Raw genomic sequence first — 124,370 nt, 5'->3', positions numbered from 1 at the left:
TTAAGTTGAAGTAATGCCTTAACCAAATCTTTACTTATACTGGGAACAATAGTTCACCAAATCTGGAACAGCGGTCTTTATGTATGTATATATTTTCTCTAATTAATTATTATATAATAAAGTCACCATATTTTTTTTGGAGGTCAATAAGTCTTTAGATTTGTTATAAAGTTTAATTTCTTTTATTCATGGAAATAAAAGTGAAAGTCCATCCTCCAATAAGAAGAAAGGGGGATCCCCTTTCCCCTCTTTTGACAAAGAAAATGTCCTTTCCACCCAATTACAAGTTGCGCACTTAATTTAAATAACTAAAATGTCGGCTTTAGATGTAATCATTTCCTTCACTGTTTTTTTTTTGTTAGTGAAAATTTTAGTTATGAATTTCTTCCACAATTTTTGTACTTTTCGACAAGAGTCAGGGTGGGTTTGTATGGGCGATTGGGTGCGGTGCGGTGCGTTTAGCTTACTTTTTGTCTCACGCTACAAGATCACTCACAAGATTCTAATCTCACCGCTACATTGTTTTACACTAACCGCAGGTAAACACACCGCCCATCCAAACTCACCCTCAATGTTTGTATGATAAGAAAGTTTTTTCATGTGTACGAAGATATTTAGAAATGTACGGATACCATCTAAAAAGGTGTGATTTTCTAAATTTTAAAAAAAATTAATTTTAGTGAATTTAGTTATATGAATTTTATATTATCTATGTTACACGTATTGTCGTAATTATAATTATAAAGAATACATTTAAATAATTATAATATTCGTACTTTGTACCAAAATAAATGTTTATATTTTTATCTTCTCTTTTAATTTTTGTTTTTTGTTTAATGTTTTTTATAAATATATGTTAAATATTTAATTATACTATTAACTTTGAGATATTTTTATATTTTAATTATTTTTATTAAAACATTTTAAATAATGGCAATTAGTTAATTTTACATGAAATAATTTAATGAATTTATCTCAAGATTTGACATATAACTAAATTAAATATAAATTTTTAATATTCTTATTACGTGTTCTAATCATATTTATTATTTTTAAACAATGCCCTCCCTAACTCATAAATACTTCTTACATTGACAATAACGCCCAATACTATTATATATAATTAAATATTTTAAAGAAACGAATATACTCAATAAATAATAATGATATATATTATATTTTATTTAAAATTTACTTAGTATATATATTTAAGTGATTTTCTTCAAAAGTATAAATGCACATTCTTGAAATAAAGTAAAATGTATTTTACACTATTTAAGTACCATTTACCTTAATAATAATAATAATAATAATAATAGACAGAAGAAATGTGGTCATCATCACATGATCATCTTCATCTATATATATTTTAAAGATTTGTAAAATGTTATTTTAATTAAGCATGCATTGTCTTATTACTGCAAAAAACATTCTTACAGATCACTTGGACATGTGAGATATAATTCTTTAGTAAAAACATATAAATAATAGAGGACAATTTTTATTTCCTTGTCTCGGTCGGTCAGTCTGAAAATTTTGTTCTTTCAAATTAATAATAATAATAATAATAATTTATAATTAAATTTAAACAGAAACGATAATTCTCATAATTTATAAATTTAGGGTTGGACTTGTTGAAGACCCTAAGATAAGACAATCAGCAAATAATGTATGGAAGTGTATTTAAATATGTTAATTATATAAATATAAAGGATAAAATAAATTATTATGTGTACTGAAATTTTTAACCAATTTTATTATATTAGTTTTTATATAATACTTAAAATTATTTATATTTTTTAATCTATAAATAAAAGATAGTAAATTTCAACACACTCAAACTTATATTTTTCTACATTTATATATCAATTGAGTTAAAAAACTCAAATGAACTACTAAAATTTTAAATAAAATTAAAATTTCAACCCAAAATAAATAGAAATTATCATGAGTTGGTAATTTAATGTTAAAATAAAATAAATGTGGTCCAGCCGAAAGCCAAAATAAGCACGGATCTCACCAACTTTGAATCAACAATCTCATCAATGTCAATATATATTACCAAATTTTCTTTCCCCAAGAAAATCAAAGAAAAAGGATATATATTTTATTACTTCTTCAGTTTAGTTTGAACTTTAAATCAAAACATTATTTTCGAAAAATAATTTTATTTAGAAAAGAAAGTAAACTATTAAAATAGTCACTTATGTTTGAAATGTTATGTTTTAGTCACTTATGTTATCGATTTGTTACGAAATAGTCACTCAACCGTTAAGATCTGTTACCTCCCAAACGACAGTGCAATGTGGCAATTAAAATGAGTTTTAAATGTCAACATGGATTTCTAACCAAGTAAATTAATTGATTTTTTAATTAAATAAATTTAATTAATTAGATTTTCTAAATTAATTAAAGGAAAATGTTAATTTGGTTTCCTAAAATAATCAAAACCAATGCATCAGATTAATCCTTGAACTCGAAAAAAAGAACCCTTGGTCTCCTTTTTCTTTTAGTTTTTATTTTCATTTTGATTGGAAAACTATCCATTTTCATAATCATATTTGTTGAATTGAAATAGTAGAAATCAAATTGAGTGCTCCATCAATCAATTTGATTTTTATTTAAAATGAAAGAACAAATAATCGATTCAATGAAGGGTCCATGCATTAATTATAGTAAGTAATAGTTTTTCTTTTTTTTTACTTGGATTTTGGGTTCAGATATTATGATTTTTTTTTGGCAAAAAGGTAGTCTATCTTTTCATTTTTTTCTATATATGTAACATATAAAAAGGATATGCTTCATCTTTGTTTATTTACGTATTGTGGGTAACCACAATAGCAAGCAGGTATGGAGGTTGGTGCGTTCATTTCTTCTTATTCTTTTTCTTCGTCGTTTTGCTCTTCTCTGATGGTAACAAAAAAAATCCAGCGGTTGCTTCTTTTTAAATTGGAGAAAAATTGGATTTTAGGGCAAAATTTTGTATTCTACTTTCATAAAAAAAATTTATTTTTTAACCGTCACATCAAACGGTTGTTTAGTAGTTAACAGATTTTAATGACAGAATGGCCATTTTATAACAAAACAATAATATAAATGACTAAAGTGTAATATTTCAATCATACGATTAAAATATAACTAAGGAAAAAAAAACAGTACCCTTTAAAAGATCACGTTAAATTGACCCGCCGTGAATCCAATTGAAATGGTAATCTGTCTCGCTCAATTAACTTACATCAGTGCGAAAGTAAGCCCAATGAGGAAACCCTAAATAATATAATACAATATATATTGTAGCATTACTAAATATTATTAACAAACATAAAGCTGCTCTGGTAAACACTAAAGAGCAAATGTCTTCACTACGACTACTCTGCCTGGAAACGCTACCATGTTCCATTCTGGCTCTCTACACTGTAGAAACTGCAGAAACAGACCAAAATAGAAGTATCAATATGTAATTCCATGGGGATGGGGGTAAAAGTTCCACTATCCTTCACAAGCACAGTGAACTCTTCCTATTCTTTTCCTCTTTATCTTTTTTTATGTTGAATAGAATAAAAATATTTCATTCCTGATTTGTAATTCGGGTGGGATCAAGTTGATTTTTTTTTTTTAAATAAACCTTATTTAAGGATTAAGAAGCCGAAGGACAAAGCAAGATTCTTGCTTGGAGCAAACAACATGAGACGTAATTATCAATATGATCTTATTCCAAACTTCACAACACTGTTTGGAGTTGCATGAGTTCCTTAATCATGGCAAGCAACGGTGGTGATTGATCTTGTGCAGGTGGGCCTTTGCCATTGGTATATGCATTCGTGATTGAGATAACACAACCTTTCCATTCAAGGAGAATCTTCATTAGAGTGGGGTTTGGTCCTCTTTTTCGTTGATTCCAGACTTCCATTCACATATTTTGCAACTTTCAACTTACAAGTAAACCTTCATTTTACCTATTTATATAAAAAAAAAAAGATGTCTTCAGTAGAGAGTAAAAGGAGGAATTGAAAATGGAAACTTGTAGGCAACCTGCAGACATTTAGAGATTCTTTACTTTCATCAAAAGCTGAACAAAAAAAAATACAGATATCCTCTACATTGTGCCATCCTTTTGAAGAATCATGGTTAAAAACACCACAGGTCTTTCTTCATCTCCAAGCTCTTTATTCCAATCAAACAGTTTCCAAATGCAAGAAAATTGATGGAGAATCAGACAAGAATTTGGGTTCTTAGATTTTGCATAATTGAAAACTTTTAATCCGGCAACGGAGCAAGGTAAGTACCTCCAATTTTGATACAATCAAGTTTTTAGCATTATTGTGGAAAATTCTGTTACCATTCGTGTTTCTTTTTATATCTTCTTTTATGACATAATTGTATTAAAGGTTTTATAAATTTATAGAAGTTTTTGATATGCTCGTGATTTTAGTATGTTCATATATCTATATTATGTCTGTATCATATCTAAAATTACAATATAAAGATTTATGCCAAGGTTTTATTTCAGAACATTATTGCTGTTTTATAAATTTATATAAGAAATTGTTATTAAAAAAAACTTTGAGCAATGTCTAACCTGAAAGTAGAAGCTGGTGTAATGATAAATCATGGGGCAATGATGATTCAATTGCTGGCTTTTGTAGGTAGCAGAGACAGTTTTCCTGGCAAATGAACGACGACTACAACACGGAGTTGGCCGTTGGAGTGGCAGCCGCTGCATACATTATCAACTCCCTCGTAGAAGACGAAGCGCGACATAGGATCAAGATACGGAGATCTGCACAAGATACCATCACCGGGGTTCGGAGTTCGGATAGAGTAACCATGCGATATTCCAGCAAGGAAATCGAAACTGCAGGTAACGAATTTTGCTCCGATTCTTAATACACCCATGTCGTACTATATCCGAATATGATTCCTCAACGATCCTCTACATGTAAGAAAACATTGAAAAAACTAAATATATGTGTGCTAATACATACAGCATAATCCGAATAGCATATACCAAGAAACTGCATATAATAGTTTCTGAAAGATCTTTTGTCAGAGAAGAACAATGAAATCCTGTTTTATGTTCTTAAGGTGAAACTTCAAGCAGAAAGCTAATGGAAAAGGATAATAGGAGCCAAGAGAGCAGTTTACCGAGAAGCAAAAAGGGCGGTTCATCCTCTGGTAGGCCGGTGATCATGGAAGCCGGGGACCGAAGCCGGAAGGGAAACTCTTCCCAACTCAATGTCGGTGAAACCAAAGCAGATGCTTGGGAGAAAGCTGAGATGGAGAAACTTAACAAACGGTAATCATTAAGTTTTAGATTCAGAGACAACACCCTCAGGCCTCAACATTATCATAATCTCAAAAAGAAATGAAAATTTGAAACAACCCCTATAAGAATATTTAAAGCATGAATATTTGTAAAATATATGGTGATGCTAATATGCAAAGGCGCAGGTGTGAGAACATGAAAGCATCAATTCTTGCATGGGAGAATGAAAAAAAGCTGCGAGCCAAAGTTAAAATGGACAAGAGAAAGGTGATGATAACTATATTGCTCCGATCCTTGTATTAGGATATAGCTACTAAGATATGATGTTTCAAAATTCTGTGGGATATGTGCCTGTATTTTCGAATTGACTTAACAAATGCCATAAAAATGTGCAGAAAGAATTGGAGCGGAGAATAAAAATAAACCAACAACTTTACCAGACCAAGATATCAAGGATCGATCATATTGGTGGTGGAGCAAAAGCAGAGGTGGATGAGAAAAGAAGACATGAGGAATTGAAGATCAAAGAAAAAGCAAGGAAAATAAGAGCCTCAGGAAAGGTTCCTGTTTCATGTTTCTGCTTCTAAACAACATGGAGAAGTAAACATTTGTATCAATTCAACTCAGATGGTGAGAACATGAAATGTCTATGTATTACCCAGCGGGGTAGCTAAAATGTGTATATTCTGCTCTGTATTCAACGCAGTTGATTCAGAAATTAGATGAAATTTGGGTATAGCTTCTTTCTTTGTTTTATTTGGATTTTGGTTCCCTTTTTTTACGTTGAGATTTATTTGTATTTTGGACGACATTTTATTTTTTGGATTTACTGGGCTCCATTTAAAGGTTTGGGGGTAAGAAATACAATAACAAAATTAGTAACCACAAGAGTTAAGTAAGATGGTAAGGGCCTCTCCTATCTTAACAAGTAGTCGAGTGTTCGATCTTCGCTTTGGATATGGAGCAACTTTAAAACTCATGGTCAGCAACTTTAAAATCCGTAAAGTATGTGAAATTGAATGATATTGATTGATACCAACACAATGGTAATTTGAAAGATTGGGTTGACAGAGGACTTCCGTGGAGTACCGGCGGCATATTAAGTTCACATTATTCGTAGTCAGTGCACTGCACTTGGAATACTGAGGGGATTCGTGATTTTATCGCATATTATATGTGTTATTGGCGATTGTATCGCACTATTTGATATCTAGCAGATTTTTTATATTATTGATTATTCAGTGGTTTTACCACATCGAGCTATGCTCATAATGTTTTGGAGTTTGGCAGACGGGTTCTGGAGAACTCATGGTCTGTAGCGGATGACATGGGTAGGAACCTTTTTGCATTGCATCATGTGCACGACATATTCAGATGTTATTGATTTATGCTACGCATTATATTTTGTTGTATTGAATGGTATCGAAATTAATGATTGTTACTCGAATGAATGATGACCTATACTCATACACCGTTTGACATCAAATTGATAATGGTTATGTAATGACATGAAATTCCTATGATGGTTCTGTTTTCTTCTGTTGATGCTAATATGTTTCACTGTATTCGATGTTTTTGTCCGTTTAAATAATTATTCGACTCACACTGAGCTTTTCATAAGCTCACCCCCCAATAGTGTTTAACTTTTCAGGTAAACCTCAAAATTAGGACTGGACTCGGCATTCGGAGAATCAACTTGGACCTCGGATTATTATTATTTAATTAAGTATTATTAAGTCTTTATTGGTTTTGGCCTGTAATTTTTAATTATTTCTGGTCTGTGGCTTGGTAACTTTTCTTTTGGGGATTTTTGCATGCATGAATTACTTAAACATAATAACTGGATAATGCAAGGCTTAAGTAAAATTTGATATTGTTCCCTAATTTCCACTACATTACAAAAAAACTGTTTTTGAAAAATAAGACAACTAATTTTCCAAAATGACTTGAAAAATGGCTTTTCCGCTGCATTAGTTTAACTTCGAGTTTTTTAAAAAAAAAAAAAGAAAAACAGTTTTTTAAAAACAACACTCTCAACAGTAAAATGAATTCTAAGCATACACAACCTAATGAATGAATGCTTTTAAGCTAACTTAAAGTACAACTACGGTTTTTTCTAAAATGAGTTTATTTAAAGTCTTAAAAAGTAACGTAAGTTAGCTTAGTCATTTTGGTGGCTAAAGTAGCCTTCTCAATTTAGCAATAACATCTAGGCCGAGTTTGGGAGGTTACATTTAGTTGTGTTTGGTCCTTCAAAGTTTTTTTTTTTGAATTTGATTTCTTTTATAGAATTTAATTTTTTATAATAAATTTAATAACATTTTTAGGTTAATTTGGTAAACTAGTATTAAGTAGTACCTAAATTATATTGATTTGATAAAATAAGTAATACCTAAATAATTACAATATTTAATATAAATTAAACATTTAACTTATTTTATTTTTGAAAATGATGATCTAGATCGTTTCGTATTTAAAAATACATTATTTGAAATAAATCGAACCTATTTTCAACAAATCTATTTTAAATAAATATCCCGCCCTCTTATTAATATTTCTTTCTTCGTCCATATTGTTATGCAAATGTTGAAAGTATTTTGCCATGTTTTGAGAAATCTATCTGTGTTTAAGCATGCATTTCTTGTTTAATATAGGTGTTTAATCATGATTATGGGCTTATAATTGCGTATAAATATGTGTATAAGTGTGAGCTTATATGAAATTTAAAAGGAAAATTATGTTTTAGGTATCTTTCGTACTTTTAGAATTTAAGTCTTTATTTTTATTTCAAGAAATTTAGTTTATTTATTTTTTCAAAAAGTGTAAGTTTAGTTTTTTTTTACTGCAAAAGGATAGGGGTGAACAAAATCCGATTCAATTCAAAACTCGATAAAAAATTTAAATTTTGAATTAAATAGTTAATCAAGTTATTCGGATTAACTCGAATATGAATTACACAATTCAAATTAACCGAAAATCCAAATAAGAAAAGACAAAACTACGTCGTTTTGATAAATGTTTATTTTTTTTAAAAGTTAGAATTCAAAATAATTAAGTTAAAAGGCAAAACTACGTCGTTTTGATAAATGTTTACCCATTAAGTTGAAAGACAAAATCATTATATTGCTCATGTAGTTAAATAATATTATACTTCATCTACTAGTTAACTAACCGGTCCATCTAAACGCAACATTAAGTATAAATAATAAGACTCGTTAACTCGACTCGATTTGACTTGATTCGATTCGATTTGAAAAAATTTCAAACTGAGTTCGGTTGCTAAAATAGGATTTGCCAACTCGACTAATTCGAAAATTTTTGACTCGATTCGACTCAACTCGATTGAATACTCACCCTTACAAAAGGGTATGCATTTATTACTAAAAAAGCTGTTAGACAATAAAAATAATTGTGACCCTTGATTATCTAAATAAACAAAACTAAATAGTTTCTCTCTCTCTCTTCACAATCCACACCACATGCCATATATCGCTTCAGATACCCAAAACTAGCATTGAATCGCTCCGATCTGAAGCAATTTGACCCCGCTAGCTATAATCGAATCTTCTAGCCTCCTCCATCATCGTATCGATGGACCTCAATTGATCTGAAGAGTGAATTATCCCTCTTCCTCCACTAGTCCATGAATCATCGTTGGGCCATCCTCCACCCACCAGACATCATGTTTTCGACGAAACCCCTCTTTAGCCGACAGATGAGCAACTCATTCGTCTCATTTCTTGATATGCTGAAATTTACATATTTCAAAACCCAATACAATCTATTTCGCTTCCCATATGTGGTTACTAATTTTCGATCGATCAATGCATGTCGCTCTAAACTTCATTATACCAAGTAATCCCCCTCAACCTCCATTACCCAAAATATCATTATTTTATTATATGGTTATTAAATGAATATTTTTTTTATTTTAAAAATATTACATCAACATATTTAATAGAACAACGTTCATGATATTAACAATTTAGAAAAATAATTAATAATATGGAAATTAAAAAAATAAAAAATAATATTAACAGTAAAAATAAATTGAAAATATATGAAAATATAAAAATTAAATATATTTTAACTTGTATAAAAAGTTTAAACATAATTATAAAACAATAAAATAGAAAAACCCATCACGGATTGTTATGTTTAGGGAAGAATCAAATTAGATCCTATTTAAGGAATACACTACTACAAGAAATTAGACTTATTTATGTTTGAAGCCATTATTTTCTTATTGATAAACTATACTATTAGTCACTAAATGATGGATAAATTTTTGTTTTGATTGTTTAATTAAAAAATTTACAATTTGATTATTAAACTATTCAAAAGTTTCATTTAATTTTTGAGTTATTAAAATCGAGAGTATATAGCTTTCTCTTTTCGTACTATCTGCACCAATCAAAAACTCTCTTTCTCCTTTTTTACAGTTCAGTTTTTTTTTTTGTATGAAAAAACTTTGGACCTTTAAAATTTATAAGCCAAAATTCAAGCAGCTTTTTCTCCAATTTCCAAACGGTCAGATTGACTTGGATTTAAGCTATTTTTTTTTACTCTTTGACGGGTATTAATTCATTGTACCCATCGTTGAATCATCGCTTAAAGCTCGTTGGCATAACCTTTTTTTTATTAAGAAAACTCAACAATTCAGTGACTTAAATAAAAGTTTCTAAATAGTTTAGTGAATTAAATAAAAACTTTCAAATAATTCAGTAATCAAATTGTAACTTTTTTAATTAAATTATCAAAACGAAAATTTACTTATAATGTAGTTACAAATGATATAGATTTTTTTTTACTTGCATTGGATCAACTCTTAAGATGAATTTGGATGGGCGGTAGGATACGTTTAACTTATTTATTATCTCACGCTATAATATTTAATCTCACCACTACTACTATTTTTATGTTAATTATTTATAAACATATCGTGCATCTAAACTCACACATAGTAAATAGAAGGATAAAGGAGAGGAGTAAAGTCATTTTGTTGGAACAAATCATGATAACGGGAGCTACGTTAGATGCTAGATGTCTAGTCTTATCGTATGAATTGCATTGCCATCAAGTATATTTCAACAAAGCACCCTCCAATTATTATAATGGACAAACAAGTTGCTATTTTCCCCTTTCTGTAACTTGTCATTTATATTTGGTCAAATAATTATGTATATTTGGTAAATTAACTGTATTTATATGAATATAAAGATATCTATATTAATTAAATATGTATAAAATATAATTACTTAAAAAAAGGTATATTGTATTGTATTAAACTTGAAGTAAGATATTCACTACAAATTTACTCATGGCCCTTGGCTGTAAGATTACTCAAAAGCTGCAGTGCAGTGCATTTAAAACCATTACAGCTAGTATTTTCCATGTATTATTTGCTATCCAAATACCTAATTATTTATAAAGGTTGTAATGCTCTGCCACCACTTGTTTTTGAGTCACTTGCAAACTACTTACACACCTTTCATCAATTTTGCTTAAAACTTAAAAACATGGTATATTACAAATGATAAGTTAGCCAACAAATATAAATAAAATACTCGATCAATAAATTCGAATTTTAAAGTAATTATATATATTTAAGAAAAGGGTAAACTATAAAAATAGTCACATTTGTTTGACTCAGATTACATTTTAGTTATTTATGTTTGAAATGTTACGTTTTAATCGCTTACGTGGTCGTTCTGTTACGAAGTGGCCACTCTACCATTAAACTTCGTTACCTCCCTAACAACAGTCCTATGTGGCAGTCCAAATGGATTTTAAGTGCCAACTTATATGTCTCACGTGGCAATCCAAATTAAATTTACGTAATTAAAAACATATTTTCATCCCAACAACTGAACATTCAAGTTGGCATTTAACGGCAGAGTGACCATTTCGTAACAAAACAATAACATAAGTGACTAAAATGTAATCTGAGGCAAACAAAAGTGACTATTTTAAAATTTACCCGTAAAAAAAGTTAAATTAGCTATCATCCTATACATAAATGTAATGAAGGGGATAGACAATTCAGTCAAACCATATGAAAAGTGAAGTCTTCCGCAAGAAATTAAACCATTTAAATTTAATGTTCTCGAGGCTATATATATGGGTTATAATTATTAAAACATAGTTAAGACATCATTAATTCTCCTTTATTTATTAAACAATATTTTTTTTGACTACTTTTCATGAAGAAGCCATTAAATGGCTTTGGGAAATGTAAAGCAATCTAAATGTGTTTTAACTTTATTTGAAGCTTTCCCAAACATGATTTTCTTTTTTCTTTTAGTTTTAATTTTGGTAGTTGAAAGATTTGGTGCCTAACAATGATTTCTTCTTCTTCTTCTTCTTTTGTAATCTTTTACCTAAATTTGTGCTGCTCTCTAGACAAATGTTTGATTACTTACTTTTGACTAGAAAGAAAAAAAAACATGTCTTTTACCCTTTAGGAAATCATAATTAAATATGTAATAGAAGTAAATATGTGTATTCAAATTAAATGGCAAGAAAATGTGATTAGTATTTTTTAAATTTTCTTACATTTTGCAAGTTCATAGATTGAATCACCTGTTCTTTTCGAAGATTTGCTCGAAAAATTGAAAGATTTGGATAAAAATGTAGACTTAAAAAATGAGATTGGATAAAAAATAATGCATGTTTTCTAAATAGGTTAGGCCTTTGGGGAGATTTTTTAACCTGGCCCGACCTGAATTTGACTATTTTTTTATTGTTTATTGCTGTTATATATGTTGTTGTTTTGCTACCATTTCGTTATTATATTGCTACTATTTTATTATTATTGTTTGGATATTGTATGAATATTGCTATTATTTTAGAGGCATTTACTTGCTAAGTTGCAACTATGTTAGTGTTATTTAAGTATTAAGACTTTTTTAATGTATTTTTAATTTGTTGGGAAACATTTATTTTAACGTTTGTAGTGTATTTGTTGTATTATATTTTTTAATTTATTTTTATATAAAAAAAGTTAATATGGGCAAACTGGGCTCGAGTTTAATATTTTTATTTGGGTCGGGCTTAAGCAAAATTTTAGATCTATTTTTGGGCTGAACCCTAACTTAAAAAATGAACTTAAAACTTTACACTAACTCGACTCAATCCATGATCAAATTTAATTGAGATAAGTAAAATTAAAATATTATTTTTATATTGGAACTCATAGTTTTTAATCGTTTGTTGAGACTGAACCATCTCAAAATTCTATTTCACTTTTCATAATCTCATTAAAATTTTTGTATAATTAATTTTAAATTTTAATTAATAAAGGATAATTTGGACCAGATTAACATTATATTATACAAGTCTAAATAATACGTAGATGCATCAGTTAAGCGAACCCATTTAATAATTACAATTACTTCCAACGTGTGTATCATAATACCAAAAATAGAAAACTATATGTTAATTACGTGCTTTAATTAATCATTCATAATCCTAATCATATTAACTTAATTGCCATTGATTAATCAATGTGTAAAATTTTAATTAGTTTACTTTATTTATTTTTAAGATCATCATTAATAATGAAAGTTGTCGTGCAAGTTTCCCATGTCACTTTGATTATCATGTGGAGTTACGTATAGAGACTTAATAGACCTATCATTTATGTTTGCAAATAAAAAATAAATTGCATTAATTAGTTTATTATCAAATGAAATTTACACCAATTAGTCTATTAGTCATTTTATTAAATTCAATTCAAATTATATTAATTAATTTATTAATCGTAAGTAAACGCATAATATGATATATATATTTGTACAACTAATTATATTTCATGATCAGAGACGAAGAGAAGAGATAGCCGAGGGTCGGGCTCCATAGTTTGGTATAATTCCTTATGAATCCCTCGAAATATTTTAAAATTTTTATTAAGGAATAAGGAAAATCTCCCCACCCCCAAAGTCTAATAATAGTTAAATTTTCCACTTTGCTTTTTAATCAACCAAATAGAAATGAGGATGAAGTAATATGGTTCGAATTCGTATTAAACAGGTATAAGATACAAGCTTGTTTTTAATATGTTATATTAATATTTATCTTAATTTATCTCATATTTTATATATATTTTTATAATAACTCAATTATATCTATCTTTATTAATTAAATATTACTATATTTAAAACTTTAACTCAGATTTTCTAAAACATAAAAAAGAAATAATCTAGTTTTAATAAAGATATCTATCCATCCAAAATCTAATACTTATGCCTTTTTTTATTTTTTTTTATTTCCATATTATTGTTTTAACAAAACACTCAAAATCTTGTATGATTTATTCGTCTTAATAAAGGCATCCAGAATCTTTTATGATATTGTTTTGTATATTCTTCTATTTATTTTTCTTTACGTGGCGAGCAAGCAACAAAAAACAGACATATTATAGTATGTATATATTTAAAGAATTCGTTTAAGCAGAAACAAATTATGAAAATTGTACCCAAAACATGTTTTCCTCAAGCTATTACATGATTGTTCATGTCTCCTTGGCTTCAAGCAGGGGCATTATAATTGTGGGTATCCTACATCAATAAAATATCATTATATGTTTTTATTTCTTATATTTAAATTTTATTTTCTATTTACAACTTAAATGTCTGTTTGTGAAATTTATTTTTGAAATAAATAACTTTATTATATATTTTAGAGAAGGATTTCACACCGTTGTAAAATTAAAGTAATTTTAATCATTTCATATATTTTTCTAACAATTAATATTTTAATGATTTAAATATTAAATTTATCGATATAAATTTTCGAATCAATTTAATATCTCTATCATATCAATCTAGAATATTATATATATTTATATTTATTGAATGATTGAAATTTTTACATAACACAACTAATTAAAAATTAAAATTAACATAAGTAGAATATAATATTACATATATTTCCTTAATAAATGAAGGGCAATTAATTCCTAAAACTAACGTGATTGTCTAGGCTTGGTACCCACCGATTTATTCTCAAGCTGCTTTGTTTTCTTTAGGACAGATTGGTCTTATCATTTTCCTTATTCTGAATTAAAATTAAATAATAATGTAGCTATATAAAAAATTAAATAAATAATTTTATTTAAATTTAATATAAAATATATTAGCATAATATTTTTTAGAGTTTTATTATTATAAATATCACAAATACAATACAAGTATAAGTATATGTTTAAATAACTATGGTATAGAATCAAACTAATATGAAGTACAACAGATGAAAAATGTAAAAAAGCTCGGACATACTATAAGCATATGATTGAATTGAAGACTTATATATTAAAATCATATGCAATGAAACTCGAACTTAAGTGCTTAAGAATGTGAAACCTCCATATTAATTAAATTTATATCGAGAGGTGAAATAATTTACAAATGGAGCCGTGACACAACCTGTAGGTATGTCTCGCTAGTAATGTACTTGTGTAGGCTGTTATCCCCAATTCGTTTAGATCTAATTTCTAAACCCCACCAGAGAATATTAATATTTTTATGATAACAAAATATTTAATAATATAATATAATATAATATAATTATAAAGAATGGTCTCATTTTTAATATTATATAAAAAATGACACATTTTATTAAAACTAATTATCATTACAATTAAGAGAGTAGGAAAGATATTTTTATTTAACCAATAAAATTATTAGTTTTTATACAATATTAAAAATGGGGATAGAATGAATATTTGATAAAAATTTTAGCAATATATATGTTAAAAATTGTGGATCCATGCCTTTTGGATCCATCAAGTGAGATCATATGTGGTTCATTTATGACCGTCCAATTTTATGCATGGAGATCAATGCGACAGCTCATTGCTTGCTATGTACTTAAAACATTTTACCCATCCAAGGATTCACAGATACGAACAAGAATATGCATCAAAATATAAATATCTATAAATGGGCTTATTCTAAATTTTTTAATAAAGAACTCACCATAGAACAAAATAGAGATTATAAAGAAATCAGTTTGACCGATTGATGCGCAGGATGAGAATGAAAAACAGCTTTCCTCTTTTTATTTGGCAAAAAAACAAAAGGGAAAATAAAAATGATAGTGTTTTGAGTAACTTTAGAAAGCAAAAGATCTGAGTTGAAAGTTAGAGAAAGGCAAAAATCATGATTTTAATTGATCACGTGTGTCTCCTGCTTAGCAAACCATCCCTATGTCACCATTATTATCTGCTTTCTTTCTTCAATTTTCACTCCCTTATTATATTTTTCTAATAAATAACAACTTGCTACATCATTTTTACTATAAATCCCACACATAACTCACCACCAAATCATATCATTTACCTACAAATATATTTTGTTGCATACCAACTTCTTTCCCTCCCTCACCCCCACCTCATCCAACCTATAATCTAGCTACCATGGTTTCGGAGCAGGGGCAATCGACGAAGAACGTGTGCGTGATCGGCGCCGGACCGTCGGGGCTGGTGGCGGCGAGGGAGCTAAGGAAAGAGGGACACACGGCGGTGGTTTTGGAGCAAAACCACGACATAGGTGGGCAGTGGTTGTACGAACCAAACGTGGAGAAGGAAGATCCACTGGGGAAAAACAAATTTCTAGACGTACATAGTAGCGTGTACGATTCACTAAGGATTGTATCCCCAAGGGAGATCATGGGTTTCACTGATTTCCCATTTGTGTCGAAGAAAAACAGGGACACGAGGAGATTCCCAGGTCACAAGGAGCTGTGGTTGTATCTTAAAGATTTCTGTGAATATTTTGGGTTGAAGGAAATGATAAGGTTTAATACCAGGGTTGAATATGTGGGGATGCTGGACTATGGTGTTTTCGGGAAAGATCTAAAGTGGGTGGTTAAAAGCAAAGAAAAAAAGGGTGAAAAAAGGGTGGAAGAGGTGTTCGATGCTGTGATTGTTGCCACGGGTCATTACTCTCAACCTAGGTTGCCTTCCATTAAAGGTAATTAATTCATTCTCCCCTTTTTCATCTTATCTTAGTGTTTGATTATTGGTTTTGAAGGTGCAAACCTGTGATTTTTGTAGGAATGGATGCATGGAAAAGGAAGCAAATTCATAGTCACGTCTATAGAGTTCCAGAGCCATTTAGGAATGAGGTACTATATTATTAAAACACTGATTGTTTCTTTCAGATATCAGTCAATTAAAAAGTGATGAAATTGTTAATTGCAGGTGGTGGTGATAGTGGGAAATTCACTAAGCGGGCAAGATATATCAATGGAGATAGTGAAAGTGGCAAAGGAAGTGTACCTCAGTGCCAAATCCCTGGAAGTTATTACCGAAGGTTTATCCAATGTCATTTCCAAGCATCGGAACTTGCATCTTTACCCACAGGTACTGTGTATTAGCGTTTTCGGATCGAATTGAATCCGGTTCATTGGATTAAGGATTCATTTTCTTTTGGTTTGGGTTGCAGATACAGTCTCTTCATGAAGATGGAAGGGTTGAGTTTGAAGATGGCTCTTGTGTCATAGCTGACACTATCATATATTGCACTGGGTAATTAAACAATAAGTCTTACATTCCTGGGTTTTGGATTTTAGGTGCATTAGAAATCTTCTTCTAAGCACCCCCCTCCCCAATCATTTTAAATTATAATATATGTTAACAGACCAATAATGAAGCAGACAAAGTGACTTTAAGTTTCCACAGTAAAAAGTGGAAGAAGGAGAAGAAGGCCCTTTTCTTTTTGTTATAAATTTTACATTTTTTAAATTGACGTATTTTTTTATTCACAAAATAAGATTTTCAATTTCAAAACCCTGTTTGTCTGATTGGATGATTATTATTGTTTAAAAAAGATGGGACCCTACTTTCACCCTCAAATCTTGCCCAATCAACTTGTTCATGAATCAAAGTTGTGTTTTTCCATGAATCTCATAATCATAGCAACTTCGATATTTTATGTATATATATGTCCAATTAACATACATCTATTGCTGCCCATTTTATTTAATTATAATATTTTAACTTAAAACAGTACTTTTATTGAATTTTAAAAATTTATATTTATGTATATAATTAGAGTTTGTATGATCAAATTACTTGATAATCAAGGTTGTAAACTCTGATTAAAACACATAATTTAAATTTAAATTTAATTATTGAAATAGAGTAAACATTTTATCAAAATGCAAAACCCTGTAGTGAGAAATAAATGTTGATATATTGGGTATAAAGTAAAGTTTATTAATAAATGAGTGTAAAATATAATGTAGGTATTCATACGCATTCCCATTTCTTGACACCAAAGGAATAGTAGGTGTTGATGACAATAGAGTGGGACCCCTTTTTGAGCATACTTTCCCACCATCGCTTGCTCCTTCCCTCTCTTTTATTGGCATTCCAAGAAAGGTATTGGTTCTTTCATCATTCATTTTATATATATATATACATATTTATGGGATTTTGGTATTCCTTTAAGCATTGTGTTTTTTCTTTTGACCAAACTACTAATTACATATTTTATTGCATAAATTACATCAAATGATATCAACTACTTGCATTTAAAATGATATTTCGTTTTGATTTTTACGTTTATGTTTCTAATAATAGAATTGGTGCAGTTAATAGGGTTCCCTTTCTTTGAATCACAAGCAAAATGGATAGCACAAGTGCTTTCGGGGAAAAGAGAATTGCCATCCTATGATGATATGATGCTCTCTATCAAAGAGTTTTATCGCTCAAGGGAACTCGCTGGTATTCCCGTCTCCGATACTCACGACATTGCCAATTTTGAGGTATTTCTCTTATATAATCTACAATATAATCAATATATTATGAATTTAAAATTACAATTTAATTTTTTTAAAACGATTAATAAATTATTTTTTTATCCAACCACATTCTAACAAAAAATTGAAGCTAATAATTTAGATTTTGTTTTTGCAGTATTGTGACAAGTATGCAGATTATAGTGAATCCCCACATTTGGAAGAATGGAGAAAACAATTATGCTTGTCAGCAATAGTGAATTCATTCACCAATTTGGAGACTTACAGGGATTCATGGGATGATGGTGATGATGAATTGCTCCAGCAAGCTCTTCAAAGCCCTCATTTCACTCAACTTGGGGTTCAACCTTAAATGAATTTTGCTATATGTGTCACTTTTTATTTTTATTTTTTTAAAAGAAATAATTCTCTTTTATTTTTTATGGGTTTTTTTGAGGGAGAGTTGAAATATTTGTTTGTTTATTTTTCCAGTTTTGCTTGATTTCGAACCTAGTTCTAAGGCTATGCTTGTTTAAGAAATATGTTATAGGCTTTAATATATGGTGATTATTGAAGGTATATTGGTTAAATATTATATATATCTCAATCAATTTGTAAGGAGAATTTATATATTTTTATTTCTAAAATCCAATGAAAAGTAAATCAAATTGTTAGTTTTTTCTAGATATTTACGAGGATTTATCATATTAATTTATTATTATTAATATTTTAATATAATCTATATCTATTTTACGATTCATGTTTAGGGTTTTGTAATTTTGATTAGCTCGAAAAATTCTATTGTAATATTCATTATTTAATATACTGTGTTTTGCTTTCTAAGTTTGATTATAGTACTGTATAATGATGGGCGAGAGAGGACTGAGCAATCCAAAATGCATTCTTAAACTTATTGCATTATAAAGTACCCCGTAAAATTACATAATTGGAATTTAGATAAATTTTAGTAAAAATTGTAATTTAGAAAAACAGATATTTTAAAGTAATAATTAGTATGATTTTATTAAGGATGAGAATGTAACCCATGATTGTATGAGAAGTTTCAAATAGATATATATATGTGAATTGTAATTTATATGTATATGCTATATTTGAATAAGCATGCTTACATATATGTATATGTTCTTATAATGAATTTTAAGTATGAGTGTTATATATATATATATATGTATAAATGAAGTTCGAATATGAACATATATATATATATATAAATGTACATCTATTGTATATTCGATGAGCTAAAATTAAAAGTATATGTATTGAAATTAGGTATGGAATTATATATTGATATACATGGTTGAATGTATATATATATATATATGTTTAAGATTTGCATTGAATTAAAAGTATAAATTTTAAATGCTTGTATGATTCGAACATGGACTACAAATTTTCTTGGGATAGAGTTGAGATTGTGAATTATATATAAATGTTATGAACGTGTGTTGCTATTAAGAAATATACGAGAAATCATCCTTGTATCTGTGAAATTGAGATTTTCAGGCTAAGCGCCTAGCAGGTTTAATGCCGGTGAATTTTTCAGACTTTAAGTCTAGCAGGCTACGTGCCGGTGATCTGAATCAGGTTATAAACCTAGCAGGCTACGTGCCGGTGATCTGAATCAAGCTATAAGTCTAGCAGGCTATGTGCCGTTGAATCTGTTTTAATTAAGTGATTGTATACGAGAATAGGAAAAAATAAAAATTCTTACAAAATTAAAACTTCCATTAATTCTGTTTCTATAAAATTAGATTTGTGAAATATTTTAATATATGGAATTAATTATAATTTAATTAATATTAGTATGTATATTTTTGTAAATCAAATAACACAATTGAAATTTAAATAATTTTTTTGTAGTATAAAATGAGGGTTATCTAAAGTGTAGTCTTTAATCTTTAATTTTATTAAAGTATGATGATATTATGTCATCATAAGATTTTTAATTTTTTAATAATTTATGTAATATTTTTCAAATTTTCAAATTGTGATATGGGGTTATCTTCGAGTATTACGATATCTAAATTGAAGGGCTAAATTGAAAAATTATCAAATTTTAAGATTAATATAAATAAAATTATCAAACTGAGAGTTTTTTTGAATTCAAACAATTTACCCTGAAAGATTTTATTGCACTTTTGTTGTCATCTAATTTAGAACCTTCCTTATGATTTAATGGATGAATCCAAATCAGTGTATAGAAAAAAATATATAAATAATCAAAATTACCCATTTCTCCAAAGAAAACATGTAAAAGAACCGACATAACATCCAAATTTCATGGAAAATTTCATACATAAAATGTTTGTAAGACAAATAATGAAACATCATTTTACACTTTACTTCTTAACCTTAATAGTTAATATAATCTTCTAATCATCATCAATCCATGTCATGTTTGGTATTTAGTACATGGTCCTAAATGAAAATTAAACTTTTCATAATAATAATAATAATAATTTTTATCATATTTGTGAAAGAAAATTTAAATTTAATTTGAAAAAATTATATTGTGGGAATAATAATTTATTTACGACTCACGAATATGTAACAGTAAATATATAAATTAATTAACGGTAATAATAATTAGTAATAACCATGAGTGTAACAATTTACTCTTAATCCGATCGTCGGATCTAAAATATGAGATGCCGCATTATATATATTATTGGGTTTCATTTACCAAATAAAATATGAGTCAAATATGTGTAGATAGATTAGTAACTAATTTCTAATTAATAATGAGTTTATTAGAAATTAAAGTTAATATGCAAAAGTTATATATTAAGGTTATAGTCTCCAAATTACACATATTTCAAAAAATCATATTTTGAGTCAATTAAATAAAGTTATTCACAATATTTGAGTCAACTCGAATAAGTAATTGAGTTTCGAGTTCAATTGAGTTAAATTTTACAATTCAATTTGAATAACATATTGGTGTAAATACTCTTTTAGTCCCTATCAAGTTTGAAAATGAGCAAATTGGTCTCTCTCAACAAAAATTACAAAAATTCAAAATAGTTTTCAAAATTTTAAATAATTTTTAAAATTCAAAACATTTATAAAAATTCCAAAATTTATATACATATTTTTTAAAATTATAAAATTTCAAAAATATATATATGAAAAATTTAAAAATTCTCTAGAATAATAATTTTAGAGACCTAAACAAGTTAATTAATGATTCAAGCTTATATTATTATTATTATTTTGCTTTGAAAAAGTTTTCATATATATATATATATGGTTTCAAATTTATATGTTCTAACATGAAATTAATTATATTGTAATAAGATTTTAATTTGATATGTTTAATTTTTTTAATTTAACTCCAATAATTTCACTCTATTCGAATATCAATTCATTCAAATCGGTTCGAAAAAAATTTAAATCGAATTAAGATGATAAAATAAAGCTCGTCAACTTGAAACTTTTTTCACTCAATTCAATCAAATGCTCACCCCTACTTTTAACATTCTATTTTTAGGTATACACTTCCACATCTAACTTTTACTCTTGATGATTAGATATACCAAATCCTAATTTATTATTTCATAGCTCTACTATTCTAACAAGCAACATCCAAGTCTCATCAGGTAACAATTCATATTCTCTCTTTCTTTGAATTGATTGTTCTAAAAAAAATTATGGATTTAACAGGTGCATAATGCTTTTTATTAGTTGGCTTTGGAACTTTTTAACCACATTACTGGGAAGAAACTTTCTTTGCATCTGCGTCTCATCTCTTCTTATCCCAATTTTAATTTTCTCAGATTTCAATTTTGAATTCTAGTTCCAGTCATGATTTCTTGGGACCGCCTCGTCGTCTATGTCATGCAGTAGTGAGATTGCTTGAGGAGAAGACCAATACAAGTTTGAGAGGAGAGAAGAGATGCCCAACCTTCTACATTAAATTAATGGAATGGGTTTGTTCTTTAGGAGGCCGGGCCTAGTAATTGGAGCATTTGTTTGGATTATCGGTAATAGCCTTCTCTCTTCATTGTTAATTCAAAACCCCACCGTCCTACATTACGATTAAAAGTCAAAAGTCAAATTTTTTCAAGTATATAAATTAACCAAAAACCCTAAACCCTAAAATCAAAAGAAGATATATAAATTTCAAAATAAATGCTAATCAACAACACGTAAACTAATTTATATGCCTCGATGTTAATATAAAACATGAAGGCCACTTAGCATCTCCATATCTTATTCTGAACCCAAATTGTCACTGCTTGTGCACAAGTAAAAAAGATGTACCGCTCATGGAACCACAATCTTGTAAAGAATCAATATTAGATTATAAGAAAGAATAAAACTGCAGTTGCTGAACAACTATCGAATATCTATCTCGTAAGAAAACCAAACCAGCAAAAATGGGTGAAGATAAGCATCTTCTTAACAAGATAAAAGGGAACTTCTTCATGTAAGAAAATCATACATCGACGGTTGCTGCTTCTTCTTTCCCAACAGATCATTACTCCTGGAATGGAGACCTTGTGAAATGTGTCTCTTTCCAGAAATCTGGAGTCAAGAATCCATACCCTTTCAGGAGACACTCAAAGGTCGCCTGCAATCACGTTTGCATGAGCAATGAGTAATCAGATATCACTAATAACCCAATAAGTATCTCTCCATCGCCATTCAGCAAATAAACATTAAAGCACACTAGTTTCTCAAAAATCAGGAAAAGAATATATGGTTGGTTGGTCACTGCTAGCACATGTTCAGGAAAAGAAGAAAGCCAATATCATTGATGGAAATCATCTATAACTCATTTCACAAACACGAAAAGGAACATAATGCATTAGTGACCAATGCTACTCGGACTTTACATTGGGTGTTGGTTACACATGCACCGAATAACACAGGCATACTCATTTCTAAATTTTCAATGTTGGAGCATCATATTCCCATACCCATGCTTTAACAAGGGTTAAACACGACTATCAAAGATATCTATCCAATCAATTCAATACATAAACCTCATAATATGTGATTCAGATCATTAAAACAATCCAGAATAAATCAAACATACCATTAGTATCAAAGCATCAAATACTAACCAGCTATCCTAAAGTTCAAGTGTAGGAACTAAAACATGTAACAAGCATTTCCATATAGATCTAAGTGAAACCATAAACAATGCTAGATAACAATAACACATTATAGAGACAAACTTATATACCTTGACAAAGTTACCAAGGGTCTTAGTAGAACCCCTTGAAAAAGTAAAAACATCTTCAATCCCAGCAAACTGAAGCACCTTCTTGGGCACCCTCGCCGCCACAATCCCCGCACCTCTTGGAGCCGGGACCATCCTAATGGAAACGGACCCACATTTTCCGGTAACCTTACACGGCATATGAGGTTTTCCGATCTTGTTCCCCCAGTACCCTCTCCTCACAGGTATGACCGACAACTTCGCCAATATTATAGCCCCTCTTATAGCAGTGGCAACTTCTTTGCTACACTTGACACCCAGTCCAACGTGTCCCTTTCCGTCACCGACGACGTCGAAGGCCTTGAAACGCGTGCGCTGTCCAGCGCGTGTTTGTTTCTTGACGGGAGTGATCTTCATGACCTCGTCTTTCAGCGATGGGCCGATGAGTTGGTCGATGATTTGTACTCTTTGATGGGGAGGGAGTGGAGGTAGATTTACTCGAGGGATGTGATTTCCCCAATTTTGACTAAGCGGCCGAGTTTTGTCACCGGAACCCATTTTTCCTCTTCGTCCCTACGGCCACGACGCCTGCCTCTTGGGCCACGGTCGGATCTTCCGCCGCCAAATCCACGCCTGAAAGTAGGGGTGTTCATTCGGTTAACCGACCCGAAATATCATTAACCGAATTAACCGACCTTTCAAAATCTTTAACCGTTAACCGAACCGAAATTTTTTCAGTTAATTCGGTCGGTTAACCAAATTAACCGAAAATTATATGTTTTTTTATTTTTGGTTAAAAATTAACCGAATTAACCGAATTACCCGAATTAACTGAATTAACCGAATTGAATCCCAACATAATTAAATTATTTTTAGACTTTTAGACTTCAGTTTTAGTTTTAGTTTTAGAATTTTATTTTTATTTATTAAATTATTTGTAATTTTTATGATTGGGTTGGGTTGAATACTTGAGTTTGGATTGGGTTTAGGTGAATAGTGGGCCTATTTATATATTATAATTTTATTTATTAATTTTTTTGGTTAAACCGAAAAAAATCGGTTAACCGACCGATTTCGAACCGAATTAACCGTTAACCGAAAAATCAAAAAATAATTAACCGACCCCCGACCGATTAACCGAATTCGGTCGGTTAACCGAGTTTTTTTTAGTTTTACCCGAATTTTGCACACCCCTACCTAAAAGCGCCACGTTCTCCGCCTCTTTTCGCCATATGTTTTTTGTTAGGCTTTGAAGCTAAAAAGAGTGGGAGAGATCACTAATCACAGGAGAAAACGAGAGCGGCTAGGGTTAAAATTTTTGGCGCTAAGGTTTAATAGTAGATTTGTCAACAGGTCGGATTCTCGTTCAGCCCGATTTAATTTAGAGATAATTATTTATAATCTGAATATAATTTTAAATTATTATTTGAATTTATTCAAAGTTAATTATATATCTCCAATATAAAGTCTCTGATGATAGTTAATTTTAGAAATTAAAAATTAGTTTAAAAATAATAAATTAAGAAATTTTGGTTAAAATATACTCTAAGTCCTTATATTTTTCATAAATTTAAAAGTTAATCCCTCCACCTTTATTTAAGGTCTAAACAAAATAGAACTCAATATATATACACACTAGTGTGAGTTTAAACTGTTTGCTTCAATGTCTCGGATCAAGTCTTGCCATCGTCTCTTTTTCACCTCTAACTCATTCAAGAAATGGTTCTTCTCCCTCAAATGAATCTGCAAACCACTCTTGTCTATGCACCAAGTACCACACCATCTGCATCTCTTCTGCCCACGATTTTGCGCTCCATCGCCGCCATTCCCAGCCTGTCCTTCCTTTCTTAACTGCTCCTGGTGCTTCTTCCCATTGAAATGCAGGTGAAGCAAATCTTTGCTTGGGCAACCAATGCCACATAATTCACATTTCAGCTCCTCTCCTATGTCACCTTCAACTGTTGCTACTTTCCCCTGCATTTTCTTGTGCTTTTTGCCTGCTAAGTGTTGCTTCAACGCATTAGCATCGACGCACCATATGTTGCACAATTCGCATCTCGGTTTCGGGTTTTCCATTTCGCAATCTTCATCACCATCTTTCCTACCAAATTTTAGTTCTTGAAGCTTGACTTTGTGTTTTTCATTTAGGTGGTTTTTGTAGTTGAGAGAACATGAGCAAGGCACTTGGCACACCTCACAATAAAAATGGATTAACTGTTGAGGTGCGTTCTTGCTCGATGATTCCAATTGCTTTATTCCGGAACAGCTATTCAGCCTTGGACAAGGATTTTTGTTTGGCTGGCATTCAAAGGGTTCAGTGATGTTAGTTGCTCTTTCTCAGACCGCCTTGGACTGAAATTCGGATTCGGTCCCCAAGGGTTCCGACTTGGATATTGCATCTGAGATGACAAACCATTCGACTTTGTAAATTAAGACCGTAACCAAGCAGAAAATCATTCAATGTTTAAAGCAGTTTTTGCTGGTAGCTTTATTCAATATCACAAAGGAGACCAAAAGCGGTTGTAGTAAATACTGAAATTTGAGCTATGGATGCCAAGAACAATTGCATGAACTAACTAGACTAACTCTGGGCTTTTCCTTTACAAATCAATGATTCTATATTAAGAACATTTTCGAGAAAGAAAGCAATCAACTAGAGAGAACTATTGATGTCTACAAGATGTTAAGATTTAGACTCAAGACCTGCTAGATGCCACATTTTAAGAGAAGCAATTAGACTCAAGACCTGCTAGACCCTCTAAATACATGAAATTCTTGAAAATGATTGAAGATATCTATGCACATACACGGCCTGATCCTAACACCAGAACCCGACCCGAGTAATATGTTATTGAAAATTAGACGAGCTCTCACCTGCATTGCCACGGTTTCATCTCCATAATCAACACATGGTTGACATTGCAACTCTTCAATCTTCCTTTTCTTTGCCAGCGCCCTCCTCTCTTCCATTTCTTTTCCAATTGTATTATTCTCTGCATCATTTTTTTTCACTGTGTAAGCTTTGAAGCTCTGTAAACCTTTTTTAATGGCAAAATATATGTTTCAATATTTTGCACAAAAATTCTCAAAATACAGATCGTCAATTAAAGATGGTGTTATTCAATCCACAAAACACAAAGACGGAATTAACAATAACAAACAAACAAAAACACTAGAAATAACACTTCGTTTTTTCTTCAATTACTAAGTGATTAATATCCATGTTCAAGACTCACGAAAATCTTGACAAAAATAGAAGATGAAGGCAGATTAGCAATATGAAAGGTTACCCTCTTGATAATACTGAAAAGAGAAATCAGAGTTTGATCAAAGTTTGCATCTTTGCATTTCTTTGGAAGTAGCAAAATTTTTGCTTAATTATGGCACAACAAAAGTGTGGGTATCAGATACTGTACCGACCAATATGTGCAGGCAGCAATGAACCAGGACAGATACAATTTGATTAATATATATTTTATTAATATTTTCTCTCACCCAAATACTAATACCATTATTGGCCACATTTGTACCATTACAATTAGGATAAACTATTAAAATAGTCATTTTATTTTACTCAGGTTACATTTTAATCATTTATATTTAAAATATTACGTTTTAGTCACTTACGTTATCGTGTTATAACATTTTAGTCACCGAGTCGTTTAATTGCCATTAACAGTGTAACGGTAAGCTGATGTGACATATTAAATCACAAAAATTTTAGGTTAAATTCTACAATTAATCCCTATATTTTTTCATTTTGAACAATTTAATTTTTTTTCTTTTATGTTCTTTTAACTTTCTTCTTTTTCTTCATTAAATTGTTCAAAAGATAAAAGTATAGGACTAGTTTTAACAAATAGAAAACATAAAAATTACGTTAAAAAATGAAAAAGGGAGGAAAACAGAGGGAGAAGCAGAAGAGAATGGAAAATAAAAAAAAAACAAGAAAGTTAAAAAAAATAAAAGAAAAAAATTAAATTGCTCAAAACGAAAAAATATGGGAATCGATTGCATAAATTAACCAAAGATTTTTGTTTGAAATGATGAATTAACGTGCCGCATCAGCTTACCGTTACACCGTTAATGGTTCAGTGACTAAATCATAACATTTCAAATATAAGTGACTAAAATGTAACTTGAAGTAAACAAAAGTGATTATTTTGTTAATTTACCCTTGCAATTATCTCTGAAAATATAGGGAAAATTTCAACCATACATAGCTATGTTAAAGACTTGCTTTTGAATCTGAGTAACCAAAAGGCAAAGTCAGAAAATTTCCCATTTTAAGGACCAGTGCTCCCTATGAGTAACCAAAAAATGTTGTTATGTTCTGTTTCAGTCTTGTTTACTCTTAAATTCATTTGTCCCTAAAAACAAGCAAAGAAATGAAGGTAATTGCTAAAGTTGTTCATGAAATTGCTTGGAACAAAAATTTGATTTCATTCTTTGTCAACATTGATGAATGGAGAAATCCCTTTACAAGAAGAATCAGTACATGAAAATATACGTGTATTTAAACCTGTTTACTATTTTGTATACCCCTTTCACATACCAACACTATGAACACTTGAGATTTTGACCGTTACTGCTTGTTATTCTAATTAGCATAGCTAGCACCTCTTTCATGTTTGGTCTAGCTTGTGGAGCTTCTGCTGTGCATTGGACCCCGACTCGAAGCAGCTCGCACATCTCCTCCGCACCATCAGCTAGCCCTGATCCGAAAAGCACAACCGGTATCACAGCTCGGCCTAACCCGTTTCGGCCATTTCCCATCATACGTCTGGCCCATTCAACCAGGCATTCTTCCCCTCCATCCACTGCTCGCCTTCCAGTTGCTAGTTCCATTGCTAATACCCCATAACTGTACACATCACCTTTTGTAGTAGCTTGCCAAGTTTGCCCGTATTCCGGTGCTACATAACCAATAGTTCCTGCTACGATAGTGCTCACATGGCTATCTCCGACGTCGACAAATCTAGCCAAACCGAAATCCGTGACTCTTGCGGTCCCATCTTTATCTAGCAGGACATTGCTGGCCTTGACATCTCTATGCACGATTGCAGGGTAGCATTCATGATGTAGGAACACTAATGCTCTTGCAATATCAACCGCCACATCAATCCTTCTCCGCCATGTGAACCACAACCGATCCGATATAATGTCCTCGAGGCTCCCACCTTCCATATACTCATAAACCAATATTTTCTCTAAGCCATCAAGGCACCAGCCATATAGTGTTACAAGGTTAGGGTGTGGCCAACCAAAGCTATTGCCACTAAGTACCTCCATCTCAGCCCGGAACTCCCTTTCACCCTGGATTCCTTCTCGTTGTAGCTTTTTCACTGCCACTTCTCTCCCATCTGACAATACACCTCGGTACACCGTTCCAAATCCTCCCTTTCCGATAATCCTGTTCTCCGAAAAATTGCCTGTAGCCTTCAAAATATCTGCATGCGTGAAAGCTGTTTTGTCCAAACGGATGACCTTGACAGTATCCGATAACCATGGTGATGACCCTCCAGAGCTCGAAGCTAGTTCATGTCGATATTTAATATCCTGTAAGAGATATCCGTGTGGTTCTTCTGGACCTTTCACCAAAACGCAAGCTACGAGCGTTAGAACCCCAAAAACAAAAAAGGCCAGTATCAAAGATAACAACGCCAAGAACACAGCCAACTTGGCAGATCTTTTATGCATTGAATTGTACTTTTGCGGGCGAGATGTTCCATTGTCGATAAAATCCGGAACATCGAGAAGCGGATCCCCGAGGTAAGACTCTTTCTCGAAGGTAGCCAATTGACCGGTTGCCGGAATTACACCAGAAATGAGCGGATTGTATGAAATGTTGAACTTGCTCAGCTCAGTCAAGTTGTTGAAGCTCGTTGGAAATATGCCAGAAAAGTTATTGAATGACAAATCTAGATTCAGTAAGCATTTCATATTACCAATCTCATCTGGAATTTCTCCTGAAAATCGGTTTCGGGTTATGTTTAGGACTACAAGCGGCAACTGTCCGATGTTTGCAGGCAGTTTACCATTGAGGTCATTGAAACCAAAGTGAAGCATACTGAAATTCTGCATCATGCCGATATCTAAAGGGATCTGACCCGACAACTGATTCCCACTAAGTTGCAAATAACCCGAGATTTGATCTGTCCTCACTGTTGAACCTGCGGTGCATACTTGGAAAATTCCATGTCCTTTAAGCAACTGATCCCATAAGCTTCTGCAAGTCTTCTTAGTGAGAATTGTATACACAAAACTGAAAGGTGGATAATCTGCTGGTATCCACCTCTTCATTGACAAGCACTCACCCGAACCAGGAATTATCCGGTCATTTCGTAGCCTGTTCGACTCGAAAGTTTGGGTAGCATTTCTCCCAATCTTAGCCAACTCTGGAGGGATTTCCCCAGAAAGTTGATTGTTGGCAAGGTTTAGCCATAACAAGCTACTGCAGTTTCCAATCTCAGGTGGAATGTCACCCGTAAGAGAGTTGTTTGCAAGCATCAACCACAAGAGAGTGCTCAGTTTTCCAAGGGCTAGTGGAATCGATCCTGTAAGCTGGTTGAAGGAGAGATCAAGGGCTTGTAACTGAGGCAAGTTACCATACTCAGGTGGTATACCACCTGTAAACTGGTTGTAAGCCAACGTCAAGAAATTCAAGCTCTTCATTTCAGAGATTTCAATAGGTAAAGGACCAGAGAAGTTGTTGAAACTCAGGTCTAAACGTGAAACCTTTGGCAATTTGAGAATGCCGGAAGATATAATCCCTCCCGTGTATGCATTTCCGTGTAACAAAAGGAACTTCACCTGTGTGAACCTCCCAAAAATCTCTTGTATCTTCCCACCAAAGTTGTTCTTGCTTAAATCCAAAAAAGCCAAGTTTGTGAGGTTCATTAAGGATTCTGGTATTACATTAGAAAAGCTGTTTTTCCCCAAGAACAAGCCTTCCAGACTTGAAATCATTCCGATCTCCGATGGAATTTTCCCCGTAAAATGGTTTCCCCATAAGTTCAACACAGCCAAATTCTTGCAGTTAGAAATCTCCCCTGGAAGCTGACCCTCTAAGTTGTTTTCTGAAAGGTCCAAAACCTGCAAACTACAATTGTTTGTGAACATTGATCCCGAAAGTGCCCCGGAAACAGAATTTTCAGAAACCGAATACTCGACAAGCCTTGCAAATCCACTCCATATTTGGCCAACAAAATTATTGGAACTCAAATCCAAATACTGCAGATTCCAGCATTCATCAAAGCACTTATCTATCGTACCACTGAAATTATTAGTTGAAAGGTTTGCAATAACCAATCTCTTGCAAATTGCTGGGAAACTAACTTCAATATCCCCTTCAATCCTCCTATTCATAGACAAATCGAGCTTCTCTAAACTATTCAACCCTGTCAACTTCAGCTCTCCTTCTAGGATATTATGTGATAAGTTAAGGTATACCAGGCTGCTGCATCGGTTCAGATCCTCTGGAATCGCTCCACCGATGGTGTTTCCCGAGAGGTCGAGTTCTCGGAGTTCAGTTAAGGCCGAGAATTGATTGAACATATCCCCGGAAATATTGTTGTCAGAAAGGTTTATACCAATGACTCTTTGGCCATCAGGGGAACATGAGACACCGTACCACTGACATGGTGTTGAGTTTCTGGTATCCCACTCCGAGTACCGTCCTCGGTTTACACGATTCTGTTCTTCCAGGTATGATTTCAGCTTCAGCAGAACATGTTTGTCCGTGTCTAAAGAATCCCCAGCAGCAACAACAGTGCCTGCAAAGCAAATTTCAGAAATTTTGCAAATTAAGCAATAAGAGACAACCTTGCTTAAATAACTCCAAACATGTGGTGATCAAAAAACCAGAACAGCTGAAATAAAATTGTAATAAAGTCAACCGAATCATCCTTGAAAAACACAAAAATCATTTCATTAACAGCAAATAAACATAAAAGTAAAAGCTACCCATCAAAGAATTTCGTTCATGTATAAGGAAAACAATATCAAATGCAAGTTTTCAAGCTCTTCAAACACCAAATAAGCATCTAATTGAACCAGAACCAAAAACTGATAAATAAAAAAAAGATTAAAAGTACCAACATACCTGTAATCAGGAGGACTAAGAACATAAAGAAAGTGAAGCGCCATGAAAAAGCTTGGTTCTTCTTCTTCTTCATCTTTGTCAGCAAAGTTTTACCATAGCAGTAATGAGCTGCTTAAACACCCATCAAAGAAAAACAAAGGTCAGTTGAATAACACCAGCGCCTGCACTTAAGAACATAGACCAAGCTTTGAAGAAACGTTTCCCAACAGTAATGTTTCTAAAACATTGTTTAATTAATGTTAATTAGGAAATAAACTTAATATTAATCAAATTCCTTTTTTCTGGTTTAGCGCTGTGATGTTATTTGCTGAGAAAATGAGAGGCAATTGAAGCAAGGGGCTGGTGAGCCGCCCATGTTGACTGGCTCAGGCCATGGGGTTTGACCATGGACTCAAAGACTCAACAAGAAGCCATATAGAAGGAACCTGAAGCATAATTTCTTTCCTCCTAGATTCGGATTATTTGTTCGTGTTGTTTGTATTTGACCAAACCAACTCCTTTTCCCAAACAAAATTTGGAAATTTATCACTGTTTTTGTTAGTTGGTATATTTCTTTTTAAGTCACATCAATTATATACCTATTCTTATATTCAATACTTACTTCCCCGATTAATCAAGCACCGATTTAATTCGTAATTCAATTTCATTAAAATTTATTAAAATTTATTTTTACAAAATAATTTGTATTATTATAATGCTGTTTTTATATTTTATATTATGGGTTTGTTTTAATCTTGTATAAATAAAGGAAAACATCTACTTACCTTACACCAACAAAATTAAACTAGTTTTATTATTTTTACATCATTAATATTTTAACAATTTAACTATTAATTAGCCTAGTGACATAAACATGAGAGCTCAATTCAAAGTCTAATTATTAAAAACACACTTAATATAATTATACTTAGGATGTAAAATTAGTTTTACACTCGTATAAATAGATGATTAAAATTACATGATATTTTATTTAGTTTTTATATAATTGCAACTAAAATTACATTTTTGTATAATTTTTAATTAATATATATTATACATAATATTTTTCATCCCAGGATCCTATGATCTAATAATACTTATATCATCTTTAATTTTAATTATACAAAATAATTTAACTAAATTCCAGATTTTCTTTTAATATTCAACCTACATTCCAACGTTAACACGAAATATCATCCATTTAAATCCAAATAGCATATAAGAATTTTGATATGTGAAATAAAATATTGAGATAAATGATGTGATTAAAGTGTAACAAGGAAAAATATTGATTTAATAGGATTAATTAGTGAATATTGAATTTTTATGACAAAAAGGGACTAAATTGAAAAGTTATGAAAGTTTATAAGAAAATATTTGATAAGTGAAGAATGTAGTAGAGAATGTAACATTTCGGTGCTTTGACCCAATATTCGGGTCGAGTATGGAGGTGTTACAGTGAATAGAGCCTTATCAATTTGAAAAATGTCTTACGAAAAAAAAACTAATAAGACATTTTACAGTAATAAGAGAATAATTTTATGTTGACTAGAAAGTCTTTTGCGTTGATCATCCTATTTTACATGAAACAAATATCAGAATGACTAAAAATATTTTCCATAAATACTTTTACATTGAAACAAAGAGAACTTAAATTTTCGCTTTGGAAATTGCATGACAGCACTTTTGAAAACTCCAATTTTAACCTGAAATTATAACAATTTTATTCTTTGAAGAAAACAAAGAAATAACAATTTTATTCAATTTTATAGACTGATATTTTTATTAAAAATATGTACAATTTTGAAGAATATATTCGACCTGATTTCTCTCATAGAACGATGCATTGCATGCATTTATCATGAATGCATTTATTATGAGAATATTATATAAGTTCTTTTAATTTCTTTTTATTGTTGTGACTCGTGAGCATATGAAAATCAAAAGGATATATAAATGTATGTAATATATATTTTAATAATTTTATTATAAATTTCGATTATATCTGTTTTATTTTATATAATATTTAGAATTATTCATAACCCCTTTTTAACTTATAAGTAGAAGAATAATGCGCTTCAACGCACTTAAACTCACGTTCTTCTTGCATTAACAACAATACCCATATCAATTGAGTTAAAACCCAATAGACAAAAATAATATTTTCTTTAAATTATTATTTATTCCCACGATATTGGTCAAAAACAAAAGGAATCCAATAATAATAATAACATACCTAAGTAAGCTGTAAGAATTGAACATTCAACCTTTTGAGTGTGATAAAATTAACTTCATTCTCCTATTCACTCTTTCTGTCCTTTTAAATTTATTCATATAAATAAAAATAGATTAAATTAGCAAATTCCAGTGTCATTAATTGGTTGATCAAACATCTCAACCATTATAGTTTGTTCATCGTGTGAAATCAATGTGGACTCCATTATAAGACCATTATTATATATTTTATATATAAGTTTTTATCTCAATACATTTGTATATTTATGTCATTTTCAATGTTACAAAAATGAGAGGGACTTGTTATATATATATATAGCATTATTTATAATGCATAAACTATTTTGGTTGCTTAGTCAAAGCCATCTTAGTTTAATTAATTAATTAATTAATTAGGGCAAAATTTTAATTAATCAGAGTGGTCCTACTTAGAAGGTCACCTTCATATTTATCATTGAAAAATATTTAATTTGGGTTCTTTGTGCATGACATATTTTGTAGGCTAGTCTATTAGCGATGGTAACATTTTGCATGTCTACATTTTGGAAAGAACTATACGAAAGCTCTAGAATTTTTTTTTTTTTATGACAACAAAACCAAGGCTTTTGGTATAGAATATTAGTTTTGTTTTTTTTTGTTTTTTTTTTTTTTTTTGACAATTGAGTATGTTTTAAAAACAGTGGCAGATTCAAAAATATGATTTAGGGCAAGGATGAACTCAGAATCTTTTTTGGGAGTAAAATTAAATTAAACTTTTAGATGATTAAATCAAATTTTTATCATTTTGGTGGACAAGTGTAATTTTATCATTATTAATTTAAAATTTTATAAATATAAAAGGCGTGAAAAAAATTATAAAAATATCTTCATGTATATCACTATTGAAAAAAAAGGCTTAATGTAATATCTGAGTTATTCTTTTAGTAATTAAAATTATGATTTTTTTATCAAGTAATTCAACTCAATAAAAATGTGACATGTATTTTATTTTTACCAATATTATTTGAAGTGCCTATCTATTTATTATATTTTAGCACTTCAATTATTTATGCTTAGATGACCCCAAACTATGATGAATGGCATGTAAACAAAATTAATTAATTTTGAAAACAACTTTGTAAATATTCATTTCTTTTATCAAACTAAAGCTTGATTTACTTAAAATTATAATTAATTTCTATACATACATACATACATGGAGGCTTAAGTATGCAAATTTCCAAGCTAAACCTAATAAAAAGTATATTAGCTTTCACGATCGATTCAATACTTTTGTTCTTAAAATAATAGAACATTAGTTTAATATTAAAAGTAGTTGATAATTAAAAATTATTTACTGGTTTGGCTTTTAACTACCAAAAGAGAGAGAGAGAGAGAGAGAGAGAGAGAGAGGTTAAAGGCTTTAATTTTTTAAAAATATATTAAAAAAGTTATTTACAAATTCAGTCCAATTTCTTATCAACTTTTATCGATTGAACCTTTTTTTTTTACCAGATTATGTGGGTACCTAATAGTATCCAGTCATCGAATCAAACATATCACCTATTCTTAATTCAACTTCATTTATTGCTGTGTTTGGCACACCACCAGTGAGATAGAAACCTCAAAATCTTATTTTCCAAAATAAGGGAAATCATCTATTTACCCTTTCAATTTTTTAATTATTTTTTTTGTTTTTAATATAAGTATATTTTTCATTTTATTTAATATATAAATAACATAATCCTAATATATTATTATCTAATATAATATAAATATTCGTTATAATTAAAATTTTAATATGAATATTTTTATTCATAATTTAGCATAAATATATTTTATATTTATAGTTTATTATTTAATTTGTAAAATGTTTTGATATTTTATTTATATATACACATTTTAATTTAATGGATTTAAAAGTCATCTTCTATTCTCATCTCATCGCCACGGTTGCATTTGAATCCAAACGCATATCTCACCTTTGATTTTAATTTCACTACTGTAATACTCAATTTCACTGCTACAGTAACTCATATTACTATCATACATGACAAAAGAATTATGATATAATTATACTTTATCAGCCAAACACGTCTATGGAACTAAAAATAATAACACTTTCCATTTACTATGTGGTATCTAAACACGCCCTAAAAATATAAAAAAAGTTGCAAAAAAAATAAGATAAATTTGGCTCATATTTGATTTTAAAATATTTCATTTAAACTCGATTTAATTAATTAATTAGTTAATTTTTTAATGTCTACTTCTAACCATAACTTTAAAGGCAACATCATGGAATTTGGTAGGCCTTGGCCCTTAAAATGGAAATTTTATTTTTGGTGTTTTAAAATTATAAATTTTAAATTAGTACATGGTAACATAGCATTTTGATTCTCTAAAGAAGATAAAATTTTGATTTAATCCGTTAAAATATTATAAATATATAAGTTATTAAAGTGATGAAATTACATTTTAACTCTTATAAAAATATACAATTTCTACTCTCAAAAAGTCCAAGCTTTATTACTACATAATTTCTAACCTTTAAATAAAAATAAAATCGTACTTGAGCACATGCCTTCTTGTTATTGTAACAATAATGGTATGAATTAAACCAAAACTCATTCCACGATTACTCAAAATTTTTTTTATAAAAGTTGATATGTTATTTATATATTTATATCCTTTTCATATGTTATCCCATAATAATTATAATATTTTATATAAATTTTATATCTTTCCAATCATGTGTATAAATTTTGACAAGTACCTGTATAGTTTTATTTTATTTTTTAATTAATTGAAGATAATTGTGAAAGAAAATTGAAATATTTACATAAGTTAATATTTAAACATGAAAACACAAAATTTTGATAACTTAAATTTTACTATTGAGTTAAAGTTTTATTAACAAATTAGATTTAAAATTAAAAAGAAAAAAAAAAGAAGGTTTGGTGTTAAAATTATAGATGGACTGACTTTACCTAACCTAATAGGTCATGGATGCATGATTCACATTTTTTTAAGAGTCTTAATAAGAGGCTATGTTTAAGTCAAAATTAAACATGATTATTAGTTTGATTAAAATTATATTATTAAGTCAACAAATATTAATTATTATTTCACCTTAAACTTCCATTTGGCATCGCTAAACTCCGGCATTTATAGACAATTAGACTCTAGCAGATCAGATGCCTCTAATATTTTCTAGAAAATATAAACTAATTTTGGTAATTGGGTTCAGTTAAATTCCAACGAAGCTGTTAAAGAGAGTGGTGGGATTACTACGATTGGAGGAGTTGCTTGCGACTAAAGTGTGGGGCATTTTTTTAAGGTGCGACAATTGCTTTGGATAAGAGATCTGATAGAATATCTGTCATTTTAGACAATCAAGTGGCAATACAAGTGATTTAAGGGAGTGTTACCAAGACGATAAATTCCGCTTTGGTTCGGAGAATCGTCTTACTCTTGGCTAAAACGAATTTTTGGTCAATACAACATGTTTCTAGAGTTCAAAATAAAGAGGCTGATAATTTAGCCAAAATGAGAGTTAGTAATAATGGTTGTATCCAAATTTTTGAGACGTCTCCTTGGAGGCATGAATGTAATATAGTACTAAATAATTTTTTGTAATATTTTTATTTACCAAAAAAACCTAATAAGATTTTTAAAATAATAATAATAACAAAAAGCCACATCAATTGAGTTGGTGTTTAAAATTTCTTAACTAAGAAAAATGGTACAAAAATTTAGAAAATTCCCATATTATCAAGGAATTGAATAGATTTCAATGTTACTTTCCATAAATCCACACATTTAATCCAAAAATATGCTTATTTGATTTTTCTTTGTTTCAATTAAATATTTGTATATATAATACATAAACGTAAAATGATATTACATCGATAATAATATCAATTTATTTTTTATATTGAATATATAATAATCTTAATTATAAAAAATAACCTTTGTAGTAAATAAGGGGTTTCTTTTGCTTCAAGGCAAGGGGAAAGCGTTGAAATATATTACAAGATTAGTTAAGAAAAAAGGATTGAGTGATGTATATCCATACAATTTGTTAATCTGGACCCGACAAGAGAGGAAGTCGCCTTTTGAAAATCTTTGCCATTTGTCGACCACACGATGCCGTATGGGATTCTATTTGGTACCTATGCTTCTTTGCCCCCAAAACACACTAATTTTGACCCTCACTTTTGGCAAACATAATCGATCCCATAATTCAATTTTCATATTTTTAGATAAATATATAATCTTTTTAGTTCTTACTGCTTAGATGCTCTGCTATCCTTTCTAGATAATTGTTGAGATGATTAAGTAATTAATAACATAAAAACAATATAAGATGCTTGAAAGGTTAAGATTCAGCATGAAGGAATAGAATGGGCTATTTTAGAGGAGGCTGAAGTGGAGCCCAATTTTGAGATGCAAATGTAATAAATAATCCTAATTTTCAACTACTTTTTTTTATAAAATTAATTAATTACAAAAATAGAGTGGGAGTTAATTAATTGCGATTTTGGATGACGTCTGATAGATTGGTCAAATTTAAAATAAAAAGGTAAAAAAAATTGTTGGTTTGTGATTCCAACACCGGATAATAGTCTTTTTCCTTGCATTTCATATCTTAATGTATTTTCTCTACATTTCATATCTTAATACATTTTCCTTGCATTTAATCTTTAAAATCACAGGTTTTTTTATTTAATTAGGATGACGCCAATTTAAAAAATATATTATTTTCACTTTTTCAACTTTTTTTTTTAATTTTAAAGCTCATCGATTGCACCCAAAGTTATTATAATAAACACCCAATTTTCTTAATTAATTCTCCACTCTATTTTTTAATATTAATATTATAAAAATAGCCTTCAACTGTAGTGTAGGGAATAAAGCAAGCAGGGCTAACAAATTTTTATCTTTGTTTATCAGACACAAACTTCAAATTTTGATAATACGACTCGGGGCAAGACAGATTTGGGGTTTGTTTTGGAATGATGAATGGAATTTTGAAGCATGGAGATGTACTTGAGGGGGTGAATCATAGTTTAAAATATTTTAAGATTTTTGCCTCAACTTGATCCACTGACTCATTTTGTTTAAAGTACTAAAAAAAGAGCAATTTGGCAATAGGGAAAGGGTTAAATTAAATATGGAGGTGCATTCACTATGGCCTTGCCATTAACATAAAGTAAGTGAAACAGCAATAGAAAAGAATGGTGCTTGGAAAAAGGGGAGCAATGGCGGTGGGGTGGCATTCACTATTACTGCAGCCGCTGGAACCATTATTGCAAAAGATGGTGGGACGTTACAATGTGCAAGTAAACTCTATATATACTTGGGAATGGACTCTAACAACCATTTTTCGGTATATAACTTTGTAGTTTGTATAATTATTTTACAGTTGGAATTCATTTGTATTATATTATTAAATTTGAATATATCATTATTTAAATCCAATCAAATATATTCATTAAATATTTGAATTTAGTTTTCACTGTCAACTATATTCGTTCATACTTGATTTATCCATCGAAATTTAAAGGTTCGCTCGAAATTTAAAAAGTTTAAATAAAAATATTAGGTCCAAAAATAGACTTGAACAAAAAAATTGAATTTGTATAATTTATTGGTTAGGTTCAAGTTTGAACACTCAAAGCACAAAATCAATCCATTTTTAGGTTTATAACATAATATATCAAGTTAAATATATATAAAATAAGTTAAATTAAAAATACTAAAAATCTTATCACACAAATACACATGTGAAAATTACGAGCTTAGAACACATATGTTAGTTTGAAAATGATATACAATTGAAACATATGATTAGAAACTATTTAAAATAATACATGAAATATATACGATATTGAAATGAGAAAAAATAGATTAAATTGTAAGTAAAATGAAATTTTAACACGTAAATACATCATATTAATAATGTCAAATGCACTACAATTGTTTATTATAGTTAGAGGTGCTCATGAGTCGGGCCGAGATAGGCCTATGCAAGATACTAGTCCAATTTTCTAAGCTCGGGCCTAGCTCAGAAAATGTGCAGACTATTTCACTCAATCCCAACCCAAATTAAGAAAGGTGAACCCAAGCTTGACTCAACTTGCCCATATTTGATTTTTTTAGATTAGTTTTTATTTAAAAATAATTTTAAGAAAACATAATATACTAAATGCACTAAAAAATGTTAAAATAAAAGTTTTCCAATATATTAAAAAGTATTTATATTAAATAACACAAAAAAGATAATAAATATTTTATTGTATTAAATATAATTTTTAATATTTTATATTTTGGCTTACGTTATTTCGTTGGGTAATTTTTTTTTTTAGGTTTTAGGTAATAAGGGTCTAATTGTTATTTGGTTAGTGTTTTAATATAAATAATTACTATTCAACTATATAATTAATATAAATTTTTTATAACATAATATATTCAGACTGGACTCGAGCCAAAAAATCTTGTCCAAGGCCCGTTCCATATAGAAAACGAGCCTTAATTTATACTCAAGTCCACTTTTCGGGCATCGTATTTTGTCCAAACCCTCCCATTTTTCGAGCAAGCCTTCTGGTCTAGGCTGGTGGCCTAGCCCATGAGCAAGTCTAATCATGATGTTGTCATCAATCTCGAGTTAGTATCCAATTAACTTATAACAACTCAATTAGCAATGTTATCAATACATCCAATGGTAAACTACACTATCAATCACTAAACTATGGGTAAGCTTTCGTTTTGGTCACTTTATTAAAAAAGTTACGATTTGGTTATTTAACTATTCAAAAGTTTTTATTTAAGTTACTGAGTTGTTAAAATCGATGCTATATAGCTTTCTCTAATCTTACTGTTTGCACCAATCGAAAGCTCTTTTCCCACTTCTCCTCTACAATTCATTTTTTTTCATGAAACAACTTTGGATGTCAGGAACCTATGAACTAAAATTCAAACAACCTTTTTTTTTCAATCTTCGAGAGTGACATTTAGATCAACTTGGATCTAATGTATGTTTTTCTACTCGTCAATGGATATTGATCCACCATACCAATTATCGAATCGTCGCTTGGAGCTCATTGGCAGAACTTAAAAAAAAAAACCTTAATAGCCCAGTGACTTAAATAAAAACCTTCGAATAGTTCAATAATCAAACTGTAACTTTTTTTAGTTAAGTGACCAAAACGAAAACTTACCCATAGTTTAGTGACTAATAGTGTAATTTACCCTATATACTGTTAAAGGAGTATAAAGTATACATAATACCATTAAAATGTAAGTATTATATTAAAATAAAATTTTAGTTTAGTGGTAAAGTTAATGTTTTATTTATGTAAATAGCACAAGTTTAAATATAAAAGATTAAAATACCCTATAATAATATAACTCATTTAAATTACGAAAGGATATTTTCGTATTCTTTAATCAAATTATGTTCGATTGGCTTGTGACACTAACTTGGTCGATGCTTAAATAATTTTATAGATAACATTATAATGTAAATATTAAAAATTGTTAAGATGACTATCTATAAAATTTTAATAAATGAAAAAATATTAAATATTAAATTAAAATGATATAAACATTTTTAAAAATTCAAAAAATAATAATATAGATGAGCCTAAAATGAGTGTAAGTTAACTATTTACAAATATGGACGAGTTTGAGCAAAATTTTAAACTCATATTTAGGCCAAACTAAACTTAAGTAAATATAAATTACATTAATATGGTACTTGAACTCAACATAACCCGTAAACACTTCTACTATTAACTCATACACCATAAATAAGACTACCCTTATGATTCAAACCCATGAAGAGGGTTGTTGGATGAATCGCCGGTGTTGTAGGACTAAAAGCTTGGTTGAACTCATCTTTTAATCTATTAGTTAAATTTTGTCTTTCTAAGAATAATTTGAATTTGAATCATTATTGTAAAGAAAATATTGGATGAATATTTGAATTTTTTATGTTAAAAAAAATAAAAAAAAAATAAAAATTTCAAAACAAATCATATAAGTGCAAAGTTATTTACTAAAAAATTGTATTAAAAGTGTAAAAAGTAGATAGAGATGGGTGGACTGAAGCCCAAGCCCAAGCCCAATCAAAAGCAAAAAAGGGACCGTCAGCAGCGACATAATAATCTATCCATCCATCAACAATCAGTCATCGCCGCTAAAAACTTTAAAGAACAAAAAAATATCTTGAAACCCGGAGATGTCGGACGAGGAGCACCATTTCGAATCCAAGGCCGACGCCGGCGCCTCTAAAACCTATCCTCAGCAGGCCGGTACTATCCGCAAGAACGGCTATATCGTCATAAAAAACCGCCCATGCAAGGTCCCCTCTCTTCCATCTTTTATTCTGAAAGATCTGTTTGATATTAACCAGCAAGTGAACTCCGTTTTATCCTTTTGCTTTACTTTTTTAATTTCTAGTTGAGATTTGATGGTTTTGATCTGTTCCCTCCCCCTTTTTTTATTAATTAATTAATTTGTATAGTTGGGTTATTAAATCCTTATGTTTTTTTTTTTTTTAACTTTTGCTACTTGCTTTAATTTTCTTACTATTATTTTTTAAATTTATGGTAGTGAATGTGATTTTTGCATATGGAAAGCAGTTGATCTTTGTTGAAAATTTTAAAGAATTAAAGTCGAATAGGACTTTACAATTTAGTACTTTCTTTAGCTTTATAGTTACTTTTGCTGAAAGCAAATTAAAAAAAAAAAAAAGGCAATAAAATCTAACCACTTCGAGCCTTTAAAGAATAATTTTAAATCAATTTTCTGATCATGAGCAAGCTCAAATAATCTATGTTTCCCTGATTTTTTCCCATTTTTTCTGAAGTATCTGCCTATGTCACATGAACTCAGGTTCGTGTTGTATAAGTGTATAGGTTCAATATAGGTTTGTTTAATTTTCTAAGGTCTTTCAATGTATTTTGAGGGTCTTTTGAGTGTCATATGCTTTTTATAAACACGAGTATTGGACATGGATACTTGAAGAAAAATAAAGAGCAAGAGCAACAGAGGCATCTATGACACATAGTGGGATATGTACATGAGTGTATGTCAAGAATATATGGCAAATTTTTTTAAGAAAAAGTCAAGCCTCTCTGCGATGGTTAGATACTTATATCAGACACTAACTTTAGTCCGACTAACATAAAAGTACAGCGATATTTATTGGAATGTAATAAATTGATGGTTGATGGGGTGCCTTTTGATTTGTGAAACGTAGTTACTAATTAAGTTTCTGTTTATTATTATTTGCAACTTTAGCTTACATTGTTCTTGTTCCATGGTGTGTGCCAGGTTGTTGAAGTTTCCACCTCCAAGACTGGGAAGCATGGTCATGCTAAGTGTCACTTTGTCGGAATCGACATCTTCACTGGCAAGAAACTGGAAGATATTGTTCCATCTTCCCACAACTGTGATGTACGAAATAATGGCACACTTCATAAACGGTTCTTGTTATTTTACTAAGAATCTTTCATGTAATTGCAATTGATGTCATGAATGAATTTTACTTGCTTCTGTTTTAACAGGTTCCACATGTCAATCGTACTGATTACCAGTTGATTGACATTTCTGAGGACGGATTTGTAAGTTAATTTGCTTCTTTCTTTTGGATCTATGTTCGTTTGTGTTCATTTTTTTCCTAACTAGTTGAATATTTCAGGTGAGTTTGCTGACTGACAGTGGAGACACCAAAGATGATTTGAGGCTTCCAACTGATGACAACTTGTTGAAACAGGTAATTGAATATCGAGTATCCTTGGAAGTTATTTAATTTACTTGTATTATATTGTGCTTTGGCCCCATCACCGTTGCATCAAGGGGTTCTGCTGTAGATCTGGCAAGTTGTGTTGTGTTCCGTATCATGCTTTAGTTATTTTCCTTGTGCTATGTCCAGCACTGCCAGGTCTATTCTAATGGTATCACACTTTACACGTTTTCTTCTTTTTCTTTCTTTTTTCCCTTCTATTAGAAGAAGGCAGGTGACAGTTGTTCATGAGAGAGGTCTATGTTTTATTGATTTGTAGGAGTTATGGTGAGAGAGCAAGCTTCATGTTATTTTTATTGATTTTACGCCATCTTCTTTTGATTTCCCAGCCTATTGACTGGCACATCCTGATTGGATTTCGTATTCTCATGGATGAATATGGTCTGTTTCATTCAAAAAATTGAAATTCTACTTAACCGACCTCCCCTTGAAATTAACTGACAACCAACCGAAGTTATAAGTCAAAAATAACGTACCATTTTCTAATTCATATCATATGTACTATTATTAACAATATTCTAAGTTCATTTATAATATTATGAATATATAATTTCTTATTAACATATTTAAGCCGATTTTTGCAACTGACGTAAATAGGAATAAAATCAACTGAATAATGTCAGTTAAGTCGGTTTTGACCAAGTTTTTCGGTTTGTGTTTGTAATTTTCGTGTGCTTTCTCATGGTATTTGACTTGAGTGTTGAATACGAGTATGCTTAGTTTTGTTTCTGGAATATCATATTCCCATACTCATCTGAATATGTAATGTATGAAGCAAGTACTTTTTAAGAAAAATGAAAGAGTCCAGATGACATAGTTGATACCCATTAGCATTGAGTCTCTACGCATCGCTGGTAAGAAATTGCTGCCAAACAATATAGTCATCTTTTGGTGTATGATGAGTGCAGATAAAGGACGGTTTTGCTGAGGGGAAAGACCTAGTTGTGTCTGTAATGTCGGCAATGGGTGAAGAACAGATCTGTGCTCTCAAGGACATTGGTCCAAAGTAGGCTTTGAGATATAAATGGAAATGGTTCTTATAAGAGCTTATTAATGACTTTGCACCGTCCAAGATATTGGACAATTATAAAATGCTCAATTTCCATGGCTGTTCTATTATTATTATTATTAGGAACCTTTCTCTGCTCCCAAATGGCACGTGCAAGACGGTGAGTTTCATGTACGTGTTATTTTTTCCAGTGGTGTAATCGTGTTTTGACTTATTATTAGATTATATATATGTTTGATATTTTAATAACTCGTTTTAGATTTTGATTTTTTTGTCATTTATCCTATAACCATGTTTGTCCTGCACATCAATTCATTTGTATTTTTTTTTTTACTTTTTTATATAATTAAATATAACTGAATCGAAATAGTGCCGGGTCTTGGTTTGAGAAAACTTTGGAATTTCTACCTCAGGATGGCTTAATGTGATAGTTAATATGCACTAGTAAAAAAATAAAATATTTGAAGTTTTTTTTATATATTATATTTAAATAAATTAATTAGCTATATTCTTATTAAATTATAATTGGAACCCAACCTTTGAAAAAAAATTATCAATTTTGATTGTATACCAAATCGAGGCCATATTTTAGGCCTGATTGCGAGGTTTGGGCAAGCTTGGTCTTTGGGCTTGACCCACATTATTTTCATCAATTTTATGTTTTTATATAAAAATTAGAAAATATTATACACCAAATATATTAAAAATATTAAAATAAATGTTTCTTAACAAATTAAAAATAAATTAAAAGAATTATACTTAAATAATATTAAGATGTGCAACTTTATAAATAAATGTCTTTAAAATAGTAGTAAAATTAATAATAAATAAGTGTTGTACAATATTCAAACATTAACAATACAATAATAGCTAATACAATAGTGAAATGGTAGTAAAACAGCGAAACATGAAAAAAACAGCAGAGGTTTGATTTTTATTGACAATTCGTGTGGAGTTGGGTTGGACTCGAGTAAAAAACTTTACTTAAGACTTGACTCATTTTTTAAACGAATTTATTTATTTTTGTTTAAATTTATTTTTTAAATTTATATATTTACCCAAACTTTTCATATATCGAGAAAATCTCAGGCTGTACCGGGCATTCGACCGATGGACAACTTTAATTGTGTTGCAAAAAAGGAACACCACTAATTTATATTAAAATAATAAGTTGTGAAATGTAATTGAATTATGTTTATACAACTACTAATGATATGCAAGTAGAAGTGTGAAATGACCCCATTAACTAATAGGACCCAACATACACAGAAATTCTACTAAACCTCCTCTAAAACCTTTTCAGCATGTTTGGTTGGGGGAATAGGAATGCAATGCATTCCTCCCCAATTCAGTGGCCCATCCCTATTCGATTGTTTGGTTGGCTGTAACGAGCTATTACAGCCCTATTCCATGCAGCCTTATTCAAGGCAAAATTGCTACTTACCATTCGGCTCTCTACCCACGGAATACCATTCACCGTGTCTGAGTTTCAACTTTACCCTTCTCTCTCTTCTTCATTCTCACGTCTGAAGCACTATCCCCACAGGTCTGAGTTTCAAGTTTACCCTTCTCATTTCTTTCTCACGTCTGAAACATATTTTCTTTTTTTTCATTCTTCTTCCCATTTCCTTCCAACCTTCTCCCTCTTTTTCATGCTTCTATCCTGACCAACCCTTTGACAAATCCTAACAACCCTCAACAAGGCCTTCAATTACGAATCGTATGAGGTGGAAACTTGAGAAGAGAAACAATCGGATTGGTTCGAAGTGAGCAGTCGTCCCTAAGGTAACTCTACTCCCATTTTGATTTCCTTTTGTTCTAAATTTTTTTGTTAAATTAGTAGAAATAATAGGTTTCTTTTCAGTTCTGGGTATTTTGATTGCCACACTTTTTTCTTTTGCTTTTTCTCAAAATCTGAGCAAAACCCAGATGTTAAAAAGTGGTAATCTGTTCTGGGTATTTGTTGTTTTTTTAAGTTTTTCTTTTTTGTTTGATTTAATCTGATGTTTGTGTTTTGATTGTTTCTTTTGTTCTCGTTCTTGTTGTTCTTGTTCTTGTGTCTGTTTGTTTGTGTTTGATGTTGGAATCTACTGCTAAGATTGGGAAAATGAAGGATGATGAAGAGTTTGAAATGTTATTAGATGAGATCCCTCATGCAACATCTCACAATCATCATCATCATCAACATGAGAGGAAGAATCATGTGAATGGGTCATTACATGGTTTGTATGGTAATGGTTTTATGTATGACGATGACCCATCATCAAGTTACATAATCGTACATGCGTTTCCCCTGTAAGCGGTTTCTCTTTACTACCAGATGGTTCATCTTCAAGCTTGTTTTCACACAATGGGCAGTCTTTATCTGACCATGGATCACCACCACCACCATTAGAGGACTTTAAGCCACACTTGTTTGGTGAACTTGATCTTTATAGAAACTTTAGTAAACTGTATATTAGCAATGATCAAGAGAATTTGGGTTCTAGTTTTAGAGATTTCTCTCTTGAATCCAATGGGATTCAACGTTTTGATCAATTCAATGTTGAGAAACATGGTGTTTGTGATACATTGAGGAAAGGGTTTTCTGAATTTTTGCCTTTGAGTTTCAATGGTGGGATGAATATGGCATTTTCTGGTTTGCCCCATAATTTATTAGGTCCTCAAATGTATGCTTATGAATGTGTGTTACTTCATTAAACGTTTGTAGCATTTTCTGGAATGATATTTGGTAGTGCAATCTCACTAGGTATTTCTTTTCCCAACTCTCACATTCCTGCAATAGAACTGCCTTTTTCTTTAATGCTGTCATTATTATTATTGAAATGGCTTAGGTGCTTTAAATTATGTAAAATAAAATGGCAATAAAACAGGTGGGATAGGCATTGCTAAGATGATCAAACGGATTGAAAGAAAGGAGTACATGGGACTTGATGATATTTGCTCCTATCAGCCTTAGCTTGAATTGGAAGAGTAGTGAGAGTTTAACTGCAAAAGTCCCCTGTACAACAAGACATATTACAATTACGAGGCCAAGCCTCCTTTACCAAAATAAGAGAATCAAATTTCATTAAATTATGATAATGTATGATCCATGTTTTAGCAAGAAGCAGAATGTGTTGTTGTCAAATATTCAATTTGTTTTTTTTTAGAATAATGATTTTTATGATGCGTATGCCATACACTTTTATATTATTTATATTGTCTAATTAAAATTATAATTAAACAATGTTTTATATTATTTATATTATTTGATTAAAAATTATAATTAACACTACAAAAATTATCTCAACAAACAAAACAAAAAAAAAGTAAAATGCTACAAACAAATCATTTTTTAAAAAAAGGAAGATATTTAACACACTATATTAATCAAATGGGTATTTTTTTAAAAATAATTATTAAGTCATCAATTAATCAAATCCACAAAACACATTCTTTTATCTTATTTTCTTTTCTTTTCTTTTTGAGTTATTGATAAATAAATGAATTTCAAGTTTTTATAGTATAATATATTATAAAGTAGATTATAAATTATTTTTATAGTATTATATATTATGATTTTAGTAAATTTATATAAGTAATTATATTAAGAATTTTATTAAATTATATATTTTTATTAAATTACATTTAATAATAATTATATTAAAATATGATTAAATTATTTATTATTTATATTAATAATCTTATTAAAATTTAATAATAATAACAATAGTCATTTATCTAACAAATTCTGCTAAGGGTATTTTAGTCATTTTATTTTTTTATGCTATTACAACATCATTTTATTCAACTAAATACAAGAATACTATTACAATTCTATTCTATTCCATTCAACCAAATAATTAAATTATTATTAGAGTTCTATTCCATTACCGTTACCAACTCTCGACACAAGATATAATAAGTTGAATTTGCATCGTGGACTAGACATTTTCTTCAAGAGGCTGCAGTCAATAGAATTTTTGTTGGTGATTTTTTTTTTCTTTTGAAATTATTGGTGTATTCTTTTTTGCCCCTTTTCATAAGAAGATACAAATAATTAACCTTGTCTTTCCCAAACGTGAATTTCGCAAGTAATTTCAGTCCATAGTGAGCTTAAGGGAGAGAAACCGAAACGGCATAAAGTGAAACTCCGGTGGAAGGATGAGTTCTTCGCCTTCGCCTCGTCGCTCTCGCAGTAGCAATGGTGAGGAAGAGAGGCCAAGATTCTTCGATTCCAAGGCAAAGAGCAAGTGCTGGGCCAATGCTGAAACTGTTCCCGGTCGTCATCCCGAGCGATGGCGCAAAGACGCTGCCGGTAACATCGTCTGCAAGCGTTTCTGTAACTGCCAAGGTTGCCTCTGTTTCGAGTACGACCACATCGTTCCTTTCTCCAAAGGTCTATTTCTCATCAACTCATCCACTTTTTCACCAATTCCCTGCTCCTTGCTCTGTTTTTTCAATTTTCTTTCTTGGGATTTTAATTTTAGCTGATTTTGAAATGGGTTTAGTGTGGGCAGCGTTAATTTGAGCTTAATTTATTGATAAAGGGATTTTTATTTGATTTGATGCTTTGTTTAATTGCCCGAGGAAAACGAAATCAATGCAAAGTGTAGTGAAGTGAGACTTATCTGATCATGTAGCTAATTTGAGTTAAAAAAAAAATTCTCTGAACAAACAGTCAAGCACTTGGAAAATTTTATAAACGTAGCTATTATTTTTGCTTTAAAGAGATTCATTTGAATGCAAGTAAGTGAATGTTACAAGTGCAGCTATCGTTTATCTGTGCGATTTACAGTTGCTTGGGTTGTGATTGTGTCATATAGGTGGAGAATCCACGGCTGAAAATTGTCAAATCCTTCAGACTAGGGTGAATAGGTTTAAATCAAACAAAGAAGATCTGGATACTACCAGATTGAAAGGTTATTCTTGTGAGGTCCAGTTTACCGGTATGTATACCCTAACTCTCTTCTCTTTTCAGTTTAAACTAAAGGTTTTGCTATGTGACTACTTGCATATCCCCCTAGATTGCTTGTTAATACCATCATGGTTTTGCTATGTGACTACTTGCATATTGCCCTAGATCTTTCGTCCTAGTATTACGAGATAGGTATCTATATCTCGATATAAGTAGAGATTTAATAGTTGAATCTTTTGTTCCATCAATTTGTTCTAGGTAAAGTCAACCGGCATGCCATTAAAATCTATGATACTCCGATACTCCATTTTTCTTGGAGTAATCGTTTCAGGCGCACATTCATACATTGGGTATGGGGATAAGATCTTCCAAGTATCCTCCAAATACATGGAAAACTTAGGGGAAAAAATTGAACATGCTTGGTTTATACTTGTATCTTGTACTGACACCTAAGTTCGAGCAACATGGATGAAAATACATTAACACATTTTAAAAGACTGGAATTGTTAGTTGAACCACGAAGGATGCGTAATTGTCTTAGTACTCAAGAAACATATTACCCAGCGAATCATTAATATGCAGTATTTGTGGTTGCGATGATAAAAAGTTAGACCCCTCCCATAGGTTTTGCTATAATGGTTAATGGTAGTTGCTGCTTTATGCCTCCATGTTTTACAGTGTTTATCTTTAGCGTTGATTGGACTAGTCAGTATATTTTTATCCAAGCCAAGTAGGACCTCATTCTTGCTCACCAATCCGGTTTGTCTTGAGTTCTGAACATCTCATCCTTTGTTTCTATTGAAAATCTTCTTGGAATAACCTATTTGTTACACGGTGGTTTTCGTGTTTAGTTTTGAAGTATTTACCTGTACTGAAATTTAATTTTTGCTACTTGGTAGATAAGGAGCTTGACATTATCGAAATGGCTGTTTATGGGGATGTAATCCGGCCTGGGAATCAGTGTCGTTGCAGAACTATTGCTGAAATGCTTGGACAGTACAAGTCGAAAGATAACTTGGCTGCATGCAAATTGCCCCTCGATAAAGAATCTATATAGCAATCAAGGGCTATACTTTGATGTAGGGGTCTTGGGAAGATTTTAAACTACATGTTTGGGATTCTGCATTGGTGATCAATTTGCAGGGTGTTGAAAGCATTTTCATTTGATAAGAATGAACCGAAATTGGGTCTCCCCAAAATCATTGGACCCAGTTATCATACATGTGACTTCGAACCTTGATTATACTTCAATCTAATGAGATGTCATTTCCATTTCTTCTATCGAACTAGTTGTTGATGCCTTGGTGCTCAAGTTATACGGCAAACAAGGTATGTAACCATGATCGTGTAGAGAACTCGAACTTTGTGTTAACGACTTGGCCAACAAGAGTTCTCTGATTTGGTTGTTTTCATCATTTGCGGTCTGGGATAATGACCTCTTTTATTACAATATACATATTTAAAAAAGAAAAATTGAGCCGAATAGAATATAATTGCTTTTAAAGGATAAGGTCCTCGGGCCCATATTTTCTAAATATAGATTTGATAATAAAAATACAAGAATAGTAACAAATGATGATAAAAAGAAAAAAGAAATCTTTATTTAGGGTTATAAAGGCCCATAAGATAAACCCAACTATATAAAGCCTAGCCTACCTAATATACAAAGATGACACACCTCAACAATAAATATAATTAAATACATTGAGAGATTTAATAATGACACATGCAAATTGTGAAATCATTCTACTATCTAAATAGTAAATATCCCAAAGCAATGCCCCCTTATGAGGAAATGATGTGAACCACTGGGTTTGGCCTTTGCTTAAAAGCCAGAATCCCACGTTCACATCCTTATGTTTCATTTAGGCATTGGGGTGGTAATATTTATTAATAAATATGAGTTGGGTCGATCTTATTTCATAAAAGCTTTGCCCTCCAACTGGGGCAACAAATCTGTATATTGTATTGTATTTGATTATATTTATGTAAATTTTAATAGGTTAAAAACTCATTTTATACCTATTTTGGATATATTAATACGTTGATATCATGTTTATATATATATTCTTATTGTATCATATGATTATTTTTTCATTTCATGTCTAAATATTTTATACATAGATTAAATTATTTAATCTTATTTCAAAGTAAAATTATTGAATTTATGGTTTATTCGTAGGGTGTCCTCTTTCTCCATAAGTAACTTTAAGTCTACCAAAAAATCAAATTATTCTTGTTTTTTATTATAAAATGTTGGATTAGATTACAAAGTTTAAATTGATAAAATATTTAACCAGCACTTCATACAATTCGAGACATTTATGCTACATATTTTAGTTTAATATATCAACTATGTATATACTTTTGTCGAATTTTTTTTTAAATGTGAAATGAGTAAATCTTTTGAATGAGTAATCAAAATTTCAGGGATTGAAATTAAAATCGACTTAGAAATGAAAAATTGAGGCATGGGGTGAGGGTGTTTTTGGAAATGGCATGGTAGGGATTTTCCATGATCAGTGCAGTGATAAGAGTGGAAAAGGGGCTGACAAACGGGCCAATGTGTCTTTTTCATTATTATCATAAAAGCTCATTACTTTATTAGGGAGGAATATGTGGGGATTAATGAAGATTTTATGTTTTATTTTTTAATTTTTTAATCAACTTTGTACAGCTGTAATTTTTGCACTTCCAACTTTAATATATACATCCCGCCTTAACTCGGTCTCGGTTGATATCGATATTATTATTAATATAAAAATGCATAGTTTTGAGCGTGCTTAAGCATGCTTTACCTTTTTATTTAAAGATTAAGAGAATTTTTATGAGTAGTTCTAAACATTATATCAATAAAAAATTTTAATACATATATATACGAGCTCATATATCATCAATAATAATATGATACTTCGTCAATGAATAAAGTAAAATTTATAAATAAATATGAATAACTTTATTAGAATATAATTAAATAATAATTAACCATTATTATTATAAATAAATACTAATAAGCCTAAATTATAAACTTGATAGCTTAAACCCTAAGCACTAAACTTTGAATTGAGATCTTAGCTCTAAACCCAAGAGATAGTATTTATTTATAATAATTATATAAATTAATAGTATTTGTTTATAAGTCTTCCATAATTTTTATTTTACTTAATGACGAGGTGTCATATTATTGTTTTAAAATGATGCACAAAACTCATACACTAACAATGCATCAAATATTATTCTTATATATACATACGTATTAATTTGTATACTTGTATGATACAAGACTAAATTGTATGTATTAACTCTCTAATATTATATTTATAAATTGATGTATGTATTATTTGTTTTATGATTTCACTAATAACTCAAGTACGAAATCTTAAAAATATATCGTAATAAATTTTAATAACCCTCTATCCTTTGAATATTACGCTTTTAAGCACATTTCAACCTAAATCTTTAGGTTATTGCAGTTACTTCTCTCTTCTGCATCAATGACTAATGTGATAAACAAAATTAATCAATTATAAATTATAAAAATAAATATAAAAATATTAAAATCAATTAGCACGACTTAGTTAAATAACCAATATAAAAACAGCCCACTAAACTAGTGGACCTAAATTACACATAAAGGTTAAAACTAAGCAAAAATAAGCATACGAAATAAAAATTGCAGGAACTTTTTGGCAATGTTATTTCAATTATTATTAAAATCCAAAGGCTGAGCTTTTTCCAACCCAATAATAATCTTAAAATTCTAATTTTACTTATGGGTTAGTGTTAATTAAAAAACACATTTAAACAATTGGAGCTTAACAAAACAAAATTATAAAACTGTAATTTTTCCAAAAAAACCTGTATTGATCTTGTTTTGAATTATCTCCTTTACTTAAATCAAGTAAAGAGTTTTTACATAGATTATTTTTCTACAAATTAACCAATTGAAATTATAAATAATATTTTTAATGTCATTAACTACATTTATTTGATCGCATTAAATAGGATAAGTTTGAATGGCTCTCGCAAGACGTATTCAATTTGGTCCAGACTATAATTTAGTTTATTTTTAAAAAATTATAATTAATTATAAAATATGCATCTATACAATTATTTTTAATATTTATAATTTAAACAATACAACAGTTGTTGACTCACCTGGCTGAACAAGAACGCCAGAAATTTCCCTGCGCTCGACTCGGTTTAAGTATAATGTGAAAATACTATCAATACTTTATATATAGGAATATTTTTCATATAATACATAATAAGTAACAAATCTGCAAAAAGGAATAATAAATAAAATGTTAGCTATCGCATTTAATTAACATTATTACAAATCTTATTATTTAATACTTTCAATTTTTTAAGAGCAATTTTGTAGAAAATGTTGATTTTAAAAATATTTAGGGAAATGTACTCTTTTTTTCTATATTTAGGGAATAGACCGATTTTAGAGAGAAACAAAAAATCTGTCCTACATGGTGCCTTTTCTTTTTACTCTTTTAATATATTAGCCCGTTTTGTCAAATGATTAAATACTAGTGGTTTTATCCTTGAGTCTTGGGTTCAATTCTTATCCTATTCACACTTATATTTTTATTTCATGTTATTTCAAGCTTTGCTTTTATTTTCAATTACTAATTTAACATATTAGCTTATTTGGTTAGATGATTAAATAATAGTGATTTTATCTTTGAGTCTCAGGCTTGATTTCTCTCCAGAGCACATTTGTATTTCTTATTTCATGTTGTTTGAATTTTTTTAATTTTTAATTAGTGTGTTTAATTTTAACCATCTAACCATAGAAGTTGATATGTTAAAAAGGTAGGACGTGTGACTGAAAACGCGACCTAGTGGTTGCGTTTTCGTATTCTCTCTCCTAAATCGACCTATTTTCTTATTTTTTATTTGAAAATGGCCTTTTCCCTTTTTTTTTTAACTTAATTTGTAAATTAAAAGTGTTTGTTGGTAATATATCAAATATATAAGAAAAATAAAATAAATATTATTTAAATGCTGACAATAATATAACAAATAGTTGTCCTTAAATATTAGTTCTCAGCATCGTTAAAAAGAAAACTTACATTCATTAATAACAAGCATTAAATAAAAAGGGTGATGATTGAGGTTAACATAATTACTTCAACAAACAAATGAATGATTCCAATTCGCACGTGGCATGCATGGAGTGGATACTACAACTTCCAGTGAGCCATACTTATCATAATCACCATCTCACCGTCCATTATATTGACCTTCTGTTCTCATTTCTCCACTGATGTATGAGAACCTGCCACGTGGATCACAATCTGTCCAACCAAGCATCCGTTTTCTCCAATTTAAAATTATAAAGTTCTCTAGTCATTATTATTTTGGGTTCACGATAAGCAACAAAAATCAATTTAATTATAAATTATAACTTACATGAAATAATGCCACATAAGCTTAGAATTTGAAAATTTGAGTAAAAATAAAATTATTATTGGATAATTGCTTTTGGGTAAGGTTTCTTTCAAAGGGCTACAGTTAAGAGAAACTTTATTATTATTATTCTAGGGCCGAAAAGGACGTTATTGAAAGTAAATGATCCACTTTTAAACAATTTTTAGTTACTTGAGATTTAGATAAAAAAAGTTATTAGTTTAAAATTCAAATTTTCATAAAAATATTATTAAATATAAATTTATCTTAAGTGGGCATAAACAAAATGCTTATTTGGATTGAATTAAAAAATGAAAATGAAATTATGTTGAAGTATCTCGAAGCGGAATTAATTTAAATGTCTAAATATTTAACTTGAGTCTATTTTTATTGTTATTTAATATTCAAAACTTTTGCATTAAAACCTCAAATATGCGTTGCAATTTTTAGGCTATTTTTCTTTATTTACAACGCAAGCAATTAGTGCGCTATTTAAATCTTTTTTAAGCTTCAAATATCTCAGGCTACATCCCATCATGGGTACAATTCTCATTTTACCCCTCCATTTTTATGTAACATTATTTTAATGTATCTATCCTTATTTAATATAAATATATTTTATTATTTATTTCAAATATATTACAACATAAATTATTTTAAATATATGCTCTTAACATTTTGTTTAAATTCAAATACAACTGCATCATTAATTTTTATTTTATTACTCTCATATTTAATCTCATCTTCACGATTTTCAATTTTTATTGCAATGTTACTCTACATTTAACCTTTCAAAAGCTTCATTTCCACGTTATAAGATCCACTCATCACCGTCCATGTGCTTGACTCAATTTATTTTTCAATACATGGACGTTGATTATTCAACGCTGTACAGTGCCAAATATTCGAAGAGATTTTCATATGCTTCTCGGCTTACAGAAAAACAAAAGTGGAACGGGTGACTCCAACATTAATACCCTGTTCATGGAGCATGTCATGGTCTAATTGGTTTTGAGCAGAGACGTTAAATAAGCTAAGACGCAGCGAATTTCCGTGGGATTACTTTGACCTAACATGGCCACGTAAGCACTGATGCCGCCAATTATAAACCGACCAAGCCTACCAAAAATTAAAATAAAACAACATGATAATCCGTGTGTTGCATTTATAATTCTCGTAATTAAATTAAAATTATTTTATAAAGGTTTAAACAAAAAATTAACCCTCAAAACTATGTCACTTTAATCACTTAAGTATTTAAACTTTTTTTTAATTAAAAATGGTACCTAAATTTTCATTCCGTTTATTGTAAAAAAAAATTCTCCCAACCAATCATATCATTACATGTGGTATTTTAATTAAACGAAATCTTTTAAATTTAATATAATTTAAAAATAAATTAATTATTATTTAATATTTCATCTCTCCCTCCTCACTTCATCTTCTACTTCCTCACCATGTATCACGTTCAATTCTCAACTCATTCTTTCAATTTTTTTTTCTAAACTCCTACAAAATCTTCCAGTCTCCTTTTTAAATTCATTACTCATGCAAAACGCCGAGAGTGTAAGGAAAACAGAAAAACGAGTAATCATGGCAGTCTTCTTTTATGTGGAAAATCTGGAGTTGAGTACAGTGAATAAGATGATTAGAGGAGTTTTGGGGCCCGAAATTCAAACTGGTTAGAGCAGAGTATTGTTGTGAAGGAGGACGAGATTGTGACAGATGATGAAGTGTTGAACATGCCGAGAGAAGTGAGGAAGAAGAAGATGAAAAAAAATGTAATATTAATTTTAAAGAGGTGGACTGATGGTTGAAAAAGAGGATGAAGACGAGGGAGGACAGGCAAATGCAATGTGAAACAATATTTTAATTTAATTTAGTTTTTATTTAATATTGAATTGAACTTTTTATTTAATTAAAAGTATTATATATCACGATATGTTTGGTTAAGTTAACGGAATTAAAGTTTAAGTCTTAATTTTGATTTAAAAAATTTAAGTACTTAAATGAAAAATGTGGTATAATTTAGGGACTAATTTTCTAGTTAAACCTTCTATAAATTTAAAATTATTTTGATTGTAATCACCGTAATTATTCATGCCGAAATACGAAGGCAGGTTAGACAAGAAAGCAACGCAAGTAAAACTTTAGACTCAAACAAAGTGAAGTGATCCCATAAAATCTTAATTAATAAATAAAAATACTATCTATTCAATAATATTATAGTTAAAGCTAATTAATACAAAATACAAAAAGTGGGTAATTGAAATATGTGACTATTTAAATAATAATAAAATTAAAATTTTAAAATTTAGATCGAAATAAATCTCAAATTAAACCACACGCTAATTCTACCGTTATGATTAGGAGAAATCATAATTTTAAAATTATTAAACAAAACGTATCATTTATTGGAAACCGTTGGTTTCATAATAAGTTGGTAAAGAAGTCTATTGGAACGGTTTTTAATAACCAGTCAATCAATCTCTTAGGAAGGCTGTTGTCTGACTTGTAGTTTTTGTGCTTTATTAAATTTAATTAAATCTCGATTAGTATTGATATTATTGTCAGTATAAGAGCATGTGTTTTCGAGTATAACACATTATCTTATTATTTAAAAGTTGATAAAAATTGTGAGCAGTTCTATAAATTACATCACAAATAATAAATATAATAATAACAACCTATAATAAGATTAATGTTAAAAAATAATTAACTCCACGAATATTTCTTTTCTTTATTTTTTAAACATCAGGTCAAATTAATTCCACTTACTGTTTAGGGATAAATTTAATTTAATGTAACATTCTGACATGAATTAAGGTGTGAAATTTTGACCAACAAAAAAATTGAAACGAGATCATGGGCCGATTAACTTTTTTCGAATAATATGTTTAGAAATAAAAATTAATTAGAGTTTTGATAAACAAACTATTTGCGAATAGGAGGAGTGATTTATATTGTATTTATTTTGACATAACCCTTTAAATGAATTAATCTTAATTACTCTATTGCTGCAATAGTGATTGATAGTTATGAATTAACAATGTTTTATTAAATTAATCAGTAAGATTTGGTATATTGGAGTTTAATTAATTTTAATTTTGGTTCACATTGTATATTTAAATACATTAATTCGATAGGTGATTTGATTTATGTAATTAATAATTTAACCCATTAAATTAATTGATTTCTTATAAATATTTTATGTATAAATAAAAATATAAATTTAACTAAATTTTTTCTGGTAATTACAATTAAAGGGTTACTACTCACACACTCATGATAGAGACATATTCATACTATACACACACATTACATCTAAAAGGAGCTACTCCTACTATCGCTTCCAGGATATTTGAACCCGAGTGAACAATCCTTAATTACCAAGCCAATCAAAAGAGTTCAAAATTTTCAAAAAAAAAAAAGAGAGTTCAAATTAATTGATATTTCAATAACATTATACCATATGATTCAAAAAAGAAAAGATTAGTTCTTGCTAATCGAGTCTCAACTCGATTGGCATGGACATTATTGCCGATGCAAGAGAATGTGTGTTTGAATGCGTTGAAGCATATTATCCTTCTATTTATGAGTTAGGGAGGAGTTATGAGTATTTTTAGGTATTGTGTCAAAAAGAGTGATATTTTTATATTTTTACTTTAAAAAATCAATAAAAATATGCATATGGTGGGATTTGAACACACTTAAATTATAAGTTGATTTTTATTTTAAATAAGTTTAAGATTCAAAATAAAAATATTAAATTACACACTTTTTTTTTGGTGAAAATAAATTACACACCTTTTGAGATTTATCCATCAAATTTTAGTGTTTTACCAAACAAGAAAAAGCTCTAGATAATTCTTGATGGCTTAAAGATGAAAAATAATTTTAAAAAAGGATATATTTAAAATTTTAGGCTATATTATTTAAAATTATTTTCTTCATTTAAAATCTAAAACCTTCTATAAATAAAATTAGAAATTATGAACAACAATCAACATATAAAAATAGTTGACATAAAAAATCCAATATTATTTTTAAAACTTCAATGCATAAAATGAACATTTATTCAAATAAATCAAATATAAAATTATATTTTACAGTATTGTATTTAATTTTTTTATAAAAAAATAGTTATACATAAGATTAAAATCTTATAATATAGACAAATAAATATCAAAAATGAAAATATTTAGAAAAAAATCTAAAAAAACAATTTTTGCGCGGCTTTTACTTTTAGAAAGGCGTTACTCCAGCTTTCATTCATACATGTACAATCGTTGTCTCACTTTCCCGTCATGTCTTTGTCTCAAAAATTAACTAAACTTAGTAAAATTTAATTTAACCCGCCGTTAAAATCTTAATCACTAGCCGTAATTAAAGTTAATAGTCACTTTAAATGATGTCCACGTGGCGTACACGTAAGTAAACAAACAACAAAGATACACACACAAAAAAAAAACCCGGGTCCAACTGTCCAAAGGGTATTTTTCCCTTCCAGTCTACCCTTTTTCTATTTCATCATCTGATTTGCTTAAAAAAAAGAAAGAGAAATCTAAAATTTTATTGCGGCTCTCCATTCTGTAATCTGATAATTTTCCCCCTTTTTTTTTTCATTAATTTTTTTCCATCATAATCCCCACCTTCTTCATCACCTACTGTCACTTGTCTGTTACTTTTTTTTTTCTTCTTTAATTTGATTAATTTTTAATATATTTTTATTCTCTGCACCAAACTTTACCTTATTTTTCCCTCTAGCATTCTTTCGTCTTTTCGCCTCTCTAATTTACTCTAATTTAGCTATTGATTTTTCAATTCGGGGAAGGAACTGGATTTCTTTGTATAATTCTTTGATAACAAAGCTTTGTTCTTCTTTTTTGGAATCATTTCGTGGGCTTTGGAGAGGGTTTTGACGGAAAATTGTGCTGGTTTTACGTCGGAGTTGGTTCAATTATCGATAAGTAACCGAAGTAATTATTGAACTCGAGAATCTGAATCGGGGATCTGTGGTAATTTTTTTAAAATAAAGGAGAATCAAATTGGAATTTTAGCTGATTGGTGGCGATTGAAAGAAAAGGGTTTTGGATCCGATCAGGGGAGTAACAGCGCCATCAGATGGCGCTGTTCAGACGCTTGTTTTACCGGAAGCCGCCGGATCGGCTTCTCGAGATCTCAGAACGTGTCTACGGTAACATATGCTTCCCTCTTATTATTCATTTACGTCTTAGTTTGTTATTGTTCGATTAAGCTTTAAATTGTGGCAACCAGCTTCATTCTACTCTACAAAGAGAAATGCAAATGGTGACGATTTTTATTCTCTGATTTTTTGTAGGAATGTTCGTCTTTAAATTCTTAGCTTGATTTTTTTTTTTAATTTTCCGACAATGCACTGCTAACTTTCCTTATTTTTAGGGCTGTTTTGGTTTATTTTGGGTTAATTTATTACAATTAAGAAACTCTATGGAATTTTAGTTAGTTTGTTTGCATGATTGTTGGAGCGATGAGCTGAAATAGCGCAGCAGCGAAGTTTGTAACAAAATCAGTTGGAGCTTAGAAACTGATATGCTATCTATCTCTTATGGATTCATAAAAGTGTTTCATACCATTTTTGGTTTCGATGTTTCTGTTTGGAACTCTAATTTGCTTTTCTCTTTCTGTGAGCATTTGTAATAAACTTTACAGTTTACAGTTAAGAACTTGCGACATTATGTTTACTTTTTTGGAAGCATTTGGTTAATAATTACTTATTTGATTCAACTTTCGGGTTGGTGGTTTTGCAGTATTTGACTGCTGCTTCTCCACGGATGTGTTGGAAGAAGATGAGTACAAGGTGTATATGGGTGGCATTGTGGCACAGCTACAAGACCATTTTCCCGATGCTTCTTTCATGGTGTTTAATTTCAGAGAAGGGGAGAAGCGGAGCCAAATTTCAGACATTTTAACTCAGTATGATATGACTGTTATGGATTACCCACGGCAATATGAGGGATGCCCTCTGCTTCCGCTTGAAATGATTCATCACTTCCTTCGCTCGAGTGAAAGCTGGTTGTCTTTGGAAGGGCAGCAGAATGTGCTTCTGATGCACTGTGAAAGAGGAGGATGGCCCATACTCGCTTTCATGCTTTCTGGTCTTCTGTTATATCGCAAACAGTACACTGGTGAGCAGAAGACTCTTGAAATGATCTACAAGCAAGCTCCTCGGGACCTTCTCCAACTTCTTTCTCCTTTGAATCCACAGCCATCCCAGTTGAGATATCTTCAGTATATTTCAAGAAGAAATTTGGGTTCTGATTGGCCTCCCTCAGATACACCACTATTTTTGGATCGCCTAATTCTTAGAGTTCTTCCCCTCTTTGAAGGGGGAAAAGGGTGCAGGCCAGCTGTACGTGTTTATGGCCAGGACCCTGAAACACCAGCCAATAGAAGTTCCAAGCTTCTGTTTTCAACTTCAAAGACAAAAAAACAAATTCGTCACTTCCTAAAGGTGATGCCTTACTCTCATAATTGAGCCTGAAAAAATAAAATAACCAAAATTTGGGATGTTCTAATAAGGTTTATCTGCAGGAAGAGTGTGCAATGGTGAAAATAGATATTCATTGCCGTATTCAAGGGGATATTGTGCTTGAGTGCATTCATTTGGATGAAGATTTGGTACGCGAAGAGATGATCTTCAGAGTTATGTTTAACACAGCGTTTGTTCGAGCAAATGTTTTGATGTTATACCGTGATGAGATTGATGTGTTGTGGGATGCCAAGGATCAATTTCCAAAGGACTTCACAGCAGAGGTATGCTAAAAATATTTATTCTGTGAATTTTTTCTTTTCTGAAGCTGTAGGAGTTGAATCATACTTATATCTTTATCAGGTACTTTTTTCGGATCCTGATGCTGTTGTACCTGGTCTCACCAGAGTAGTTGCAAGTGATGATGGGAATGAGATAGAAAGTGCTTCACCAGAGGAATTTTTTGAGGTTGAAGAGATCTTCAGCAATGCAGTTGATGCAGTGGAAGGAAAGGTGGATGACAGCAGTCTGATAGTTCCTCACAACAAGCCAGATCAGAAAGATGTCTGGAGGGAGGATGTGGATCCTCCAACATTTCAAGATTGTGCGTCAGATGATGGGAACCACAAACAAGACACAAAAGTTTTTTCTAGTATAGATGCAGTGAAGGACATAGCAGTGGATGATGTGAATTACAAATTAGATAAGATTAGTTCTGACATTAATACTGTGAAGGATATATCAGTTGATGATGGAGACATGAAGATTGACTCAGTGGTATTTACTGTTGATGTGCTGAGAGATAGAGAAACGAAGGAAGTTATAGAAGATGTGATTGACAAATTAGAAGAGATGCAAGATAAGGGAAATAGAGATGATACTATTCCATTGAAGAAGTCAGAGTCTAAGATGTTTGAGCAGAGGTTGAAAGCTGATGTTTCCCAACCTAAACCTGAGAAACTATTGTCTGCTTCAAAGAAACAGGCTGCGCTGGACCCAAAACCAACTTTAGATTCTGTTTTGGTGAAACCAAAGAAGGACCAACTAGAACCTCAGAGTCCTGCAAGACAAGCAAAGCCAAACATCATATCTCGGTGGATCCCTCCTAACAATGGCTCTTATACCAATTCAATGCATGTATCTTACCCACCATCAAGATATAACAGTGCACCGCCTGTACTTTCCAGCATCACATCTGATTCAGGTTCGAATCGTAAGGGCTCTATTGGAGCTGTGATACTAGAGGATGTTTCATCTGAGCAAAAAAGTCAGATGGTTGAGCCTTTGAAGTCTACAGACTCTCCAAAAGAAATATCTACCACTCCAATAATTCCAACATCAACTACTGGTTTGCAGCAATCAGTGTCTATTCCACTTCCACCTCCACCACCACCACCACCACCACCACCTCCTCCTCCTCCTCCTCTATCTAGAATGTCTCCTGCAGCATCACCTCCCCCTACTCCTCCTCCTCCTCCTCCCCCTCCCCTTCCCCCTCCATCCCTCCATCCACCTTACAAAGTGGCAAATATGCAGAATACCGGTATGGTTTCACAATCTGCATTTGCAGCTTCTCCTCCGCCTCCGCCTCCTCCTCCTCCTCCCCCTCCCCCATTTTCTAATAAGCAGACTACTGAACTGGTTACGCCTCCTCCGGCTCCACCCCCTTGGAAATCTGGGTATTCTTTAGATGCCTCCTCTGTAGCATGTTCTTCATTTCCTCATGCTAATACACTTATCAGCACATCAAAACTTGGTATTGTTCCTCCTCCTCCTCCCCCTCCTCCACCAATTCCAGGTTCTATGACTCCATCTTTCACGCGAGGAGTGCCATCGCCTCCGCCCCCTCCCCCTCCGCCTCCCATGACTAGAGCTCCAACTACCCCCCTGCCACCACCACCACCACCACCACCACCTACTAGACATGGAGCTTCACTTCAACCTTCTCATTATGGAGCTTTTCCACCACCTCCGCCACCAATGCCTTCTCATCATGGGGCTTCTCCAGCACCACCTCTTTCTCAAGGAACTCCACCTACACCCCCACCACCCCCACCTAGGTTTGGTGCCCCTCCTCCTCCACCTCCACCACCCTCATTGAAGTCCACTGCCCCACCTCCACCCCCTCCACCGCCATTGATGTCTAGTGCCCCACCTCCAAAATTTGGAGTCCCTCCTCCACCCCCTCCCCCTTTGCGTGGAGCACCACATCCTCCTCCTCCCCCACGTGGAGCTCCACCCCCACCACCTCCACCTGCTCGTGGAGCACCAGCACCACCCCCACCTCCTATGCGTGGAGCACCTGCACCGCCCCCCCCTCCTATGCGTGGAGCACCTGCACCGCCCCCCCCTCCTATGCGTGGGGCACCTGCACCGCCCCCACCTCCTATGCGGGGGGCTCCTCCACCTCCTCCAGGTGGAGCACCACCTCCACCGCCACCTCCTGGAGGTCGAGCTCCTGGCCCTCCAGCTCCACCTGGAGCTCCTCGTGGTGCACCTCCGCCTCCACCATTGGGTGCTAGAGCCGCCGATGTGAGAGGAAGAGGGCGTGGGCTATCGCGTCCTGGAGCTGCTGCTGCACCTCGGAGATCTTCCTTAAAGCCATTACACTGGAGCAAGGTTACAAGGGCAATACAAGGAAGCTTATGGGAAGAATTGCAAAGATATGGAGAGCCTCAAATGTACTATATTTTCTTATACTGACTTCTTTTTTTTCTTTTTCCATGGTTCACTTCTATAAGTGATGTATTCTGACCAAATATTTATGCTAAGTTTTCTGTGGATTATATGTTTCCCATTTGTATTCACTAACATTCCCTTCTTTTGCCTAGTGCACCTGAATTTGATGTGTCTGAGATTGAGACTCTTTTCTCTGCTGTTGTTCCTAAACCTGCTGATTCTGGGGGTAAATCTGGAGGCCAACGCAAATCTGCTGGATCAAAACCTGACAAAGTCCACTTGGTAATCTCGAGTTCCAGTTTTTTGAATAAACCCTATACGTCTTTGTTTCTTTGTTGGTGTTTGTAGTACCTTACTTGAATCACCTTAGACTGAATGAACAAGATTCATACTCTTAGAAATTGAAGAATTAGTAATTTTAAACATATTCTATGTTTTCATGCGAAAAAGGCTTTTCTAATCTTTGTCTTGTGGTTTGAACTGATATATACTTCTCTTTCTGGTTCTTGGAAAACGCCCCCCCCCCCAAAAAAAAAAAAAATACAAGTTGAAGATATTAATGAAGTTTTTATTATATAAATAGGAGGTAATCCTTGTAATCCCATAAATCTCATCCGCACCCATCCCAAGACTCGAGTTCTAACCACTAGGAGGGTTCCTCTTGGGACTAGGTACATTCTTTGTGATTTGTATCCCTGATGTTCTTATGTTTTGCTATATTCTTGGGACATAATATTAATGTAATACTACCTTTCTGGAAAGGCCGAAATGCATAAAAAATTATGTTTATTACCATTTTGGAAGTTTATATGACCATCAGTGATTACTATTTACCCCTTCTCCAATGTCGTCACTAACAAATTTTGTTTATTACATTGTAGATTGACTTGAGGAGGGCCAACAACACTGAAATTATGCTCACTAAAGTCAAGATGCCACTTTCTGATATGATGGTAAGCTGGATATAGTCATGTTCTTGCATTTATTTGTGTTTTTAACTCAGAGCAAGTGTATGCTATTTTCATCAACATAGATGTGAACTTGGAATATGGAAGTTTATGTTTTCCCATAATATATATGAACAGGACAAGAAGTTAACTTGATTAGTCATGTTGTTTTTCTTGTGGTGGCATTTAAATGTCCAAAGAGGTGGTTTCCTTAGGACCTTTGGCTTCTTCAGAAGATTATTTTGTTGTATGCTAATTCTTAGGATTTTCATGCTATATCTGACTGAATTAGTGGATGCATTGGAGGAAATTGGATTTTCTTTGAACTGATCCTCTCTCTCTCTCATCAAATGCTTTCAATTTATTTGTTTACAACCATGTACAACATCATTTTTCTCAGGCTGCAGTGCTAGCAATGGATGATACCGTATTAGATGTAGATCAAGTGGAAAATCTGATAAAGTTTTGCCCAACTAAAGAGGAAATGGAACTTCTCAAGGTGAAGCTTTAGCATATACATAGATTCAGTATTGAATTTTAAGCTATTCAGAACTGATTTTTAACCCAGGATAGGAATCCATTTACCATTATGAGTTTGTCTTTTTTGATTGTGATTTACCCTCTATGTGATTTTTTAGGGCTACACTGGTGACAAGGAGAATCTAGGAAAGTGTGAACAGGTCTGCAAAATTTTCTTTAACCGTATCTTCTAGCTTTGTTAAATTGTTTGACTTGGGTGTTTTATATCGGTAGAGATAGATGACTGCATAGCCGTTGACCTGTTACAAATGCAGTCTTCTGAATCTTCATTTCCATTTGTCTTCACTTATTCTAAATTATGACCATCTCACATTTTTGCATCCTCATGCGTTTGGCTCAACTGTTGGTGATTGTTTCTCGACGCACAAAGAGCCAATAAAGAAAAAATTTAAGCCATCTGGTTTAAGAATTTTCTTTTTAAATTGAGATCCTTTGGTATGATAATGAAATCCAATATCTTGTCTTATTTTTAAGTTTTTGAATTATTTGCATCATCATTTTATTTGCAGCTTTTTTAAGGGTGTGGGAAGGGAACACATTTTGAAACTCCCTCTACGCCTCTTCCTTCAACTTACTTTTATTTTATTTTTTTCATTTTCCTCTCTTCCCTCTTGTGCTGAAAGGAGACTATAATTTTGTGCATTTCTATATGCATTCATACCAAAAAATACTTCCTCTATTCTTGTTTAGTGTTTCACTTCTATTTCTAGATGCATCTATTTAAGTATTATTTTCAGAATCCGTAAATATTTGTTCTAAACTTTGCAAACTTTTACTTTATAATACCCTTTGGCATTATCCTTAATGAGACAATTTAGCCATAATTTCCTTTTACATGTTTGGTTTTTTCTTAAGAAGATGTAAACCAAGATGATTTGTACTTGTCATAGTTACTATTGTTCTAGCCATCCTCTTTTCCTACTATTATATTTGGAATAATAGATCCCTGATAGCTCCTTAATGAAGATAATAGTGCCAGTGAATTTGTGTAGTTATAAATTGAAACCTGAATCTAGACGAATCTTGTATTGCTAGCTAGTAAATAAAGAGCCTTCCCAAGGAAGCTGCACAAGCAATGACAGAAACATGTGTCTTGGCATTAACTTTGAGAAAAATGGTAGGTTTGTCTTGATAACTATGAGGAGTTGGTGTCTTGTCATTTTATCTAATATCTTTAACATCCTTTTTCTTTTTCCTTATGTATTTGTATGTGTGCCTATAAATTACATTTGTAAGGATATATTGTCATCATTAAGGGCTTAATTGATAAAATGCAGCATTATTCTCAAGTAGGAATATAGTTAAGGTTGTTACATGAAATTTTGTTGATGTGGATCATTGTTTTCAAACATAGAGAGCATTAATTATGTATTTGACTATTGATCATGTTCTTCTGTAAAATTTTATTATTCTTATTCTGAGAGGCCATAAACTAGTTCACTAACTGAAATAGATATTGGAAAATTCCATTATGGTTGTATGGTTAGGAGACTGATAGATTTGATTCCTCTCTTGATTATGTGTCTTTTTGGAGGAAGGATGTTTTGGGGAAAAATTGCCCTTGTCCTCTGCTTTTATGCTCCTAATTTTTATTAAGTAGGTATCAGTGAAGGGAAGTGCAAGAGGCAATTGGTTGATCCAACATTAAGAAGATAAATAAAGCACTAGAGAACAATGAGTGTTGTAGAAAATACATGATAATGACACACTAGTATTTCTTTTATGAAGAAGCCCTAACTAAGACAACTAATTCCTGGGTGTTTTTTCCAGTTACATCTTTCATTTGATCAATCTTGCAAAAAATTATAAACCCTAACTGGCTTTGGGTTTTTCATGTTCAGTACTTTTTGGAGCTGATGAAAGTGCCACGAGTAGAGTCAAAATTACGAGTGTTTTCCTTCAAGATTCAGTTTGGTTCTCAGGTTTGGTGGTATCTCCTTAGTTAATCTGTTTTGATCCCTTTTCTTTTAATTGAATCCCCTGCCTGACCTGTGTTCTCACACTTTTTACCACCTCCAGATTTCTGAATTTAGAAAGAGCTTAAACACAGTAAATTCTGCATGTAATGAGGTATATCATTAATATTGCCGGAGAAACTGCTTGACCGTGCTTTTTATTCATTCTTTGTCTTACTACTTTTATATTGATCATTTAGGTACGGAATTCTGTTAAATTAAAGGAGATCATGAAGAAAATTCTCTATCTGGGAAATACATTGAACCAAGGAACTGCAAGGGGTATGTGTCATGTTTAATATTTCTTTTGGCTTCTGTCTTTGATGCTAGAATTCACTTTATTTATAAAGATTAAAAACATTGCGTAGAGTAAAGAGCTAAACCACGAGTGCAATGTAGTACTTTGATGTTTGTCCAGTCTCATGCATTTGAATAATACATACTTTGGTGTTTACATGCACTGTTTCGGGTGAGTTTAAGTTACATTTTTTTACAGCATTCCCGCATCATAAACCTTAAGTCTTGTTGGTCTGTGTAGTCCCATGGCGTAGTATGCTGCCTTGGAAGTATACTTATCATTTCTAATGGTTGCTATCAGATGTTGCTAGGGCTTACTTTATAACCCCATGTGCTAACTTCCTCTTCTTTAGAAGAAATGCCAAATGTTATTTGGATGTCAGAAGAAAAGTTAAATGTGCTTTTCTGAACTTCTCTTATTTGTTCGTTGTTTGTGTCTTAATTTTTGAAGTGGTTGGGTGGCTTAGAGTTTTGGTGTTTACGTTGTTTCTAAATTTCATAGATGTCTACTAACTTGTACTTTTGATAGTGCTTCAGCAATTGATTCCTTATGCACGTGTTTAAATCTCAATCAAAGAAAGATTGCATCACTGGTCCAATAATTTATACATTCTTGCCAATAGCTAGAACTTTAATTGGGTTCTGCTTTTATGTCCTTTAATAACCAGTTTACACGTTTATGTCCTCTATTTTGAACTTCTACATGATGCTGGCATCATCAATGCTTTCACTTGTTATGCTACTAGTTCCAGTGTTGCTTTTTGTTTCTTGCCAAAGCTACTGTTCCAAGTGCGGTGTCAGTTTTTTTATGCGTTCAGTGCTGATCAACTACTCAGATTTGAGTTGGTGAAATTCTTCTAACTATTGTACGTTCCTTTAATATGAAAATTTAAATCATTTACAATCATACAGGTTCTGCTATTGGATTTAAGTTGGACAGTCTTCTAAAGCTCACAGATACACGTGCTTCAACAAGCAAGATGACGCTGATGCATTATCTTTGCAAGGTTTGTTTACTTATTTTCTTTTATTTTGTGTTGTTATTAAGGTCAATCCAGTTCTTGTAATATTTGCCTGAATTATGTTTTACACCTAGTTTATATGTTACATTTCTACTCGTTTCTGATGCAACTGGCAACTGTCAGTTTGAATTGAGTCTCAACTCTGATTTATTGTGGCTCAGGTCCTAGCTGCCAAGGCACCAGCACTTCTAGATTTTCACCTGGAATTTGTTAGCCTTGAGGCTGCAACTAAGGTTTCCTTCAGTCTTTTTAGTATTTGAGGTTCGTGGTTTGGTAACACTATACATATAGTTTGAAGCCTTGTGTCCTTGCAGATACAATTAAAATCTTTAGCAGAAGAAATGCAAGCTATAATTAAGGGATTAGAAAAGCTTAAGCAGGAACTGGTTGCCTCCGAAAATGATGGTCCTGTATCCGAAGTTTTCCGGAAGGTACATAGTGGTTTAATTGCTTTTATTCTTCAATGTAGCTATACAAGGTTTGTTGCAGTTTCTTCACTGTATCTTACCATATGGCAACTATTGTACAATCACATTCCATTTGTTGACTGTTAATGATGTTCCTGATTGGCTATTAGCTTCTTTTAACCTTCCCATGTGTAATTATTTTATAGAATACATATGAGAAATAGCATGTAAACATGGGTCAGTATTGTCTAGGGCTTAAGGTGCACTCTACGCACAAAACCTTCATATTGCCTTAGGCTTGATGCACAAAAAAAGTGCTAGCCTGAGTGCAGTAAAGCACAATACACGTGTGAATTTGTGTATGTGTATAAAGCTAAAGTGTGGACTAGTTTATCTACATTACATTTTTTTATAGGTCAATATGCATAGTTTCCTTACAGCCCACTTGTCAAATACTAAAATATTGAGAAGTATAGAGTTTGTAACTATTCCTTTCTTACTAGTAAAGGTATATCTAATGGTAAAAGTAAAAAAATAAAAGCAATTAAAGAGAACTTCGATTAGTGGTGCTTTTGTTATGTATATCACCTTACAAAAAAGGTTGCCTAGGTGCTCACCTAATTGGCCTTGCCTGAAACGTCTATGGCGCTTTTGTTGTCTAATGCAAAGGCTCAAGACGCAGGTGTGCCTGGGTCCACACCTTGACAGCACTGCATAAAATACCCTAAAAGTCGGTCAGTAAAAAAGAACTGGAGTCATTCAAGTTTAAAATGCAAAGGCATTAGCTTTAAAGCACAAGTGATTACTGTTAATGTTGGAACATTAGAATAATTTAGTTAGAATTAGTACTTACTTTTTTGAAAGTTCCTTCAGAAAATGTTCTCCGATCTTACATGGTAGGTGTTTCTAATTGATCGTTTTTTGATGCAATGGAGTGATCATTTGTTATTGCCCAGCTGGCTTTTTTTTTCAAGGGAATGCTTTCATTTTTCTAAATTTTTTCTTTTTTCTTGTTTGAATTTAGACATTAAAGGAGTTTATTTCTGTTGCTGAAACGGAGGTGGTGTCGTTGACAAATCTATATTCTATGGTGGTAATTTTCTAACCATCAACATTCTCATTGATAAATCATCTATCGTTGTCCAACTCTTTTGATTATATTCAATCATTTAGATTTCTTTTCCCAATTTCTGGTGGGCAGGGTAGAAATGCAGATGCACTTGCACTCTATTTTGGTGAGGATCCTGCCCGATGCCCGTTTGAGCAAGGTAGATTCTAGAGTAATACCTTCCATACCTATTGTGCCCTTTTTGGCTCTGACTCTTCCTTTTTCTTAAAGCATTCATATCTGACACAATTGTCTAGCACAGATCCAGACAAGGGTCTGGGGATTGACCCTCCAATTACATGAAATAACTTCAAAAGAAAAAGAACATACCCGTGTTGAACATATGCTTGTATTGACACTCACACCCGAGTCCAACTAACATGGATTATGCCTTAAATACAATGTCATTATTAAGAATGTCACCCATTTCCTTTTTCTTCAGCCTTCAGCTCACACTCAACCCTCTTTTTCCTTTTCCTTTCCCAAATCAAATGGAAATAAGGATTATCAGTCTCCGTATGGCTAATGTGCCATAGTTTCTGGAAGTTGAACTGTAATAAATAAAACAAGGCAAATAACCAAATATGAAAACTTGAAGAAAAGGGCTAAAAGACAATTTAAAGTAGTTATCCAGTTATTTTAAAAAAATTCGAGAATGGGGGTTTCCAAACATTTTTATTTATTTCATCTCTTTGATCATAAATAAAATGTAGTTGTAAATAGAAACTTATTACAAAACAAAATGAGCCATACGGTTTTTCGATGTTCTAAGGCTTTAGTTGTTTTTCATAGCGTGCTTGATTTTTTGCTATAAAGCACACTAGCAGATGGTAAAAGGTAGTATGCTTTTTTCTTTATACCAACTTTTAAATCTTTTTTATTTTATTTTATTTTTTATATTTCAATACTTATCTTTGCTTTTGATCGCCAAAAGATTATAGTGAATGGTAAAAGTGACAACCAAGAACCTTATTTTATCTTACTTAGGATTCTGTTAAATATTGCATGTATTGAAATGTAAATCTCTATCCTATCTAGGGTACTGTTTGTCTTCTAGATCAACATGTTCCCCACAGTATACTATTACTAGTTTTATATGATGGTTTGTTATTTTGCTCCGACTATTTTTCTTGAAGTACCCATGCCTAACTTACATGCTGGATATGGGTTTGGGGATATGATGCTCCAAAGACTTTCCAAATACATAAAATCTTAAAAAGATTGCACATACCTATATTGATGCTCACACCTGAGTATGGGTAATATAAGTTATTTGAAGAACCGATCGAATCTGATGCTGTATACTTATTTTTTTATGATTATTTGAAGTTGAATTGGTCAAATCTGACACTGAATTGGTCAATGCAGTTACTGCAACCCTCTTAAATTTTGTGCGGCTGTTTCGGAAAGCACATGAAGAGAATGTTAAACAGGCTGAACTGGACAAGAAGAAAGCCGAGAAGGAGGCTGAAATGGAGAAAGCCAAGGAAGCCAACCATAAAAAGAAGAGTGCAAAGTAGTGAAAATCAGTTTCTGTATTCCTACAAGGTAATATGCTCCTTCCAATCAGCAGAAACCTGTGCAGACGAGTATGAGTGAAATGAGAGGAACAGCTGCTTTGGAGGACTTTTGAGGTGCCTCCTATTTTGTGCCTTGGGAGACGTTGTGAATGAGGCTTTTTAGGGCCTTTAATTATGCATAAGGCTTCAGGAGACATTTTCTATGGGAAGATATTCAGATCCGGTTACCGTGGATGATTCCATGAATGTTCCAAAGTAGATGTCAGATGGAGCAGAGAGCGGGTTATGATCACAACTGAGTAACAGATAATCTGAATATGCAGAGTTATCAAGGTAACTGCTACGAGCCTTGTAGCATTATTTTGAGTATGAAATTTGTAGATTGGGTGGACCTTCTACGATTTCATTTCAGCTTCCACCATTCACCTGGCATATTTGATTCAGCCTGTGGAATCGTAACAGCTGGTAAGTCCCACTGTACCATGAAAACATGTAGTGTACAAAGTTCTAACCATCCACTTACTGTAGAATTCAATTCTTTATCTTGTATTCTTGTAACATAATCTTTTTTTTTTCTTCCTGAAAAAAGCCCACCGGAGAAAGAGGTTGTATAGGATGTTAGGTTTTAGAGAAGGGAAATCTACAAGAGGGGCTTTCTTATTGTAACTGTAAAATAGCACCCAGAATATATAGCCTGCTGATTTGTAAAACCTCTTTTGTTTCTTTCATTTCATGGGATATGATTTGATTCGATTTGATTCCTCAATCAAAAGTAATTCATGGTTTCTCCTTGTATTTTAACTATTTCAAAGGAATTTTCTTTATAGTTGGTGTAATTGAGCCAAGTTGTTGTAAGAAGTTTGAGTTTCAAAGCCTGATGTTGAGTAGATTGGTTTCATTTCTACCTCTCATTTACAAAGATAGTTTGATTTAATGCTTTACACCGTGGTTAAACGTGTACAGTGTTGGATTCAGATTCACCCAACATTTATTCATATATATATAATCATTTTTGTAACACTCAAATCCCATGTTGGATCTCACAAAGAAGAACCCCATATTGGAAATTTATAAGAATCCGATATGATGTATCCAGAAACTTAAAATCATGCTGGAAACCATTTTTAAAGATGTATTGGGTTACAATAGCTATGAAACCGCAATCCTTCTTAAAGTTTGCTTGCTCACTTTCTTTAGAAATAGCTTAGGGTTGAATATAAATTGATAATTCTCACATCAAAGATGGGATCAGGATAAAACATTGGTTAAAATATCGGTACATTTGAAATTTAGTTTCCATACTTTTATTTTCAAAAATTTAGTCACCCCTACTTTTAAAATTTCAAAATTTTTTCTTCCAATTGTTAACTTAAACTTTATGCTAAGTTCACTATATTTTAATATATAAAAAAATACTCACTTTGTAGTTATGGAACAAAACAAAATGGCATTGTAATGAACCTGAATTTAACATAAAATTTTAGTCCAAATCAACAATTACATCTAAACTTTGAAATCTAAAAGTATAAGAAGTAGATTCCAATGATACAAAGAGTACAAAAATTTAGAGCATATTTTAATCTAAAACATTGGGGGCTAAATATAAATTGAAATTATAATTTATTAAAGTTTTTTTTTTCACATTAATGAGAAGGATTTGGAAATTAAATATTTTTCTATCGTTGAACTTAAGCTATTTGTTTTTTTTTTTTCCGAGAAAACTTTAAATCTTATTATGTGGACTTGCTAATGAAGCATTGACGCCATTAACAAAGGTTAAGTTCCACCATGTCTAATTATGCAAGTTTTAGTTCAAATCATTACCAACTTCGTTATTTCCCTTTGTCAAAAAAGTAGGTTATGGTTTAATTTTGACACCCAATCCATGTTTAAAAGTTTATGAAACCAAAGAAGTTAGGTTAATCTATGTCTAAATTTTAAATTTATATTATTTAGTAATTACTAAAATTTTAAGGAGAAAAATTAGGAGGCCACGGCCACCCCACCATACATATAGTTCTGTCCTTACCCCCCATATAGATTTTGAACCCCCTCCTATTTTTGAACTACAACTTCAAATATAATTTAGAGTTCTAATCCAGCTTTCAAAAATCCCACAAAATGCTCAACCAATTAATTCCTAGAAAATTCGTATTGTAAATTTAAAATATGAATATAATATCGAAAATAAATAAATAAATATCTGTTGCTCTCATCTGTGGGTTCCTCTTTTGTTGTGATGTTGGGATCTCTCTTGCTTTACAGAACACAAATAATTGACTAAATATAAAATTCATGAATTTTCATTTATCCATTATCACATAATTTCCACCCAAAGTTTAACCAAGTTGATATTTTTCCTGACATTTCATATTTCCCTCATATTATAATATGGAATTTCCCATTCACTTTTTTCCCAGTGAAGTAGTTTTGTTCAGGGAATAACATACATGAAGATCTGTTCCCCAATTCCAATATGAACATTATCAGAATTTTATAAAGGAAAAAGGAAAAGAAAAAAGAAAAAAAGAATCCCTCTTCTGTTTCTTGATTCTTGAACCTATATCCCATATGTTTTGATCACTTATCCCTCAGAAATCGCCTGGTTTTCTCAGAAAATGAATCTTGGAATTACAGTATGAAATGAATTTACATATGCAGAAATTCAAGACCATACAATTTGATGGCTGTTTTTTTTTTTTCCTATGGAAGTTGTTCAATATTCGTCAACTTCACATAAGCATTTCCATCTTTCTCTGCCACAATTTCAATCCTGTAACAATCCCTTCCTTCCTCATCCATCAAACAACCTGTTTTGCAGCTTTTGAAGAGCATGGAACTCACAACAGTATCAAGAACAACGACATTGGAGTATAAGTAAGCAATTAAGACCACTTCTAAAGCAATTGAGAAACTGTTGAAATCACCACTATGATAGGCTCTCACAACGCGGTAATGGAAGAGAGCTTCAATGGCTGCCAACGCCAGATTCCAAGGCACTGCCAATGCTAAAGCAGTTGAAGCCCTTCCCTTTATTAAAACACAAGCTCTTAAAATTGCTGAATACCCACCTGATTTCTCCATCCCTGAAGAAACCAATGCTAAGTTACAAATTATAAGTGCATTGGCAAGAATTACGGAATAAAGAACAGCACCAGCAGCTGACATGAAGATGAGCCAATTGGGAGATGATGAGAATCCAAACCCATTAAACAAATGGAACCCAAAGAACAAAAGACAGAAAGCTGTTGAATTTGCAGATAAAAGCACGAAGAAATTGCATATGAAAGTGGATAAGAGAGGCTTGTAAAGCGATAAAACCGAAGATAATGAAGGTGGGGAGGTTGGGGTATGGTGGTGGTTGAGGAGGTGAATGATGGAAGCTTTGGCTACGAGGAAGAAAGAAAGGGTGAAAGGAAGAGCAAAGATTGATGAAGAAATGGTCTGGGAAATCTTGAAACTGAGAACCCTGAAGAAGTCCGAGGAGGGAGGAAACTCGGCCGCCATGAAAATGGCTTTAAGGTGATTGTGGATTGATGGTAACAGAGGAGAAGAGGGGACAAAGAACTGCGAAACAAGAACCGAAAGGGAGTATGGCAAAGCAAGGATTGCAGCAGTTGCAGTGAAGTAGTGATAGTATTGAAGGAAAGTGTAGACAGATCTTCTAATGAGGAAGGTGGTTGATTTCTCCATCGGAGATGATGAACCGCTATTCACTTCCACGGCTGATTTTAGATAATAAAGAAAAAAACAAAACTCAGAGAAGCATGGAAGCTTGTGTTTGAACCAAAGGGACTTCTCTTGTATATCATAAACTACGCAAATGCAAGCAATGCCCTCGATGTCCCCCCTTTTTAACTCCTCTTCAATTTCCTCTTTTTTTTTTTTTTAATAATTAATTTATGGGGGGTGTATTGGAAATGAATGGGATTGGCCAACTATAAGCTAACAAATTTGCAGAGGTAAACCTCTTTGGGGGGATTGTTTATAACCATGAAAGACTGTATTTTTCTTAGGGTTTTCCATTTTTTCCAATCTACAAATCACCCATATTAGGTGGCCAATATAAGAACTCAATTATTATGAAGGTATTTTTATTTTTGCATAATAAATTAAAAATAATGAGATTTGAATCATTTAATTTTATTATTGCAATCCAAGTATCGATTGTTTTTTAATAAATGTATTCATTTCGCCTCTTATATTTTTAAAAATAGTACCAAATTCTACTTTCTTTCAATTGCAAAGGCTTGGTTTGCCTTTCTATAATCTACATTAAATTTATTATGTATTAATGCTAGTTTTACTTTTCTTATTACTTACGCATCTTCATTTCATATTATAAATTTTATATTTCTACCATTTTCAACATTATTTAGAAAAAGATTTAAAGTAAAGGTAAAACCCCCCAAAAAATTATAATAATTTACCACGCCTTATAATATTTGACAACTCATTATTACGTAACACGAATACACTAAAAAACAACTTCTAAAAATAATATAAAATGACAAGAATATGTTATAATAAGGCACATTATACTTTCAAAGGGGAACTTAGATTCGAATTCTGGAGACGACATTATTAAAAGGGGGACAGTCCCGAACTTTAAACATAAATCATAAAAGGGATGTAAAAATATAAACTAAAAATAAAATAACACCATGAATAAATGGGTAGATGTATAGTTTAGTTTCCAATAGTGCTGTTGTATATATATTGAGTAGGGCCAAGTGTCTTAGTTATGTTTCACATGATAAAAAGATTGATTCTTTGCTTTCAAGAAAATAAATAATAATAACTCTACAAAAGAAGAATGAAATCTTAAGCCCCAAGATGACTTTAATCTTCTTCTTCTTCTTTTTTTCATATTCAGTGCAAAACATTTTCCTACTTCAAATAAGCTCTCAATCACAAACCTTTTCTTCTAAATATATTTTGAAATTAAACATAATCACTAAATTAATGCAAAATTACAATGAAAATTAAACCTAAACAAACCAAGGGAAGCAAGGTTAAGGTAGGTTTGGAATGACTTGGCAATGGTCCATGAGATAAGGTATTATGAAGTTGGTGGGTAGTGGTTTTGACCTTCTTTTCTTATAATAATATATTAATCATACTCTACAAACAAGGTTTGGGGTTGATGAATGTTCTATAAAAATATAATAAAATATTTTAAAAAATACACATGATAATTTTTTAAAGTTATTTATGGAATAAAAAAAATACGCAGCCAGCCAGTTTACCAAATATTAATCTTAATATTATTTGTGTATAATATTTGGTACATTGCTAGTGGATCTTTTAGGCGATCAACAAAGGTTTTAGAAATATATGATGATTTTTTAAAAAAATACGCCATCAATGTAAATATATATTGCAAAATTGGATTTGTTTAACTTTAGAAGTTAGTTGTTTAAGTGAGTTTCTAACTAAAAAGTTTGTGACATAATAATTAATTAATGAAATTAACAGAAGACGAATTTGGATGGTTTTCCTTCACCATATTAGTTAATTAATGAAATTAATTAAGAGTTGTGCTGAATCATATTGGGTAATTTTTAAAATTCCAGCAGATTTCATCTTATTCAAATTAATGTTTATTAATTAAAATACATAACCATTAATACGAAATTAAAAAAATAAAATATTAATTTTATAATGTTTTGGGCTTCCAAATTAATCCAGACATAATCGAATCTGATCAGCGGTAAGAAAACTAAAAACAAAAATTGGATTGCGATTGATTATTACTTCAGATTAACTTTCACAAACAAAAATATATTCCTCGAGCAGTTCAACTGCCTTACTGGAATAAAACCTCTTTTTAAAAGGAAAAAAATCTAATTTATTTATTAATGTATGAAATTAATATTTTTTTAATATATGGATGTTTAAATTTTATAAAAAAATAAAGACTAAATCAAATTATTATAATTTCTAAGGTAAAAGAAATTATTTAATTTTTAAATTCTGATATTAAGTAAATTGATTTCTGTCAATAAATATTAAAGAATGTGAGTATGATTTGCAAGTGGAAAAGAGTGTACATTTATAAAATAGTTGAAATAATCCAATTGTGTATTTATGATTCGTTTTCAATAAGCAAATTGGATTAATTTATAAAAGTGTGGAGGTCAACCCAGTATAAAAGTTAGGTTTATTTCATTATTTTTTATTCAAAAAAGTTGTGTGAGTGATGAAGTTTGGAATTTGAAGTTACTAATTAGGATTTTGAGTTTTGACAAAGAAAGAAAAGGGAAAATCGTGGATTTTAAACATATATATTGTTACGTGTCCACATAATGTGGCTTTGAAGTGGTTTATTGGCATTATTATTGAACTTGAACAACACTCATTCTATTTTATTTCTACCTATTTTTGTTGCTTTAACTAACAACAAGTGCACCTCATTTCATTGTCTTTAATATATTCCATTTTTTTTCTCAAAATTGCAATAAAATTTAGATATAAAAATTTTCAATTTGTTTAATAAGGTTTATAAAAAAATCAGTTAAATTTGTTTTTTATTATTAAGTTTTAGCTCGATTGGTATGGGTATTATTGTTAATGTAGGAAAACGTGGGTTCAGGTGCATTAAAACACATATCCTTCTATTTATGGATTGGAAAGGGGTTATAGGTAGCAATATGATTAAAATCTGTAATGAGATTATTTATTTATTATTTTAGAAAACATTTTGCCTTTCACACATCAAGGAAAAAAAGGGTATAGTAGTTACATTTTTATTTTGGAAAAGAAAAACCCTTCAATTGTTTGTAAAATATAAGTAATGGAAATTGATTAGATTAGTTAGAACATAGTGATCAATGGATTAAGTGTATGGCCCAAAGGACAGATAATAATCTCTAAAAGATACCTTTTTTTAGTTATTTAACAACTCTAAAATAAAGCAAGAATCATGTGCAATAGATAATGGATATTGGGACAGATACAAAAAAAAAAAAAAGCCCCAAAATTCAATAATTAAATTATCAAAATAATATTGAATCAAGTTGTTCAAACTTGACATATCCCTTCATTTTCATATAAATTATATATACCCTCATGCTTGTGATTTGGCAGTCCATAATTATGGGTTTTTATTAAAAGAAGAATTTAGGCAAGGAATTGATGTTTTACTTGAAATGGAAATTATAAACAAAATTTCAAGTTTGGAATCCCAAGAGACGAGTAGGCTTCAATTTTAATTTTTTTAAATTTATTATTGCTGAGGATCAAAAGAGATGGAGGACGGAGGATGATAGTTCACACGCTGGTGAAGTGTAGGGAGCCGCATAGAAGAAGACAAGAGTACGAAAACAGTTCTTCAAAACCAATTACAAAACATGCATGTAAAGCTGAAATTACCGTGGGTTAAAAATAATACAGTCTACATTATGCAATAATTATTTATTTCATATTAGTTTAATTAATTAAAAATAAAGTACTTCTTTAATATAATTTTTTGTTATTTATCTCATCGGTGACAATGGGATTGACATGGACCGGGAGAGACCCCATGTGTGGTCCATGCATAGAAGGATCCAATACTTATATTCTTGGTGAGATGGATTAAAGGCACTTCATGTGCCATGTGTGTTTATATGTCTGCAAGGTCTCTGTGCCTACAAGAAAAGTTGTAGTCTAATGCAGTTGTGAGTAGGCGAGGAGAGGTAAGAGTGGCGAAACCCACTCTGGCGAGGTACTAATAACAATTGCCCCTCAGTTGAGGGGGAAGTTATAAAGTGGTCTACCTCAAGATTATTTATGTTCTTGTTTATCGAGTGTAAATGTGCTTAAGTTGCATGTTTAGTTAGGAGAAAGCACGTTTTCGATCCAAGATTATATATGTTCATCTCCTTTGTCGCTCTTAAATTTTTTAAATTTTTTTCCTAAAAAGAATTTTTAGCTCTTTTATAAAAGTGACAAATTTCTCAAAATTTCCATTTTTTATTTTTTTAATAAATAACATGTCATTTCAAGTGAACCCTTCAAAATTTCTTACCACACGTTTTCTTGTGATTTTGTCATGCTAAAAGATTTATATGTTTCAAATTCATTATCCAATTTAAGGATTACACCTAAATTACTCATATTTTGTTTAGACATGCCACCTTTTCCAATAAACATGAGAAAGCAAAATTTGATTTAATATCATTGTAGCCAGGGCAATATTGATGTGGGAGTCACCAAGTCTCAAATTTTATCATACCAGACATGTGTAACTTCAGAACAATTAATACTATTGTTTTCAGAAGATGTTCCTCCATATCTTTTTATCATTTGGGGCTTTCTTTTTAGAGGCGTTCTGTTTTTTCTTTACCTTTTATTTATTTAAATTGGGTGTTGTTATAGGTATTAGAAGAGACAAAATTTGCCTTTGAATTAACTATACAATTCAAGTCTCTGCTCACATATGCTTGATTAGAGGTTCAATACATAGTTGTTTTTGTTTGTGGTATAAGACATTCCTAATTTTTTTGGTAAGAGTCAATAATAGCAAACACATCAACCTTCATGTCTAAGCATCTCTAGAACATGGACTTGTTCTATTATTAACTTCTTTTCCGTCATTCAAAATCTAAATTAATGACTCGTCGCTAACTCCTGCCTTAATTTCATATTTTTCAAAGATTGGCTCCATACAATAGAAATAGAGTATAAAAAATATTAATTTTAAATATTATGATTGTTACTAATATTGCAATTAATATATAAATTTCTCATAATAAAATTTAATCATTACATATATAAAAATATTATAGGAATTAAAGTTGTATTACTAAAATGATCATTATAATATTAATTAAAAGAATTAAAATAGACATATTGGTTTTTATATTACAATAGAAAAAGATAAAAGTTGGGTGCATTAAAAATATAATACAGCATTTGTATTATAATTTTTTGTAAAAAAAAACATAAGGTTAAATGCATTAAAAAGTAAAATGTAAAATTTGTGTTAAACTTGTTAGGAAGTTAAATTGAAAACTTTGGGGCCAACGTAAATTATAATATTTTTAGATATTTAAAGTGGAGGTTAAAATAAAATTTGACAAAGTTGAAGGGGACCAAATATAAATGATCACATTTTAGAGAGATAATGTAAGGGGTAACATGAAAATTAATAAATTTAATAGTGCCAGCCCCTCTTGTACAAGACATTAGTGATCATGATCATTCTTCTAATTGTTCACTTTCTTTTCATGCTATGATTTTTCTTCCTTAATATCTTTTTTTTCTTAGAATTATTTTCCACCGCAACGTATGAGACATTTAAAAGAGTAGATTAAAGACAGTTCTTTTACTTCACATTCATATAAAAGCAGAAGAAGGAACAGTGAGTAGCTTTTGGCAAGCTTTCAACAATATTCTCCATTAACTTATTGTTGTCGGATTATCTCAACTTTGATAATTAAAATAGGGCGATGAACCAAGTCGGATAGTTGATGCAAAAAAAAAAAAATTATGTAATTACAAAAAGAACTTCAAAATTTATGTATCAATATTCAAGTGCCACAATGAATTATATTAATACAGAAATGAATGAAGAGATGTTATAAAAATGATGGGTCGAAATATGGAAGTGAAAATGAAAGCAGTCTGCATCTCAATAATTGATTCATTTTTGTTTGGATTTAAGAAATAATAAAATAACAATAATAATAATAATAATTAGGGCATTGAAATCACAATACTCATACTTTGAGTGCCTTTCAACTGTCTCTCTTTTTTTTATCATTATTTTGGGGAATTTCTTCTCTAAACCAAAACCATTCAAATGGAATGGGTGAAGCATCCACAATTAGTTTGGTCGTTAGCACACTCCATGCTTCATTGGGAAATTAGTAAGTATTGCCTAATGGTTCAAAAATTAAAACTTTTTTTTTTGAATTAAAAATAATGTAAATGAATAAATGGTGTAATAAAAATATATCATTGTAATATCAATGATTATTTTTAAAATTCATATGGATTTTTTTATTATTAATATTTATGATTTCAAAGTTGATGTTTTTTATACCTCTTAAATATATAATCATATTAAGTGTTAATTAATTTACAGCATAAACGAAATTTAGATCTTAATTAATAAATAATATTTAAAATATTATAAATTTTATCACATATGTTAATAATCTTATTATATAAATTCTAATATGTTGAACCTTTTCCATGTTTTTTTAATTATTATTTTATGTTATATTTTAATTTTTGGGTAAATTATATTTGTAATTAGTTAAGAATGGTAAGTTGTTTTGGTCATCAAACTATGAAAAATTACAAAATGATTACTAAAGTATTCGATTTTTTCTTCTTTTGGTCACCAATCATTAAGTGGTTGATGGAAAGATGATGTGCCAACTTTCAAAATTGATATAATAACAACTTTAACTCTCAATATTTATACACAGTGTTAATTTAGTCTTGATTCTAAAAATCAACTCTCATTGTTTACACATTATATAATTTGGTCTTTTTTTTTTTGGTGACCCTTTCACTTAACAAGCTAAAACAAATTTATCAACTCAAATTGATAAAAAAATACCAAAAATAGGAAGACTTGAAACTTAAAGTAATAATTTTATATTTTCTCAATCTTTTAAAAGAAAAGAGAGAAATCAAATTACACAAAATTATTTTTGAAAGTAATATTTTTATAAGTTTTGATGAAAAACTTAGCACGTGAGTGCAATAGTTTACTTTTTAATTTGTGATAATTGCAATGGATTGGATGTTTTTGTACGGATCGAAGAAGTCCTTTACCTAAATAATTGAAGTGAAACTTAAGTAATAATAAGTGGGTTAAGAAAGATACAAAACCTTATTGGGTACCTTTCAGTTGTCTTGTCCAACCTTAATTATTTCATGATATCATAATTATGCTAAGTTATGTGTTAATAAACAACTTCTGTCAATGAGTTAAGTCCTGTATCCCATGCAAACATAAGCATCGCGTATATAAAGGCGAGACTGACTTACTTTTATTAGTAAAAAATAAGAACACATCCAAAATTATAACATTCATTTTGTACAATTTCCAAGGCTCTACTACAATGGTTACATATTTTACAAGATGGCAAGGTTAAACAAGTTGTATTCTAACAACTAGCCAAAAATAATAACAATAAAAATAAAAATAATGGACAAAAATAAATAATACAACAAAACAGCCAACAGAAAATGCAAGTCACCGATCACCCAGCAGCAGTAACATCCTCAGCTAAATCCCTATTATTACATCATAATTCAAACTACTTTTTCTAAGTCATCATCATCAAAGTGTTAATCAACTAAAACATAATTCCAAATTAAAAGCTATAACTACTTAAAACCATGGTTCCACTGCTACATTAATCCAGCCAAAAAAAAAAAAAAAAGGAAACACCACCTCCTGTCTCTCTCAAATTTCAAGCCTGTGATCTTCATCTTCATCTCCACCATACCCGTACTTCTGCTCAACAACTTCAAATATCAACAATATTGAATTGAATAACTTCCAGCTATAAGATCAAACAATTCGGCCAACATTTGTAATTAGAAACCATGTAAAACTTGAGAAATGTACAATAGATGGAAGCAATAATGAATGATTTGCTTTATAACTACATCTCTAAACACAAGGGAAACATACTGCAAAAATTCAGGAAGATAATTTTTACCATTTTACAGCCACAAAATTCATTTTCAGGAATTAACTGCGTATAAAAACAAGGAAACAACCAATCATATCCTAGTTTATGTTAGGAACATTAAGCACATACATTTATTCTTTTTATAGTATTGTGGACACAAATGTAAACCAAGGGACCTAAAACATTGAGTGCACTTGGTAGGAAAGAAAATAAGAACGATAGACTAGTTTCCTTCTTAATGCATAAAAAAACAAATCATTTCAATTTGGAATGATACAAGGATAGAAAATGAAAAAGAGATATATGCTAGTTCAAAATTATGCATTCTCAAAAGTTTCATTTTTTTTCCTCTCATTCTTCAACTTGGCAAAGGAAATTACTTTTTTCCTTCCAAATTTTCCATCTTTCCTACCAAGTACCAAGCACACCAGTGGGAAGGAAATTTTTTTTCTATATTTCTACTCCTTCAATTCATCTTCCAATTTTCTTTTCACTCTACCCAAAAAAGCCTAAAGTCGGGATTAAGTCAAAACTAGCATGTACCATGTATAGCAGAAAAGCGAATATAGACCGTCATTACACAAATATTAGCTTAGTCTATGATTTAGACACAAGAATATCAGTTGAGAAATTTGTGTACTGTATGCACATGAAAACAAGTATTACAAAATCCCATTCATTCAGAGAAGAAATTCAAGGATATGTTCGTGGATAGTAAGATACTCAGATAATACGATAAGAAAACTATAGTCAAGGAACTTACTTCTTGCATGCAAAATTGATGCCATACTCCAAGGTAAGAGAAGCACCCGACGAATTCAGGCATTGAACTCAGAATGGCTATGAATTGATGACCACATACCACCAGTTAAGAGAGACAGCAAAAGAGAACAATGAACCCAATGTTTCTGCTGTTACGGATCTTTTCTATTTTCCTTTTGAATTTTCTAACAGGAAGTTCCTGATATAAGAGATCTCAGATAAGTCACTCTGAGGTAAGCCGTGGCCTCTTCCCATAATCAGCATCTCTAGATCTTGAGCGATGCTCATCTTCTTGTGACAACCGGGACTTGCTGTGAGTCCGTGATGACCGTCCCCTATCCCAATCATCATCATGCTCTGGCTCACGGTCCCTGTACCTACGATGATCTGCATATCTGTCTCTGTCTTCCCTATATCGATCCCTATCCCTATCTCGATCACGTTCCCTATCACGATCACGGTCACGATCTCTAGAGCGCTCCCTATCACGTTCTCGACCAATGTCTCTATCATCTCGGTGCCTTCTTTCTGGCCAATCATGACCATGGCCCATGTCCTTCTCCCTAGGTATGTCCCTATCATATCCTGGTTCCCTATCATCACGGTACCTTCTTTCAGATGAACCAGACCACTCCCTTTCAGAAGCTCTATCTTTTTCTTTAGATGGGTTTTGCCAACCTCCTCTCTCATGACTAACCTCACCATATTGATGGTCGGATGCAGCTTCCTCCCCATAACTTGACTCTCCAGCTCTCCCACCACCATGCTCATCACCACCCCATCCTCCCATGCTAGGATCTGACCACATTCCCATATTAGGTCCATCTACACCACTCGAGGGCATCATCCCCATACCATTCATAGGCATACCTCTTCCAAAAAATGCAGGGTTAACATGAGGAGCCACTCCAGGCAAACCAACTCCTCCAACAGGAGGAAATGAAGGTAAAATCCCTGAAAATGGTGGCGTTGGAGCACCAGGAAAACCTCCATAACCGCCCATTCTTCCCATGGGTGCACCAAAAGCAGGATCGAAACCTTGACCCATCATCGACTGTGGGTGCATGAGAGGAGGTGTTGCACCCATGCCCTGCCCAAATCCATTTCCACCATTTCCCATGATACCTCTACCACCCATTCCACCAGCCCTATTCCTCATAGGACCAACTGGCCCTCTATTTCCCATCCCCTGAGTATTTCCTCTCCCCCAATTCCCTCTCCCATAACCTCTATTATTATCCCCACCTTGATAATTCCCACCAGTTTGAATATTAGCAGCACCAGTCTTACCTCCAGCATCATTGGGGCCCCTCCTTCCTTGCGAAAGAGAAGACTGTGCCATCTGCTGATTCCTATTTAACTGAGCCTCTCCCATTTTCTTAACCGTAAACGGCGATGCAAAGGCAACAACACAAGGCCTTCCATTAAACATATGCCCATTCATTCCCTCCTTACAAGCTGTTGCTGCTGCTGGATCATAAAACTCAACCTGACAATACCCTTTTGACTTCCCACTAGCTTTCTCATCGAAAAACTTCACTTCCTTCACAGGTCCATACTTGCACAACTCAGACTCCAGTTCAGCATCTGTTGTCCACCAATGCAAATCTCCAACAAACAATATTGTCCCACCACCTGCACCACCACTTGCACCAACTCCAGGGCCAACACCAGCACCAGCAACACCCACATTTCCACCACCATTCCCAACCATAGTACCGCCACCCACACTGCCACCGCCACCAACACTGCCACCAGGGCCATTCACACTTGGACCTCCTACTCCTTGTCTGACCAAACCCTCATTCTCAACACTCCCTACATTCCCTACACCATGTCCCTGATGTCCCATACCACCTACACTACCTAAACTAATACTCTTATTCCCACTTTGCTCTGCAGCCACCTCATTCAATTTATTCGACCCCTGTGCTAATTCAACCCTAAGGCCACCTCCACCACAACCACCAAAACCCGCACTAGGTCCTTTGACATCACCACCACCAGCCCTAAACCCTTGACTCTCATAAGAAACCCTAGAATCCTCTCTTTCACCAACACCTGCAACCCCTGGAATTGAAACACCAGATTCTGGGGCACCCATTGGTGATCCACCAACTTTCCCACCGTTATTATTATTTGAACTATTCTTAGTTTCCTCGTTTCTAAACCCTAAATCTTCGTTTCTTCTTAAAGATTGAAGAAATCCTTCACCAACATTAACATCATTGTAAAGGTCTTCATAATCATCGTCTTCTTCACCTAAAAAACTCTCGTCAGCAACGGCTGATATTGCTTCGTTTCTATGAAACTGATCCAACTGATCCATCTGATCCACTCCCTTCCCTTCATCCATATTTTCCCCACACAATTTCCAAAATCTAAAATTCCCTTTCAACTAATTTTAAAGCTTCGCGCTTTCCTGCTTCCTGGAAATTACAAAAAGAACCCCCTACATTTAACAAGATGAAAACTGAAATTAATTGAAACTAGAGAACGAATTCGAGGACTAAGTAACCTTACCAGGGGATTGAAGTGAGAGAAACGGGAGAGAAAGACGCCAACCCTAATCCTGAAAGCCGATGGTATTATGCTTTTCCAGAAGCGGTGGAAAAGGAACGTGCGCCGCCGAGGAAGAGCGTAAACCACCAGAAAATCAATACTGAAGGTTCAACTCTAACTAAGAAATTAATGAATTTGATTACAGAGAAAAAGAATATCAACTCACCAGGAGATACAGAGAGGAAGATGGTGATTAATAAGAGCTAAAACCCACAGTAAATCCAAATCCAACAAGAAAAGGAAAAGCCCCCAAACTTGCCGAAATCAAAACACACCTTTGTTTAAGGCCTTTCAGCAAGCAACAACAATACTGGATGTTTCTGGTGGTTCGCGGAGAAACGGCGTCGAAGATGATGAGATTAATCAAACAAAGGCTTTTAAATTTTCTTTCGTAAAAGCAAACGGGGCCTGTCCACCATATCATGGGCTTTTTCTAGCCCTAAGCCTAAACTGATAATTGCTGAAGACATCTGTTTGGGTCCTTCGCGGATATTTGACTCTCTAATTTAGTATTATTTAAAAAATTAAAAATATTTGTTATAATTCTTTTTTTGTTTTTTAATAATTATAATATTTTTTAGTTTTTAAAGAATGAACATGGTATCAAGAAAAGGGTAAACTACATGTAACTATTACGAAATTTACGGTTTGTTTAAAAATTATAAAATAATTGTTAAATTATTTAAAAAAAGATATAAAATAATTATTAAATTATTTAAAATTTTTATTTAAATCATTAAACTGTTAAATATTTAATATGTTGCTGTGAAGTCACTATTTATCGTATATGATATAATATAATATAATATAATATAATATAATATAATATAATATATATTATCCACGTAATTTTCAAGTGTGTTTTCAAAAAACCTTTTGAATGCTTTTTATTTTCTAATGAATTAAATTTAACCCATTTTTATTAAAATACTAAAATGAACTTAAGGATGTTCCTAGAAAAATCTAAAACATAATAATCTAAGTTAGGTTAATTTGTTAAAAGATAAAAGAAACGCGAGAGAATTAAAGATTTAGCTTTTATTTGAGTATTTTGACAAAATTTAACTTTATACTGAATATCTTAAAAACATTAAGTAAACACAATTAGAACGTTTAGACAATTTTTAAAAATAATAAAGATACATAAATGATTAGACCGTAACAAGTTTATTTATTTGCACGAAATATCCAATGTATAAAAATAAAATTATTTTTGATTGAGTCTTAGTTCAATTAGCATCAATACGAATATGTAAGTTTGAGTGCGTTGAAATGTATTACTCTCTTATTTAAGGGATGAGAAGAAGCTATAGGTAATTTTAGATATTGTATAAAAAAAAACAAAAATAAGAATTGTGATGCTCGACACATATGAAAGAAGTACATAAAAAAAATGAAATTATTCAATTATTAGCAATAATTATTCAATTATTACAGTATCATAAATTTACAATATCAATCTTTTTTTTATCAGTGCCCTATGTCATTCTGAAGCTATGAATGAGAGAAATCAACTCATATCTATGAGTCAGATTTAGCATAAACAGTGCTATTACATATCTGGAAACAATCTGAAATGGATCAATCACCCTAATTTGAATGTATAACCAATTTTTTGGCCACCAATCTGATGCCCGCATTCTGCAGATAATCATAAGTATCCAAGCTGAAGAATGCATCCACAAAGATCCCACCTCTGATTAAGTTACCAAGCTCTGCAGCATCAAATTTGCTGAATACGAGCTTTTGCACAGTACCGGAGCTATCCTTCTGATGAATCTCAGCAGCATAGCGAGCGATATTGCCGTTGACTACAGTCGGTATGCTGCCAGAAACAAATCAAAGAATCAATGAAATAATTACAAGATTCAAGTCCATGTCTTTAAACTATCTGAAACATAACATTTAAAGTAGGAAAAACTTACTGCAGTCTCACGGTCGGATTGTTGATGTAACGATAATTTATACCCATGATAGGCTTCCACTCGGAACTGCTTTCGCAATCTTCGAAAATTCTTTTGGCAGCATTGTCACAAGCATTCAGAATCTTGCATAAACTCAGAGAAGCATCAACTACGAAGCTCAAACGTGGCCAGCCACCTTGATCAAGAAACTTCCCATCGACTCCAAACCGCACTCTCAAACAAGGACAAAAGAGTTGCAGACCAACATTCTCGTGCAACAGTTTTATTCGTTGGGTGCCACGGTAATATGGGACCAGAGATGCATTAATAGAATTAAGAGAAACTTCATCAAGTGCTAAGAACCCTGCATAACTACTGCTACCTTCAGCAATATCTATGTCCTGAGACTCTTGCTCAGTTTTTTCTTCCATGGTGACATCTGATTGAAGGGCCTCGGTTTCTATTTTGTTTCTGAGTAGACTCATGTTGAAAGGATCCGGTTGAACCGGATTAGACACATCAGCATTTGCCCCTCCTATGTGATGAGTCAGAAGAGATATTCTAGGATGGTGTTCACTATTTCCTACACCTGCCAGAGATAGATTTGGAACATTTTCTGAAGTTGGACTTGAAGAAAGGGTGTGCATGTTTGGACTAGGTTGCTCGGGAGATGACTTGCCATCATCACTACTAGGTGATATCGGGGAACCCTGCGGGTTCCATGTGAGTATATCCGGGAGACTTGATTCCTGAAGATAAATATAAGGCTTTAGTAAAAAAAATGTCTGATCTAACATTTCCCAAGTTGAGGCAAGTGAAATATGGTGCTTAAATTTTGTGATGCCAAAGGCACATCGTTGAAAACAACACAGTGTTACAACATTTGCCACTCAAAAACTAGTACCATACCAGGAACAAAACGGTTGCACAATACTTGACAACTTCGAGGTTCATGCGAACATCATCCAAGCTCCTGAATGATCATATAGCAGGATGTTTATTTCAGTGAAACAAAAAATTCCCACTCTCATCCAAGGTGAAAAGAGTTTATATATTCATTAAAGACTTGCCTGTGTGACTGCACTCCAATCCCGAAATAATTGGCAAGAGTTGCCATCTGCATTTAAGTAACATTAAACAAAACTCCATATCAAGTGCCAAAACTTGCAATATGTTGGAATTAGGAAAAAAATCAAATCGGTCGGACTTCCGATCCCCAGCTCAACTGGATAAATCTGGCAGTCTGATGTTTTCTTGATATTTTAATGTTTAAATGCTTCACACAATGATTATAAATTTCTAACGACCATATGTGTATGGATGATATGTATACATAAGGTTGATAAAAGATGGCTAAGGTTTTTATAAAAATAGAAAAAGGCTGAAGTTTTATAAGAAATAAAAATACCTTCATATTACCGGCTCTCCTTCCGAATCTTTGAGTCAACAACGCCAATGAATCGATAATTCCCTTAGGCTCCGGCGCCGCCCTACCAATCTTCTCGAACGCCTCCCTTATTCTCACGCAATCAAACCTCACTATATTATGACCCGCCCAAACCCTTCCTGCAAAATTCATTTAAAAAACTTCATATACTTAAAACCAGAAGGAAAACAAAAAAAGAAGGAAATTTGAGTGTGAGATGCGGACCATGGAGAAGGTCGTGAACTTCGTCGGCGATTTCAGAAAAGGAAGGTGCCGAAATGACGGCTTCTCGAGTGATACCGTTGCAGCGCGCAGAGGCAGGGGAAATAAGAGAGAGGTCGTCGGGTCGGACCAGAGAGGAGTAGCTGTGGAGCTCAAGGAGCCTCTTGGGGCAAACTAAAATGGCACCAAATTCGAGAATGGAGTAGCCTTGGCCGCGCCGCTGAGGGACGGTGGTCTCCAAATCGAAAAAACAGATTTCAGGTCGGTTATCGGACGTCGGTGTCGGATCCATTTCAGAAGAGAAAACAAGTGTTTTGTTTTTCTTCTTTTAGACTTGAAAGAATGGAGATAAGAGAAATGAGATGATGAAGGCGCCAATTGCATGAATCAACCGACACTTTATAGGAAGGAAAAGGATTTTCCGGGTTACTTCATCAGCTGGGTTTCCTTTTCGACTCCATTAATGCTTTATATATGACCATTCACCATCACATCCCTACAATATCAAAATAGTTCTATCTTTTTTATATAATGGCATACCTCCGACTTTATCAAAATATCAGTTTAGTACTTTATTTAATTTTTGGTTTTTTAATTATTAAATTTATATTTTTTGTCAAATTATTTAAAATAGATAAAAAAAGTTAATATTTTAAATTTTTTAAAATTAATTCCTTATGTAATATCCACATCAGCAACAAAAATAAATTCAAAAGTTAAAAGGACAATAAAATAAAATGAAGGAATAAAATAATTTTTTTATAAAATAAATTTTTTTTATAAAATTCGAGGGTTAAATAAGTATTATGTTTTTTATCAAGAACACATAAATAATAAAATAATAATATTGTTAACGTGAATGCTATAATAAAATAAAAATGGGAAAAGAGAAAGGGCAGTGGAGTAGGTATCAATCATTCTTTGCAGAAACCTTCAACAACCATAACCACAAGCCATTCCTGTTTCCAGTAAGTGGTTTTCTTCTTCATACCCACACCTCTGCTTGCATACCAACTTCATATCATGTAAGATTAAAAATAACAGCTGTTGTAACCTTACCTGCAAGCACCCAAAGAGAAGCAATCAGAGAATAAAAAGAAAGAAGCAAAAATAAAAATGAAAGGTATCTATGAAAATGATCCATCTGATCCCCTCCCTTCCCTTCAGCCATATTTTCCCCTCACAATTTCCAAAATCTAAAATTCCCTTTCAACTAATTTTAAAGCTTCGCGCTTTCCTGCTTCCTGGAATTACAAAAAAAACAAAAAAAACCCCTACATTTAACAAGATGAAAACTGAAATTAATTGAAACTAGAGAACGAATTTGAGGACTAAGTGACCTTACCAGGGGATTGAAGTGGAAGAAACGGGAGAGAAAGACGCCAACCCTAATCCTGAAAGCCGATGGTATTCTGCTTTTCCAAAAGCAGTGGAAAAGGAACGTGCGCCGCCGAGGAAGAGCGCAAACCACCAGAAAATCAATACTGAAGGTTCAACTCTAACTAAGAAATTAATGAATTTGATTACAGAGAAAAAGAATATCAACTCACCAGGAGATACAGAGAGGAAGATGGTGATTAATAAGAGCTAAAACCCACAGTAAATCCAAATCCAACAAGAAAAGGAAAAGCCCCCAACCTTGCCGAAATCGAAACACACCTTTGTTTAAGGCCCTTCAGCCAGCAACAACAATACTGGATGTTTCTGGTGGTTCGCTGAGAAACGGCGTCGAAGATGACGAGATTAATCAAACAAAGGCTTTTAAATTTTCTTTCGTAAAAGCAAACGGGGCCTGTCCACCATATCATGGGCTTTTTCTAGCCCTAAGCCTAAACTGATAATTGCTGAAGACATCTGTTTGGGTCCTTCGCGGATATTTGACTCTCTAATTTAGTATTATTTAAAAAATTAAAAATATTTGTTATAATTCTTTTTTGGTTTTTTAATAATTATAATATTTTAGTTTTAAAGAATGAACATGGTATTAAGAAAAGGGTAAACTACATGTAACTATTACGAAATTTACGGTTTGTTTAAAATTATAAAATAATTGTTAAATTATTTAAAAAGATATAAAATAATTATTAAATTATTTAAAAATTTTATTTAAATCATTAAACTGTTAAATATTTAATATGTTGCTGTGAAGTCACTATTTATCGTATATGATATAATATAATATAATATAATATAATATAATATAATATAATATATATTATCCACGTAATTTTCAAGTGTGTTTTCAAAAAACCTTTTGAATGCTTTTTATTTTCTAATGAATTAAATTTAACCCATTTTTATTAAAATACTAAAATAAACTTAAGGATGTTCCTAGAAAATCTAAAACATAATAATCTAAGTTAGGTTAATTTGTTAAAAGATAAAAGAAGCGAGAATTAAAGATTTAGCTTTTATTTGAGTATTTTGACAAAAATTTAACTTTATACTGAATGTCTTAAAAACATTAAGTAAACACAATTAGAACGTTTAGATAATTTTTAAAAATAATAAAGATACATAAATGATTAGACCGTAACAAGTTTATTTATTTGCACGAAATATCCAATGTATAAAAATAAAATCATTTTCGATTGAGTCTTAGTTCAATTAGCATCAATACGAATATGTAGGTTTGAGTCGTTGAAATATATTACCCTCTTATTTAAGGGATGAGGAGAAGCTATAGGTAATTTTAGATATTGTATAAAAAAAAAACAAAAAATAAGAATTGTGATGCTCGACACATATGAAAGAAGTACATAAAAAAATGAAATTATTCAATTATTAGCAATAATTATTCAATCATTACAGTATCATAAATTTACAATATCAATCTTTTTTTTATCAGTGCCCTATGTCATTCTGAAGCTATGAATGAGAGAAATCAACTCATATCTATGAGTCAGATTTAGCATAAACAGTGCTATTACATATCTGGAAACAATCTGAAATGGATCAATCACCCCTAATCTGAATGTATAACCAATTTTTTGGCCACCAATCTGATGCCTGCATTCTGCAGATAATCATAAGTATCCAAGCTGAAGAATGCATCCACAAAGATCCCACCTCTGATTAAGTTACCAAGCTCTGCAGCATCAAATTTGCTGAATACGAGCTTTTGCACAGTACCGGAGCTATCCTTCTGATGAATCTCAGCAGCATAGCGAGCGATATTGCCGTTGACTACAGTCGGTATGCTGCCAGAAACAAATCAAAGAATCAATGAAATAGTTACAAGATTCAAGTCCATGTCTTTAAACTATCTGAAACATAACATTTAAAGTAGGAAAAACTTACTGCAGTCTCACGGTCGGATTGTTGATGTAACGATAATTTATACCCATGATAGGCTTCCACTCGGAACTGCTTTCGCAGTCTTCGAAAATTCTTTTGGCAGCATTGTCACAAGCATTCAGAATCTTGCATAAACTCACAGAAGCATTGTCACTGAAAAAAATGTCTGATCTAACATTTCCCAAGTTGAGGCAAGTGAAATATGGTGCTTAAATTTTGTGATGCCAAAGGCACATCGTTGAAAACAACACAGTGTTACAACATTTGCCACTCAAAAACTAGTACCATACCAGGAACAAAACGGTTGCACAATACTTGACAACTTCGAGGTTCATGCGAACATCATCCAAGCTCCTGAATGATCATATAGCAGGATGTTTATTTCAGTGAAACAAAAAATTCCCACTCTCATCCAAGGTGAAAAGAGTTTATATATTCATTAAAGACTTGCCTGTGTGACTGCACTCCAATCCCGAAATAATTGGCAAGAGTTGCCATCTGCATTTAAGTAACATTAAACAAAACTCCATATCAAGTGCCAAAACTTGCAATATGTTGGAATTAGGAAAAAAAAAATCAAATCGGTCGGACTTCCGATCCCCAGCTCAACTGGATAAATCTGGCAGTCTGATGTTTTCTTGATATTTTAATGTTTAAATGCTTCACACAATGATTATAAATTTCTAACGACCATATGTGTATGGATGATATGTATACATAAGGTTGATAAAAGATGGCTAAGGTTTTTATAAAAATAGAAAAAAGGCTGAAGTTTTTATAAGAAATAAAAATACCTTCATATTACCGGCTCTCCTTCCGAATCTTTGAGTCAACAACGCCAATGAATCGATAATTCCCTTAGGCTCCGGCGCCGCCCTACCAATCTTCTCGAACGCCTCCCTTATTCTCACGCAATCAAACCTCACTATATTATGACCCGCCCAAACCCTTCCTGCAAAATTCATTTAAAAAACTTCATATACTTAAAACCAGAAGGAAAACAAAAAAAGAAGGAAATTTGAGTGTGAGATGCGGACCATGGAGAAGGTCGTGAACTTCGTCGGCGATTTCAGAAAAGGAAGGTGCCGAAATGACGGCTTCTCGAGTGATACCGTTGCAGCGCGCAGAGGCAGGGGAAATAAGAGAGAGGTCGTCGGGTCGGACCAGAGAGGAGTAGCTGTGGAGCTCAAGGAGCCTCTTGGGGCAAACTAAAATGGCACCAAATTCGAGAATGGAGTAGCCTTGGCCGCGCCGCTGAGGGACGGTGGTCTCCAAATCGAAAAAACAGATTTCAGGTCGGTTATCGGACGTCGGTGTCGGATCCATTTCAGAAGAGAAAACAAGTGTTTTGTTTTTCTTCTTTTAGACTTGAAAGAATGGAGATAAGAGAAATGAGATGATGAAGGCGCCAATTGCATGAATCAACCGACACTTTATAGGAAGGAAAAGGATTTTCCGGGTTACTTCATCAGCTGGGTTTCCTTTTCGACTCCATTAATGCTTTATATATGACCATTCACCATCACATCCCTACAATATCAAAATAGTTCTATCTTTTTTATATAATGGCATACCTCCGACTTTATCAAAATATCAGTTTAGTACTTTATTTAATTTTTTGTTTTTTAATTATTAAATTTATATTTTTTTGTCAAATTATTTAAAATAGATAAAAAAAAAGTTAATATTTTAAATTTTTTAAAAATTAATTCCTTATGTAATATCCACATCAGCAACAAAAATAAATTCAAAAGTTAAAAGGGACAATAAAATAAAATGAAGGAATAAAATAATTTTTTATAAAATAAATTTTTTATAAAATTTGAGGGTTAAATAAGTATTATGTTTTTTTATCAACACATAAATAATAAAAGGGTAAATTACACCCATGGTCACTTTTGTTTACTTCATGTTATGTTTTAGTCACTTATGTTTGAAATGTTACGTTTTAGTCACTTATGTTATCGTGTTGTAACATTTTAGTCATTGAGCCATTAATTGTCGTTAACGGTATAACAGTAAGCTAATGTGGCGCATTAAATCATCATTTCAAACAAAAAAATTAGGTTAAATTATACAATTGGTCCCTATATTTTTTTCATTTTGAGCAATTTAATTTTTTTCTTTTATGTTCTTTTAACCTTTTTTTTTTCATTATTTTTCATTCTCTTCTGCTTCTCCCTCTATTTTCCTACCTTCTCCATTTCTTTCAACATATCAGGATGTCGAATTGGCAGTGAAGAAAAAAGCTTGGTATGGGTTTATGGGTTTTGGTTATAGGCAATGATAGTTTTCGACTTCCTACTTATTTCTTCACTGCCAATTCGACTTCTTGATATGTTAAAAGAAATGGAGAAGGTAAGAAAATAAAGGGAGAAACATAAGATAATGGAAAATAAAGAAAAAAAATTAAAGAACATAAAAAAATTAAATTGCTCAAAATGATAAAATATGGGGATCGATTGTATAATTTACCCTAAAATTTTTGTTTGAAATGATGATTTAACGTGTCACGTCAACTTACTGTTACACCGTTAGCGACAATTAATAGCTCAGTGACTAAAATGATACAACACGATAACATAAGTAACAAAAACGTAACATTTCAAACATAAGTGACTAAAATGTAACCTAAGGTAAACAAAAGTGACCATGGGTGTAGTTTACCCATAATAAAATAATAATATTGTTAACGTGAATGCTATAACAAAATAAAAATGGGAAAAGAGAAAGGGCAGTGGAGTAGGTATCAATCATTCTTTGCAGAAACCTTCAACAACCATAACCACAAGCCATTCCTGTTTCCAGTAAGTGGTTTTCTTCTTCATACCCACACCTTTGCTTGCATACCAACTGCATATCATGTAAGATTAAAAATAACAATTGTTGTAACCTTACCTGCAAGCACCCAAAGAGAAGCAATCAGAGAATAAAAAGAAAGAAGCAAAAATAAAAATGAAAGGTATCTATGAAACTGATCCATCCGATCCCTCCTTCCCTTCACCATATTTTCCCTCACAATTTCCAAAATCTAAAATTCCCTTTCAACTAATTTTAAAGCTTCGCTTTCACGCTTCGAAATTACAAAAAACCCTACATTTAATCAGAGAAAATGTTCTCAATATAAAATTGTTCTCACTTATAAAATCAAAAGCTTACAAACTATTTATAGGCTATAGTCTACCCTTTAAAACAACAAAAAACTGAAAATATTAAAATCTAATAATAACCATAAACCAATGACTCTTGACCTTTCATTTTCCTAAACAAAAAAACTACTAATTTAAACCCATTAAAAAACAACATAACTCTTGACCTTTCATAACCCTTGACCTTTCATATAACATAACTCTATTTCATTTAAGTTTATTTAACAAAACTCCCCTGTAAACTTAAATTCTTCTGCCATCCTTCATGCCGATTAATTTCTTGTAGTTGTCAAAGAGTACCATCGGTAGCGATTTTGTAAAGATATCCGCAACTTTGTCCCGACTTGCCACGTGCACTAATTTCACACTTCCTTACTTTACATGATCTCGGATGAAATGAAAACGAATGTCAATGTGTTTGCTTCTCTCATGATTCACTGGGTTCTTTGCCAACTCAATCGCTGATTTATTGTCAACTCGTATCTCAGTTGCACCAAGTTGTTGTTGCTCCAACTCACCCAACAAATTTCTGAGCCATATAGCATGACACACACACCAAGATGCTGCCACATATTCAGCTTCACATGTCGATAGTGTCACGATTGGTTGCTTCTTTGAAAGCTAAGCAAATGCTGTGTTACCCATAAAGAACACTTATCCCGATGTACTTTTTCGATCATCTAAGTCTCTGCACCAATCACTGTCGGAATACCCAATCAACTTGTAATCTTTCATATTTGAATAAAATAGCCCGAGTGACACCGTTCCTTGAATGTACCGTAGGATTCGCTTCAACGCCTTCCAATGTGAGTAAACCGGTTCTTCCATGAACCGACTTACAATGCCAACACTTAGCGAAATGTCAGGCCTTATGCAAGTGAGATAGCGAAGGCTTCCCACCAAACTTCGGTATTTACTTGCGTCGACTCGTTCTCCTCCATCGAATTTCGAGAGTTTTACACCTGGTTCCATTGGTGTTGATACCAGGTTGCAATGTGCCATATTGTATTTCTTCAAAATTTCCTTTGCATATGCCTCCTGTGACATAAAAATACCTGTCATTTCTTGTCTAACCTCCAAACCAAGGAAAAATTTCATTAATCCCAAATCTGTCATCTCGAATTCTTGTGTCATTTTACTCTTAAAATCTAGTATCATCTCACTATTGTTCCCCATAAAAGTGAGGTCATCGACATAAAGAGCAACAAATAACATATTACCTCCATTCTTCTTCACGTAGAGGGCATGTTCATAAGGACATTGTTTGAACCCATTCTCCTTGAAGTATGAATCGATACGAGTATTCTATGCCCGCGGTGCTTGCTTCAACCCGTAAAGTGCCTTCTTCAATTTCAGCACCTTTTTCTCCTCTCTATTTTTCATGTACTCGGGTGGTTGTTCGATGTAGACTTCTTCTTCGAGCACACCATTCAAGAATGCCGACTTGACATCCATTTGAAATATTGGCCATTTAAATTATGCCGCTTGTGCAATGAGCAACCGGATTGTCTCTATTCTTACAACAGGAGCAAATACCTCATCATAATCTATCACTTCCTTTTGCTTATATCCCTTTGCAACAAGTCGCGTCTTGTACCGTTCTAACTCGCCTTGAGCATTCATCTTTCTTTTGAACACCCACTTCACACCAATGGGCTGACTTCCTTTCGGCAATTCCGTTAACTCCCATGTGTTGTTGCGATCAATTGCTTTAATCTCCTCATCCATAGCAATTTGCCACTTCTTGTCTCGCACCGCCTCTTCAAAACTTATAATCTCGGAATCTGCCAAAAGACATACAATATGTACCTCATTTGTTGAATCATACAAATCTTGCAAACTTCGTATTTTTGGTTGTCGCGGTTCATCTTCATCATCGGTAGTTTCAGGATTTGTCGGTATGATTGTTGGTGTAGCGATTGATGATCCTCCATCTTTGATGATAACCTCCGTTAAGTTATTCCAATCCCACTCGCTTGCTTCATTGAATCGTACATCACGACTTACTACTACCTTCTTACTTATCGGGTCGAGTAGCTTGTATCCTTTTGTTTTCTCATCATACCCAATAAAAATAAACATTTTGCTTTTGTCTTCGAGCTTCGTTCTTCGCTGATCCGGCGCATGTGCATAGGCCTCACTACCGAATACTTTAAGATGAGAAACTGATGGTTTTTGTCTGCTCCAAGCCTCTTGTGGTGTTTGATCATCCAACTTCGCATGTGGACATCGATTTTGCACATAGATGGCACATTACACGGCTTCCGCCCAAAATTTCTTCGGCATCTTCTTGCTCTTGAGCATTGATCGAACCATGTCGAGAATAGTTCGATTCTTCCTCTCGGCCACACCATTTTGTTGGGGAGAGTACGGTGCGGTTAGGAATCGTCTTATGCCTTGCTCCTCACAATACTCCATGAAAGCCGTCAAAGTATACTCGCCACCTCTATCAGATCGTACAGATTTGATGTGTCTACCAGTTGCTTTTTCAACCATCACTTTGAACTTCTTGAACACCTCAAATGCCTCAGATTTTTCTTTAAGAAAATAAACCCAAGTTTTTCGTGAGAAATCATCGATAAAAGAAATGAAATACCTTTTACCGCTAAAAGATTCGGGGGTGATTGGTCCACATATGTCGGTATGAATCAATTCGAGAAGTTGCTTAGCCTGATATTCTGCATTCTTTTGAAAGGAAGTTCTCGCATGCTTACCGAGCACACATTCTTCACAAAATTTTCCCTCATAGTCCATGTCTGGTAGCCTATGCACCAAATTCTTCTTCGCCAACTCGTTTAGACCACCATAATGTAGATGGCCAAAACGGAGATGCCACAACGACGCCTTGTCTTCAACATCAACTCGTAAACATTTTCCTCGAACACTTCTCAAATTCAACCTGAACATGCGATTTCTCTCCATTTCAACTCGAGCGACCAAACACCCTTCCTTATCTTTCAAGTGTAACACCCAATTTTTCATAAGTACCGAATAACCTTTTTCCATTAGTTGCCCCATACTCAAAATGTTGCTCTTGAGGTCTGGTACGTAATACACATCATGGATTGACCCTACTAACCCATCATTTTATAAATAACAAATGGTACCTTGGCCTTTTACCTCAACTTTCGACGCATCTCCAAATGACACATGTCTCGTTTTAACCTTTTGCATCTCTTTGAATAGGTGCTTGAGCCCACACATATGGTTGCTTGCACCTGTGTCCAGGTACCACACCATGTTGTTGTTGGTGTTGACTTCGTTGTGTGCCATCAAGAGAAAACCTTCTTTTGCCTCCTCATTTTCCGTGGTTAGGTTGGTTATCTCTTCCACCTTTTTTGAGACGCGACATTTTTTTGCGAAATGTCCCGCCTTACCACAATTGTAACACTTATCAAAGTTACAATCCTTCGCATAGTGACCATATTTTCCACACTTGTAGCACTCGACATTGGAATAATTCGACCATCCACCTCTTCCACGACCACGTCTTCTTCCACGCCAATTTTGTTGGTTTGAATGCTCCTTCTCTTCAGAATTCCCTTATTGACCACGGCCTTTTCCACCACGACCATTTCCTTGATCTCCACGACCACGACCTTTACCTCGAAGGCTTTGAGAATAGAGAACCTTTTCGTCTTTGATTGATGCCTTGGTTTGAAGTGCTTACTCGAGTGTCTCCTCTTTCTTCTTCTTCTTCTTACGTTGTTCATGTGCCTCGAAAGAACCGGCGAGTTCATCGACTGTGAGCGTTGCTAGATCTTTCGACTCTTCTATGGCACATACGACATTCTCGAAACTATCAGTTAATGATCTCAAAATCTTCTCCACAACTCGTGCATCAGTTAACGCTTTTCCGTTTTGGTTGAGTTGGTTCACCACGGTTTGAACACGCGTGATGTAGTCGGAGACACCTTCCGATTCCTTCATCTTCATGTCTTCCAGCTCGCCACGAAGAGTTTAAAGGCGGACTTGTTTAACTCGGTCGGCTCCTTTGTACACTTTTGCTAAAATGTCCCACGCTTCTTTTGAAGTTGTCGCACTTGCAATCTTCTCAAAACCTGACTCATCAACGGCTCGAAATAACATGTACAATGTCGCATTATCTTTCGACCGCATTTCTTTCAACGCCTTGTTTTGAGCCGCCGCATATCCCGCAGTAGTTGTCGGTTCTACGAAACCTTCTTGGACCACCTCCCAACCATCTTGAGACCTGAGAAGAGCTTTCATTTAGATGCTCCAATTCTCATAGTTCACCTTTGTTAGTCGAGGCAATGGCACATTACTAGTCACACTCTCCATAGCTTGATACCAAATTGTAGAAAAATGTTCTCAATATAAAATTGTTCTCACTTATAAAATCAAAAGCTTACAAACTATTTATAGGTTATAGTCTACCCTTTAAAACAACAAAAAACTGAAAATATTAAAATCTAATAATAACCATAAACCAATGACTCTTGACCTTTCATTTTTCTAAACAAAAAAACTACTAATTTAAACCCATTAAAAAACAACATAACTCTTGACCTTTCATAACCCTTGACCTTTCATATAACATAACTCTATTTCATTTAAGTTTATTTAACATTAACAAGATGAAAACTGAAATTAATTGAAACTAGAGAACGAATTCGAGGACTAAGTGACCTCACCAGGGGATTGAAGTGGAAGAAACGGGAGAGAAAGACGCCAACCCTAATCTTGAAAGCCGATGGTATTCCGCTTTTCGAAGCGATGGAAAATGAACGTGCGCCTCAGGAAGAGCGCAAACCACCGAAAATCAATCTGAAGGTTCAACTCTAACTAAGAAATTAATGAATTTGATTACGAGAAAAGAATATCAACTCACCAGGAGATACAGAGAGGAAGATGGTGATTAATAAGAGCTAAAACCCACAAGAAATCCAAATCCAACAAGAAAAGGAAAAGCCCCAACCTTGCCGAAATCGAAACACACCTTGACCAACAACAACAATCTGGATGTTTCGGTGGTTCATTGAGAAACGACGTCGAAGATGACGAGATTAATCAAACAAAGGCTTTTAAATTTTCTTTCGTAAAAGCAAACGGGGCCCGTCCAGTGTCCACCATATCATGGGCTTTTTCTAGCCCTAAGCCTAAACTGATAATTGCTGAAGACATCTATTTAGGTCCTTCGTGGATATTTCACTCTCTAATTTAGTATCAACGTGATAGTTTACATTTGCAATTAATTATTTTAAAATTTTAAAATATTTGTTATAATTTTTTTAAATTATAATATTTTTTGTTTTAAAAATATTTTAATTTTTTTGTCCATCTTTTTTATTTGAAAAAATACAGGTTTAAAGGTTAAAAGAGTCGAAAAAATAAATAGAGGGATAAAATAACTTTTTTTTATAAAGTTTGAGGGCCAAATAAATTATTATGCCTAAAATATATCTCAACCCAATGCTACGAGCGCCTAGAATCAAACGAGATCTTCGAAACGTTGATCATTATGAGTGTTAGAACAAAATTGATTGAGAAATTTTGTGACAAAAAAAAAGCGATTCGTTAGCTCGTTATTTAACTTGAATTAGTGAAATGGCGGAATCTATAAAAAAAACATATTTTAAAATACATGTCATATCCTACTATTTGTCCATGTAATATGTGTAAATTGTTAATTCAATCCTTGTATTCTGATGTGGTCAAATTTAATTTATATACTATTCTGTTTTTTGAAATTTTAGTATTGATCTAAATAAGAATAGTTAAATATGTTAGGTCAAAATTTACTACTAGTATGATGTTATGCTTGAGTTTTCTATTTAGCATGTATTCTCCGACTTGATTATTTTCCAATCTATACTTTTTGAATTTTGAAAATTTAGTCTTGACTAAAAGTTGTTCATGGATCAGACTGAAGTCTGATTTAAAAAAAAATCCAAGCCTGGGCCTAAGCTTGCTCAAATGACCCGTTTTATTATTCAATAAATAATTACTTACACTTAATTATAATAATATATAAATATTAATATAAAATTATTTTTTTGTGTGTGAGTATTGCCTGAAAATATTATACATGTGATAAAATGCTTAGTGCATAAAATTTTTAATTATTTGGATCAATACCAAAATTTCAATTTGTGAAAAGTTTGAGAATTAAAAATGATCAAATTAGAGTATGAGAATTAAATTCATAATTTACAGGGACTAAAAATAGAATAATATTTTTTTATTGAAAATGGTAGTTAATTTTAAAAGATTATATAATAAAGTTAATGACAAGATTAAGCTTATAATATAGTTTAATAAATTTATAAAATATGAATTTTGAGATAATTTTCAACGAAATTGGTTGCAATTTAGTGACCCCAACTCTCGAAGGGTTTTTAGCCAAAATTTAGAACCCGGTTGAATTAAATTGATATCTTGATGAGGGTAGAAAGTTTTTATATGATGATTGTGAATAATTTGACGTTGTAAACAAAGTTGAAGTAATAGATAATTTTGGTTACCCTAACTTAATTCAAAGTAATGGATGTTTAGTATTTGATTATTATAAATAAAGAAAAAAGAGAGAGCATGAGAATTTCATGGTTATTTCTAAACGTGGGAGCACGACATAAAGGAGCTTAAAGGCAGGCTCTCAACTCCCCCCTCCTCCTTTAGTTATTTGATAATAAAGCTAAGATGGTGACACCAGCGGCCCAACGCAAACCTCGCCATTTGTCATAAATATTCTTTTTACTATAATCTGATCTCCATTTTACCAAGTCCTCTCTTCTTCCTTTCCCCGCCCAAAAAAATATCCACATTACACCTTAGCACGTATATGTTCTTTATTTCTTACATGTCTCCCACAAACAGCCCTTTCGTCTACCTGTCTTGTTAATATTCTTTTGTGTGTTTTTCTTGTTTTATACAAATTGGTTTTCTTTCTTCTTGATTTATTTTTGTTGTATTGTCACCCACTACCTACCCCCGATAACCACCGCCACCAGCACCATCATCGCCACCTTAATATACGGCGGTTTGCGGGGGCGTTGGTTTGAGCAATGGGGGGAGACCATCATAGGCCGACAAGGGCTCTTTATGTCTCCTCCCTTTTGTTTTGTGTAGTTTTGTTGAACCTTAAAAGAAGCATAGTTTTGGCCAATAACGAGGGTGCGGATTCTCCTGCAGTTTCGCCGGCTCCATCTTCTTCGCCGACTTCATTTAAGCCTTCGGATAGTTATCTTCTAAACTGTGGTTCTAAAAGCGAAATGAAGATGGAGGATGGACGAACATTCAAGTCGGATACTGAAACAAGCAGCTATTTATCCACCAGCGAAGATGTTCAAGCGTCGGTTGCTTCCATCCCCGAAAGTGCCTTCTCCAATTCCACCCCTTCCACCCTGAAGGATCTTTATACAAGTGCAAGGATCTTCTCTTCGGATTCAACCTATTCCTTCTTCATTTCCAAGCCTGGCAAGCATTGGATTCGTCTCTATTTTTACCCACTTCCTCACCAAAAATATGATCTGAAAACCGCGGTTTTCACAGTTCAAACAGATAAGTTCGTCCTTTTACATGATTTCTCTGTGGATGACGATTCCAAGGTGGTTTTCAAGGAATACCTGGTTAATGCGACTCAACCTTTCTCCCTCATTTTCAAGCCCCAAAAGGATTCTTGCGCTTTCGTCAATGCAATTGAGATTGCGGAGATCCCTGATGAACTCCTCTCTGATTCTGCATCTTCAGTACCCCAAGGTAACACCCTCAATGGCTTATCCAATTATGCCTTGGAAGTCTCCTATCGGTTGAATATGGGAGGGCCGACCATAACTCCACGCAACGATACACTGTCCAGAACATGGGCTCCTGATACACCCTACAATTTGTTTCCCGAGGGAACTGAGGCAGCCAAAGGTACCACCGTCAAATACCGACCCGACCATGGGATGACTCGATTGGTCGCTCCCGATATGGTTTACTTAACCGCGGATCGGATGGCGAGCAAGGCTTATCAACAAACTATAGCGCCCAATTTCAATCTCTCTTGGGCGATGAATGTGGATGGAACCTTTTCGTATCTCATCAGGATGCACTTTTGCGACGTTGTAAGCAAGACCCGCAATGAGTTATACTTCAATGTGTACATAAACAGCTTGATGGCGCTATCGAATCTGGATCTCAGTGAAAAAGCTGGCGAGTTGAACACTGCCTATTACACAGATTTTGTGCTCAATGCTTCATTGGTAACCAATGATTCAATCACGGTTCAAGTTGGTCCAACAACCAACGCCGGCTTGCCTAATGCAATCCTCAATGGCTTGGAAGTGATGAAGATGAGCAACCTAGCTGATAGCTTGGATGGGTTATATGCTGTTGATGGTTCATATAAAGGGCCTGGTGCAAGCAAACTCAAAATTGTGGCGATTTCAGGGCTGGCATTGGCTTTCGTTGCAATGTTGTTCCTTGGGGTTGTTTGTGTCCGATGGAAAAAACGACCCCAGGATTGGCAAAAAAAGAAAAGCTTCTCATCTTGGCTATTACCAATCCATGGCAGCAAATCTAATTTCAGCTCCCGGAAATCAAGCCTCTTTGGGTCAAGAAAAAGCAAGAGTGGGTATTCTAGTGTTTATTCTAATGGCCTTGGACGCTTCTTCAATTTAAGCGAGCTACAAAATGCGACCCAAAATTTTGACGAAAAGACAGTCATCGGTGTTGGTGGCTTCGGCAAGGTGTTTATCGGGACATTAGACGATGGCACCAAGGTTGCAATTAAACGAGGGAACCATGGATCCGAACAAGGCGTTAACGAATTCGAAACCGAAATCCAAATGCTTTCCAAGCTCCGCCATCGTCATCTCGTCTCACTCATAGGGTTTTGCGATGAGGATTCGGAGATGATCTTGGTTTATGAATATATGGCTAATGGTCCATTTCGGGACCATCTTTATGGCTCTGCCAATAAACCCACATTGACATGGCAACAACGCCTTGAAATCTGCATCGGTGCGGCTCGAGGGTTGCATTATCTCCACACCGGTGCGGCACAAGGAATCATACACCGTGACGTCAAGACCACCAACATTCTCCTCGACGAGAACTTCGTGGCCAAAGTGTCCGATTTCGGGCTATCAAAAGCTGCTGCAATGGACCAAGGCCATGTTAGCACGGCAGTGAAAGGTAGTTTCGGGTATCTGGACCCAGAATACTTCAGGAGACAACAACTGACAGAGAAATCAGATGTTTACTCGTTCGGTGTGGTTCTTTTCGAGGTATTATGTGCGAGGGCAGTGATTTGCCCTGGATTGCCGAGGGATCAAGTTAGCTTAGCCGACTGGGCAATGCAGTGGCATAAAAAAGGTATGATAGAGAAAATAGTTGACCCCAAAATTGCAGGGACGATATGCGAAGGATCACTGAAGAAATTTGCAGAAGCGGCAGAGAAATGTTTGGCAGAATACGGAGTTGACAGACCGAGCATGGGGGATGTGTTATGGAACTTGGAATATTCTTTGCAACTTCAAGTGGCTTCTTCCAAGACTGATCGACCGGAAGATAAGAGTAACATTATGGTGTTGGAAAAAGGAAGTGAAAGTGGTGAGGCCAAAAGCAACCCAGCCGTGGCGGTGGCGGCCGAAAGTGATGATTCTAATGTAACAGTAGGTTCTCAGGTACCATTTCCTGATGCAGCAAGTATCTCTGGAAGGTAATAGAGAAGAAACAACTGAGAGTTGAATCAAGTGTGGAGAATTTGAAACCCCATTTCAGATTTTAGCATATAGAAGTTGTTTTTCTAGCTTTCTTTTTATCTCCAAATTTCACACTATGATTTGTGTTTGTAGAATCTCTTTGTGCAGATCTCAACATATTTTTCTTTCTCTTTTACTCTTTGATTGGTAACTACATAGAAAACCTTCTTCTGACCATTCACTTCAATAATGGTTGTATAGGTACAGTGCTTTCTGGGGCTTCTTGTTTTTCCTTTTCCCAATTTTATAGTTGTGTTTCAAGTGTTTAATAATTATGACAACTTTTTATTTCTTTGTCTTTATCATCCAATTTTCTTTACTCCAATTCAATTCAACTCTATTTTAGATTTTCAAATATAACTAAATATTGTTCATGTTTGAATTTGGATTCAATTCAGAATGATTAAACAAAGGGTAAAAATGTGATGTTTTAAAATATAACCAAATACTCACTTTGTGGCTATGCAACAAAAGAATAATATTGTAATAAATTTGAATTTATTGAAGTTAATAATTAGACCTGATTTTGAAATTTAAAAAATAAAAAGAATAAATTCTTAAAAATAAAAAAATAAAAAGATTGATTAAATTATCAATCAAATCTTACAAGTCAAAGCTCCTGTTTTCTCCATAACAAACAAACTCAGAAACAAATTACGTAATGAATTTTTATTAGAATTTATAAAACCCTAGAAATCCTATGGATCCAATGAACAACAGGGCCAATTCTTCCATTGAATTTGTTTCAAGAAAATCGATTCTCTGTTGTTGCCATGGCAGCGGCATTGCTACTGCTTCCTTTGGCTCCTCAACTCGCTCTAAGCCTCACCAAAAACCTTCTTAGCTTTTCATCAACAGGCGGAGAGTATAATTTTAAAATCTCAAGGATCAAGCTTTGATTTTTTTTCGGCTTTAAAGAGATTTTCTTGAAAACACAAGATAATATTTGAAAAGACGAGGAAGAGGGAAAGATTTGATGGTCAGAGAAGGCCATGGATGGTGGCGACTCATGGCGGCAGCAGCTAGGGTTAAAAGAAGATAAATAGGTAGAAGAAAAAGACAATAGAAGAAATGATCAAAAAAATTAAAAAAAAAATCGTGATTTGTTTTGGATGAAAGAGAAAAATATTTTATTTTTTTAAAGGAAAAATAATTAATAAATAAAATGAAAGGAAAATTAATAAATGGGTTTAATTTGCAACCAAAGAGGGTGACACATGACAGCGCGCGAATGGTCAGTGTTACTACATTAGCAAAAAATTAACATTATTAGCCTCAGGTGCTAAACTTGTGGACGGAAAAAAAGCTCGGGTATCAATCTAGGACATAACAAATCATAAGTACCAATACGGGAGAAGTAGACAAATTCAAGTTCTAATATTATATTTTTCCCTATTTTAAACTCAATTAGCAGCAGAATTTAACCTTTTATATTCTACGAAATCTTTTTCGTTTGGTTTGTTTCGGAGTATTTAAAAATTGGAATTTGAGTTGAAAGGTCTTTAATGCCCTTGACTTTCCCTTCAAATTACACATTGACTTAGGTTAACAACTCAATGCTGCTTCCATGGCTGGAACGAAGAAAAAACGATGAAACCCAATGCCTCTTCTCTTTTAGTTTTCTTCCTTTTTCTTCCCTTGAAATTACACTAGTGGATAGTAAGATTCTAATCCCATGAAGAAAAAGCTTAATAGCTCAATTCTGTTTTCGGTTCTATGTGTAGAATCCAAGTTTGATACTACGCACACAACCTGTTTGATAAATTTCTTCAGAAGCTATGCGTTTCTTGTTTCCACCCGTTTGGCACCGCTTTTTGACGCAAATTATCAATACCCACAAACCCAAAAATATTTTACACTCTCTATATTCATCATCAACAACATCACCGGAACTGGAGGAGCTTCGTAAGGTAGTTTCGAGCTCCATTGGTGGTTTAGATGACCTGGAGTCGAGTTTAAACCGGTTTAAGCTTTCTTTATCATCGTTACTTGTTACTGAGGTTATAAAGTATTGCGAAAATGTAGCTCCGACTAGAAGGTTATTGAGATTTTTCTTGTGGTCGGTTAAGAGTTTAAGTTATAGTTTGGAAGATAAGGACTTTAACTATGCGGTTCGAGTGTTTGCAAAACGGAAGGATCATAGGGCAATAGAGATATTGATTTCGGATCTTAGGAATGAGGGGCGACTAATGGAGAGTCAGACTTTCAGTGTTGTGACTGATACATTGGTTAAATTGGGGAGAGAAGATGAAGCATTGGGTATTTTCAAGAACTTGGAAAAGTTCAAGTGCCCGCAAGATGGTTTCAGTTTGACTGCCATTGTGAATGCTTTATGTGCTAAAGGGCATGCTAAGAAAGCTGAAGGTGTAGTTTATCATCACAAGGACAAGATTGCTGGTGTTGAGCCTTGTATATATAGGAGTCTCCTTTATGGTTGGTCCATTCAAGAGAATGTAAAGGAAGCTCGCAGAGTTATCAAGGAGATGAAGTCAGCTGGCGTTGAGCTTGATTTGTATTGCTATAACACATTGCTTAGGTGCCTTTGTGGGGCAAACCTTAAATGCAATCCTTCCGGCCTCGTTCCGGAAGCTTTAAACGTGATGATGGAAATGAGATCCTATAGAATTGCCCCAACATCAATCAGTTATAACATATTGCTTTCTTGTTTGGGGAAGACAAGAAGAGTGAAAGAATCATGTCGGATTCTTGACTTGATGAAAAAAACCGGCTGTGCTCCGGATTGGATAACATATTATCTTGTTGCCAGAGTATTGTACTTGACAGGAAGATTTGGCAAGGGAAATATGATAGTGGATGAGATGATTGAACAGGGGTTGACCCCTGATTGTAAGTTTTACTATGATCTCATTGGTGTTCTTTGTGGAGTGGAGAGAGTGCATTTTGCTGTTGAGTTGTTTGAGAAGATGAAGAGAAGCTCATTGGGTGGGTATGGACCAGTTTATGATGTGCTTATACCAAAACTTTGCAGGGGAGGCAACTTTGAAAAGGGTCGAGAGCTGTGGGATGAGGCTGCTGCTTTGGGTGTTAGTGTTTCCTTCTCCACTGATGTTTTGGACCCTTCAATCACTCAAGTTTTCAAGCCAACGAGAAAGGTGAAGGAGTTCAATCTTAAGGACTGTAAAATGGCTAAGAATACAGTGAATATGAAGCACAAGATTATCAAGGGAAACAAGGGTAAGAAAAAAATATCTCAAAAGAATAAATCTGTTTCCAAATAAAATGGTTTGGGTTAATGTCATCCCCCCCCCCTTCGTTTTTTGGGATTCATGTACTTTGTGACGCAATTGGAATTCAGAGGATAGTGAAATGGAATAGGGTTTAGTTTTGCACATGGCTACATGGAACGGGGTTTTAAGACAGTGGTTGAGATGGGATCGGAAGGGGGACCTTCAGTACAATTGGATTCAACGCGTTGACGCTAGCTGTCTGTCCGAAATCAATCCGCAGGCACCGGGCCGGATGTTCTTAAACTATTTAACTAAAACATGAAGATATCATAAACGTGTTTCATTTTGAAGAAGGAATATATACCTTCTTATCTCTTCTTAATTTTTAATTGTATCATTATTATTATATGGGTAAACTATATCATTAATTACTAAATTATGATTAAGTTTTTGTTATAATCATTTAATTAAAAAAATATAATTTGGTCTTTGAACTATTCAAAAACTTTTATTGAAGTTATTGGATTATTCAAAACTTTTTATTAAAGTCACTGGACTGTTAAGTGTTAGATCTAAGTCGATCTGATGGTCAGTGTTAGAAATTAAAGAAAAAACTGTTTGAATTTTGATTTTGTTTATAATTGAGAAAGGGAATAACAGTGGGTAGTTAGAAGTGGAGTTGTATTTTAGGAAATGGAGGCACGTTGGTGTATAGATAGTTTCACATAGAAATAGAACTTACTGTTCTTTTTCTTTATTTTATAGAAAGAAACCCTATTTGTAACTTTCTTATATAAAAAGAGAGGATAATATAAATATTTGATTACAGTAAACAACTATAATGTGAGGAAAAAAAGTATGACCTCATTTGATTTTAATATAAGAATTTTGATAAATGTATTTTCCACCCTGTGAGAATTAATTATTCAAATAATAAAAATAAAAATAATGGAAATGCGTAACGATGACGAGTCAATCAATCAGCAATCTGGATCAGATCTTCCCCCAGTTGCCCATCTTCTTCCTTCAATCATTCCATTATTTTAGGGTTTTAATCTCTCCTTACTTTTTAAACCTACAAATTAAAAAAAATACAGTTGAAGGGAACAAATAATCAAACCCTTAATGCTAATGCCATAATGCTGTATACGTTTAGGGAGATTTAATTATTTCATACAACACGAGATTAAAGAAGAATCTTGAATCTCTTCAGCCTAGCCAATATAGCCCTTATGGGTCAAGATAATTTCGCCCCGCAGAAGAGATCTTCTACTGGCGGCGGCGGAGGTTTACCGACAATCCGCAACGAGGCTGGCGCTGGCGGAAGAGACCGTGGATTTCCCAGTATGCCGCGTGGCAGGCAGATGCACAAGACATTCAACAACATTAAAATCACAATCCTTTGCGGCTTCGTTACGATCCTCGTCTTGCGCGGCACAATCGGCGTCGGAAATTTGGGAAGCTCCGAAGCCGAAGCCATCAACCAAAACCTGATCGAAGAAACCAACCGGATCCTAGCTGAGATCCGTTCCGACTCCGACCCCACGGATCCCGATGAATCTCCTGAAACTGAGCTCAATCCTAATGTTACATACACTCTGGGGCCCAAAATTACGGACTGGGATCAGCAGCGTAAGGTTTGGCTTTCCAAAAACCCTGAATTCCCTAATTTTGTTAATGGAAAAGCTCGAATCTTGCTCGTCACTGGGTCGCCCCCTAACCCTTGTGACAATGCTATAGGAGACCATTATTTATTGAAAGCGATAAAGAATAAGATTGATTACTGTAGGCTTCATGGGATTGAAATTGTTTATAACATGGCTCATTTAGACAAGGAACTTGCTGGTTATTGGGCGAAATTGCCATTGATTAGGAGGTTAATGTTGTCTCATCCCGAACTTGAGTGGATTTGGTGGATGGATAGTGATGCTTTTTTTACAGATATGGTGTTTGAGATTCCTTTGTACAAGTATGAGAAGTATAATTTGGTTATTCATGGCTACCCCGATTTGTTATTCGAGCAGAAGTCGTGGATCGCATTGAATACAGGGAGTTTTCTGTTTCGGAATTGCCAGTGGTCATTGGATTTGCTTGATGCGTGGGCGCCGATGGGACCTAAGGGTCCGATTCGTGAGGAGGCTGGGAGGATTTTGACTGCTAATTTAAAAGGAAGGCCTGCATTCGAAGCCGATGACCAGTCGGCTTTGATTTACTTGTTGCTTTCGCAAAAGGATCAATGGATGGATAAAGTGTTCATTGAGAATCAATACTATTTGCATGGTTATTGGGCAGGGCTGGTTGATAGGTACGAAGAGATGATGGAGAAATATCATCCGGGATTGGGAGATGAGAGGTGGCCATTTGTGACTCATTTTGTGGGCTGCAAGCCCTGTGGGAGTTATGGAGATTACTCTGTGGAGAGGTGCTTGCGCAGCATGCAAAGGGCATTCAATTTTGCTGATAACCAGGTGCTTAAGCTTTATGGGTTTAGACATAGGGGATTGTTAGGCCCCAACATTAAGAGGATCAGGAACGAGACGGCAATTCCTTTGGAGATTGTTGATCAGCTCGACATCCGTCGTTCAGTGCATGGAAAAACTGAATCAAAGAGCTAGCAATCGGAACAGGTACTAAACGTGTCATATAGGTAATGTAATTTCGCAGTTGAAAAGCTAATTTCAATTGCCATACGCTTCAACTTGTTTGGTAAAATTGTGTCGAATTAAATGAAAAGTTATGGGTTCCATGTTTTTTATTGGTCAAAGCAAGCAGCAAAAAGAGGGGAAATATAGAAGAAGGAAGCTTAAGTTGCCGATAATTACTTGATTAGAATGTTTAGTTATCATTTACTCGGATCAAATCATGAAAAAGTTTGAGTTTTGGGGTTGTACCACGGAGTGAGTTGTCGGGACAAACAGCGTATTGGTAGCTCTGGTAATGCATTTGTTATATGCTTGAATTTTTTTTTCTTCATATCTTCTATATACTGAAATCTTGTCATAATGTGAACTGTAGTGTTAGAGCCATTACCTAAGGTTTCATCTTTTGTTTTGTCTCATGTATTTGGTTGGGGTTTTCTTTTAGCTGCAAAATCGAACTGAACTGTTATGATTGTAGGAGGGAGCCACTACCTAATTTTTCATCTATTTTTTGGATGAACCAAACTTTTACTCTTGCTTTTTCGATTCATAGTTTTGTACATATTTCAGACTTAATAAATTTATGTATGCATGAAGTGTGTTGTGTTTTTGCTTGTGTCGAGTCATTTCAACATTAACATAATAAAAATTATTAAATATAACCATTTTCATGCCTCTCTAAATACACAATCAAAGCCTCAAATTTTATTTTTAGTTTTGGTTCTTATTTTATGTTCACATTTTAAATTTATTTTTAATTTTTGACATAATTTGGAATCTAAACTTTTATTATCATAGTATTATATGGTTGTACATGTGTCTAAATATACAACCTTTTGCTGCTTTTTTTTTTTTGAGATTATATAATAATAATGGTCAAATTTCCATTTTGATTTTTATATTGTGCTCTAATTTGATATTTAATCTTTATACTTAATTAAATATTTTATTTTGATTATAATGTTGTGGATTTCTAAAATTGTCAAACACTAAATTTCAGGTTTATTACATTGTATTTTTCTATTAAATTTCAATATGCCAAATCAAATAACAAAAGAATTTTAATAGATTATAAATTTGTGATTGAATTTTTAAATTCAAAAATGATAGATTAAAAATTTGAAAGCAAAAAACTAAGAATTAATTTTAAAGGTCTATTTGGACAAAAGAGTAATTGAATGAAAGTGTAAAATTACATTCTTTTCTAATTACAAAGATTTGTAATTCCTTAGGTATGCTTGGCTAATAGGGTATAATTACATTGTACTTTTTATATCATGTTTGATAATATAAGTTGTAATTACACAATATCATAATTTATATTTATAAAAAAACATTAATTACTATAAAAATTATTAGCACGATAAAAAAAATTCTAAACAAGTAGCAAAAACTAAAATCAAATATTGTAGGTGGATTCCACCATCTACTGGTTCTTTAAAATTGAATGTTAAAGGGGCTTGCAATCCGTCTTCGGGACTCACTTCTTCGACAATTGTTGCAAAAGGTGAATATGGTAAGTAGTTATGGGGGATTGGGAGAAATATTGAAATATGTAATGGTGATCAAGTTAAGTTTTAGACTATTTATGATGGCCTCTAACTAGTATGGGATGTTAAGTGGAAGGAGGTTATAATTAAAATTGATTGCGTTAAAATGTATTTTTTATGGTCTCAAAGGACAAGTGAATAGATTTGATCTCAAGAATCTAAGAATTGTGTAAAAGCGATTGGCGTGTGGTCATAAAACAGATTCCAAGAGAAGCAACTCTTGCTCTCCACAGTCTGGTAAAATTAATGAAAGAGTTTCCAATTAGTCATCGAGTATTACATGTAGCTCCTGCTAAAGTTGCTAATCAGATTCGATTAGATAGTAAATCCTTACTGTCTAATTCTAATGGCGCTTCTATTAGATTCCTATTTTTAATATAAAAAAGAAAGTACCTAGAAGTCTCAATCACATTTGGTATGTATGTTGCCCGTTTGTGGTATCAATTTTTTAAGGTAATTATTCTGTCCACAGCTAGTGCAGTAAAACTGGCAGAAAAATAAACTTCACAAGTGAATTTAAAAGGATACAAAATATCTTTTTTAATGATTTAATTATTATTTTATTATACATTAAAATAAATGGCGTCTGCTTAAGGAATTTTACTGGATAATTATTATATTTAATCTATTATTAGCTCGGCTCGATATGTGTGTTTCAATTACTATTTATTAAATATTAAAATAAAAATAAAACTTAATCATCAAATCATCCAAATTACAAACAAGACTTTGTCCAATATACGATCCAACAAGTCGGATATCTAATTCTTGTAAAGTTTACCACCATTCTACTACGGTCTATATTTTCCTGCTATATAGAATTGAGTGATTCCTGCTATATGTAATATATTTATTTTTCATTCTCAAATATTTCAAATATCATCTCTACTAACTTCATTACCATTTTTAAAACTTATATTTTATATGGTGAAGTATGTTTTAAACCAACAGAAGAAGAAGATTGCAGTGAGAGAAAACAATGCAGGAGCTTTGGGATCATAACCAGAAACCCGATGAACAAAACAATACTCACTAATCATATATATGGAAAACATAAATTAGGGGAAAGAATATACTCCATACACTATAACTACACGGCAATCAATAGTAAATCCCATTTATCAACCAAATAGAGAAATGGTGATGTTTTGGTCTTAAAAATTACCTCCAGGATTGCCATCAAAATCGGTGAATCTTGAACCACATGTGATCACTGGGTCAGCTTTGAAAACTTGAGCTTTACGACTTGCTACCCATCCTTGCATTCATTTGGGCAATCTGGTTCAACAATCCCATAATTTTCTGTACAATCAACATACATTGAATCCAGAACGCATTACCAACAAGAGATTGAAGTCCAAAATAGTACTGTCCGAGTTTTATTGGACTAAAATTTGTTGGTTTGAATTCACTTAGGCATTTCAACAAATACCTTACCTCGTCTTTCTCTTTTATTATTGTTTTCAACCGTTCCATGCTCTCTTCCCCGCACCTCCGCCGCCGTATCCGCTTGCACAACCACCATAATAGCACCAGGAGCGCCACGTCAGCGATCCCCCTAAAAGACCGAAATGCCCTTCCAATGGTCCCGTTTTCATAACTGAAATAACAGGCGAGGGTAACGATCTTAGCACGCACAATTTGAAGCAAAGTACCCAACCAAACTCCGAACCCATGATCACCGGATGATTGGATGACATCACCGGAACCGGACGGCGGTAACAGAGATGGTTCGGAAACTGGGTTTTGTTGTTGTTGTTGAATTTGATAATGGAGATTTTCATGGTTGATGGGAGGGAAGATGGAGAGGTTGGATTGAGGAAGGGAGTCTCGGATCATCACCATCGACCTTGGCTGCTTTATTAGTTGACTGGGTTCTGATTTTGAGGCGATGGAATTGAAATTTTCCCATTCAAATAATAAGCTTTCTAAAATTCCATCGGTTTCTACCATGTTTTGTAGATTGCAGCTTAGAATGGAATCAGAAAATTTAAGAGCTTATGTTTTGCATCTGAATCAGCTTTTATAATTACGCAGCAGTCTACATAAAAGAATTTATTGGTAAAATACTAAGTCCAATGTTGATAGTTAAAAATATATATATAAAAGAGAATTAAATTATTTTAAAATAAGTAGAAATAAATACATATAGACAATTTACTGACTAATTTATCTACATTTCCAAGTATATTTACGGAAATGGGTCAATTTCTGCATTATTTACCAAAAACGGCTAATTTTGACAAAACGCGTCCACGTAGGAGTTTTTTATGGTGAAATTTCAGCAAAACGCGCCATTGGGGAGCGATTTTGCCATTTCAGCACAAAACGTGCTGACGTCGACGCGCTTTGCTAATGTGACAAAATCGCTCCCCCAGGGGCATGTTTTGCTCCGTGTTTTTCTAGGTTAGGGCTTTTTGCATGTTTAGTCCCTACGGTTTTTTGGTTTTAGGTTTTTAGGGGTTTAGGGTTAGAGTTTTGTTAAAATAATTTAGGGTTATGGGTTTTAAGAATTTTAAAAAATAAATCAGGATTTAGTGTTCTTTTTTAAAAATTAATTAAATTAGGGTTTAAGAGTTTTAAATAAATTAATTAAATTAGTGTTTAGTGTTTTTAAGAAAATTACTTAAATTAGGGTTTAGTTTTTTTAAAAAATAATATTGTGTTTAGGTTTAGGGTTTAGGGAAAATTATATTGACAATAAGGATTTTATTTTTTTTTCCACAGTAGTTCCTGAAAAAATAAATTTGAGAATACGGTTCTGAACAAATAGTGTCAAAAACACTTCAAGCAAGATGCACTGTCAGCAAAATTACTGAAAAAAGCTCCCACGTGGACTCTCTTTTTCTACATTAGTTTCTGAAAAAATAATTTTGAGAAGACGTTTATGAACAAATAGTGTCAAAAATGCTTCAATCAGGATGCACTGTCAGCAAAATTACTAAAAAAAGATCCCACGTGGACGCTCTTTTTCTACAGTAGTTCCTGAAAAAATAAGTTTGAGAAGATGATTCTGAACAAACAGTGTCAAAAATGCTTCAAGCAGAATGCACTGTCAGCAAAATTATTGAAAAAAACTCCCACGTGGACACTCTTTTTTACAGTAGTTCTTGCAAAAATAATTTTAAGAAGACGGCTCTGAACAAATAGTGTCAAAAACACTTCAAGCAGGATGCACTGTCAGCAAAATTGATGAAAAAAAGCTCCCACGTCGACGCTCTTTTTCTACAGTAGTTCATGTTTGGCCTTAGGCTATAAATGAGCCAAATTTCATTCTTAGGTTGCATAAGTTACAGCAAGAAAAATTAGAGAGGCTAACCAGAATAGAAATTGAAGATGAGTGAACGTATTTGATTAAATGCTAAAAATACATATTTCATGTAATTTAATTGGTCAATTTATGAGAATGCACCACTGGTTTTCTCCATTTTATATTGAATTTTATACAAGGGTGCAATTTGGGGTCAAAAGAGAAAAAGGAGAAGCAATTGGGTTAGATTGAAGAAAGGAGCAAAGAAGGCGGGCCAAAATAGAATTTTTCCAAGATGTAATTAGCTGAAATTTTATTTTGACTTAGTGGGAGATTATGTAGGGATTTTTGATATCATGAGAATATTTTTCCTTAATTTTCTATGGCTAGCGGCCTTTAATTAGGCAAATTTGTTCAAGGCCACTAGTATAAATAGGGGCTACTATGTTCATTCATTCATCAAGTTTTCAATCAAGCTTTCATATTTGGAATGCAATCTTTCCTTCATTCTCTCAAAATTATTTGTTGTCTTTGGTTTCTTTACTTTCAATTTATTAATTTCTAGCTTGTCCCCAACCTACACTACTTACATTTTTCTTTTCCAAACCTTTTTATCATTCCCTGTAACCTAAAACTATTCCACATATTAAGCCACCCACTTTTTACCATTTCAACAATTTTCTTTCATCCAACCTACTCAAGATATGACCAACTCCAATATGCTCAAACCTTTAGTTAACTAAACTCATTTCAGTTTCAGGTTGGTGTTAGCTTTGTCAAGATCCGTGAGTTACGAACCCGAGCAATTCAATTCCTAATTTTTAGTATTTATTACTTCTCCGAATTAAGAGTATGACTTCATCAACTCACAAAGTAAAATCAACACTAAGTAAAAAAAGACGTTGTTTGAGTTAGTATGGTTAGACGTACAGTTGGAGTTCTGAAAGGATCGATTGTCTAATCGGTTTTTCGTGAACACATTGGCGTGCCAAGTGGGGATTGCTGTTTGGTTCCGTCAATGAAAGTAGTAATCGAATTTAAATGTCCCACGCGGTTGAGGACATTGGTTCGAGCTAGGCTCTTCTAGAACGCAAAGTTGCCGGAGTTCTAAACCACGAACATTTCGTTGGTTGTTTAATCGGTAAGAGTTAGTTATAGGACGTTCCATAACTAATTTACACAAGGAAGAATTGGTGTCCGAGGCATCTTTGGTAGTTATAACTAGCTTATTGGAAAAGAGGAGTTCATCTAATTTCGAGGATCGGTTCAAAGATGAGGAAAAACCCGTGCCTGAAGCTGAGCTAAGTTTAATTAATCTTTCTTCAGATTTATTTAACTGTTTTTATTATTTGTTTTCAGCGTTTACTTTTTACGCATCTTTTTCTGTTTATTTCAAGTTTACAATTTTTATTCTCCCCCAAATTTTTTGGGCACGACAACTGCCCAGACACGAATCTGGTCGAGAAAGAGCAATAATTTTACGTGAACCCAGTCTCTGAGGGATCGACCATACTCCCTATACTGCTCAAGTTTGCAAATTAGGTGTAGGATTATATTGGTGGAATAGACAACCATCAGCATTAGTGCTGTTAATTACTATGATGGTGGGGCCCGTGACACCGAGAACAGCGTTGTTTTTTTATTGAAGAACATAATGTGACTGGTTTTTAACCAGGCTATAAATTTGACAGAATTTCGCAAAAGAATTAGGCGCAAAATTTTTGGAACGACGCAAATGAGGGTTTCTTCTATTAAGTATCGATTTTGTGCTTCGATTGATCCCGTGACATATGACTCATTTGATATCAAAGGTGGCTGTAGCTTTGAGGCGATGGTGCAGACTCATCTCGCTAGTGGATCACCTTATCTTGAGTTATATGTACAATTTTCATCGCCAAAAGAAACATTTGCGACTTCAACATCTATTGTTGTTTAAGAGGAATACACGACCCCTACCCGACACTCTGTTAGTGGGAAGCAAAACACGAAAGTGCCCGTGTTTGGTGGCAGTATAGAATACATAACTCCTGCATGACACTCGGTTAGTGGATGGGACATGCACGTCTGTGGGTCGATGTTCGATGCTGGAAATACATATTAGGGAATGACATCAACTTCTAGTGGTTGGCAATCCACATCTGATTGGACACGTTACGAAACGTCCACAAGAAGGGATGATGTACTCTTTACGACGTCCACCGGTGAGGAGACTTCGTACGTTGCAGATGATGGTAGGTTGGATGATGAGTCCGATGTGGATCCACCTCAAGAGCCCGGCCCCGATGGTGCAGAAGTTGCATTATTTTTTGAACCAGAGCCTATTCTATCCGAACTTGAAGATGTTAAAGGGGGTTCAAATAATGAAGAAGAAGATCCACGATTCAGAGCATATTCACCTTTAGCCCACATACATAATGTCGATATATCGGCAGATGATGCATTAGAGTTTCCAGATCTACCACACAGAAGGCGTGACCGTACAAGTTCGTCATTAGATTCAGGTGAATTGGAAGTTGGTAAGGAGTTTTCCAGTAAAGATAGTTTTCTTAGTGCATTGAAATAACATAGCATCAATCATGGGGTTAACTACAACGTGGTTAAATCCAAATCTGAGAAGTTCGAGGCTAAGTGTACAGTGCAAGATGGTACATATTCATGGAAAATCATGGCTTATTTTAGGAAAAAGACAGGCTTATGGGAGATAAAAAAGTACAAAGGTCCATGTACCTGTGTTGTCAGTATAGTATCACTGGGTGTTTAAGGTTTTTGAATAATAATGTTATTACTTAATGTTGCATTATTTAACGTTCTTCGTAGACAGGTGTTTCACAAGATTATCCTAAGATGGATTCAGGTATGATAGCTAGCTTAATACTACCGATGATGAAGGCAGATCCCAAGACTTCTGTGTCAGTCTTAATTGCCAATATTCGTAGCTAATTGAGGTACACACCCTTTTACCGCAAGTCTTGGATAGCTAAGCAGAAGGTGTTGAAAAATATGCATAGTGGGTGGGACGCTTCATATAATGAGGTTTCGCAGTGGTGTCAGGTGCTGGAGAGGTACGTCTCAGGTTGCATAACAGAACTTGAAACGGTCCTTGGGTATTACAACAATGGATTGCTCTATAGATGCCAAGTGTTTAAGCGTCTGGTCTGGAGCTTTAAGCAATATCGGGACACATCAGTGTACTGCAAGCCATTGGTACAAATTGACGGTACCTTTATGTATGGTAGATATACCCATCGGCTATTGCTAGCTGTGGCACAGGTTGACGATGGAAGAATCTTTCCAATTACATTTGCAATAACACCGAGGGAGTCAGGTGATGACAAAGATTTCTTTCTTTCTAGGTTAAGGAGGCATGTATGCCTCCAAACTGATATCTGCGTTATATCAAATCGGGGCACTAATACTAGCCGCAATTGAGCAACAGGGAAGCCTATGGGATCGCACACACCATCGGTATTGTCTAAGGCACGTTACTTCCAACTATTACGGGTAATATCGGTTTACCAATGAACGACGACAAGTGACTAACATGGGTATTTATTCTCTATTAATATAATTTCATTTGTAATATTCAATTTATTTTGAATGGAATAGTGGTATGTAATTTTCGCTATCAACTTATATTGGCAGGGTACGAGATCAATAAAGATCGTTTTCATAATATGTTGAGGATTTTGCGTTTAGTTAACGATCAAAGCGCAGACTACCTCTGTAATATATCTTTCGAACAGTGGACACGAGTATACAATGGTGGCCTACGATATGGTCATATGACCGTAAACCTGGCTAAATGCATAAATTATGTTCTAAAAGGAACGCGTCATTTGTCGATAACCTCAATTGTGCGAGAGACATATTTTTGTTTGGTGGCACTATTTCCAAAGCGAGTAGCGAGTTTGACAAATTGTAAGAAATTAACAAGGCGATGGCGCAGACCAACACCATGCACACAGTGTGTCACGATTGCGACAACCTATGGTTTCATGTGACGGAGTTTGACAAATCAAACCAATGTATTACCAGCGGGAAATATCGTGTACACCTGAGAAATAGGACTTGCGACTGTCAGACATTTGACACACTTCGTTGCACATGTGTTCATACAATTGTAACTTGTTAGAATCACCGTTTAGATTCCATGAGATATGTCGACGAAGTGTACAAAATAGAACACATGTATAATGTGTGGAGACACGTATTCCCACTGGTCCCAGATGAACGTAAGCGGTCGTCTGTATCGCTTGCTCTGTTTAAGTTGTTACCGGATAGAGAATTGTATCGCAAACCAAAAAGTCGACCTTGCTCTAGTAGAATACGTAATGATATGGATATTCGGGAAAGAACGAACCAACAAAAGTTGTGTGGATGGTGTAGGAACCTAAGTCATACAATTTGATCATGTCCAAACCAAAATGTTGATAATTGCTGTAATGAAACTATGTTGCATTATTTCTATTGCCTTATTCAAAAGAACTTCTATTTTATTAAAAATATAAAAAGAATTTACTATTAAAATTTTAAAAACAACTTTTATTTTATTAAATGAACCACTATAAAAACAATTTATACAAATATATTAAAAAAACAATATAAGAACAAACCAACAGAAGTTGTGTGGATGGTGCCAGTTGGAATCAGTGCCACAAGAGGCTGGTCGATGATTACGCGCTGGATTCCTTCTTAGTTTAGCTTCCGGAGGGGGTTGTGGTTGCTTCGGTTGTGGGTGTTGGGAGGATGACCCACATTGATAGAATAAAGAATGTGTAGGTGTTTGCATCACCCACGGTGGAGGTGTTTGAATCCCATAAGGTGATGGGGATTGATAATGAGATGAGCTCCCCGATAGTACTTCGTGCGATCCTTCTAGCGACGATGGTCTATATATCGTCAATTGAGTCGAAGTTATAGGGAAAGGAGATGCACCAGGCCATGCATTCCAACCTGGCATAGGACTGAAAAAATGAAACATATAACAGTTATGATACATATAAGGGCTAGGATACGCACCTGGCATAATCTGAAGGGGCTGTGGTGTGGATGTCGTTGGTTGAGGCGTTGGGCCTAGTGATTGTATGGGCGCTATTGATGGGCCCGTGCCGTTATCCCTTCTCCTTGGATTTAAAGGGCTCCGTCGTTCCCTTTCGACTCGAATTTGTCGACGCTTCTGCTCTTCCGACAGTAAATATGGCTTGCCATGGATCCTAAACCATGGCATGTAATCCGACGCACACGCTAACTCTGGGACGATGACCGGTTCGTGAGTAGGTATATGATCATACCAATTTTCTCAAATTTTGATATATTCCGAAAAGAATACAACCAATTCATATTCGTTTGCTGTAAGTCAATTTTGTGCTCTTTATCGAGCACATCAGGTGCATCGAGAATCGATTGTTAGAATCCAAATTGTCGCAATACTCTATCCGTCTGGTGCATCTCGACAGTAGCATAGTTGACCAATTAGACCTTAACAATTCAAATGTTCAGATTTTGGAAGAATTCATCCAGAATAGCTGCCTAAATTGTCGGATCCTCGTATGGTGTCCATTGAAACTATATGAACGTGATAAAAATATTAGTTATGTACATAATACTAAATACTAAATATGAAACGAATATTTTATGTATATATTATTTAATATTTACTTGTGCTTCCGACCGTTGGTCTAATAGAAGCCGTATATCTTCAAGAGCAGTAGGTATTCCAACATAACTCGTCTGATGGTTCCTCCTAATTAAATAAATTTTTAGTATACAATTTTAATTTAAATCTATGTAATAATTGTAAAATCAAATAAAAATTTTACCTTGTTATGAGTGGGAATGTATATGGGTGGTTTACTAGAAGACGTAAAAATGGAAAGTGAAATCGACCCATGATTGTAGTAGTGATAGGAAACCTCCGATTTTGGCTTTGTTTGGTGGCGTCGCCTCACACATCTCCCGATACAAGTTGGACCCAAAATATTATCCGAAATCGCACCCAAAAGATCGTAGCATATGGCTCCCCAATCAGCAGATTGAATAGACTCGGTGAGTACGAACCCATCCATCGACAATCCTAATTGTAATTGCACGTCCTCCAAAGTGATAGTACACTCTCCGCATGGAAGATGAAATGTGTGCGTCTCGGGTCTCTACCTCTCTATTAACGTACTGATGAGTTTTGGGTCCAACTTGTACCCCCGGCCTAGAGTGGCTGCGTGTCAAAAACTCGCTTCCCTCAAGTAACAACCGATCTATAGACTGTTATAAAAAATTATAAAATCAAATTAATTAAAATTACATAAATGAAAAAATATTAAATAATATTCAAAAATTAAAATTAACCATTACCATTTTCATTTGTTCAACGGAGATATGTTTATGATCGAGACGAATTAATTCCCCGGCCATTGTTAACACGACCAAATATTTTTGAAATTATAAAAAAGATAATACTAATTTAGAAAAAAATTAAAAGGAAATAATTAATTAAAGAGAGTTTTGAAAAGTTTAGGGAGAAATTTGAGAGTTTTTTGCCAAAATTTGAAGAAATATTGTGTGAAATAATAGGAGGGGGTTTTATACTTTTTTCTTTGACCGTTAGAGCCCCTAACGGGCATAAAATAAAATAGCCGTTGGGAAAAAAAACACGGAGCAAAACGTGCCCTTAGGGAGCTATTTTGCCACGTCAGCAAAGCATGTCCACATCAGCGCGTTTTGTGCTGACATGGTAAAACCGCTCCCCAGGGGCGTGTTTTGCTAAAATTTCACCCTAAAACGCTCCTACATGGACGTGTTTTGCCAAAATCGGCCTTTTTCGGTAAATAATGTAGAAATTGGCCCATTTCCGTAAATATAGTTGGAAATAGGCCTTTATAGGTAAATTAGTCCAATTTATTTGTCTTGGAATTATAGAAAAACAAAAAAAAAATTATAATTTATAAAAATTATTAAAATTTAATTAAAAATCATAAATATATATATATATATACATCAATAACTTATATCATAAATATATATATATACAAAACTCCTCCGAAGAGGATAAAAACCACGGACAAAGAAGGTTTTGGCTTTTCACAAAATGAGTAAACAAATGAGAGTATAATATGGAGAAAATAACTTAAATGTACTAAACATACAAACTCAAAACCTCGATAACAGAGCCCTAACTCTCATAGAGCAAACCCGAAAACAAAACCCAAACTTTCACAGAGTTCTCCCAAAAGGGGTATAAAATTCTCTTCATAGTTGTCACAAAAACTCTCATCAAAACTTATCTACGACTACATTTTATCAACATCAAAAGAAAAGCCTTGTAGTACTACATCTTTTATTTCCTCTTAATTAGGCTCTTAAAATAGATATATAATGACCCATTTTACAAGCTAAGATTAAAGGTATAATCACACTAAAATATCCCTGAAGTAATTAGAGTTTAACT

General features: G+C 32.9%; 15 protein-coding genes and 1 long non-coding RNA gene across 44 annotated transcripts; 9 read left to right on the top strand and 7 right to left on the bottom strand.

Moving 5' to 3' along the window:
* The first annotated feature begins 4,008 nt into the window (after nucleotides 1-4,008).
* Nucleotides 4,009-6,002, top strand: LOC105764687 (remorin). The gene is made up of 5 exons (XM_012583363.2): nucleotides 4,009-4,278; nucleotides 4,647-4,861; nucleotides 5,086-5,296; nucleotides 5,452-5,533; nucleotides 5,662-6,002. Exons 2-5 carry the CDS (start codon nucleotides 4,672-4,674, stop codon nucleotides 5,851-5,853), a joined length of 675 nt encoding a protein of 224 aa, XP_012438817.1. The 5' UTR covers nucleotides 4,009-4,278; nucleotides 4,647-4,671; the 3' UTR covers nucleotides 5,854-6,002.
* Nucleotides 6,003-15,567: 9,565 nt separating this feature from the next.
* On the top strand, nucleotides 15,568-18,605 carry LOC105764686 (flavin-containing monooxygenase FMO GS-OX-like 8). Its single transcript, XM_012583361.2, has 7 exons — nucleotides 15,568-16,239; nucleotides 16,323-16,393; nucleotides 16,470-16,631; nucleotides 16,714-16,796; nucleotides 17,516-17,651; nucleotides 17,864-18,037; nucleotides 18,189-18,605. The coding sequence occupies exons 1-7, from the start codon at nucleotides 15,684-15,686 to the stop codon at nucleotides 18,381-18,383; spliced, it is 1,377 nt and encodes a 458-aa protein (XP_012438815.1). The 5' UTR covers nucleotides 15,568-15,683; the 3' UTR covers nucleotides 18,384-18,605.
* A 3,598-nt stretch (nucleotides 18,606-22,203) lies between these two features.
* Nucleotides 22,204-23,790, bottom strand: LOC105764688 (40S ribosomal protein S2-3). The gene is made up of 2 exons (XM_012583365.2): nucleotides 23,223-23,790; nucleotides 22,204-22,604 (listed from the first exon to the last, which is right to left on the bottom strand). Exons 1-2 carry the CDS (start codon nucleotides 23,754-23,756, stop codon nucleotides 22,512-22,514), a joined length of 627 nt encoding a protein of 208 aa, XP_012438819.1. The 5' UTR covers nucleotides 23,757-23,790; the 3' UTR covers nucleotides 22,204-22,511.
* A 3,827-nt stretch (nucleotides 23,791-27,617) lies between these two features.
* On the bottom strand, nucleotides 27,618-31,763 carry LOC105764685 (probable LRR receptor-like serine/threonine-protein kinase At1g74360). Its single transcript, XM_012583360.2, has 2 exons — nucleotides 31,303-31,763; nucleotides 27,618-30,973 (listed from the first exon to the last, which is right to left on the bottom strand). The coding sequence occupies exons 1-2, from the start codon at nucleotides 31,373-31,375 to the stop codon at nucleotides 27,759-27,761; spliced, it is 3,288 nt and encodes a 1,095-aa protein (XP_012438814.1). The 5' UTR covers nucleotides 31,376-31,763; the 3' UTR covers nucleotides 27,618-27,758.
* Nucleotides 31,764-41,674: 9,911 nt separating this feature from the next.
* LOC105764684 (eukaryotic translation initiation factor 5A) lies at nucleotides 41,675-44,567 on the top strand. The gene is made up of 5 exons (XM_012583359.2): nucleotides 41,675-41,863; nucleotides 42,838-42,960; nucleotides 43,071-43,127; nucleotides 43,205-43,279; nucleotides 44,218-44,567. The coding sequence occupies exons 1-5, from the start codon at nucleotides 41,741-41,743 to the stop codon at nucleotides 44,317-44,319; spliced, it is 480 nt and encodes a 159-aa protein (XP_012438813.1). The 5' UTR covers nucleotides 41,675-41,740; the 3' UTR covers nucleotides 44,320-44,567.
* A 1,021-nt stretch (nucleotides 44,568-45,588) lies between these two features.
* LOC128035370 (uncharacterized) lies at nucleotides 45,589-47,083 on the top strand. Its single transcript, XR_008191786.1, has 2 exons — nucleotides 45,589-46,103; nucleotides 46,417-47,083. It is a non-coding gene; the product is annotated as an uncharacterized LOC128035370 (long non-coding RNA).
* A 1,174-nt stretch (nucleotides 47,084-48,257) lies between these two features.
* Nucleotides 48,258-50,499, top strand: LOC105764682 (uncharacterized). The gene is made up of 3 exons (XM_052624847.1): nucleotides 48,258-48,699; nucleotides 49,127-49,249; nucleotides 50,118-50,499. The coding sequence occupies exons 1-3, from the start codon at nucleotides 48,465-48,467 to the stop codon at nucleotides 50,273-50,275; spliced, it is 516 nt and encodes a 171-aa protein (XP_052480807.1). The 5' UTR covers nucleotides 48,258-48,464; the 3' UTR covers nucleotides 50,276-50,499.
* An 8,694-nt stretch (nucleotides 50,500-59,193) lies between these two features.
* Nucleotides 59,194-72,423, top strand: LOC105764670 (formin-like protein 20). 5 transcript variants are annotated; one of them, XM_052625592.1, is made up of 18 exons: nucleotides 59,198-59,839; nucleotides 60,432-61,135; nucleotides 61,216-61,437; nucleotides 61,517-63,834; nucleotides 63,985-64,114; nucleotides 64,714-64,785; nucleotides 65,180-65,278; nucleotides 65,418-65,459; nucleotides 66,355-66,436; nucleotides 67,161-67,249; nucleotides 67,339-67,389; nucleotides 67,475-67,556; nucleotides 68,484-68,578; nucleotides 68,755-68,826; nucleotides 68,908-69,024; nucleotides 70,025-70,093; nucleotides 70,202-70,268; nucleotides 71,477-72,423. In XM_052625592.1, the coding sequence occupies exons 1-18, from the start codon at nucleotides 59,767-59,769 to the stop codon at nucleotides 71,626-71,628; spliced, it is 4,536 nt and encodes a 1,511-aa protein (XP_052481552.1). In that variant the 5' UTR covers nucleotides 59,198-59,766; the 3' UTR covers nucleotides 71,629-72,423. The 5 variants fall into 5 exon arrangements, 3 of the variants coding, with proteins under 3 accessions (XP_052481552.1, XP_052481553.1, XP_052481554.1); XM_052625593.1 differs by lacking the exon at nucleotides 66,355-66,436 and having other exon boundaries at nucleotides 59,200-59,839; nucleotides 67,161-67,241; XM_052625594.1 differs by lacking the exons at nucleotides 59,198-59,839; nucleotides 60,432-61,135 and having other exon boundaries at nucleotides 61,238-61,437; nucleotides 61,561-63,834.
* A 1,481-nt stretch (nucleotides 72,424-73,904) lies between these two features.
* On the bottom strand, nucleotides 73,905-75,477 carry LOC105764678 (uncharacterized). Its single transcript, XM_012583348.2, has one exon. It carries the CDS (start codon nucleotides 75,319-75,321, stop codon nucleotides 74,332-74,334), a length of 990 nt encoding a protein of 329 aa, XP_012438802.1. The 5' UTR covers nucleotides 75,322-75,477; the 3' UTR covers nucleotides 73,905-74,331.
* A 7,120-nt stretch (nucleotides 75,478-82,597) lies between these two features.
* Nucleotides 82,598-101,510, bottom strand: LOC105764673 (uncharacterized). 9 transcript variants are annotated; one of them, XM_052624870.1, is made up of 4 exons: nucleotides 101,445-101,510; nucleotides 91,492-91,558; nucleotides 84,034-86,461; nucleotides 82,598-83,089 (listed from the first exon to the last, which is right to left on the bottom strand). In XM_052624870.1, the coding sequence occupies exon 3, from the start codon at nucleotides 86,386-86,388 to the stop codon at nucleotides 84,256-84,258; it is 2,133 nt and encodes a 710-aa protein (XP_052480830.1). In that variant the 5' UTR covers nucleotides 86,389-86,461; nucleotides 91,492-91,558; nucleotides 101,445-101,510; the 3' UTR covers nucleotides 82,598-83,089; nucleotides 84,034-84,255. The 9 variants fall into 9 exon arrangements, with proteins under 9 accessions (XP_052480830.1, XP_052480828.1, XP_052480832.1 ...); XM_052624868.1 differs by lacking the exon at nucleotides 91,492-91,558 and adding an exon at nucleotides 86,556-86,625 and having other exon boundaries at nucleotides 101,445-101,493; XM_052624872.1 differs by lacking the exons at nucleotides 91,492-91,558; nucleotides 101,445-101,510 and adding exons at nucleotides 86,556-86,625; nucleotides 91,697-91,790 and having other exon boundaries at nucleotides 84,034-86,484.
* Nucleotides 87,980-101,510, bottom strand: LOC105764674 (protein NEN1). 14 transcript variants are annotated; one of them, XM_052624883.1, is made up of 10 exons: nucleotides 101,445-101,510; nucleotides 91,492-91,558; nucleotides 91,331-91,390; nucleotides 91,078-91,205; nucleotides 90,150-90,642; nucleotides 89,907-90,064; nucleotides 89,569-89,615; nucleotides 89,408-89,471; nucleotides 88,520-89,247; nucleotides 87,980-88,419 (listed from the first exon to the last, which is right to left on the bottom strand). In XM_052624883.1, exons 5-10 carry the CDS (start codon nucleotides 90,436-90,438, stop codon nucleotides 88,185-88,187), a joined length of 1,521 nt encoding a protein of 506 aa, XP_052480843.1. In that variant the 5' UTR covers nucleotides 90,439-90,642; nucleotides 91,078-91,205; nucleotides 91,331-91,390; nucleotides 91,492-91,558; nucleotides 101,445-101,510; the 3' UTR covers nucleotides 87,980-88,184. The 14 variants fall into 14 exon arrangements, with proteins under 14 accessions (XP_052480843.1, XP_052480837.1, XP_052480844.1 ...); XM_052624877.1 differs by lacking the exon at nucleotides 101,445-101,510 and adding an exon at nucleotides 91,697-91,779; XM_052624884.1 differs by lacking the exon at nucleotides 101,445-101,510 and adding an exon at nucleotides 91,697-91,776 and having other exon boundaries at nucleotides 91,492-91,561.
* Nucleotides 92,907-93,727, bottom strand: LOC128035372 (protein NEN1-like). The gene is made up of 2 exons (XM_052624886.1): nucleotides 93,447-93,727; nucleotides 92,907-93,346 (listed from the first exon to the last, which is right to left on the bottom strand). The coding sequence occupies exons 1-2, from the start codon at nucleotides 93,491-93,493 to the stop codon at nucleotides 93,112-93,114; spliced, it is 282 nt and encodes a 93-aa protein (XP_052480846.1). The 5' UTR covers nucleotides 93,494-93,727; the 3' UTR covers nucleotides 92,907-93,111.
* A 1,840-nt stretch (nucleotides 101,511-103,350) lies between the features above and the next one.
* Nucleotides 103,351-106,600, top strand: LOC105764672 (probable receptor-like protein kinase At5g61350). The gene has a single exon (XM_012583339.2). It carries the CDS (start codon nucleotides 103,618-103,620, stop codon nucleotides 106,261-106,263), a length of 2,646 nt encoding a protein of 881 aa, XP_012438793.1. The 5' UTR covers nucleotides 103,351-103,617; the 3' UTR covers nucleotides 106,264-106,600.
* A 1,140-nt stretch (nucleotides 106,601-107,740) lies between these two features.
* On the top strand, nucleotides 107,741-109,936 carry LOC105764675 (pentatricopeptide repeat-containing protein At5g61370, mitochondrial). Its single transcript, XM_012583346.2, has one exon. It carries the CDS (start codon nucleotides 108,081-108,083, stop codon nucleotides 109,539-109,541), a length of 1,461 nt encoding a protein of 486 aa, XP_012438800.1. The 5' UTR covers nucleotides 107,741-108,080; the 3' UTR covers nucleotides 109,542-109,936.
* Nucleotides 109,937-110,455: 519 nt separating this feature from the next.
* Nucleotides 110,456-115,746, bottom strand: LOC105764680 (uncharacterized). 4 transcript variants are annotated; one of them, XR_001124690.2, is made up of 3 exons: nucleotides 115,112-115,746; nucleotides 114,845-114,981; nucleotides 110,456-110,565 (listed from the first exon to the last, which is right to left on the bottom strand). XR_001124690.2 is itself a non-coding variant. In XM_012583354.2 (2 exons), exons 1-2 carry the CDS (start codon nucleotides 115,630-115,632, stop codon nucleotides 114,963-114,965), a joined length of 540 nt encoding a protein of 179 aa, XP_012438808.1. In that variant the 5' UTR covers nucleotides 115,633-115,746; the 3' UTR covers nucleotides 114,694-114,962. The 4 variants fall into 4 exon arrangements, 2 of the variants coding, with proteins under 2 accessions (XP_012438808.1, XP_012438806.1); XR_008191678.1 differs by having other exon boundaries at nucleotides 115,117-115,746; XM_012583354.2 differs by lacking the exon at nucleotides 110,456-110,565 and having other exon boundaries at nucleotides 114,694-114,981.
* On the top strand, nucleotides 110,554-112,725 carry LOC105764676 (probable xyloglucan 6-xylosyltransferase 5). Its single transcript, XM_012583347.2, has one exon. The coding sequence runs from the start codon at nucleotides 110,723-110,725 to the stop codon at nucleotides 112,103-112,105; it is 1,383 nt and encodes a 460-aa protein (XP_012438801.1). The 5' UTR covers nucleotides 110,554-110,722; the 3' UTR covers nucleotides 112,106-112,725.
* Nucleotides 115,747-124,370: the final 8,624 nt, after the last annotated feature.

This window comes from Gossypium raimondii, chromosome 12 (assembly GCF_025698545.1).
Source record: "Gossypium raimondii isolate GPD5lz chromosome 12, ASM2569854v1, whole genome shotgun sequence".
Lineage (NCBI taxonomy): Eukaryota > Viridiplantae > Streptophyta > Magnoliopsida > Malvales > Malvaceae > Gossypium > Gossypium raimondii.
This window is presented reverse-complemented; position numbering and strand designations above follow the sequence as displayed.

What these genes read in the sequence shown, in the direction of transcription:
- LOC105764678 (XM_012583348.2), bottom strand. Translation starts at nt 75,321, where the DNA reads ATGGAGAAATCAACCACCTTCCTCATTAGAAGATCTGTCTACACTTTC.
- LOC105764682 (XM_052624847.1), top strand. Translation starts at nt 48,465, where the DNA reads ATGAGTTCTTCGCCTTCGCCTCGTCGCTCTCGCAGTAGCAATGGTGAG. An exon ending in CATCGTTCCTTTCTCCAAAG is followed by an intron (nt 48,700 to 49,126) that starts GTCTATTTCTCA and finishes TGTGTCATATAG; the next exon opens with GTGGAGAATCCACGGCTGAA. An exon ending in TTGTGAGGTCCAGTTTACCG is followed by an intron (nt 49,250 to 50,117) that starts GTATGTATACCC and finishes GCTACTTGGTAG; the next exon opens with ATAAGGAGCTTGACATTATC.
- LOC105764684 (XM_012583359.2), top strand. Translation starts at nt 41,741, where the DNA reads ATGTCGGACGAGGAGCACCATTTCGAATCCAAGGCCGACGCCGGCGCC. An exon ending in ACATTTCTGAGGACGGATTT is followed by an intron (nt 43,128 to 43,204) that starts GTAAGTTAATTT and finishes TGAATATTTCAG; the next exon opens with GTGAGTTTGCTGACTGACAG. An exon ending in ATGACAACTTGTTGAAACAG is followed by an intron (nt 43,280 to 44,217) that starts GTAATTGAATAT and finishes TGATGAGTGCAG; the next exon opens with ATAAAGGACGGTTTTGCTGA.
- LOC105764676 (XM_012583347.2), top strand. Translation starts at nt 110,723, where the DNA reads ATGGGTCAAGATAATTTCGCCCCGCAGAAGAGATCTTCTACTGGCGGC.
- LOC105764670 (XM_052625592.1), top strand. Translation starts at nt 59,767, where the DNA reads ATGGCGCTGTTCAGACGCTTGTTTTACCGGAAGCCGCCGGATCGGCTT. An exon ending in GATCTCAGAACGTGTCTACG is followed by an intron (nt 59,840 to 60,431) that starts GTAACATATGCT and finishes GTGGTTTTGCAG; the next exon opens with TATTTGACTGCTGCTTCTCC. An exon ending in TATCCGAAGTTTTCCGGAAG is followed by an intron (nt 69,025 to 70,024) that starts GTACATAGTGGT and finishes GTTTGAATTTAG; the next exon opens with ACATTAAAGGAGTTTATTTC.
- LOC105764672 (XM_012583339.2), top strand. Translation starts at nt 103,618, where the DNA reads ATGGGGGGAGACCATCATAGGCCGACAAGGGCTCTTTATGTCTCCTCC.
- LOC105764674 (XM_052624876.1), bottom strand. Translation starts at nt 90,438, where the DNA reads ATGGATCCGACACCGACGTCCGATAACCGACCTGAAATCTGTTTTTTC. An exon ending in AGTTCACGACCTTCTCCATG is followed by an intron (nt 90,065 to 90,149) that starts GTCCGCATCTCA and finishes TGAATTTTGCAG; the next exon opens with GAAGGGTTTGGGCGGGTCAT. An exon ending in GGAGAGCCGGTAATATGAAG is followed by an intron (nt 89,616 to 89,906) that starts GTATTTTTATTT and finishes ACTTAAATGCAG; the next exon opens with ATGGCAACTCTTGCCAATTA.
- LOC105764685 (XM_012583360.2), bottom strand. Translation starts at nt 31,375, where the DNA reads ATGAAGAAGAAGAAGAACCAAGCTTTTTCATGGCGCTTCACTTTCTTT. An exon ending in CTTAGTCCTCCTGATTACAG is followed by an intron (nt 30,974 to 31,302) that starts GTATGTTGGTAC and finishes TTTGCTTTGCAG; the next exon opens with GCACTGTTGTTGCTGCTGGG.
- LOC105764687 (XM_012583363.2), top strand. Translation starts at nt 4,672, where the DNA reads ATGAACGACGACTACAACACGGAGTTGGCCGTTGGAGTGGCAGCCGCT. An exon ending in CAAGGAAATCGAAACTGCAG is followed by an intron (nt 4,862 to 5,085) that starts GTAACGAATTTT and finishes TATGTTCTTAAG; the next exon opens with GTGAAACTTCAAGCAGAAAG. An exon ending in ATGGAGAAACTTAACAAACG is followed by an intron (nt 5,297 to 5,451) that starts GTAATCATTAAG and finishes GCAAAGGCGCAG; the next exon opens with GTGTGAGAACATGAAAGCAT.
- LOC105764673 (XM_052624870.1), bottom strand. Translation starts at nt 86,388, where the DNA reads ATGGATGAAGGGAAGGGAGTGGATCAGATGGATCAGTTGGATCAGTTT.
- LOC105764688 (XM_012583365.2), bottom strand. Translation starts at nt 23,756, where the DNA reads ATGGGTTCCGGTGACAAAACTCGGCCGCTTAGTCAAAATTGGGGAAAT. An exon ending in CCCTTGGTAACTTTGTCAAG is followed by an intron (nt 22,605 to 23,222) that starts GTATATAAGTTT and finishes ACGTGATTGCAG; the next exon opens with GCGACCTTTGAGTGTCTCCT.
- LOC105764680 (XM_012583352.2), bottom strand. Translation starts at nt 115,632, where the DNA reads ATGGTAGAAACCGATGGAATTTTAGAAAGCTTATTATTTGAATGGGAA. An exon ending in TAATAAAAGAGAAAGACGAG is followed by an intron (nt 114,982 to 115,116) that starts GTAAGGTATTTG and finishes TTGATTGTACAG; the next exon opens with AAAATTATGGGATTGTTGAA.
- LOC128035372 (XM_052624886.1), bottom strand. Translation starts at nt 93,493, where the DNA reads ATGGGTATAAATTATCGTTACATCAACAATCCGACCGTGAGACTGCA. An exon ending in AATCCGACCGTGAGACTGCA is followed by an intron (nt 93,347 to 93,446) that starts GTAAGTTTTTCC and finishes TGTTTCTGGCAG; the next exon opens with CATACCGACTGTAGTCAACG.
- LOC105764675 (XM_012583346.2), top strand. Translation starts at nt 108,081, where the DNA reads ATGCGTTTCTTGTTTCCACCCGTTTGGCACCGCTTTTTGACGCAAATT.
- LOC105764686 (XM_012583361.2), top strand. Translation starts at nt 15,684, where the DNA reads ATGGTTTCGGAGCAGGGGCAATCGACGAAGAACGTGTGCGTGATCGGC. An exon ending in TAGGTTGCCTTCCATTAAAG is followed by an intron (nt 16,240 to 16,322) that starts GTAATTAATTCA and finishes TGATTTTTGTAG; the next exon opens with GAATGGATGCATGGAAAAGG. An exon ending in CAGAGCCATTTAGGAATGAG is followed by an intron (nt 16,394 to 16,469) that starts GTACTATATTAT and finishes TGTTAATTGCAG; the next exon opens with GTGGTGGTGATAGTGGGAAA.